The sequence below is a fragment of the Lipophrys pholis genome, assembly GCF_963383615.2.
Source record: "Lipophrys pholis genome assembly, chromosome: 7".
Taxonomy (NCBI): Eukaryota; Metazoa; Chordata; class Actinopteri; order Blenniiformes; family Blenniidae; genus Lipophrys; species Lipophrys pholis.
In genome coordinates, this window is record NC_137638.1 from 21,781,745 (window position 1) to 21,887,635 (window position 105,891).

Genomic DNA, 105,891 nt, shown 5'->3' on the forward strand with positions numbered 1-105,891 from the left:
CTGCTACTTCTGTAAGACTGATGTACTAAAACACAACTATTTTGATTTGATGTTCAAAAATGGATTAAAGACAAAATATTTTCATTTCTGAGTTGTATCATAGAAAAAATGAAAACTTGTGGACTCATATTGCAGAATAGAAATGCTGATTTGAGCAGGTATATGAAACTATGCTTGGCCAAGTTTTTCATTCATAGGAACCAGATTTCAAAGTCAATTGATTCAAATTGTATTGCAACTCACTGAAAATGATCAAAACTACTAAAGCATAGATCTTATACATTTAAAACATTCCAAATGAATTAGTCCCTTTTGTACACAAAAACACAGTTTTGACATTATATATATTTAATTAATAAAGTTTATTGTATTTTCTGTTTTTTCCATGTGATATGCCACAGTGTGTTTATTTATAGTCACAAAACGTTTTTCCTGTTGACGAGGGTTGTTTCTTTTGTAGAATGGAAATGCAAAGAATTCCCTTATGATTATTTAACATTTTTATTGACTGTATTAATTTGGGAACATGCGCCATGTTCGTTTTTTTCAATTTAAAGGAAAAATAACTTTTGGAAATATCTTATATAAATTAATTTCTTTCCTTCACCACGTCCCCTTTCTGTGTTTATTATTTTTTTGTTCATGCCATCATCTGTATTCTAAAAAAAACAAAAAAAAAACATAAAAATATAGAGGAAGTTCTCTATCCTCATTGCTTGTTTCTCTTGTGAGATCTGGCAACACAGGTTACACGTTGCATGCTGCAGGTGCTCGGATCTGCCATATGACGAGGTGAACCTTTATACATTTTATTTAACCTTATGTGTTTTTAGAATTCCTATTCTGCAGACAACCGTAACACGTCTGTCCTCTATCACTGTGAGTGAACTTTCAGTCGCATTGCAGCTAAATCAACATTTGCTGTTGGATTTGCAGTTTTGTGAACTGGAGACCTTTGGAGATAGAGGAACAGCGCTTGAGGCTAACTGAAGAGTTCACTTGGACTTTCATTGGACTGTGTGCTGCTCTGACACCTGCTCTGGTCTTTTCTTTACCCCAGGCTGCAGAAGACAAAGGAGCTGGTGCATCCACGTCATTTTACATGCCTGATTACCATCTTTTACCCAAATCAGGACTACCTATTGGGTGAAAGCAGGGTTTTTTTTGGGCTCCCAGGATTACGATAAGGTACCATAATTTAATTTTCTTTGCTCCTTTTTAGTGAAATGACTTATGTAATCGGCCTTATTAGAGCTGAAACAAATTATGTCAATAAATCAACACTGGAATTGATAATTCTAGGTTTTTTGGAAATTTATAGGAGGAAATTGAAATTTCACATGACATAAGTGAGAGGTGCCCAAACTATTGCCCACTGGCTAATTGTGGCCCTTAAACCATTTGTAATTGTCCCCCAGGACTTCCATTCATCTGTATATTCATTACCATTGTCCCTTTTTTTTACTGGAGCCCATCTAAGATAACAGTAAGGAATATCCTTGACAGGTCACCTGGACATCACAGAACAAACACTCAGAGGCATATACTAGATTATTTAATTATTTTTTAGTTTTGCTTAACTCTGTTATGTTTATTTGTTTTGTGTGTTGTTATTTGTTTTTGTTTAGAATAATTTCATTTGTGCCCACATGTCCAAAATAAAGTTTTCAATACAATTTTCAATTCCAATTAATCTGAAATGCATGCTTTTGCACTGTGGGAAACCAGAATAACTAAGGATAACTTGCAAACTCCACACAGAACGGCTTAGACTCAAACCCAGGACATCAATATGAGGCCAGAGTGCTGATAACCACTACACCACGGGCCACATGGTAATCTAAGGTAGGTGATATCACATTAAGGTTGTGGCTTGGGAACTGGAGCCAGCATTGTCAATACTTAGAACTTTCATAAACAAACCGTGCTGGGCGCAGTGTTGGTGCAAGAGTTCTTCACCCGCTGCAGGTTCATATAAAAAGAACAAACTACTTGTATTTGATCAGTTTGTGAATGTTAAGTGTTAAAACTAAACACGAGATGTTTAGTATATCAAGTTGTTCTCCATTGTGAAGTTCCGTTGTTTCCCATGAAGGTAACATGGTATGGCAGGTTTGTACTTGTGATGTTCGGATTGTAAAGGTGCAGCATTTAATTTTGTGTCCTCGTCATCCCCTAAAGATAGGATAGTTCCTGTTGCCATGTCTGTGGGACAAAACCAGCCAAAACAAATAGGCGAATGCCACAATTCTAAATTATGGCCGTATATAAGCATGTAAACTGCTTGTGAAGTCCAACAGTGTTTTTATCACAGCAGCATGTATTATAATATTTACATAATGACACTATAATTATTCAGGTTGCCAGCATTAAAAGCATTTTTACCTGAAAATAGTTGTATCACCTAGCTCCAAAAAGGCATTATGTAAAAACCCACATTATAATATTTGGGCTGTCTCAGACTCAGACTGTTGGATCACATTTCACTTTTGGGGAAAGGGGAAATATTGTGAAAGGTCGTTCATAATTGTGATGCAAACAAAATAAAATGTTAGACAATAATAGATGCAGATTCACCAGATTGCTGACACTTCATACCGTTGCTGGCAGCAGGCCTGCCACTCTACATAATCTACTGCTTTCGCCCACCCACCTTTTTTTTTGTTTGTGTTTTTTCTCTCTCTTACTCTTTTTTTTAATGTGTCATTCTTTGACCACCTAATTGCCCCTCAGGGATAAATAAAGTTATTTTCTGATTCTGACTCTATCACCTGTCACCAGATAATTATTATTTATGAGTCAGCTGTTGAGAATGATACCTTTTTATTTTGTAAACACCTGATATTTGGCATTCAACCTGAATTTACAATTTGTTGTCATGTCGTTTGCGGCGGGAGTGCTTCTCAATGTTTCGGAGTAACAATGGTAAATGTGTGTTTACGTGATGACTGGAAACTGACACTTTTTTGAAACGGCAAGTTATTCACTCTCTTCGTAAGACAGCTGCTATTGGAAGCTGTCTTACGGCTCGGCTTTTTTCAAATTTTAAAGAGTTTCTTTTGACGATTGTGGTCCGGCCTGCTGGTGAAGTATCTTATACCACCATGCAAGGGAGATACGTTTTATCTTCCCAACCCCCACCCATAAAGGTGCAGAGAAAAGATGGAAGGTACACGGTGGGGCAAGCTGTCTAAGGCCCCCCCAGAGTCACTGTCGGGACGGACGGATCCATAGGTTAATATTGTGAGATAATTGAAATGCGGGAGGCAGATGAGTTAAGGTCTAGCAAATGTTTCCAATTTTCCTGGGTCATCGTCTGATAGCGATGACTGAAGTCTGAGGGCACTGAAGAGAAGCCCTTTAAACGCACAAAAAAATACCAGGCTGACGTTATCATTTTCTTTGCATCTATGCTTGCTCATCCACACGTGGGACCGTATCAGATTGAGACTACGCTGGCAATAAATGTTAGACAAGTTATTGATTGTTTAGTCTTCCAAATATCTTCCTGCAAGATAAAATATTTTATGGATAAGTGTGTTCTGTAACCCTGAGACATGTTAGTTTTGATAAGATGCCACGCCTTTCATATGATACAATACCAAATGCTGAACGTATTGCCCTCAGCGATGTAACACATCAAATATTTGGAATTGACCTGTGCTTCACAAGAACTAACGAATGATTCACAGGTGACGAAGCAGGCATCTGTTATCACCCCGCGTGTGACAGTCAAAATTAAACTCCAAAATTACGGCGAGGGGAAGAAGAGGCAGCTCATATATGACAGCAGAGAGTATATTTCTTGAGAGTGATGAGCTGGTAGGCTGAATTATTGAGAAGTTATACTCTGTCTTTCGCTGTCATCTGCTGCAGCCTGTCAAGGCCCAGTCACATACACACACTTCCCCATCTTGTGTCTTACTCAAAAGTCTGAGTTGTGAGGATGAGTAATGTGGCCTCCAGCAGAACATCAACTGGGAATGAAGTGTGGGATAGAGACAGTCATCTATCTTTCACTTTCACTGCTAACGCATTTATCTACTGACCACACACACACACACACACACACACACACACACACACACACACACACACACACACACACACACACACACACACACACACACACACACACACACACACACACACACACACACACACACACACACACACACACACACACACAGCTTCCAATAGCAGCTAATTGGCTAATCATTTTAGTGCATTGTAAAGAAGACTGAGCATGAAAAGGGTTTCAATGGTGAAGCGCAGAGTACCAGACACTCATTAGTGCCCCAGAGTAAGGAGATGGAATGGAATACCAGGCACGGAGTGAGAGGCACGAGTGGAGAGGAAAAGACACAAACATGGATAGACAGAGCGTGTTTGAGAGAGACATTTATATTCTGTGGAGCTAACTTTGCATTATACATCGATGACAATTGTCCAGTACACAGTCAGTGCATCCTCTGTTCTAAGTGCAAGGAGTCTGCAAGCAGAACGGCTTTATCTTGAAGCATGCGGGTAAACATTTATTACTAATCATTGTCATCGCGGCGTCTACTGCTGGCAGCCAAGTGGCTGCTTCTCTGACTAGAGGCCAGCATTTAGTGAAGGACCCCCTGCAGAAATTAGATTGCATTCAGATGCTATTATGTGCATCCAAATGAGACATTAGGTCAACCAAACAATCGACCTCCCTGGGTTTTAATAGATAAGGAGGTTGTCTGCTCTACTCACTGGCTTTGTATGGCTGGCCAGCTACTGCTTCTGTAGTGCATACATTTGCATAACCTTGGCAGTTGGAGTATAGAGGAAAATGTATTTTTAATGGAGTCTAAATGGGAGCCTTTAGTACTGCGACAAGCATGGGAATTGATGTTCATGAATTTAAGGAGTCTTAAAATTAAATATCGGAGATGTCCCTCTATATTTCTTTATTGGGCTGAACCCACCCGTACAAGATTGATTACCTTACAATATAGATCTGCACCCTCCTGCAATAATTCAAACTCCTGTCTGTTCCCTGTATCCTGTCTAAAAATGGTTTTAAAGACTCGTATGTGTCTTCTGTGAGATACGAGTGATCATCGTCCTGCTCCACAGTCATAAAATATTAAACTCTCAGGCTTTTATTCCACTCTAAAAACAGCAAGTGAAAATGCATTGTAACAAATGGAAGTATTTTTAGACGCTCTGAATTATTGCTTATCCATTACCCAGGAATATATACTTTTCCCATTCCGCATTACTTGTTTTGAAAAGACTGTCATTTATGCACAGTATGACGCCCTGGTTATTATGAAATCTAAACTTGATGGACTGCCATGGAAGCATTGTTGTGATGCTTGATTGTTTGTACAATAACAGCTTTCAGATAGGAGGGCATGCTTGTTGTGAGAATGTAGGAATTAAATTGATAACACATTGTAATGGTGTCAGATCAGGTTGCTTTTAAATCAGGTTTCGCTCCCCTTTTTGCTCGTTGTTTTGACAATTGCCTATCACAGTGCTGAGACATTCCATAAAATTGTGTCTCAAATGATAAATGAGAGGCACTTCTTTGTCTTGCCAGTAAATGATCACTTTTGCTGGCACTTCTTACATAGACATGTGTAGTCATTGCATGTTTTAAAAGTCTGCCTTTGATATAGTATCATTGGAGGATGACATGCATAGGTAGGTGGAAAAGAATGAGGCCTATCCTGGCACCGGGGCCCATTGACCCTGCAAGCTGAAGACTCAGTGATAAGGTTGCCATTCTTGAGTATAACCATCCTCCCATCCTCCTAATCTGGTTGTGTGTGTGTGTGTGTGTGTGTGTGTGTGTGTGTGTGTGTGTGTGTGTGTGTGTGTGTGTGTGTGTGTGTGTGTGTGTGTGTGTGGTGTAATGTGGGAGTAAGAGAAGACACAATGAGCTCACTTCGAGGAGTCTGTATCGCCCCAAAAGCAGCTGGAAATATGCGCTGCAGGCGATACCTGTGCTCAGCTCCAAAATAAAAGCCCTCTGACCTTGTAATGCTGAATCGCACATTGTTGGGAAAGTCTGCTGGGTTCTTTCAGCAGTTTGAGGTATCTTATTTAACAAAAGTCACAGCTGCTATTCTGCCTTTTAAAGAGAGGGGGGGAATCATTACTGAAAAGATAAATGCCTTGCAACGTCCACGTGAGCTGAGATTCAAAGATCTGTGGATGCTGCATCTCTCTGACAGAGCAGTCATTCATGAGAGGATGCTGTATTTGGGTATCTGGGACAGTTATTTTGAGAAGCGTCGTCTTTAGCAGGTCATGACAGCTCTGACTGATTGTCACGCGCTACAGATATGAAACTAAGTATTAATCCACACAGCGAAATGCAAAATCAAAACATAAACAATTGCTTACAAAATGCATATATTTATATATAAATATAAGACAAATCAACAGATGAGATGGATGTATGCACGTCAGATTAGACAAACACGCAACCCAGCCATGAAATGACAAGCGAACTCGCTTTGCCACTTTCATCTTCCACGCTCTGTGATCCTGTCTTTCCCCCGTGGTTTTCTCTGTGCTGCAAGTCAAAGCACAGAGCGAAGCTGAACAGGTCCAAACAGGTGCCCTGTACCTACCCATTCGCTTTGTCACCGGCGCATAGTACAGTAATTCATGATCCCTGCAAGTCCCAACTCATACATTGCTGTGCAGGTGTGACAGTGTGGAAAGGGTTAGGGTTAGTGGTGGTACAAAAGGCATTTCCCCCCCCCCACACACACAGACATGCCTCTTTGTGCTGCAAATAATTACATAGCAACATAAAAGACAATATTGAAGAATCCCGTGGCTGGTTACTTCAGGGAATGACAGGGTGGGGCTCATATAGATGGGCCCACCTCAAGTGCATGGTTAACAACAAGCTCAGTGTTCAATAGCAATCATTTCTCTAAATTACTGCATGTAGTATAAAATTTAATTTGAGCCCCCATGCCAGCCCCTATTATTTCATACTTCTCAAAGCAGTGGTTTGTTCAAAGTATGTTGAAAGTAAACACCATGATTGGCAGCTTTTCGCAAAAAGAAACAAACTTTAAAGCTGGCATCTCGCTCAGAGCTGGCATGTCCTCAGACATGGATGCTTTTACTTTGAAATTCAGTTTGCATATTAAAAGTGGGGAAACAGATTTGGACTCCCTCCATGCTGAGGAACTTTGCTTCAGTCAGAATACTTAATTAGGTGAACAACAGCCATAATTCAGGATGAAACTACTTTACATTTTGCTCCTTACTTAAAACTTAATCCACTTTACAAATCACACACTGATCTCACACTGAGATCCCGTCATGTCAAACAGGCTCACTTCTGTTTGAAGTTTCAAGGCTGCGAGCCCGAACTGAGTTCCCAACATCACTCAAACAGCCTCGATGAGTGACTTCCTTAAAGTCGATTTCGAGGTGACTTACCTCCATTATATTGTCCTGCTGCTCAAAGTCACACACACACACACACACACACACACACACACACACACACACACACACACACACACACACACACACACACACACACACACACACACACACACACACACACACACACACACACACACACACACACACACACACACACACACACACTACTGCTGTCTCCCAAAGCTGTGTGGACAGTCCAGCTGGATACAGGACGGTGAAGCTGACACATGGGAACCAAAAAGAAGACGTCTTTACTTTGTTGCTGATGCTCCCTCTGGGTCCTCGCTCAAAACTCTTCAACACCTGGTATGGTACAATCAGTCCGTCCCATCTCCCATACCCTGAACAGTAACTCTGTCACATTCCTCCATTAGCAGGCTCCCTCCCTCTCTCGCTCTCTCCTCCCCCTCTCCACACTGCATCCTTGGTGCCTCCCTCCTAAACTCCCTCCCACTCTCTCCTTCACTCTGAGCATTCACCACTCTGTCCCATCCTCCCTCCATTTACTTGCATGCCTCATCCACTTCTTATGTACATTTTTCATTCGTTGTGCACCATTAGTTTAGTATTTTCACCTCTCAATCCCTGCACCCATCTCTCCAAACCTCACCTCACCTCACTCTTCACCTTGATTTTCACCCCGTCCGCATCCTTTCCAGGCAATAAGTCTCTTAACTGTCTTCTGTATGCATGCGTGCTGCACATCCTCTCCGGCCACGGTTCCTGCGAGTGGTAAAACACTTTGTTGTGTTTGAAGATGTGCAGCTTTGAAAGTGTGAAATATAAACCAGTTATAGTTTGTAATGTCGGTTCACCCTTGCGACCACGTAATCATGTGAACCTGTGCAGCCTTTATTTGTTTTCCATACACCAGCAAGTAAACCAGTAAGTAGCTGCTTGGTTGATGACTCATTCATGCTGTTACCCACCATGCTCTGCTGCTGTAGATTTAACCTGCTTCAGCGCTCCAGCTGACTCCATTTGGCTCACACACACAAAGGAAGCTGTGTTGTGTTTTTCCCTTATTTATGTAACAAATGAGTTGAATAAATCATCGGCATGGTAGTGTGCAGGATCTAACCTCACAGTGAAGTTTTGCCCAAAGTAACATTTGTCGCCTCAGTTTCTGTTTCGTCTCCCAAGTTCTTATTATGTACTTATGCACTTGTCTTTTTTCAGTTACCTTTTCCTATTTTGCAGTCTGGCTACATTTCTCTTTTTTAAGATTTTGTCCCAAAGTTCTGAACGACTGCTACATCACAAATTCAGAGTATCAAACCTCCACATATCTCCCGAATTAAGACAAAAGAGAAGTTTGAAGTCACTGTGCCGACTGGGAACAAAAATAAAAAAATATTGCTCTTTGCCATGCGGGCATGTTTAGTAGAGATTTAAAAGCTTCTCTCGGTTTTCTTACAATTTGTCGTGGAATGATAGTGCCCCTTTAATGTGGATAATGATATGTAATCAGCCTCCACGGACACAGTCAGAGATATCACCTTTCAGACTCAGTAAATGCTAGAAATATGTATGTCTGTTTTTAACAGCATGTTTGTATGCCTGATACAAACCTGCAATTTTATTTCAGACCAAGCTGCATTTGAATGATCTCATTTTATAACTTCACAGCCACATTTTCCACTTTTTTTACATTCTCGAGCACATCGTCTGGTGCTGCTTCTGTATACGCGATAATGACAAAGCAATTACCTGTTGTCTTCACGACATATGAGGACTTTCTATAGTTCTGTCCATTTATGAGAAATATTTATAGAAAACATTTATTGATCCTTCATCTAACCTGGCACGTGTGAAGTATCTTTGTTTACACTTGCTGTCATATAAATTGCCACTAACTTTCTGAATATTGTGTACAGGAAGACAATTAAGAGATGTTTGTGTTCCCTGCCAAAGTGCATGAACTGGCGTGATTACTCATGTGAGTTTGGTGTTTTCAGTACTTGGAGGCGCATCTCGGGCTGTCAGAGTGAAAATGGGCTGCAGCAAATGATTGGATTTTTATGTCAAATTTGCTCTTCCAGAACGTGCCTCCTTTCCTTTTGGCCTGGCCCCATCCTCCTGCTTATATCTATCACTCCCACAGGTATACGCACACACATATGCACGCACACCATCACGCACTGACGCACACGCACACCCCACATGTGCCGACACATGAATACACATGGAAGAAAATCAATACGTTGTTGAATAAAAAGGACCCTGAATAATGTTGCTGACCCAGCTGGCAGAAGAAACTGACCCCAGTCATTGTTCTGTGGCCTTAGGCAAGACATGACTGAGCTGCAAAGGCACACACACACACACACGCACACACAAATTCAGTGCATGCTCACATATGTCACTCATGCTTGAAAAAAGCAAACATGCACTATTTTTCACCTTGAGTATAATTTTTGTCTGTCAATGAACAAATCATAAATACATACGCACATGACTACATTGATGATGACTTACACCGATGTCCTGTAGAGTTAATCTAAGATTACCCTTAACTACCAATGATTCAAATGTAACCATAACGTCTCTCTCAAAATACGTTTTCGCCTAACAACTAATTGGCTTCCTCCAATTTAGATTTCCATTTGTGTCTGCCACGTGACGTCTTGTGGGTTAGTGTGCATTCAGGCTTCGGTTCCCCGCCAGCATAAAAAGGACAAACAAACTGTATTCGCACAACAGATCGTGAAATCCAATTTCTTCTAAAAGGCCGCTCAAGTGTTTGCTCACAGACCTTTTTGGCAGAATTGGTAATATGTGGTGAATCCATATTGCACTGGAGATAACTGTTAGGTTAACTGTTAGTACGATCACACATGGTAAAGGCACTTACAAATGATGACAACAGAATTGTTTGGAAACTTTCAAACTGGAACGTAATTAAAATCACATTCCAATTAGAAAGACAGACTGAATATCGCACAAATTCTTACATAGCTTTTGTTTCACACTAAAACATTGTGTTGTGTTCGCGTACACGTAGCTTTGCCCTGTATAATTTGAAGGACCCATAAAACAAATGAACCAAATTGAGGAATACATTTTAAGGATTTTAGATCCCACTCCTTCATTTATGTTTTACCACTTCACTGTAACTGTTATAAATAAATTAAAAAAGAATGCTTTAATGGGAAAGTATTTCGAGGAGAGATTAAAACACCATTTTCTAAAATAAAATCCCTGCCCTTCGTGGGAGGATGTCATAATGCTAATCAACAGTAATAAATGAAAGCCAAACCTCTTTGCCACAGGAAACGGCTTCTCTTTTGGGTTGTAAACAGGTAGCAGTAACATTGACGCTCCAGTTTAATTACAGTGAACTACTCCCCAGCGCTCCCTCTATCTCTCTAATAGCATTTCCACCGCTGTCTGAAATGGTTTGTGGGTACTACACAAGGCCCTCCATCATTTAAACTGTCTGTTTGGGGAACATTCGCCCCTCTGGAAGTTGAATCTTTCAAGCCCCTCTGAAAAAATTAAGTATGCATTTGTCTGACATAGGTGCCTCTACACTAACAAGCTGAACGGCCTTCAGTAATCCTCGAGCCATGGTCCTCTGTTTCATTCTGGAGTGCCTTGCTTTTTTTTTTTTTCATCTTCTGTCAAGGCTGACAGCTCCACTGTGTATCAGCATGTTCACCTGGGGCCAAGCAGAAGGGCAGGTCGAGATAATATTGACAGAAGTTATAGTCCAACACAGATAAACGATGTCACCTGCAAAAGACAGAACTGGCTAGAAAATTGGACAAGAGATTTCAGAAAAGGAGAGAGAACGAGATGAAATGTGAGATGGAAAAAGAAGGTAAAGAGGCCAAGGTGATGTCTGAGTGCCCAGAAGTAGAGCTTGAGCTCGGGCTTTATTGATTCTGTTGGCTTTGTCTTTCACTGCCTCGGAGGACACAGTTGGCCTATGATGTATGGCTGCTTCCTTCTTTGCCGCTGCAGCAGGGGACACGAGTCAGAGAGTCAGGCACTACAGGGACCTTGTGTTACGCTGCTGCTACAGCAGGGGCAGGGCAGCCCTCCGAGCCCTGCACATCACAACTCCGCTGAGAGGCGGTCAGAACCAGTGAGCGATGTTCACCTGCTTGTTGACCTGTGAGAACACGGCTTCCCGGTGAACTCGAATAATCTTTGCCTCTCGCAGTGTCGGAACGAACAACATCAATTTGCCGTCAATCTCAAAAGTTTATAAATACAGTTTTTTTTCCACTGGCATAAAAATGAAACCCGATGCAGGAGATTAGGCGAGACTATGCACACACATGCACACACCTGCTTACACTTCAAAGCAGTTAAGGCGGTCTCTCTCTTCCTCTCTGTGTGTGTAAAGGCAATTTGCTCTCCCGCAAGATCTCGCTCACTGGTGGCATATAAATAAGCCTGGCACCAAACGGTCAGAGAGCACAGTAACAGCCTGTCAGGTTAGGTAAGGACAGCGACGATGTCTGTTTGCCTCGTGCGCCACATAAGTGGCACAGGCTGAGTGTGTAGTCCACCCCCTCGATAGTGATGCTGCTTCTAAGACACTCGCGCAAATGCATAGGGGGTTATTAGTATTGATTTTGTGTACCGCGCTCACGTCTGCTAAGCCAAAGTTTGATGAGGCTTTAATTCATCAACACGTTCTCTAAGTTGAAGGTATTTGGCATTGTCTTCATGGACAGAAACAAAAAAGAACTTCACTGACTTTAGATAAGAGTGCAGGTCCAAAAAATGTTTGGATCACCTCCACCAATTGTTGAAAATGTCCAGAGATCAAAGTTGTTTTTTTAAAAAAAATAAAAAAAATTCAAAGCGCTCTGCCACTCATCTTTGTTTGCAGCTTGCAGCAGCTTTTTTCTTCTTTTTTTTTTTTAAACTCTCGTTTTAACTTCCAAAGTAGATTTCCACATAATCCTATTAAGTCATGGGGTTAATAAAAAAAAAAGAAAAAAAATGAAAGAAAAAAACCCTAAACTGTTGTTGATGATTTAAATATTTGATGCAGGGGCAAAGAGTTGCAGGTTGATTGTGCACATATGCAGTGCAGATGGATCACTTCCAAAGTCCCCTGCTCGCTCTGCCCTGCAGGTGTTGTGCGCGTAGTATAAATTTCACAAATAAAGTCATCTATCTTTCCCCGTGGTTAACACTTCAGAGGCTAACAACAGTTAACTGCTTTGAGAAGTCTTAAGCATCTGCTAATAGGGATTATATGGAGTGTAACTGGGCTATAAATTGCAGCGAGGTGCACAGTCAGGTAGCGTGAACAGAATAGCAGAATAAACCAAACACCTCTTTCTCTCCAAAATGTGTTTGCCTCGTAGAGCACAGCCAAGTGATGTTAGGCTGAGAGGACAGTTTTATTAGTTTATTTAGTATCTTCCTAAGATTGATGGCGTAATGTATGTAAATTGCAATAATAGCTATAACCTATAACTGACTTGTTGGCCTCGCGCCAGCTCTCAACAAGTGTCTCAATTGAATCATGAGGAAATTGGCCTGTAAGCCAGTGGTTATTACTTTGCAAAGAGCCCAAGCTGATGAAAAATTGTCCTCACTATCCTATAATCAAGCCTCTGTGAACACTAGCTCAGCCCTAAACAAATGTGTTAATACTTGCCCTGCTAATTAAAACTGAGACCTGGCTCCACTAATGCACTTATAAAAATCCTTCTACAGACAAAATACCCGCCTGTGATTGCACTTTATTCTCACTGTTATTTCATCCCCCTTTTATTCCATGCCGCAAACGGCTCATAAGGTGGTACCTTTTAAATGAACCCGCCTTACATCATCCTCTGCTATTTTGTTCGTCCACCCCCCCCCCCCGCCAATCGCTTTATCTTTCAGCATAACTAAAGACACTCGGGTCTGTTGACAGTATGTGGCTGAGCTGCACAATTCATCTCTTGATGTGTGAAAGAAAATAAAAATTTATAGGCATTTCCAAGTCTTAAGCCGTGAGATGTCTCTTGAATGCTGAGGACTTGCTTGTCACTTTCACAAGGGGGCACTGTTGCCATTCACTTCAGATACCCCCCCTGTTTTCTCATGCATTATTTGTTCTTTTTCTCGTCTTTCTAGATGATATCATATACAAAATGAAATTATGTTATTTCTTATGAGCAGGAGGGAAAGTATTAACAGCAGCTTCTCCCTCATGTGTGTCTCTTCTCGGTTAAAATTAGCAGAGTGCTGATGCAGGGGGCAGTCCCTCCATTGTGCTTGCAGCACACTGGGTCCCTGTTAATTTCCTAGCTCAGTGGCGAGGCAGTCATTATCTGGGTATGGGCATCTACAATGGATAATTATCCTGGGAAAAGGATTTCAAACTGTGGAGAAAATACTGCTTTCAGCAAGGGGGCTTGAATGCACAAAAATACTGGCTAGCAGTTAGTCACTGCCATTACATCTCTTTATCTGCCTCTTTTTTTTTCTTTTTTTTTTCAAATACCCAGTTGTGATTTGGACCCAACCCCTGACAAAATCATTTAAAAATCCCCCCCCCCCCACCGTAAATCTATATTTATTGCTGTTTTAAATCTCATTTCCAAATGAGCTTGCTGGCTGTAGAGACCAGATAATAGAGTGTGTAATTTTAGCGGACCACGAGGCAGAGAAGAAGAGAGGACACAAACACAAATACAGGCAAGCAGGAGCTCACACGTAAACATGCGCACACATAAACACACCGTGCCAGCTGTGGCGCGTCTCACTCACCGTTCAACTCATATCAGTAATTACTTTCTTTTGTTTCAAAGGGAGCTTTTTTGGGCGGCGGGTGAGTCGTTTTTGAATTGTTCTCTCCCCTTGCTCCGACAAGAGTACAGTTAAGCCCAACATCAAACATTGTCTGAGAGAGTCCATTTATCTGCACAGACACTCTCACTTTCATGTGATGACTTATAATTTTGATGAACAGGAGGGCTACGCCGCCGCGATAAGACTCCCCTTCTTCTGTCAGTCATTTTAATGAGTTGAAAGATAAATTACTTGACATTATGTTATGTCAGTGTTATCTCTGCCTTTTATGTGTAGATCAATATGGTGGTCACTTCCTTTGTGTTTGATGGGACTCTATTGTAGTGGTTACAGCTCAGACACGAAGTCAAAAGTTTAAAAAGATACCGGATCAGAAGCAGTTTGACCCCAGACTTCTGAGGGGAGCTGAGCTCTCTCTTAAGCCTCGCGAAGCAGAATAAAAAAAACATTCTATTTTATTACACTCTTGCCTTCATATCTAGTTGGGAAATTCCTCCAGATATTGAATTAAAGCTCATCTGTTTTGTAAACTCAAATAAACTCTATCGCATCACACTGAAAGAACATTATTAATGACTTGGAGCTACATCAGACATAGAAGCAGACTTGCATACTGTACGCTATTCCTTTTCCTCCTCAGTGATGATTGACCCTCGCGGGCAGGCGAGGAGGAGTGAGGAGAAACCAGATCTTGAAAAATACATTACATCCTAATACGGTTAGCCTCTATAAGCAGATAAAGGTTAAATAAAATAACAGGAATTCCCTCTGGATCGGGAATAAACAGATGACAATGCTTGGCTCTGATCTGTTTCTGTAGTACTGGTTTAGCTCAATATAATTGTTCTGCAGAACACAGGTGATTTACAGATAAGTGGGTCTGCATGGGGCCTGGTTCAAGCAAATGCTCCACCACCATCGTCAGCAGTTGGTTTCTTTTTCCTTTCAACTCATTAGACCCGAGTGCTGCAAGGGGGGGTGGAGCTGGAAACCATAAAGATGCGACTCTCGCATGGAAGTTTGCATCTATAATTTCTAAAATAAAATAAAACAGTGAAACTTCCATCTATGGCTTACTTAGTGCGCTGTGGTACCTTCCAGATGTGGGCGTACAGGGAGAGTGAAAAATGGGAAGAGACATTGAGTGAGAATAAATATCATCATAAATTTTAGGCTCCGTCACGCTAAACCTGCCACTGTCACTTGAATACTGTATTTAAAGATGTTTGGATTTTTTCCACTCTTACCTCCTCGCAGTTTCTATCCCTTCCCCCAGAGATGCATCGCTATTCCTGTGTCAGAGGATTACATGTCCCAGTTGGCTGAAGATTAGAGCAAAGATATGCACAGGAGGGAATATTCCAGCCAACATATTTGCAGTCTGATTTTGCCTCATATAGTATCTATAATAACATTTATTGTCTTATCATTTATGTCCAATACAATATACTACTTCTGCCTTTATTTTCCTCTGTGACATATTAGAATGAACCCATCTTTCTAAAGCTTTTTATTCATTTCATCGTTTGGATGAGAAAGCCAACAAAGCGATATGGCAGGTTTCTGAAAGCCCCGAATGAAACTACTTGAGATGTAAGAAGCATTTATGCTGTTGTCTTGCAAGAAACCTGACTTCAAGATTGGAGCAAAAGCTCAAGCACTTCAGTTGACAGGAAGCATTTGGAGGCCCAATCTGTATGAAACAAATCATCAGCCCTGCCTTCGTCCATTATTGTCTTATTGTCTTTCCCATTAACTGCGAGCATCAACAAGCAGCCGTCTTGTCTTTCAGTGTACTTGACCTCCTCAATTAATCACCCCTCCTCTTTCTTTTTCCATGGAATGTTTTCTCTCTCCGTCTCCGTCCTGCCGTTCTTACTCTATCATTCCTTTCCATCTCTGAGTCTCCACTGATGCTTTTGTTAAAGACGGGGCCATCATCATGTCGGTGATTAAGAGCTGGCCATTTATGGTAAAGGCATGTAAGGTTTACCTCATAAATCTGTTTTATTTTTAATGTAGCTTTCCGGTTATGGGAGAATGCATTTTTAATGCATCATTTTTGCTTTTTAGCAAAGAGTTAGATTATAAAGTTGATATCACTTTTAAACACATCAGTGGATTTTGTTTTCAGCTTTGCACAACGGCTCGAACGGAGCAAACAAACCACCCTGGACTTTGTTCAGTGCTTATATAATATACCTACAGGCTCTTTAAAGCTTACTAATTAACATGTCTTAGTATATCACATTGCTTCATGGTACATTTCATATGAAAACTGGAGGAAAAAAAATATTATGTGCCACTTGTGTACCCGATTATCGTTAAGATCATTTAACCTTCAGTTTTTGTGATATCATCATTGACAAACTGGTTCATCAGGCACGTCACCGTATTTGTTAACTCCTGCATTATTTCGGTTTCTTCCAAACTGATAATTATAAATACATAGCAATCATAGAAAACATGATTAAATAGCGATGGTTATAGTTGAGATGGCTGCTATTATCATTTTGCATTTGGTAAAGCACACCTGCCTATCAGTGGATTCAGTTGGTGCAGTAAACTTATTAAAAAGGAATAATACAGTCCAATGTGCATGGATTCATATAACTTTAAATAATTCTTGTAGAGAGTCATAGATCGGGTTATTTCTTAGCAAATAATTAATTGTATTGTCAAACTTGATTTAGTTTATGGGCCATATACGGTCACCTTCGGTCTGAATTCGGCCTGATCAGTGAATGTTTGCATTGTATCCTTTAATTAATGATCACTCTCTACAATCCTACAAAATTTCTTTGGCCAAGAAATTTCCACAGCCTTCAACATGTATGTTGTGACAAACTTAACCTCAGTGTATGAAGTTGATGCAAATCCAACTTAGCTATCAAGAATTCAGCTTGTTAATGGTGTAGCATCCTGCTGCAGCATGAACAAGCTGTTTTGTCTGCTATTCTCACTAATACAATGCAGAAACAAGTTACTTTTATTGAAAAATTCTAAGTTTATCATCTTTTCTTCATGTTTACACTTAGCAATGTCATTCTGCATGACTGCATTAGGCCCTCTATTTGGCTGATTATGGCCCAAATGCCATATACACTAAGTAACTCCACTTAGAACAGCAGTATACCCAGTTTAAAAACTTAAAAATCTGGAAATGGCATATAACATGCTAATCTGTGAGCATTAAATCTACTGGTAGATTTTTTTATTTTCACCGCCAGGCAGATTCAGGCGCTCCCAGTTTTCAGCCTCTGAGCTATAAGTTAATTGGCTTCTCCTAGTTGTGTCTTCAAACAGATATGAGAGTGGTATTGATTTTTCATCAAACCATTTGCCCGGAAACAAATAAGTGCGTTTCCCAAAGTGTTAAACTGCTCGATTAACAAAACCTGGGCAGATGATTTTATTACTCTGGTTTTCATGCATTTTGACATATTACATGTGACATTTTGATGCGCTATTTATCTCCATCTTCAAAACTTCACATGTCTCGGCAAAGTGCAGCTCTTATTATCTTATCAGTGCTGCATCAGTATTCACCAAGAAACTGCTGTTGTGGGAGAAAGGGAGTCCAGAAAACTGACTTGGTGGGGAAAAGGAGAAGAAGAAAAAAATCCACAGCCAGGTTTAGATTCCACCACTTTTTTGCGTCTTTTTTTTTCTCGTTTGGTCTCCGCAGGCCTCTCCATCTTTCTTTTTCCTTCGAGCTGCCTTTCTTCAAAACCCCACTTCACACATACATATAGGCCACACCGCACTGTCTACATTACAGCCACATAGTGTGTATTACCCTCCCCCTTCTCATCACTATCGGACATCGCTCCCCCCTTTCCCCCCTCTGTGCCTTGTATTTTTCCTCCATTTCTCCAGCTCTCTCATTATTTCTCAACGTGCACATCTCTTCCTCCACCCTTCTCCTCCTCCTCCTCCTCCTCCTCCTCTCTCTCTTGTATCCTCTTGTTCCCGCTATCGCAGGCCAGCCTGATGTGTGGTTGTAAGAGGAGGTGTTTCAACCTGACATTGGGTTTGTTCAGCACGTCCGTCCACAGCTGCTGGAGGCCCTGTGGGGTCCTCTGGGGTCAGGGTTTGTTGGTTGTGGAGTGCGGTTCTCCAGCCAATGCACTCACTCAGAATACAAACCTGGAGCTCACCTCAGGAGGAGCGAGACTGGGACAGGGGTAAGAGTGGGGCTTCATCTCCTCTTCTTCCATCCATTCATATCTCTCACCTTCAGGTCTGCTGTTTCTCTTTGTCTCTCTCTCTCTCTCTCTCTCTCTCTCTCTCTCTCTCACTCTCTCTCTCCCTCCTTTTTCCACACACATCCTTTCTCTGTTCTCTCTCTTTCTATGCCTCAGTGCATGCATAAAGTACACAGACTCGGGGTACTACAACGGCCCTGGGCAAAGACCTAAAATACAAGCTTCAACACACACAAACTCTCCCCACGTTCGCACGCACGCGCACATACATACATGCACTTGCGATTTCACACCGAGATTTCCAGAGCTGCGCTCTACCATTGCTACTAAGCTCTGTGTAACGTTCACCTTTACCCAGACTGTGCCTCCGCTAAACAAATCTCTGTCCGCATTTCCACTGCAGTTTTTGATCAGAACTGAACTCTCTTGTGTTTTTATCCAGGCGGCAAATCAAACGTGAACATGTTGTCAGAATCTTTCTTTTATCTACTCTCTTCCCCTATTAATTCATGCGGTGGGAGAAGAAGAAAAATCGCTGAGCGATTCACAGCCTCTAATTTGTGAGCCTCTGATACTGACAAACCTTCATTATTATAATGCGTTTTTATCAATACTCTGATTTGCTGACTTGTCATCTCGGTTGCGGTGAGTGATCTATAACGGTCACTCCATTCCAACAAGTCCACACTGATAAGTTTTGCTCCTGTTTGTGGTTTCTCCACACAATTAAATATTTATAATTCCTTAATGATGTTTGCAGTTGGGTATGATATGACTGTTAACGCCATGGAATAAATAAGACCACTGCCACAGTCGCGGCAGAACTGCTGGGGTAGCAAAATACTGAGTTTTACTGTAATTGATGAAGCACTTGTGTACAGTATTTCATATGCTGAGTAATTTTCTAATTGGTTGAGGGGTTGCAAGTTGTGCAGCCCTGCAGCGACCTCGCTGAGGGTGAACACTTGCTCATCACAGAGAAAGAAAAGAGGGAAGGTACTGTGTTGAATTGTGAACAACCTTATAAAGCTGCAGAATGACGCGAGTCTGTAATTTTTTCTTTCAAAACAATTATTTTGGGGGAGAGAGCTTGTCGACAGAAACAGACTGCTGGAGAGCTTGCTGCACCTTGATTTTTCCTCATTTGGCCTTGAAAATCCTTCCTCATTGATTGAGAGCTTGTACAGCACTGCTGCTCAAATGCATATAGCTCATGTAAAAACGACTACAAGTAGAGAAGAGACTTGTCAGATTGGCTGTCGTGTGTGTGCAAGTCCACAGAGAGAATGCAGAAAATCTCCTATGGTCCTTTTCAACACAGAGGTATGAAGTGAATATATTTGCATAATGTCTTTTCTCACATTACTGTGTTTTTAGCCTGATTTTTTAGTCAAAGTAGTGGGATTTGGGGAGAGAAAATGTAAAAATGCTGCATAATGGAAAACGTTGGCACATAAGGTGAATTTCTCTCACCAAACCAGCAAAAAAAAAGAAGGATTTTTTATTTTTTATTTTTTTTAATGACGGTTGCTGTCTAACAATACCGTCTTCAGATCTAATTAAGAAAATACTGTGATCACTTAATTAAAATCTGAACAAAAAGCCTGCAGAAGATAAGTGAAATGAACAGAAACAGCTTGTGTATCTCTTATGTTTTGTTTCAGTAGACAGTATCTTTATGGGTCATCTCTTTTAAATTCAAATACAGAAAAAAAAAGGAAAAAAAAAAACAAAACTTGGGCTTATTCTTTTCAGAGCTTCTGTAATCCAAAAATCCACCCATACCATTTTAAATCACCACAGGCAGCAGGAATAATGAATCTTTCACTGTGTGTACGTCATAAACATGTAAACGCGCTGGGCCGGAGGTGCAAGAGTAATGAGGAGCAGTCTAAACAGTCTGTCATCATCTATGCCTTTAGAGTGGGTCCTTTACCCGGGCTCCTGCAAAGTATATTGGTAGCATTATAGCATAGCGGCCCTCAATTTATCAATAAAAGAACCAATGTGTCATTCCAGCAAACACACAGCCGGCATTTGCATTCAAGATAACCAGACCTGTCATGTGAATTTTATACTCTGTCTCCTCGCTCTGTTTGTGCTGTCCCTCTTTCTCGCTCTCTCGCCTTTCATTTCTCTTTCCTTTGGAAATTTGGATGAAAGCTCCTCCTGTGGCCACAGAGACTTTCGAAGGACCAGAGTCCACTGTGATATTCCATTATAGTTTATTATTGCTCAACTCTTTGCATTATACCATTTCCTTTATTCTGTTTTAATGTAGTATTTGGCTTCTTTCCTGTTTCCCCATAATAACACTTGCAAAACTCTTCAGTCGCCAGCCATCTGTTGTTGGACGCTACCTGCAGCTACTGTTGTTAGCAAGTCTGCTCCTGGTTTACACTCCTGCTTTTTTGCATATATTGCTTTTGCACTGAGAGTACTCGGCTTCATTTATTGTTTATTTTTTATTGTTTAACAATAGAATAACAATAATGACATTCAAACTGTGGCACCTCAACATACAATCAATACGTATGTCTATGAATGAATAAATCACTTCATTTTAAAAAAGTTTAAAACAAATGGTACAAAATAAAAAAGAACAGAAATGTTTAGAAAGCAAGTGAAGTATACTGTATATGAAGTATATATATATATTCCTATCCATTTTTCAGTCTCCCATTAGATTGAGTCATTTGCACAGATTGATTTTTAATCATATTTACCATTACCGTACAACTATTCCCTTTGTTGCATCTCAGGTTTTCTAATTATATAGTTTTATTATTCCCCTGCAGAATACTAACATAAACAAATTTCTGTGTATCTCTTCCTGCTCTCAGTACCTGTTGAATATTTATTTTGTAGAGTTTTGAACATTCTTCAAACTTATCTGCCAACCACATTCACAAATCAACAACAACCATTGAAATGCACTAACTTGTTCTTTGAACTCACTGTTTCTTGAAGGTAGGTTTTCCATCTGTCACAAAACAGTTTTTTTTTTTTTAGATCATGGAAGTTTCATGTTTGACCAGATCTTGAAATTCAATGTGACCTGAACATGTTTTGCTTTTCCACATTATCCTTTTTTTCTATTTAAAATATAAATATTATAGGCCACAGCGTTTGCAAGTGTTGCTCCAAACTTCCACATATTAAACAAATGTGGCAAAACGGAAGAACAATAAAGAATTTGCAGTGAATGATAATCCAGTAAGTGTTTCTTTCAAGTATTGCAATTCTCTTTTCCAGATTCTTGCATAATCGATATTTGGTGTCAATCAGATTCTGTCATCTCAGATGACAAAGTAAAAAAACGATAATGTAATAATGGCAAAACAATGTAATACCTGCAAAATTTTTTATACTTTGACCTTTCTCAATGGCATAAATCTCATAATGTAATAAGTTATGACATCATTAAAGTAGCATTAAAAAAAATTATAAATCGATTAAATGATGTAATAATTGATACATATGGATGCATTTCTCAGGTTTTGTGCAGTTTGTTTATCAAAAATAGGTATAATGGTCATCATAGTCATCATGTTTACTCACTGGAGATACAAACTGCAGCATTCTCTCAATCATGGTGTTGAAAAATCTTTTTCTATTGCATTACATCATTAGCAAGTTATTACATCTTTGGCTTTATTACATTCAGAATGGCCAAACCTATTATGGTGTTGGCAGTTATTATGTTATTGGTTGTCAGCGACACTCAAAAATGATTTTCTTAAACACTGAAGATATTTACAATATCACTCGTGCACTTTACAGTTGTATGATGTGCATGACGTGTGCTGATGTTTAACAACATCAATTTAGTTTGATACAATAAGAACAGTTTTCTTCATATTTATAGTATTGATGCGACCTGCTTCAGATTTTAACCCAGCAGAGAGCATTGCTTTAATCAGAAGATGAACAACAATAACATAACATTTATGTCCATAATAATCAGTTATGGCTCTAAAGCAGATTCCTGTGGAACAATATTTCATAGATATATTGGTTAGTTTCATCAGTTAAACTTATAGTTCATCCACAAGGCTGCTCAACTGTCATGCAGCTGCGTGCCACTAGTAGGGGCTACAGAGCTACCAGACAGCAGTCTGCTCCTTGCACCAGTGATCAAGTAGACAGCAGTTTTCAGACAGCATGGTGGACAACAGAAGAGAACCAAGACAATTTGACACGACTTGCATCCCAATTTTATTTATTTATTTAATGTTTAAAGAAAAGCCAGAACGTAGATCGTTGATAAAAAAAAAAAAAAAAAAAAAAAGCATCACATTTCTACACTGAGACGTCACACAGCTACACTGAACAAGCATTTAGATATTTGCCTGCATGGAGCGACGGCTGCAGCTCGCAGTGCCAGAAACACTCTGGCCAATTTGACATAACTTAACCAGAGACGCAGTGATCCCAACCAATCATTGAGATATCATCTTGAAATTGACTTCACACGATTTATTTCCACTTAAAGGACAAGGCTTCTTGAAGTGGAATGGAAAACGTTCAGTCTGAATACATGGTGCTGAATATGGACTATCGTTCATGTTTTCCTGTTTTAAACTCGCTGACAAGTCTGGATATAAATTTTTGCTTCGTGGAAATTAGTCACCAGGAAAATCCCCAGTCCCACTTTCTTTTTTTCTTTTCTTTTTTCATTTTGAGAAGTTGCAAATAAAATCCGATTCTTACTTTATTGGCAGCATTCTTCTGAGAACTAAGGACTGTGTCCAGTAAAACACAAACGGACCAATCCAGTGACGGTAAACAACAGCTACTGTAGAGAGACCTGTAATCCCCGTGTGTCCAGCTCCACAAAGCGCCATGCGTTGTTGTGTGTGCATGTACAGTATGAACCCTCCACAGGATGACTGTGGCTATGCAATAAAGGCCAGACTACAGCTGTGTGAGTGAGACAGAGATCCCATCACCAAATCCAATAAGAGGAGTAGAATTTCATAACAGATGTTCAGCCTGGATATGACGGCTCCATCAATAACCGCCCCACATGTGAGAGGCAGAGGGGCGAGCATGACGCAGTCAAAGTCGCACAGCCATGGCAGAATCTATATCTGACTGTTTCACAGTTCCACTAGCTCAAGTTCTCCCCCCATCTCTTTGTCGTTCTATGCAACGCTTTTTTGTTCTTGTCGATGCCTCTTTCATTCCCTCTGTCCGCCTCTCTGTCTTTCCCCTCTTTTTTTTTCCCCCTCTCGTCTTTGACAATAGAAACGTCCAGTCTTTCTTCAATGGAGCAAGGAATTACATCTCAAGTGGTCTGGTTCAATACTGCTGTCCACTCTTCCTGCAAGACAGTGAAGATGTTAGCTTTAAAAAAAAAAAATGTATAAGAAAGTATGTGTCCGTTGTTTTGATTTTCATCAGTGTTTTTCTTTCTGTTTCTGAGCCTCTCCCTTCAGGCTGAATCAGCCGTCTCTTGTCAAAATAAGCAGTGGATTTCTTGAATAGGAACTAAATATATGGTTTAGCAATTAATTAGCATAACAACATTATCGAAACAATTTTTTTTTTCTATGTTGTAATTGTGTGTCATCATACAATGAAATACAGCCCTGGCTCTCTTCCAGTATGTCACTATACAATATACATACTCCCCTTCTGAAACAGGTTTTTTATTTATTTATTTATTTTTATTTATTTTTACAAACTCAAGGACGACTGTAAAAAATTGTTTATTCCTCTCGCACAGCATCTGTTCAAACTTTTGCAAAGTGAACTTTGTTGAAATGACACTGGGATTTAGGGTGAAATGAGCAGCATCGACACAGAATAGACGTCTGTGTCGACTAAGAGTTATATGAAGCAATATTGAAGTCTGAAGGACTCTCACAATTAAAGTTTCTGAATGCCATCGACCACTCCACCAGGATTTCACTTTTTCCTTCAAAAATTTTCTGTCGTTAAAAAACCTTTTTTTTTTCGTGTGTGTGTGTTCGGGAACTCAGAGGCTCTTTGAGGACCTGACGCAGCTGAGACTGTGATTCAATCCCGAAATACACACTTCAAAAGAAAATGAAGAGGTCCTTCACATTGTGTCATGTTATTGTTATTATTTCATGCATGACCTCCAACCAATTACAGTTCATCAGACTTGATTGAAAGGTCTCTTAGAGATGACACGATTAGTCCACAATAGGCTGAGATCGTTCTCATTTGAACAAGTCTGGTTTTCAGACAGGTTGTTATTAAACTGACAAAAAAGGTCACTCCACAAAATATGTATTGATCAAATTTTTCTTGTATGCCGTATATCTACTGGTGAGGCAGTAATATTTGTACAGCTGTGTAGCATGAGTGCCGGGTACTGAAGTTCACATTTTTCAATTATCTCTCGCCACCGCCTGAAACTGCCAACAATCGTGTCTTGCTTTGGGCCAGCGTTTTGTTTTATTCAATGTGCATTTTTAAAAAAATATATATTTAACAGAGGGAAGCTGCCAAAATTCCATCAAACATGTTCTAATAAACAAGTTTTTATAATTCATAAGTGCCCGTGGTACCAGCTACAATCCCAGTGAATCAAATGGAGAGCAACCTGTGGTGAAGACTTGGTCCTTCAATTTTTTTTTTTTACGAATTTCTTTTTGACAGTTGGTGTTATTTAGTATGCATTCATAATGATGTGCGCTGTGTAAGCATGAAAGAGGTGCCTTAACAGGCATCTTTGTTAAGCTTCTCTTTACCTGGGGGGAAAGAGTCCTCAGTATTCATCTTGACAGGAGATGCACGCTTAGGTCTGCCTCGCTGGTACTGCATATGCTTGTCATCATGTTAATTCTTTGCTTCTAGTGTTAATATTGTCTCTCCATTATCACACTTCAGTTAATGCACAGTATTGACACCTTTGGTGGAACAATTTAGGCCACAAAGAAAACAATTAGGCCCAGTGTGTGTTGAAAACATCTGAATATTCTTTTTCTGGCATTAAAGTGCTATTTAATTTCCACGCGGATATGTCGTATAGTACACACATCAATGTAAGCACTCCATTAAACTGAATTTATTTGTCTGCCGCTCTTTCTCTCGTCCCGTTTTCTCCCTGTGATTTATGTTATTATATTCTCAGTACAATGCGGCGCTAAGAATACATGCTGTGGCTGGGATTTTCTGCCCAGGAATCGAAAGAACTATCATTCTCAGCGCGTATCACGTCGGTTTAGAGAGCCATTAGTGCATGCCATACATATTTATCAAGAACCAACACATCCGGGCTGCGTATCAAACTTGATAAACAGGAGTTTATATCTAACATCCGATCCTGCCAAGCGTGAAAGTGATGTATTTTCGGCCACATCTCTATCACCAAATACTGTGCGGGCTGATCTTGCTCAGCTGTCAGCAGGCGGCCCACCATACTCTCCTTCCTTATGGTGACACAAGCCACACTAACAACTCATTACAAGCGTTTACATCAGTTCCTGTGGTAATCTCCAAACAAAGACCACGAAACACACTGTGAACTCGGCAGTAGCAGATGTATCACATAATTCCCAGACAAAACTCACTGGCGTCTTACCTAACTCAGGATATAAAGCTTTTGGTTTCATCAGCTACAAACCGAAAAAAAAAAAAAAGAAAAAAGAAGTACCCCACAAAAACAGGTGGGTGAACACAGAAAAGGATGATGGGATGGCAATGGGCGCCATCTGCGATTGGAGCATCCCTAGCCCCAGTAAACCTTTCTTCCCTCTCCGCCATGTGCAGAGTGTTGATAAGAGACATCATCCCACTGACTCATTAATCAACTGTGAAATGTACAGCTACCTGCCGCTTTCTTATTCCCGTGCCCCCAAAACCTCTCTCCGCTACCTACCTCCTCCGCTTCTCCTCTTGTCCTCATCTGCAAAGAGAAGAAATAAACTGGACTCCATAAGGATTTCCTACGAAACACTGGAAAGAAAAAAAGCGAGAGGGAAAACGCTTTCCTTATAAATTCACTGTTTCAAGATTTGTGACTCGCTCGCCCTTTTCAATTATATCCACGTGCAGACAGCCTTGTTTACACATGCACTCAAACACACTCAGCACTCAAAGACGGAAAAGTAAGGACATGGGATAAAGAAAAGTGCACGTTGTAACTATACTGCTGCTTTTCACTTCAGAGCTGTGCAGCCGAACACAGGTACACGTGTCCTCTGGATTTCTGTCTCAGGAACTTCAGTTGTGTTCACGCAGATAACAAAATCATTTTCGCTTTACATCTAACATTCAAACCCAGTTGCCACATCACTTTATTGTGCTTTTTTTTTTTTTATGCTGTCCAATTGCTGTACTCCTACACCGGTGATATTTCCATCAAAATACATTTCTTAATGGTGCTGTGCAGTGTGTAGATCTCCTGCATATACATTCTCTTAAGCTGTATAAGAAATGCTGATATGCTGTCTTTTTTTACCCCAAACTCAACCCCCCCCCCCCCCCCCCCCCCCCCCCCCCCCCCCCCCGAGGGACAGGGATATGAAGAACAGGGAGGTTTGAATTTTGATGAGTTTATTTGCATTTTCCACATGTCAAAACCTTTAATTTATCTGCTGGTTTTGATCGGCTTTATGGGAAGCTGACTGTATAATCACTCACGGTGCGTCATCAATTTTTCTGGAGAGTAAGCAACAAACTGACCAAGTCAAAATTTTGATTAATAGGCGGGAAGGTGTGAACGTGATTGTTCTGGTGACAGCTGCCCAAATAGAGAGCTCGGAGAGCTTTTAGCTGTAAATTTTCTGATGGAGCGGACCGTAAACTGCACACAAACCGTGCAGGAGTTCACTCGCGTGTTGCATTTGTGCAGCGGGATGCACACCAAAGACATGAATTCTGTTATTTACATCTGTGGCATCCTGCGGAGGCTTGACGGTTCCACACACACACACAGAGGGCAAACAAAGCCTTGTGAAAAGAAGAAAAAAAGAAAATCCATGGTGTCAAATGTGAAGCCTGAAGTGTCAATCAGTGACACTTCCACAGTACATCACTGGAGTCTTGTTATCATTCAGGTACAAATGCTGCAGTCTGTTTGCATTTGAGCTTTTCCCAGTAATAAACTCCACTCAGGTCTAAATAATTCAGGTCCAATGTAAAATACATGGAGCTCTAAGTGACCGCAGTTCAAGGAGGGCCAAAATGTCAAACAGGACAAACTCATCCTGCACAAATACACATTGTAAGTGAATTAATATGAAAATGGAAGCTCATAGAAATAATAGTTTTTTTTTTTCTTTTTTCTTTTTGATGTCTGTTGAAAGGGGAAAAAAAAATGTTGAGCAGCTGGTTGCGTACATCTGTGATTGGGTCTGGACTACATTGTGGCTGTATTGCATTATGGATGACTGAGGCTGTTCTTGCGGGAGAATTGGCAGCTCTGCTTCATCTTTGATGAATTTCTCCCTCTGAAATTATCTAATATTGATGTAAGATAGGAAGCTCTACTCATTTATTTTTTCAGGCTCTCGATCTCACTCACACACTGAGCTTGACATTTACTGTTGATGTTGCATATGTGCTTTGGATAGAATCCCTCGAATTGAACTACTTTGCCCAATCAGACTTGTTTTTGTTATTTTGCTAAGATGAATGTATTGAAAAAAAAACCAACTTGTTTTCTGTGACTGGCGAATAATGTAGAGCAGCTTGTAAACCTGTCTGAGGTATATTATAATTCAAAAGGACTGCAGCACTGCCAGGAGCAATAGCAGATAAAAAAAAAAAAGAAGAAGATTTTAGATGTGTGCTGGAGTTGTAGTCTTGCTTTGGAAAAAAAATTTACTGATGCGTTTTGTCAATTTATGTTTTAAACATTTGATATATTGACTAGGTGTTTCAAAAGAGTGACTATTAGTCCAGTGATCAATTAAAAAAAACAACAACTAAAAAATAAAATGATATTGTTTGTACTTTTTGCCTTTTAGTTTCACTAGATCTCTTTTGGCATCTGAAAGGAAAACCGGACTACCTGGGCAAAAAACATCAAACATTGGGTCACTGTTCAAATGTAGTGAATGTGGACCTGACAAAGAAAAAAAAATAAACAGGCTGTATTCCTTTGACATTTCATGCTCTCAAAAGCCTGGCGCAGTAAACTCACCAGTTTCAAAAATTGCTGTAATTTCTACCAGACCCAGCCATACGGTGGTGCAACCACAGTTAACAATAACACACTGAGCAGAGTTTAATTTCACATCTGTGACCCATGACAGGCTGTAAACCTTTCCTAAATTGGCCACTAACATAAGGCTATTTGCTTCCCTGGCATACACTTATGTGATTCAGCACTATAGCTGATGCAGATTTTTTGTTTTCCAAATGTAAATATTTTCAGCAGAAATATTGTTGGTAAAAATCATCACTCATTCATTGGTTTTGGGGGGGGGGGGGACGCAGTCATAATTATGTAAAAATAAGTCTGTCATCTGCAATCACGCCAGTGTCTGTCAGACAGTTTGTTTGAGGGGAAAAGCAAAATATATTGGGTATAATAATTCTCCAAATGTTGAAATGTGATTTTCTTCACTAAAGGTCCAATAACATTCACAGTGTCTGAGTGTTTTGCAAAGACATGTGGCATGGAGAATTGCAGTCACACAGATAAATCGCTTAATAGTGAGCCCTGAGTGGCTGAAGACATCGACTCCTCCAGTTCAAAACAAAGAAATCTGTCTGGTGGAAACTTTGTAATTCAAATGCAACAAATCTGCCCATGTGGAACAATTTGCAGTCAGTTGGGGAGCCATTCAAAGGACGAGCTGACATTTCGGCAAGCCAATCTTCATAATAATCAGCCTTAATAACACTCACAGGCCCATATGGAATATACTGTCAGTTGCAGATACTGACTTAGTAAATCTGTGCATGGTAAACCAATATAAGAGCTTGTAAGATATTAATAAAATCTTTTTGTTGAAATTGTTACAGAAATCAAGGAAGTGTCTTTTAATAACGTTGATGTGGGTGGCAGTCGGCAAAACAGGTGATGCAGAAAAACTGCCCCAGTTACTTAGATGGTCTAAATGCAGTTATATTATAAACAACATTTAATTGAATTAACAGGATCGGAGTACAGACAAAGCTGTTGCATTGGATGACATTGCATTGAACCCAATACGCTGGCTCGTGAGCCTACATTTATCAATTGTTTATGCTTTTATCGTTTCTCTTGACAAAAACGTCTTCTCAAAGGACAGGTTAAACAATGTGGGAACATTAAAATGATGAACAACAAGGTTTTTTTTTTTTTTTTGTTGGGCCACACAATCAAACAGGCTAAAGATCTGGAGCATAAGTTTACTTTCAAAAACCCTGCATGTTTATTATAATATGCATCATAATGTCTAGCTCTCTGAGGGGAGAAATGGACCCCCCACACAGCAGCAATTTTAAAAATGCTCCTCACCAGCTACTTTTCTCCTGCGTGAGAACACACACGCACACCGTAATAAGCAAGCACACACACTCAGTAAACATAGTATGATAGTCGCACACAGGTTATGGCTTTCCAAGCAGCTTGAGCTCATTTAATCTCATCCCTGTATACATTCTTTGTGATCAAACCTCAATAGACAAATATAAATGCAGATAATGAAGGCCTTCCATTGGCACCGATACAGAGCCATCTTTAGCATACAATAATGTTCTTTTTAAGGTAGTAGATATCTTTAAGTTGGATGAAAGAAAAGTGTTGTTTATATATACATAGACAGAAATATACACATGTGCAGGTGGACATATGGCGAACACCCACAGTCAGCAACAACAACATCTTAAATGACCATAGAACCATTAATTGTTAACGTCACGCCTTTAGTTGTTTTTAACCGCCTCCTGGATAAAGTATACTGTAGCACCCAAATGAAAGATCTGCACTGTAGATTATGGTCACGGATACTATACCGACACTTAGAACACTGAGTAGGCTTTACAGTTTAGAGTTTACACTAGTGTTGAAGAGACAGAATGTAATCATCCCCCATCCCCGCCCAGAAATTTGTGGTCTATTCATCCAGAAGAACATTAAGTCAAGAACCAATTCAGGACAAAAAGAAGTCTCTCTCTTTCTTTTTTCGTTCTCACTATACGATATTTAGCTCATGCTCATTTCTTTTCTCTCTGCAACAATTGCTTTTCTGTCAATCCTGTCTTCTTTTAATTATGTTGTTCATCCTGCTCCCCCTGCTTTGGTGAGAAAAGTGCCGAAGTCTTTGACATGAGCAGCTTCAATCCTCCAGGTTTTTGTGACTCAGTCAGCGGGAGAGTTGTTCCCAGAAAAAGGCCATCATGGCCCTTTTCGACTCAGGGTCCTTTGTAAAGTCATTTGCTCCATCACAGTCGTGGTCTGTCCAAACAATACATCAAATGAACCACAAATTCACAGTTGTATAATTTCAATGATTTCCACCTCTCGTGCCCTTTTGTTGTCCGCTTTCATAAATGCCACTTATGTCATCTGTCCAGAGATCCAGCCTTCTTAATATCAGTCTCAGTAATAACACCTTCTGCATTTGGGATCAGCTTGTGGGTGGATGACCTCTTTTTTCTCCTCCTGGCGCTTCTATAAGGCATGCTGGGCCAGGACCAGAGCCAAAGCCAAGCTGGGAAGCAGAGCCCAGACACTGGCACAGAGACAAGGAGAGTGGTCCTCTTCCAGGCCCAGGCCACCTATTGGTTCAGGATACTGAGCAGATAGAGGGACACACAGGGGGAGAGAGAGATGTGTAAAGGTTAGACATGACTCAGACACTCATGCTGCTCTCATGTTTTGGCATTTGATAAGGGATGGGAGGGGACGGGAGGCCAGTGAGACGGGACGGGGTCAAAGCGGAAGACAAGAGGAGAAAACACGAGTCAGAAAGTCAGAGTGAGAAATTACATGTATCCATGGCAGACCCACTTTGGCACGAACATTAAGGGTTTGATCCACCAAATGTTTTGATATGTGAAGTATATTTCAAGCTCCTGCTGCTCAGTATGCTCCCTGCTTCTTAAACAAGCTGGCAACAAAGAAAAGCTTCTTGTGAGCACTTTTTTTTTTAAACTCTTTTAGGTTGTGCCAGCAAGTCTCTAAACAGTTTTTAAAGCTATCATTACAGACTTTATTTACAAGCAAAACATGCGACGAAGCCAAACACACTCTACAGAAGCCAGCAGCAACTCTGGATGTCTTTGCAGTTTTTTAAAGGGCCTCTCCGACAGCAAGTAAAGGCTGAACAAAACAGCTGTAAGACCCCATTGTTTGACTGTTCACAATTACAACACTACAATGTTTATCCCCATGCACAAGAGAAAATAAACTTATGTACAGTGTGCAGACAGAGAATAAAGAGCGCAGTTCACCACACTGTTCACACTGAGGCAGAGAGGAGTAGGAATCAGTTCACATATTACATTCTATGGCCTCAACAGTTCCTCTGTTATACACACATGACAATGGGCTTTATTATGTGCTCTTTTGCAAAATTGTTAACATTTTGAATACTTTTTCAATTTTCTGGTATCATTGCAGCACAAAGCATAGCCATTTGCCTTCAAGTTAAAGGAGTCCTGCTCAATTTGCAGAGGCACCATTTTCAGTCCAGCATAGCAATATAGAGGTACATCATAAAGGAACATGAAACATTTTCTCCTCCTCCTCCTCCTCCTCCACCTCCACCATCCCTTCACCTCATCTTCACCAATGCAACCTCTGCAGAGATTGCACTTTGGTCCATTTTCCTGTATATGGAGAAAAAAATAAAATCTACACAGATGATATGTAGCCACCCTTCATCTTCTACCAGAACAGGGTAGCACGTAAATGAGAAAATAAAGTTGAATTATATTAACAAATTAAGCATATTTTACTCCTATGAATGGAAAGATGAAAGATGGAAGCGCAAGGATGACAAAGGAGATGCAGTGTCCAAAAAGCTGTAGTTATCTCAGTACCTTGGCTTTTGCATTCACACTTTACAAGGAAATGATTGAAATGACAGTCGCCAAAAAAACAGAGGTGGGCGGAGGGGCAGCGGTGGGTAGCTTGACAATGCACCAAACACATCCGCGACTAAAAGCCAATTAATTAGCAAGGGCAGTGATGTGTGGCAGCAGCCTGTTGACATGAGTCCAGATCTCTGGCTGCAGCCAATATCCACACATACTCTGAGGCTTGAGAGAAGGTACACGTACAAGTAAACAAATGGATAAAGCACAAACACATGCGCACACCGTGACTGAATACCGACAATGTCAAAACATGCACTCGTTTGCCCGTGCTTCGACGTGCACAGAGAGAAGGAGAGGATGGAGAGTACTCCAAACTTTTATTTATGCCATTAAGCACCGATCTCACTTGTCATTGCACCACTAACTACACATGTAGACGCTGCATGGTTTTATTATCAATCAGCTCATCGTGAAATACACACGGGGCTGCATTACCCCAAGGCCAGTTATTGAGTAACCCTGAGTTATGCGGCTTCTGTCCACAGTCAATTCCATTCAACTGAGCTGGAAATCAACAGTGACAATCTTACATTGGCACACAGACAGCGTGAGCCTCCCACTGGTTAGAAGGTTAGTGGCAAGGAGGGGGGTGGATTCATATACACACTCTGCTCTGAATCACAGTGTAAATGAAACTATTAATGAGATAAAAATGAACAGTGCAAATTAAACAAGCTGTTGCTTAAGAATTCGTTAAGTGAAGGCATTGAAATTCAAATCAGGATTATAGTTGTGAGTCACACAAAACCCATCTTATCAGAGAGAGCCACACCGACCCTGGGACTACAGCAAACACTTCAACGCAAGTTCTTTGTCAAACTTCACAGAAACACATTAGTACATTGAAAGTCTGTTTTCGATATGAACAAAGGAAGACTTGTGATCATGCATTCTTAGCTGTTTTGTAATTTTTTTTATTTTTCTATGTTTTTTATTTTTCCAAACGAGATCTCTGCTGAGGGATCACTCTTTGGATCCAATTAGATGATTGCTGGAGATCTGGTTGCACATAAGCATCCAAAGTCAATTAAGCTGAAATTCTGAACTGTGTGAATCATCCTGCATGTTTAAGAAACAGGGGCAGCAGTAATATGAGGCAAATCACCATTGTAAAGTTAGCTGCAAAAACTATTTCGGTTGGTTTTGATGCACATTATATCTGTGCATATAAGTGACGCACAGATGATGATGATGATGATGATGATGATGATGATGATGATGATGATGATGTAATTCCACTTGGGGACAAAACTTAACGTGAATGCTGCCCAAGGGGGGAGTTAAGAGTGGGGCGCAATCATACTCGGGCATGATACAGATCCAGTTAATCTGCAAGGTCCTTATAATACTCATAGGACCGAGCTTCAGCCCACGTGTTTACTCACTGAGCAATGGATAAAGCCCACAACAACTGGCAGTGACATTTTGAATAATTATGCATCCAAATTAGCTGAAAATACTCACTAACGTATGAGTGAGAAGCTGACTGGCATGAGCACAGAGTGCAGATTATCTTTTACTCAATTATCTTGTGACTTGGTGTCATGGTGATACTGTCTATACATCAAGTACGTCATATATTACTACACACGGATCATTTCTAGATATGTATGCGTAAACATGTTCATGTGTGGTTCCATGGGGTCCGCGCTATCCACTTTAAGATTTGTGGCTTTGGACAGTCAGTCCTGTGCCAAGAAGAATCATACCATAACAACGCTCCCCCAATTTATCTGCCATGGAAGTTTGACAAGTTTTAATTGCCAAGCATAGTTGTCTGAGAGCGCAGGGCTGCCCAAAATGTCCCTACCAGCTCTCTCTCTAATTATAAACTTCCTGCTTGAGTAATCACACGTCTTATTGTTTCCTAATTACCATTTTTACAATAAATTAAACACCATGCTGCAGTGAGACAGGCACTGAGCAGTGCATCAATACTGACACACACACACACACATACAAACACACAAACACAAACATGCGCACATGTACAAAACCTTAAGAGGAAGCAGTTCCCACATCCATCCCTCTCTCTTTCTATCTTGTTCACCTTTACCAGGCAGACTCACTGATATTGTTATCACTGCTCCCCGTTCATTAATTTTCCTCTTTGCAACATTTCTAAGCTTTTAGTTTGCTGTCTCTATAGCAATGAGGGCTTGTGTGTACAGCACAATGCTGCATGACTCGGATACAGGGTGGCCATTTAAAGGCTGTGATGTAAAATGTCTTAATGAGAGTCATTCATTCGGCTCACAAATTTGCATTCATAAACTGTGTACGCGACCCATATTTGGATCTCTTAAAAGTCAATGAAAATATAACGTGAACGACGACATCAGCTGCTGTAGTAGAGTTTTATACTACAACATCTCATTCAGCCAAGCTTGCAAACCGGGTCTCCTGTAAAGGTGAAAAACATCATTAGTCTCATACTAGAAGGCTGTTCGGCACATCTAAAACAGATCTGTAAAAAAAATGAATTTTTCATCATGAGCACTAATCAAACTGAAGCGTTAGAGTTAAAAGAAGAAAAAAAAACCTCTTTTGCCCAAAGTGCACAGTGAAATATTTCTGTCCCGTTCAAGTGGGTGACAACATGGCTTTGTCATTTTGACATGTATTTGAAAAGGAGAAAATAAGTGCACTTCTATTAAAAGACAAACACACATGGAATTGTGCAGCGCTGCAAAAAGCGATGTTTCTTCCGCTCCAGACGGTGAACCCAGTTATAGTGGAGTTGACTGCAGTTTTGGGAGTAGACAGCATTCAGGAGAGAACAGGCCCTGGGCCAGTATTTTAGAACCTCTAATCCAGATTAAACCCCCACCTCCCTCTCCTTTTACTATTTCATTGTCTGAAAGCAAAATATAATATTTCAACCACATGTCATCATCTTGGGTGTAGCAGAAACTGTCTTATCATAAAGAGTCTGTTTTGATGTGCCAATTGCTTTAACAGGCATAGAGATAGACTGTGATGTGAATGTGAATGTTATATCATGTTGAGCTTTATGATTTTGCCACTGTACAAAATCCTCCTTTCATCGAGACAGAGTGGAGGAGTGTTTTTGTGGTTCCTCTTGCGTTACGTTCTCGCGAAATAATTTATGCAAAGAAGTTGCTGGAAAGTGATGAAAATATATGGATACATTTGTATTGCAGCTGGAGAAAAAAAAAAAAAATCTGTTTAAATGTTACACAAAGAGGCACCCCAAGTATGACAAGACCAAAACTCAAAGACTAACTCCCTTCTCTCCAACAGCCAACTAAACTTTCATAGGCAGTAAATGAGACCTCTTTGTGCATGTACTGTAGATGTGTTGTTTCTGATGTCATGTCAAGAGGAAGAATCAATTACCTTTGGCATAGTGACAGATGGATGCTCTGAGATGCCCATGGACCAATCAGGCCCCGTCTTTGATGTCGCTGAGGGGCCGGGGATAAACGCTGTTTTGTTCTGTGTGTTGTCTGTCCCATAACCGAAGGCCTGAATGGCATTTCCTGCAGGGACAAAGATATAAAGTCATTTGTTTTTGACTGCCGTCCCAGTGAGAAGCCAGTTAGCAGACAGACAGCTCTAAGTCAACTTCTTGGTCTCCTGCCCAATCTTTGGCAACTAAGGGAATGAAGAACGGCAGAGTGGGATTGAGGAAGGAGGGAGTAAAGAGAAGACAGAGAGCCAGTCTTTATGCTTCATCAGTAAGCTTGAGAGTTGTACGCCAAACTAATCACAAACAGCAATCAGTGATGGGTTCGTAAAATCTGTCACAGGGGAGACCGCTGAGGATTTTACTGTCTAACAAAATACCAATAATGCCTTATGTTTAATATCGGAAGCTGTGCCGTCCCTCGGACCACCTAGCATGTTTATGTTATCAATTTAGCTGGCAATTATCCCCCTATATGGGAATCCAACAGAGTCACAATGGACACATTTATCAAAAATAAACAAGTTTGGTTTGCCTTCTCAGTTCATTACAAAACCCTTTTCATGTTGCAACAGCCATTCTTGATTTGCAACAAGCTGACCAAATAGTGGCATAATATTCTGCACTTGAGATGATGAGCCCTAATTTGTTTGCAGCATGGAAAGCCAATGAAATTTTTTTTTTAAAGTAACAAATCAATCAGTTCAAACAGAGGACATCAGTCTGTGAATACATATGAGCACTTGTGTATCTACGCCGGCAGATGTACTGTACGCATGTGTGTAAATTTGTGTCTAAGTGCATGCGTGAGTCTCTGCAAAAATGTGATAAATCCCTGTTCAGTCAGCTTTCCAGCTAGATATGGTAAAATAGGGCTGAGTACCTTTTCACTGCTCATCCGTTTAAAACACGAGGCTTGTTTCTCTTTGTTCAGCCGGAGAGAAGGCAAGGCATGTAATTGCTTGGCAACAACCTCCATTATAAGGTCAGCATGCAGAGATGACTTTGAATAGATTTATGTGACTGATCAAATTCAAAACATTCCCAAACAAAGGAGAAACGGCATTTCACCACCGCCACACAGGACAAATAGGAGAGGTGTGGAATGCACTTGCATAATCAGATGGCCACACAGTCCCGGGCACTGCTGATGCATGGCCATACAGATTTGTCTGTCACATTCTGTGAACGCCTACACAAGTGTATATACAATACAACAAAACACACACACACTACCACCTGCACACATAACAAACACAGAAGCCCCCCGTTTAGCTTTTTCATTCTTGTCGACACTGGTGATCTGAGCTTCCGCTGGAAATTAGGAGCACAAAGAGGAAACAGCTGAACAAGTTCAACAGCGAAGCCTAACTACTTGAGAGAAGAGCGAGTGGAGTACTGCTGAGACATGCGATGTTACACATCTGTTTGTCAGGGTCGGCTATAGCTAGCTACACCCCTACAGATGCTGTAAGATGGGGGGAATAAAGTCATAACTCAAACTAGTTGGCTGGAGGGCCTCCACCCAGGATGTTTTACTGCACCCAAATGTTCCACTGGGTGATTAAACCCATTGCCAATAGCGATTCAATTTTTTAATGACTCGGGATGAGTTTTTCTTTAACCCCCAAGGCATTGCCTGCATTGTCCTTCTTGCAGGGCCAGATGAAACAAGAGATATTGGAGAAAAGAACAAGATTAAGATACGCGATGAGAGGAGGCTCAACTATTATGAAATCCTTTTCGCTGAAATGTTCTCTGTTGGCCTTTCCACAAATTTTTGTCAAATATATATTCTGGAAATATTCTCCAGCGGAAATATTCTACCACCTGAACCTGTAAGGTAAAATAAGAAACAGTGTGAGGATAGGGAATGAATTGTTTGACACATGGTTTTCGTTTGGTTCGTCACATCGGTGTTAAAGAATTAATTGACACAGACAAACACACTAAAAGCAAAAGTAAAGAGTAGCAAAAGCGAGAATGAAAGAAGTATCATTTCTCCTGGGAGAAATATAGTCTGCAAAACATCCCCTGAAAAAAACCCTCGGCAAGCATTGCTGCCAAATGCTTTGCAGAAGGACCCGATAAAGACGAGAGCAAGACTATCAGTACACATTATAAGAGAAACACTAAACAAGCAAGGACTTCATGCCCAGAAACCTCGGTGCACTCCATTCTAGACCAAAAAGCACATAAAACACTGAAGTGGAAATGTTTGGACCCATGAATAAGAAGGGCAAGCATGCATACCAACAAGGACAACATCGCAGCAGTCAAGTGGAGGCATTTGCTGCGGATGTCAACAAGGTTAAAATAAATCACAACGAGTATTGACTTGGTTGTTGAATAAACAGTGTTTTGAACCTCATTATATTCTCAAAATCAGTCGATTTGCATTTTAATACATTGTCCACTGAGGCTACAGTTGATTTGTTTTCAGGAACTTTTACATGATGTCTTACAGGTTAAGGGACGGGGTGAAAAATATGTACAGTGGGTTTATGTTGTGTACATCCTCCTCCCTGGTGTGTCGAAGTTTATCGCCTGTTCCCCTTGACTGCAGAGAGGATATGCTGCATTTTGTGTTATTTTTCAAGACGCCTCCTCAGCTCTCGGCCTCATCCCTCATCCTGCACACTCAGCTAAAACGGCAACCCAGCAATCTATTGAAATGGTCAGAAAGCATTATCCACACAATAGAACATGTTAAAGGCGGCGGCCGTCTTGTAGCTCTGATGACACCGCTCGCGACGCCATCACAAGGGAGGAACTCGCTATATTTTACTCTCCCGTGAAAAAAAGCAGCAGGGTATTTGAAGTAACCCCTCCGTCATGCTGCACCCAGTGTGTTATGCATTAGATGTACAGATGGTATGTACTTTAGCCTTCCCCATTATACCATTTGTGCTGTTCTGTTCCTTTTCATGACATTTTTCTCCCGTAAGGGATAAGCCCTTTAACTCTCTCAGATTGAATGTGAAAATGACATGCAAATGGTTTCTTTTGCATTAAAGTCTGGGCAGATCTTGCCCAAAGGAGGGATGAGAAGCGATAAGAAATTACTTGCTACTGAGAAACTAAGAGCGTTTAATTCCAACTTAATCAGTGCATAAAGGAGTGTCTGCGGATAAGTCGTATCCAGCTATGTAAGAACTCAAGCCCATCCTACCATACACCCTTTGACAAATCTCTCACCTAATTCCTCCAATTAAAATTTTTTCTCACTGTCACAAAAACACAACAATACATTGTGTTTTTTCTTTTGATTTTGACAAAAAACTTTTTTTGATACCTGCGTATCTTGAGACCACGTACGAGCTTCTGCTGCTCATTATTTTCTCACTCAGATGTTGCACCACCCTCCACCCCTCAGTAAAATCACATATACGGTAATACGGAAACAGAGCTTCACGTCACTGAAAAGCAGATTCTGACATGGAACCATTAAAGTTGCATTAGATCGAAGTTCATGGCTCACCCGGCTCTTACACAGCAGTAAGAGTAAGTACCGCATGATGCGCTTCTGCTCTTATCAATATTACATGACGGTTGGACCCCTATCAGTTACAAAACACATTTCAGATGTATGCAGAGTATGCATGTGTCTGGCTGGCTCACTTAGGCATGGGTTATTGTTAAAATAACCCAGGAAGGTCAGACACTCCGCCTCTTGGTTTCCGCTGCCTTTGCAGGTACACCATGGGGAGATAGTCCAGTTGGAGAAGCTGCTGTCAACATAGTTGGGAGTCATCTCGGTCCCTGTGAGGGTGTTCATGCAAAAAAACAACAGATGCATACATTAGGACAAACAGTTAGGAGTCACCAGTGGACAATAATGGATATTGCACAAAGTACATAAGATATTACTCATAGGAGTCACACATGTTTGAGTATATGGGAAGGTGAGCCTACTGCAGTGCTTTATTTTAGATGTAAAGAGGCCATTATTTTATAAATATCCTGCAAAGTAGCTGCTGTAGAGAGTGTGTGCCCTTTTTAAATATGACACCACTGTACCAAATGTCTGCGTGTCAATGCTTTTAGCTGGAGTCATGAGTGTTTGATACACTTTGTGTAGCATTTTCCAGAGAAATACAGGAAGCGCCGTTGCACATTATCACTTCATACTGCATGATTTATGACATATGGTGGTGAAGCACTGACAGATACTGAAATATAGACACTCCAGCAACGACTAAACAGCAAAAAAACAGATATCCTGTGTGAATTTTGTATTTTGAAGCAGCAGCTCAACGTTCCGGGCTGGGGTTGAAAAATATGAAAGTACTGGTTTGTGTATATTGTTCACACAACATATATTATGAGCAAACAGATGGTCATCAAGTGTTTTAATTAAGTAAACACACTCTCTGTGCCTCTGCTCTATAATTACTTCTCGTAGTGAACTGATGTCCAGTGTGCTGCTGGAGATATGAGGCCAGCAGGGGGGGAAAAAATGAGAGCATCACTACTCTGCCGTGTTCTCATGATGAGACTCACCAAAACAATTTCTCTTGAGGTATTTGAAATTTCAGAAAGCTATTGTCACTCCGACTGCGTATTTCTGTTGCATTCACCCAGTTCGTGCCCATCTTGTTCACTCCCTCCCTCACACAAACACCATCTCAATCCATCACAGTGTCACCCTCAGCCGTGTTACTGACCGATGAGCCTGGCATAGGATGCCAAGCAGGCCTGATGATTGTCTTGGTTGGGGCAGGTGCTCACTGTGTCTGGAGGTGTCCAGCAGTTCACTACGTAGTCAGCCAGCCTGGACCTGCACAGAGAGAAAGATGCACACTAAACACATTGGCAGATGAACAGAAACAGCCACATGCATGAATTAAAAACAACGCTGCATTGAATGCTGGCAACGTTTCCAATACAGAACAGCTTCCAATTACGCTCGGCATCAAACCTAAAATGTATATACAACATCTGTTTCTAGGCCAGTACAACAGGTTGCTCTGAATATCAAATGAGTTTTCACTCATGCTTCACCACAAACGAGCTCTTTCCTGTCATCACAGCAGCCAGTAGGAGTGCACGCGTATACAGATGAGAAAGGATATCAATAACATCTTTTGGCTGTAATTTCCATTCTTATCCTGGACATCTCTACTGTATCCCAACTTCTTTTCCCTAACAAACTGAGGGGGACTGATAAAAATAGTATGTTTTGTTTCGGTGTGTTTGTGATAACAGTTTTAAGTCTGTGGAGGCCCTCAGGGTGGCATTGCTAATCCACTTAAGTAGGTTTATTGGGAGTAGCGTGTGCAAAGTTGCTCTGTCTGTAGTGTTCACATCACAGCTGCCCACTAAGTGAATCACAATCCATTGCACATCTCTCTCTCTCTCTCTCTCTCTCTCTCTCTCTCTCTCTCTCTCTCTCTCTCTCTCTCTCTGTGTTTATCCGTCATGTCATGACTCATTCATTCTGACCTGGCTTGACCACTTTCTTCAACCTTAAGTTCAAAGGTAGTGTAATGGACCTCAGGCTGCCACATCCTTAGCGCACACACGCACGCACACACACAGACACACCAAGTAAACAACAGTGAAAGCTATACTTTACCGCTCTCTCGTTTTACTTTCTTTCTGCCTTTTGTATCATCATTTGACTTGTTCTTTTAATTGCCAATATTGGGGTTAATTTTTTAGAGATATACGTCACTTTCAGCATAATTGAGACAGATTTGAACTATACATTGATGAATTAGCAGACAGATGCCAGCCAGAATGCCAGCAGCTTTCATTTCTAACCACTGATGTTGGGACTCCAGGTTTCCAACCATTATTTTCATATCATGTGACTGAGACCACATTGCTGTCTGTTGGCTGTTGCTTTATAGAGGGCATAAAGATGAGTGTGATGGATATTTTAATACAACTATCAGGGGGAGAGAAAATCCCCTAAGTGTCACTATTTCTTTTTCTTGTTAGTTACTCTAAGTCTGAAGAGTTATTTTCTGCAGTCAAAAGCTTTTTCTTCTTCTTCTCCATTTTGTAGTGAGAGTGAGACGCTTTTCAAAAGAATATTCAGAAAAATAAAAACCAAACAGTGTCAACACCATAGTCACTTCTGTCCACAGCAGCGGTCATTTTATTGCTCATGCTGCTTGTAAGATCCACTTTTTTCTGATCTTGATCAGTGGTGTGCTGTAGATGTCGCACTGAAACGATGTGAAAATGTTTTAAGATGTGTAAATCATTGCGATTTTGTAAAACAAACATGATCTCAATCATTTCATATATGCACTGCATGTAAGTGTTTTAACGACGAATCGCCTGGTTGGGTTAATCATTGATTCAGTCGATGGTTGACTAAACAGAGAATGATTGTTCATTGGATAACTCATTAAACTAATCTATTTATTTTACTAACAATATGTTTATGCGTGCCATGCAAAAGCCCATACCCCAACTAAGAAGCATGAATCAGTACATATGAACAAATACTCCCCTTTAACTCAGATACTCTCTGGAGAAGACTGGAGCCCCTCTCTGATGTTTGATTTGTCAAAATATTACATTCAAGCCAAACACTGGCTTATAGTAATTTGCCATTTCCCATATCTGCTCTACATTTTTTTCCATTCATTCCTCTTTTTTATAGCACTTTATTTCAATCTGAGGTTGCAGGGTGTTGGAGCCAACCCCAGGGGGCTAAAGGCAAAGACGGAGTGCATCATGGGCGGTCCATCACAAGGCAAACACAGACAGTCACACATACTCACAATCACAAGTATCTTGGATTTAAAGTCACATGTCAGCATCAAGTGCATCCACACACACACACACACACACACACACACACACACACACACACACACACACACACACACACACACACACACACACACACACACACACACACACCGACAACGTTGCAAACTCAACACAGAAAGAACTCAAAGCTGGATTTGAACTGCGGAAATTCTCGCTATGAGGCAAGAGGGCTGAACACTTCCTGTTTCTCTCTAAGTTCTTCAGCAGTACGCTGAAGAACTTAGAGAGGACCTAAGAACAGACAAAGCCCAAAGCCACATCCTATGATCTCTGCCTCACCGCCAAGGGGGACCACAAGGGGGAGCCCACTGGCGTGAGCACTAACATAGATAGCAATTACATTGTTATCTATCCGAGTTTACCATAATAGAATAGTTGCTATTGTCACTAAAGTTTTAAAAAGAGTTTTCATAAGAGTTGTCTAAAATATTCAGGTTGATCAAATAGCTCAAAATTAAAGTATAAAATATGTAGTATCTTCAGCACATCAAATCCTAAGAGAACAGGAGTACGTGGAAAAATATGGAAATTGCACATTTGCTTCTGTTATCTTCACATTGATCGACTGCGAAAGTTATAAACGATAAATTGTGTTATCGTCACTATATTTGTTGAATTATACTATGAGGAAAGCTTTTACTGACTCATTTAGGATTAAGAAAGTGATATTAAAAGAAAAAAAACATCAAAGTGCTGATAGTGCACACCGCTGCCCACCACCAGCCTGAAAAGGTAAAATGTTAATGTCACAGAAATTAACATACTGCCTTGTCTTTAAATATGCATGGCATCACCTATTATACAGTGGCACTTGCTCACTTATTCATCATTTTCTAGCTTTTTCATAAGGTTGTAGAGTAATTGGATTAGATGAGATGCATTGTAATGATACAGAGACTCCACCTGCATGTTTATCTGCAAACAAAGAATACATTGCTTCTGGCAGGAGGGACATTGTCATTCAGGTAACTTATCGAGGGGAGTCCATGCTGCATGCACAGTTCAGTTTATCACAGAGAAAGTCCCTTTGCTGCTGCTGTGACTTAAGGACTTATGTGCTGTTAAACTTCATCTTAAGCTGACAAATAAGCAGATATTTGGCTGAGGGATGTTATTTTTTGGCCGGGGGGTACATCAACAACTTTCCTGTCCATTTGGGACTTTCTTTTTGCATCTTTCACCGTAGCAGGGAAGTCGTCAATGTGGCGTGATGGGCTTGGACCTCCAGCAGCAAACCCTACTCAGATACACTTCATTACTCCATCTCCATCCACTCTCCTCGCAAATCAACCGGAGAGACTCTCAACATGGCATGCTGCTTACATCACGTGTGAAACTCTGCCTCAGAACGCTGGAGCTATGCCGACTCAACCATTTCATGCGCACACTTACATGCAAATACACACTGGAACAACAATACACAAGTACATAATGCAAGTACATAATCTTACAAACCTCCACCTATACCTTTCAGCTTCTGTAGCATTTGAAAACAGACATTTGTAACTGCAATCATACTACAGGTGATAAAGAAGATCCAAGAGGCAAAAGAGGAGGGAGAAGAACTCCACTGTGCCCACACAATGCGACTATTTTACCACCTTTCTAATTTTTCTATTTCCTATGAGCAGTAGATATTCTGCTTTTGTATTAATACAGACTGTGAATGTCAGATTCCTGCAGGAATTGCAAAGACCACAGAAGATTAAAGAAACTGAGCGAGCACTATGTTTCTTTTTAGAAGCGGAGCTCTTTCAGACAATGATGGCTTAAAAACAGTAATTTAAAGTTTAGAGAGGTGTCCTGAGTGTTCAGACAATGGTGTTCCAACACCAGGATGCAGCACATTTCATGGCTTCCACGGGCTTTCCATTATACCTCGGCGAAGCGCCTCTCGCTGCTGAAATTACAGGCTGTCTAGCTCAACAGAGTTTTATGGTCATTTCAGCCACTCAGCCCCCAGGGAAGTGGCAGGGGAGCCCCCACAGAGGTAGACTTCTTTCAACCAACCTGACACTTTAAACACAGTGATTCAGCTGAGCGCTGAGTGCCTGTCCATCCAGCTTGGCAGTAATAGAAAACTAATGGCTTTTTATATGGATTCTTATTCCTATCACTTCATGACCGTGACAAACAATGTGACTTAAATCAGATGAGTGTCAGTCTTGGAAGCCATTTCTTTATGAAAGAGAAGAGACAGAAGAAAAAACAGTTATCAGAGTCCAAAGTCTTCTAATAGCTTCATTAATAGAGAAAAAAACAGTTAATTGAGAGTCGTGTCTGCTTTAGAGACTTCCCCTCTGTCTACAAATACGCGTTCTTCCACGGATGATAATTTCTGCTAAATGTGAAATTAAAGCTTCTCACTCTTATCACTTCCCTCAGTCTTCAGCCCAGAGAGGCTTTAGAAGCCATATCTCTCGTTCATCTGCAGAGAGCACAGCAATAACGATGACACAATGGTTGCCAACATAATAGCAGTTACATGAAGCAAATGAGAAAAACAAAAGATGTTTTCTCTCCGTGGCTGTGCCCCTCCCAACCCTTTCATTGCTTTTTCTTCTCATGTTTTTTTTGTGATCTTCCGACCTTATCTCTCGTCTCCTTTCCCCTTCTCCCCCCCTCTCCTCTCCTCTCATTATTGCCCTGTTTTAATGTCACTTTCAAATAAACTGCCTGTCACTGCAGCTTCTAACGCTCATGTGCAAATTCTCGACGAGGGAGTTTGACCCTGGTTCAATCAATAGGACTCAACAGCCTTGTGCGTCCTTTTGTCACTTGACGTTAAAAGCCAAAGCAAACAATGAATCCCGACAAAGCCGAGATTCGACTATTTCACTCTTTTGACACTCTTGTTTTTTCACTGTATCCGATGGGTTGACACGTCATAAAAACTGTGATGAGAATCCTTAGAATGTGGCAGCGACCTTGCAAGGTGAGTGCTATGAATGCATTTTGATTAAAAATGAAAATATACTCATACTAATGGACGAGCTTCAATGTGTTTCGCTCATGTTCATCCGCCGAAATTTCACCTGGTGACCCTGAGACGGTGTCTGTGCTGCTCTAGTCAGAAATGATTGTGCCTTTTACCCACTGCTATTTTCTCTTAAATGTGTCTGGACAGAAATCTACTTTTTTTTTTTTTTTTTTGGCACCACTGTACTCATTGGAATTCTCAGTCAATACTCTAAAAGGGCAATGTAGACAGATGGCATTCAGTCAAAACACGAGGCACTTTAGCTTTCGCTGTCACATGACACAACCTTTCGCTCCCTTACTCAGCAGAGAATTGAAACCAACAAAATCTGACTGGTGACTCAGCCTCTCCTGCATGACTGAATAAAAAATTATAAAAAAAATAAAAATAAACAAGTACCCACCTGAGAGTCACTTCTTTTAATCAAACCTGTTTTTGCTTTATTTTGAATGACTTACTTATGCATGAATATAACTGTGTCTTGTTTGGTGACAGGAAAATTGGCTTGTTACTAATGTCAGGGATCTGGTCTCGCCCTGTCTGCTATTCTGAGAGTCTGATCCGTGAAGAAAGCGGAGGGTGAAATGCTTCTGACAGGGGAGCTGGAGTTTTCCCAGCTTGCTTCTTATTGTTCCTTTTTAAACAATAAACACTTGAAAGCATTTTGCAAATGGCAAGTTAATAAAAAATGTAAACCATATTTTGGTGCTCCGTAGCTACTTCATTTTTTTTTTTATAACAAAATGAAAACAGAACAAAACCACATGGGGAAATCTTGGGGATTCTTATTCTACTTAATCATGAGAATAAATTATCAAAAGAATGTTTTAATCTTATTATAAAAGCAAGTTACCCTCAAACATTGTAACAAAACTTGCTTAATTTCCTGATTTTTTTATTCTTAAATAATCATCAAAAAGAAATTAGTTGAGTCCAAAATGAATATTCCATTGAACTCAGAGCTCAGAACTGAGCTTAATGCACAACTATACGTGTAACAGATATGACAGTTGCAGGTCTGTTTTATCAGGGCACAACCACCTGACGGTTCCAGTTGTGATTTTTATTTTATCTGGATTGCAGCCAATAACAACAAAATATTTAAATATGAAGATCCTTAGGAAAAACAAACATTGAGGTTCATTTATTTCTATTAAATACATGTGACCTTAACATTATTAGTGGGACATTTCCGCCAAGAGCTGGCAGTGCTCAGTGATCAGAGTGGTGTGGCTCTCCCACATCCCTCCTCACTAACAGCAACATGTCTGATCTGTCTCACAGGTAGAGTATCCAGTATGTTTACGTCCAAACTGTTGGCAGTCTCTCTTTTATTGGGCAGATGTAATTATTAAAACATAATATCCTGCAAACTAGTCAAGTCATACCGTGTCATCTTCTGAGGTTCTTTTCATGTTTCACGTTGTGGCTTCTGTGGTGTATCTTCAGTGTTTTTAATACTCCTCTCAGTTCAGATCTCGTCACGCCTCGTCCCCTGTGTGTCTGCTGTCCCCCGATTCCTTTGTTGTGCTCGACTGTGTCCCGTCAGTTCTCTCTCCTCCTGTCGACGCTTTCTGCCTACATGTTTGTTGTCAGTTCAGAGCTCACTTGTTACCACGGTCATCAACCTTGTTCATCTTGTTCTGGCCTTTCCCTTGTTTTGTCACATGAAGTCACTCAGTTTTGGCGATGACCACCGGTTGTATCAAATCTTGCTTGATTAAACATGGATGAACTCTTCAACCCGGACTAGTGAGCCATACATGCGATTGCTGACCTGAACATCATGTCTTCTTCATCGCTTCGTGGACTTTGTCACCTTTCGTCTTGTCTCCACCACTTGCTAAAGATGTCATATAACATCAGGGGATGAATGCTAAATCAAGCATGCCTCACACACATTACCCAGCACTTCTAGTTTTGGTAAAGAGCGAGTAGTCTGTTCAAGGTTATCTGAACTCCCTAAATACTACCCGCACAAGAAAAACATCACCCCCTTCAACAACGTTTACACGTAACACAAAAGATGAACGGTCCCTGAAATAATAATGAAACAATTGGCATAAGGCTGCAGAACTGTTATTAGCACTAATTAAATACCCATTAGTCACATATGAAGCAATTATGTCGGAAAACTTCAGCGAAAAGTATGTGCTTGAAACTTCCAGTGAGGCTTTTTTTCTTTTTACAAAGAGAAGTTCAGAGTAAGAATATTAAAAAGTGAAGGGGGAAGCCATAATTGACGCATTCACAACCACACATCGACCAATCTGTAGATAAGTCTGAGGCCTTATTGATAATGTTTGCATTAATAATACATAAAGTACAGTTGGCGTGAGACATTGTAAAGCAAAGGATGAAGCCTTGACAGTTATGGCTGCAATTTTCCGCTATACCGTATTCCCTTGGAGATTATAGTTAGCAGTACTAATCCATGCATTGGAATTAAATGCACAACTGTTTCTTTCCAGTGGCTCCATTCCTCCCACTGCCTCTCCACTCGGTTTTCTTTACCTTCCCTTCACTCGTCTTACCACCCTCGTGTGTATCCAGCAAGCAAAGCAACTCTCTCCGCTGTAGCTCCCGTCTGATTAAAGTCACACACTGCAGCAAACCGTACAAAGTGTGGGGAAAAGGTCACCAATTAACACATGCGTTGACTGCAAAACCAGCGCCGAATGCCATCAGGAAAGATTGTGTAATGTACGCAGTGAAAAAGATGTATTATAGGGAAGGTACCTAAAGAAAATCCCGCAACTTACTTTTATACTCCTATTACTCGAGGAGCATTTTGAGATTAGTAAAAATGCAAACAGTTCGGTGTGTTGTTATTTTTCAAAAGCTGTTCACCATATAAAATGTATTACGTCCACGAAGGGTTTGACAGTTAATTTCAAATTTGCACCAATCAGACAATGTTTCTATTACTTAGTCAATCACGATGAAAAGTCACCTGAGGTATTGAGCGACTTATACTTTGTACAAAAGTAAACACATAGATTTCCGTGTGGCTTCTCCTGAACAATCCCCTGGATCGCCACTCTCTTTTTTCTGGCTTGACACCAACAACTATTTTGTTAGAATTCACTGTTGTCTCTCCTATCATCCTCATTTTTATGATAGAGCTCGAAATCCCACTGTATGGTAATTGGCCAACACTTAACAGTCGACAGACAAAGTTAGCAACGAGCTGTGAACAGCTCTGCAGTCAGATATTTCCATCAGGAGCCAGTGGAAATGATTGAATTGACAAGATAATGCAAAACAAATGTTAAGGTAGTTCTGTTACACCTGTGCAGACATTTGTCTGCGGTCATTTGTCATGTCACGTTTTGCTGTAGGAAACTAACGAATGAACAGAAAAATAATAAAGTAACTATGATTTAAATTCAGATTATGTGATGGTAAAAATAGTTATCATATTTCAGTTAACCTTTGAATAAAATGTTTAATCTAATTCTTTCCTGCAGTCAGAATTTACATTAGCACATTCACATTGTAAGAGAAGTTGAGCTTAAAAAAAGTAGCTTTGACACCACTGTTAAAACCAACAGTGAAGTAATAAAGTACACTTGATGGGAAACTCGAATTTCTAAGCAGCAACCAAATGTTTCTTCTCTGTGATATCTCTACTTCTCCTTCTCATACGAGCGTTTAGGTATATAATTTATGTTTAATGATGTTTAAAACACGGCAACTATCAGAAAACAAATTGTTTGTCTAAATGCTCTGTTTTATTGAATGGACAACTAGATTATTAGATTATCTCAATGCATGTGATGGTGTGGTCACAAGGTAATTAAGCCATAGCTCACTGGATTAATTAAATTTGGTTTTGGACATTTTATAGGCCCGAGTTTATTGAAATAATGTGGGGAACTTTTACTACCTTATTTAAAATATACAATAATAAATTCCAGAGTCCTCGCTAGTTTCTTGTTTACAAGGCTATAGTTTAGTGCCTCTAGTACATGACATGCACTCACACAGGACCCCCTTCTTCTGAATTACGTTAATCGCAGGGGGATAAAATTACTCCTGCTCTCAATGGTGACCAAAGCTACACCAGCAGAGTCGGACAAAACTCATCAAATAAATGTCATTTAAAATTAGAACTGTCGCCTCTTCGCAGTGAGAGCAAAACACGTGATTAACTCACATTCGCACTTCTTCCTCATGCTGAATAGGTTTTAGTTCAATACCACACTTTCTATATTGTCCCAGTAGAAGGTATGATTTGATGATGATGATGATGTTCCTGAACAATCTGTCAGGTCAGCTCATTAATGCTACAGTACTTCATATAGAGCTGATGATACAAGTGGATTGCTAAAGAATGAGCTCCAGGTATTACTGAGGATTGTCACAATTGTGAAAGCAAAAAGAAGTGCAAGGGTAACAGAGTGTGTGAATGTGTCCGTGGCAAGAGAGAAAACTGATGATAAAAGTACAACAGCTTCCAGAGATCTTTCAGTTTCATCTGAGAAGCTACCGAGTAATGCCATCTGGGCCAGCCACTCTCCCTACACTGTTTCCCCCTCACTGGAGGCTGGAGTTGTCAGATGTAACAGAGGAGACTGTTGATTTAGGGCAGTGTAGATGTATGTGTGTGTGTGTGTGTGTGTGAGAAAGAAAAAGCACCATATACCCTGTGAGTCTTCGGTAAGCAGAAAATGGCCACATGCTGGCCACGGTACATTTCCCAAAGTGGGTCAGGTTACCTGTGCAGTGATCGATTATCTCTCAGCTGCCCACGTTTAAAACCAGTGGCCAAAGAACTCAATCAAAGAGCACCCACTGAGCCAGTAGACCAGGGGAAATAAATCAAAGATAGAAGTGTTGCATTGATCCCACAGTCAATCAATACAGAACACGCACACAACTCGATGCTCTTTGGGTTCGGCTTCATTGGGCCTGTGTTACATGAACTGACATGGAAATGGATAGGGAGATTACACACACACACACACACACACCGACACACCGACACACCGACACACACACACACACACACACACACACACACACACACACACACACACACACACCCTTCTCAAAACAGCATGTCCAAATATAGTCCATTGTCACTCTGTAGACTCAGCATTCCCAAATGAATAGATGTTGGAGCCTTTGGACAGATTGTGACAACACAGGGTGAAGAGCCAGTGAGAAGACGGTGTGAAAGGAAAAGGGAACCGCAACATGCACAGAAATGTCTGTTTTGTCTGTTTGTGCGGGATTACGGGAGGCAATAATGTAGTAGCTGCAGCAGAGGTACAACCAGGTGTAAGAAATAAGAGTCGCTCTATTTAGTGTTTGTTCTCTGTCCATCTACAGTCCCTAGATCTCCAGCATATGTCAACAATTGCCTCCGCAGGGAGCAGAGGGAGAATACAATCTTCTAGTGCAATATGCCACCTCAGCCCAAGCCAGAATTACACATTTGAAATTATTTCAAATATTTATTATTTGTTTGATGGAGCTGTGCTCTCCAACTGGAATCATCTGAATGGTCTCCAAAGGTAAAATCATAGCCAATTTGGCAGATAGCTTACTCTAGGTAAAACTCCAAAAACAGTATTTGAGCACATTTTTATTAGTGCAAGGTATGAAATTTCTGGCCAACACCAGTTTGAAATAAATAATAAAGAAGGTAAGTATACATTTTTAAGGATGTTTGGACTTGAGTGTGTTTTAAGCCGTGACCCTTTCTTCACTGGAGTGTGTTAGAGGGACCTCAGCTTGGCTTTGAGATGGCCTGCAGAGTTTGCTGCGGAGATCCATAGCCGTGTGACCAAACTACTGACCTCCAACCCGCTGCAGTAGCTTTACGGCCCAGATCGATTCTGCGACCCTCCCTCCCCTCCTCCCTGTCTCATTATCTCTCCCTCCCTCGTCTTTCCTCCTCCCATTCCCTCTCGTCCCTCGACCCATCTCTTGTGTTAAAATGAAATAGGTTTGGGCAAGCTGTGTATCCCCTGTTTGGAGTCAGACAGGCTTCCCCAGGGAAAACAGGCTTGTCGTTGAATGATCTTCCTCCTACTTTTATCAACACATCTCAGAGAGGGGGACTGTGGAGCCAGGGAAAGTTTCTTCTGGAATGTGCTGCGAGTTATGCATTTAGAAAGTTGTGAAAGTAAGCCTTCTAAGGATATTCTGGAGCATGCATCGCCAAGGTTGCAAAAACAAACCCCAATCTTTTGACTTTGTCTTCATTAGCATGACAAATTGGTTTTAAAGCCAATCTGTTCGTAAAGCATACTGAACGTGGAGAAAATTGTGTGTTGCCTAATGCAATATCTCAATCAGTGCAATGAGATCAGAGTCTGTAAAGGTCTTTCAGGACACGCAACAGTCCTGTCATGACTTGTGATGTCATATAACAGACAGAGGACACAGACGCAGACAGAGGAGAATTGAAGGATATCTCACAGGACGGCCGTGACTGTGGACAACTCGTGAAAGGATGCAATCACCAATCAGAGAGTAGTGGCAGCTCAGCACTGACCAATGATGTCTCACTGTAATTGAATCGTGGTGGCATTTGCTTGCATTGCAGCACTTGGTCCCTGCAGGGGAATGCACGGTGGATTATTAAAATTATATTCAAGCTCAAAGTGGGCTGTGTGTGTGTTTGCGTGTGGCTTCTGAGTGGTTGTTGGCCTGCTGGTGCACAGGTGAGCTCTTGCCCATACTGTGTGAGTGTATACATGCTCATCGAGCTGTTGACCTCAGTGGGGCATTACGCAGCCACAGATAATGAGCTTTAACGGCCTATTTCATCTTTCCCAATAAGAAGGTGCACAGCAGACACTTGGGGGCCTAAAGGTCAACGAAAGCAACTCAGGCTGAAAACAGATTACACAATGCAGGCAAGCAGGTAATTATCGAGACAATCATAAATTGAAGGAGAGGCAATAGAGTTTCACTCTTTAGCAGCATGGTGGTTAGATTTAGTGTTGGTGGAGACAAATTACATTTTTGCCATTAACGCCCAGGTCTGCACGACTGCTCACCTCTAAAGAGGTGAAGGGAAGTTACACAGCATCACTGGTCTCAGAGCTATCACTTGATAAAATGATCTCAATCTTTTACGATAAGTTATTGTTATTCTTAACCAAACTGTGGTTCTGTCAGCACAGACTCGGCTGATAATTAAAAGCACTTGAAAAAAAAAGAAGGAAAAGTTGCTGTGTCTGTCTGATTTTAAAGCAGTTACAGCGAGTAACGAGCCACAGAGGCTCGATCGTCTTCCATGCCTGCTAAGGTTGGACGGCGACTTGGTGACTGAATGCCACAAACACTGCCAGGACCCGTTGCTGATTGTCACTGAATCGTATCAGCTGCCTAATCATCTGTCACAGGGAAAAAGTGGCAAAAAGTTTTCCTCTCTGTTAATTCTGACACCACGAGTATTATTTTTAGCGGTGAGCTTTCAAGGGGGCAAACACTTGGTTGAACTCCATTAGGCTCATAAATGAGCTATTAAATACTCAGAATTGCTCAAATGTCAAAATTTTAATGCTGTCAGACTAATGAATGCAGTGCACATCTCCCTCAACCAGCTGGATGTGCAGCCGACTGATGGCCGGATGTATTGCATGCTTCTGGAGGTAAAAAGATCCTGACAGCTGCTTTGGCCACAACCACTGTGTTTCACCTGTTCTCAGCAGCACTAACACAAGGAAACATGTCACGGCTGGGTGAGTGTGAATTGAATCTGGCGGCTTGAATCCAATAGAGGCTCCATGTAGGCAAAATGATCCACTAATGTTTTGTTCAGCTTAATTGAGAGTTGTCCCTTCAACTTAGACTCACATCTTCATCCTGCTGTCTCATAGCCACGGCTTCTCTGAAGGTCTAATTATTTCACAGGCCAAGTTACAAAAGAAAAATATAAAACTTTAGGACAATGTGGGAGGAAATAAATTGCCATCAAAGAAGAACATGGATCCAATTTTCTGTTTTCCTCCTTTTTTCTACGAATATAGGATGGTAATGGCCCACATGTTTGATTAAGGTAGCGTGTCTTACAGCATGATATTTTGTCAAACTGATGTACTATTCACACATACAAACAGACGTGCACAGAATTGCATCCACATACTGCATTTTCAATGCCACTTCTCACACTCAACACATACATCACGATACACTCATCTTCTGCCCTTTCAAGCCACGCTCTCTTTCTTTCTTTCTTTTTTTTTTTTACCTGCAGAGAGCATCTTGGCGACAGACCCTCTGTAGCTCCAGACAGTTGGGCTTTTCCTTATCTTTATAGGAGCAATCGGGCACAATTGTTTGCCTGCGTCGCTCAGCGCAGCCCTCAGTCTGGCAGGGGCAGAAAAGCAGCCGGTGGCTGAACTCAGGGGGAACGCGGTCCAGGAATGACCTCAAGGCCTTGTGGCAGCGCTTCCTGCTGCAGGTCTCTCCTTTGTTGGGGTCCTCTTTGCTGCAGACTGAGATGTAGGTGGAGCGTTGCCTCTTGCAGCTGCTGTTGAGGTTGCATGCTTTAGCTGCATCAAGACAGGGGTTGCAGTTTCTCTCAGCATCAGGGCAGTGGAAACTTTTTGGGGCTACCGTGAGCATTCCTGAAAGAAGACACACAAAAAAGAGAGCAAGAGAGTAAAGACATTTTCCAGTATTCATAATTATTTCTGTCTCCTGTCTGGCAGAGGTTTTCTCAGAGTACTCTGGTTCCCTCCCATAGTTAAAAAAAAACCCATATGTTTGAGGATTATTATTGACTCTGAATAGGTTTGCGTGTAAGTCTGGGTTGCTCCTGTGACAGACTGGCAACCTGTGGAGTGTTCGCACTGCTTTTGTCCATAGACAGCTGGGCTCAACCTCAGCTCTCCATGACCCTGACCTGGATAAAGTGGTATAGAATATGGAGGGATGGACTGATGTTTGTTTTAGATTTAATAAACATAAGCTTAAATATTGAATCTATAATTGGCTATTATATGCTAATGTAAACTATTTATCATTGCATATCAAAACAGATAATATTTCCTTACCTTAAAACAGTGTTGACTCAAATATGACCATAACAATATTAAAAAATATCTACTTGAACACCTTTTTATGAAAATCTACTTTAATACAAACATAAATTATGAAGCACTGGTTGGAGGATTTCTGGTAACATTTAAGCGAAACCTGAATTTAATGTCAGCACAAGGATAAGAATCTTTCCACTGAGGCTCTGACTCAACATCATTAATCTGGTATAGTTTAGACTGAACTTGGCCGCAAAGTAGTGCGAACAAATAAAACAATAATCCTTGAATCTCTGACTTCAGCACTGGAGAAGACTTTTCAATATCATCTATTCCTCCGACCGACCGTAAGCCACTGGAGGGATGCCTGCAGCCGCCTCTTCCACTCAAACTGAATTATTGATTCATTCTCTTTCAGACCTTGAGTGAAGTATGAATGAATTAAGGTATGATTCCAAATTGGATGTTAATGAATTATTCATTTACAGGTAATAGTGTGATGTGATTATTACAATTGCAGTACATTTCTAAAGTTGTCTCAGCAAGTAACCTGCACTTCTGACAAATAATGTCTTTTCAAATGGTTTTGTTATTTAACATTTAAGGATAGCACATCCCCTCCCTTCCATTCCCCATTTGTTCAATAGACATACTGTAAAGCAAGCAGAAGTCCTTGGGAAAATATTGACAAGAGAGCATATTGATGCAAGCATCAGCCAGCGGGGGAAACAACACTAAATACTGTAACATATGCTTGAAACATGCAACGTTCAAGGACTTGCCAAAGACTGTATGCTGTGATATACTTAATGGTGAACAATCCACTTATTGGGTGGTTCAAGTGCAAGATCAAGTCCCCTTCATTCTTTTTCCGTGTAATCACAAACTGAAACACAGCAATTACCCCTCAGGCGGTATATCGTAGTTGTGGAAAACAGATTATGTTATTAGATATGTTCGGGTGTCCTGAGATACGGCACATATGGCTGCATTAAGCAATAAAAAAATAAAAAGATAGAGAGAGAAAAAAACAACAAAAAACACAAACACACCTTTTCCTGAGCTATATCAGTAATAAAGCCAACTCGTGTTCACTTGTGGTACCCCTCTCTTGTATTCAGGCTTTATTAGAGAAGTTAACCTCCTTCCCCTGTAGATAATGATATTTCAGAGGTCGTGGCAGCCTGGTGACACTCAAAGAGATTCATCTCTTATTCAACAGAACCAATCTCACTCCGTGTCTATCAGAGAGCCCAGAGCAGGGAGACCATTTATTTCAGAGGCTTGTGCCGTATTGTTTCCAAGTGGTGCATTGCATGTTATCAATCCTAAAAATGGGGATACATAGACCACAGCAGGAGACGGGGAGGAATAAGCAAACCTCCGAAATTAATGATTGTGTGGTTTCAGATCAAATCAGATAAAATGAAACTCACCGCCACTGAAGAATAACAGAAGGGGAATATCAGGAGTTTATCACTGGGAGAAGAAAGCACACTTAATCTAGCTTTCCGTTAACCAGAGCTTTCATTTAGATGTATCAAGGTTAATGTAGCAGGCGCTGTGATAAACGGACCGGGCGTTGAGAGAAATGTTCTGAGTTCAACACATGTAGGTGTTCAGAGTAGTGCTGTCTCACTCAGTGTTTGTCACAGGCGGCCAGGGAAAACCTCTTCTCCTTTGTTCAAATAATAAAAGCATTAACTTGACTCTTATTAAAATAAGACATCATTGAATCATCAAAGAAACTTGTTTATCCTACCACTCTCTGAAAAGAGAGGATAAACACTCCACAACAGATGTCTGGCAGCACCGCATCCTAAGTCTTGTTAGTACAAGTGGCAGAAAAGGCAGACAGAACTGCGCTCAAATCATTTACTTATGCAACTGTAATAAACATTAAACCTAAGAGGCAGAATGTGAGACGGTGAGCCAACCTCGTGGAGCAAGGGAAACTTGTCTGATCCGCGATTAAAATGAAAGCTAAAGCGATCGCTCACTTGAGCCATGAACGAAGAAGGCCAAAGTTTACTAAAGTGGGCCAAGCTTGGCTGAAGCGGGTCCTGAAGAGGGTTAGTACGGCCCAGCTGGAGTAGAAGTTAGCAGGGCTGCTGTCCAGTGGTTCAGGCTACATTACATTGATGGATTGCAGCTCCTAAATCTCCCCTGGCCATCTGCAGGCTCTAATGTGGGCCACTGGGGGGGTCCAGGATGAAAAGAAAATAGCAGAAGGATGAGCTACTACGATTTATCTGACCAAGCAGGGCTGAAGCCACTTTTGAGGCTGCAGCGATGGACGGATTTTTACTACCTTTGATTGGGCAGCTGAGATTGAATTTGGTGCTCAACCCCAAAAGATGTCCTGGGGGCAAACATAAGACACAAAGCCCACTTGATGGCTCTGATGTGCTAACACACAAACAAGATGACGGCAGGAGCAGGAGGAGAGCAGAGCGAGGAAGCACTGGGGTGGAGGAGGGAGGGGGAGATGTTCAGTATTGTGTTACCGAGTTATAATTGATTTTCCAAGTGCATTACAATAAAGGTTTTTAGCAAACTTATTCTGCTATATGGTGAGTAGAAAGGGGTTGATAAGCTAATGATACAGGACATATAAAAATGGAAAAAGCTTTAAGAGGGGAGAGAGGAGATTTGCACAGTTGATTACAGTAGTGGACGATGACAGATACCGAGCTGAAATGAGAGGACACATACTAACAGATTGGACAACCTCTTACAGAGACATTCTGGAGGGCTTTCAATTAATCCAGCCTAATTCAGGAAAGATGTGCAACTCCTGTTGGCGATAATTAACCCACCCCATCGGCAGTGCAATCAACAGCACTGAGCATCACAATAGTCTCCACATATCTATTAACTTACCTTGCTGGCCGCTGTGCTATACATTAATGAGTGAGTGAGGCGCTGGCTGAATGAGCAGATAGAGGAGTGCGTGAGTGCACTGATTGACTGTTAGATACTATAAATGCAATCAATGTCATTAAGTGCATTCTAACTCATAAATAATGTTTTTCCTGTTATACCGTCGTGTCTACTTGCTGCAAAGCAGATGAATGTACTCTCTGCGACCACTTAACCGACCTGAAGTCTTCTTGGAAAAGATTCAACAGAGTACTGGAAACATTCCTCAGAGATTTTGATCCATATTGAGATGAAAAGGCTCACACACCTGTTGCAAATTTGTGGGGCAGCACCTTCATGACATAAATCCTCTGCTGCATCACGTCCCGAAGGAGCTCTATTTCACTGAGACCTACCGACTGTGGAGATTGTTTAAATAATGTGAAATGGTGAGCTCCGTAACACGGTGTTACTCCGTTGAAAACAGCCATTAGGAGATGGGTACACTGTGATCGTAGAGGGTCACACACGGTCAGCAAGAATACGTAGGGAGGCTGCTGGGTATAAATGATGCTCAATTGGTGCCAAGGGGCTCAAAGTGTGCCAGGAAAATATGCCCCGCACTGTCACACCACCAACAGCAGCTTGAAATGTTGACACAAAGCAGGACGATTCATGCTGTTTACGCCAAATTCTGACCCTTCTGACTGAAAGTTGCAGCAGAAATCGAAACTCATCAAACCAGGCAGTGTTGTTCATATCGCCCATTGTCCAATTTGATGAGCCAGTGCTCGCTTTAGCTTCAGTTTCGTCCTCTCAGCTGACAGGAGCGGCACCCTGTGTGGTCTTGTGCTGCTGCAGCCCATCAGCTTCAATTGTCAATGTGTTGTGCCTGCGGAGTTGCTCTGGTGCAGCCCTTGGTTGTAACAAGTTGTTATTTGAGTTATTGTTACCTTTCTTTCAGCTCAAACCAGTCTGGGCATCATTCTGTGATCCTTGTCATCAAAAAGGGATTTCACCCTGTGAATCATTGCTCACTGAATGTATTCTTTTTATACTTTCAGCTATTTTCTAAAACCCCCAAAAGACTGTGTGACAGAGAATAGCAGCATTCCTGTCAGACTTGTTCGATGTTATAAAAACATTTATAATGATGATTCATCTTCGCTTATATCACCTGTCCTGGATGCAGTGCATTAACGCATTTAACTTGCACAAATCACAAAAGTAATGACACAACATAATGTCATATACTCTTACAGATATTTAAAACATTAGACAGTGCCTCATGTGTCTGGCGAGTCATTTCTGGAGTATATTAATGCAAATAGCATCTTGCATGTTAGGGCAGTAGTACTCAGTATGGAGCTGTGGTTTTTCTAACTATGAAGCAAGAAAGAAAGTGGAAGCAGCAGATACAAAAGGTGGGACATGACTTTTCCTGGCACGTTTGTTTTCTTGTGATTTTTGAGACGACTAAAAATCACATCATGAAACAACACATGCTTATTGTAAGTGGAATCAGGACATAATCAAAATGATACGATCATTGTTTGTGCAAAACTGTAAGTGTAAAAGTCATGAAAGTTGTAAACTATACACCTGATATTTTTTAATTAAATCTGTCACAAGAAGATAAATTGTTTTTTAATTCTCCATGGTTCAAACAAAGATTTTGAAACATGAATCCAGTGACACACCTATTCCATTTAGAGACCCTTTTAAGCAAAAACTTACTCAGTTTTAACATTTTTATTAGATGTACATAGTACATAACAGTGCGTTTATCGTAATTTTTCCTTTTTTTTAATCAAATATTTAATGAGTCCCTCATGAAGGGGAGTGCACACTTGAAGTCGTGTAAAGTAGCAGGTAAACTCTCGGCAAGCACAGTGTGACATACTGATATTTTTAGGGAATACAAAACCTTAATTTACCAAGCAATTGTTTTTATTCTTGTTTATTCTTAAATGGATTAACAATTGTGCTCTTGTAATGTTTCGTTGATGTCAACAGTGGAAGAAGCGATGTTGTTGCTTATTGTGGTTTTGCATTTTGACTGTAAATAAGCCTTTAATGAGGCTCTCAACTTTATGGCAATCCTAAATTAGACCCCACTGGTTTTAGTCTAATGGAAATAACTGTCTGTTCTTTGTGTACACACAGTATAAGCAGGGTGAGAACGAAGGAGGGGGAAAGAAAGAGATGTGGGAAAGCACTTAGGTAAAACGTGTGATGGGAAATGCCGAAAGGGAGACAGGTGGAGGTAAGAAAAATTATCTTAGACTCGTGCTCTACTGAGAAAAATGTGAGAGACAATGAGAGGTGGACCTCGCACGCATAAATAGCAGGATGCGGATAAAACGTTCACATACTCCGTATCAGGATTTTGATCCCTTTTTTTCCCAAAGAGTAAGGGATCTTCCTTCCCTGTAATTGCTTCCAGTCAGCCTAATTTGAATTCTGCATTTCATATATCATCCCATTCTCGGGGGACACTGTGCTGCAGAGGGGAGTTCAGCCCAGGTTAGGAAGAGGCTCTCGGCTCCCGCTATGTTCTCAGTAATTAGGAAAGGTGCCAAAGTTTGGATTTAATATGGCCCAGGGTGAGAGTGTGAGAGCTTGTTAGGGAAGTCTTTAGTCCAGACCCCGAGGAGCATGTCAAGCATTTCTGTGTCAAAGGGCTCATCAGTCATTAGCTCTGTACTCCCTGTCGCTGTGGGGTTTCCAGACTGGAAGAAGAGGTTGCGTTGAATCTACAACATCATCTCCCTCAGCCTCGCTCTGCTAAAGTGAAAAAAACGTAAATGTTGTCGGAAGCGGATCAGCAGAGTTCATGAAGTCTTCTGTTCTTGGGGATCTATTGAATTTTACCTCAGAGGATAAAATTATTGCTGCAAAAGAAACCATCATATAGCTGAGAGACGGTAAAGGGAAATGATGACAGAACCCTCTATATTAGAGTGAGAATAAATGTGCATACGTGGAGGTGGAAAAATGGCGTCCAAAGGAATTTGAAATCATCAGAAACACTTCTAAATGCTTGAGCTGTTGCCTTCAAGCGAAGTTGTTTCTTGTGAAATTCAAAGCTTTTGCAGCTTCCTTATGGGCTCCCACCATCCAGCTTTCTTTTTTTTTCTTTTACCATCAGTGGCAATAATGGAGGACATATTGAAATAGTTGAACAAGATGTGCAATGTAGGCCCGCCTGCCCAGTATTGCGTCAATAGCCTGCTTCCTTGTTCATTACCGCCACGTAAGTGAGGAATAACTAAACCAATAACGAACTGAAACTACAAAGATGCTCTATTGTTGTTTAATTCAAACCTGTCGGAGAAATGCTGACGGTTTCAAAGGGCGTTTGATAAGTGAGCTTGGAACAACTCTCATTACTGACCCACAGAGAGAAAAGCACAGGCAGGACGAAGGGTAAACTGATTGGAAAATTCTCCACAAAATAACGAAGCTTATAAACAAAGTAATATGAATACACATGGGGACAGTTGGAAGCATACACAAATCCAATCTTGCACAAAAACAGAAGCAGAGATGCGTGCCAAAACTCCCAACAGTAAAAGAAAAAAAAACAAAAACGATTTAAGTGCTTAAATATTAGTAATTGTTATGAAGACAATGTTAAAAAAAACTCAGTCTAACATCGTGCTCAGCATGGGTTTTGCAATGTTCCTTTTTCCTCTGCTTCCTGGATTTAATTGGATGGTGGGCACGCTGAGCAGAGAGGTGAAAGGCTTAGAGCGCAGAGTTAGAAGGTCTAACTAAGGGATGTTCAACTTAATTCCTGGAGGGGCTCCTGAATGCAGGATTCTACGCTGCTCTCTGCTCCTAATAATTTAATTAGCTCAGCGCTGGGTCAAGAGAACAGAATACAACTCACATTGAGTATATTAACAATTACAGTCAATGATATCTTTTCACACTGAATGTAATATGGCGTACATTTGGGCTTTGATAAGGGTGAATTGCGGAGGAAAGCTCCTTGTACACAATGTCTTCTCGAACTGAGGATGTGACTACAGGGCTGGAAAGAAAAAAGATGATTCTGTATTGTAACACTTGCTCTTTGAACAAAGGGGGTTGAAGAAAAATGAGAATTGTTTTCGGTATCCAACAACAAAATTGCTTGTTTGTTTTCCATGATGGTTTCCTGAATACTTTCAGCCGTTTTCAAACCTTTACTCAGACAAAAACAAGCAATTTGAAGACATCAACGTGCACCCCGAGAAGCCGTGATGAGCAATTTTCACCATTTGCTTTGTTTAATAATAATTGTTTTCTGCAGCCATCCAAAGTTTCTACATCTATCAAAGAAAGGAGTCGAGCCACATCGAACAAGCAAACAGGATTCACTTTGTGAACTTACTAACCTGGGAGGGTTAATGTAACAGAACTGATACGCCATTCTGTGGCACCGCCGATACTTCATCTTTTGGTGTGATTTCTCAGATTCCCACTGGGTCATGGTACAATTTGATTAGGAACTGGAGAAAATGCACATTAATATCACTTACTGCGTTCAACTTTATAGGACGAAGCTGGTTTTAGGTAGAAGGATGATTGTCAACAGATTTCCCCAGGGCTCATCTCACGCTGCACTCCTATCAAGACTTCTGCTGCGACAAAAAATGCAGGTGCAATGTTTTTTTTGTTTTTTTTTTCCCCCCCACTGGCTTCACTCGTGTTCAAACTCTCATTTGAAGATAGTGTAGTTATTACTCTCACCCGCCACTTTATCATGTCTACTTTTCACACTATTGTGATGCAGAAAAACATCTTTGCAATACGTTGCCTTTACGAACGTGCTGTGAGTCAAAGAAATATATATTTGTTATTATGTCAATATTTCTTTGTAATATGTTGCACACTCTAATACCATACAGAGGGAGACTAAATACAACAAAAACCTCTCAACACTATGCAGACGACCTTTACACCACTACCAATTACTACCCCATATTAAACCCCTTTGACACGAGCTGTGGTTACATGGACCAAAAGTAATCCGGTTAACTGCCAACCCGATTAAATTTGCACTTCGATCTGATTATATTTTCTCCATCTGATTGAAAATAAAATCGGATCGTAAGGGGGTGTTGTAGTCCAGTTTTTGATCCGATCGCTGTCCGTGTAAACGACACATTGGGTTACTTCTTACAGTGGGGGCTTTGCATGCATGTCTGTGACGTCACTTCAGCCTAACGTCGAAGATGTGACCACGTGCACACGCCGGTGTTTTGAGAATGATGGTGGGACCAAAGCAAAGTTGGTGAGTATAAACCAACACAACATTCCGAATAGTTTATTCAGTGTTCATATTAACGAAGCAACCGGATCCTAGCATTGGAAAGAATTCAGTCAGACTGACAAAAAAAATTTCCTTATAAATGCAGCTGATGTCAACCAGTAGTGAAGATTATTGTAAATTCAGGATTTATGACAGAGATGGTATAAAATCAGATTGCATCAATCTACCTACAGAAGTGTATAAAAATTTTACTAAGTAAAAACGTCTTTCTTGCTGAGGATCTGAATTGTCAATGATATCTTTCATTTTTAAAATCCAGGAAATCTGCTTTCAACCAGTGTCTACTACCTGCAGTGGTGTGAGAGTTTAGAGTTAATCACTGCGATATGTGAAAGTTCTGTGTTACTTTGATTTTAAAATCCATTAATTTGATCTGTTTTCGTCTGGTCTGGTAAAATCTATACTTTTTTTCATAGCGATCAAAGCTACTCTACCTACAGACAGGAAGAAGAAAAAAACATCAAATAAATGTCTTTTAAATACTAAGAAAAGCAGGCCAGCCAAAACTTTTGCATCGATAGTGGGATTAAAATGAATAACCAAACTCATGCACCATGCATACACTGCGTAAAAATGATAAATACATAAATCCTTTCTGGTGTTAAAGAAAGTCACCATTGCTATCAGCTGTTGGGATCTATGAACCTAGAACTCTGATGAGTCTTCATATGAAGCCATGCACTAGTTACACCTGTTATGGTTCAGTGATGAAAATATATTTTAGTATTGTTATATGTCTTCATGACAAATACATTGGATTCTTATCAGGTTTATGACCTTTTAACAATGATTTGCTTCTCAACAATGCATGGTATACTGCACCCTGAAAGACTAATCTCCATGCTGTCCTGCTCAACATTATCACAAAGTACAAGCCCGAAAACAAATTCATCTTCAATTTAAAGCCTCTTCATCATCTCCAGCTTGAGTGGACCTTCTTTTTTCCCTTTGTAAGGGCAGAATTACAGCAGAGCTGTTGCACTCAATCACACTGGATCACAGCTAATGAAGTATCTGATGGTGATGTAGTGAAGTGTATATTGAACAAATCCAAGAAATCCTAGTGGTATGAGTATTGCTTTTGAACTGAAAGTTCAGGTGACTGATGTGTCTTTGTTTTCCATAATTAAAACCCTATATATAGAGGTCTATCCAAATCCAGTATACTACAAGCTTCATACAACACTCAAGATGCTTTTGATAAACATATCACCCGTAAAACACTGAGACTAAGAGCAGGAGGACAATGAATAAAGGAATCTTGTTAAAAACAACTCTGTTGCTACAAGTTGAGGGTCGTCATGCTGTTGTTCCACTGTGTGGTTGAACAGAGGGCCTGTGACGTGCCCTTTGCATTCATCCTTTCATTTACCCCAGTTGTCTTTGTTAAAGTGTTTTTTCACTTAAGATACTGAAATGACAACAAAAAAAGAGCCATACTTGTCCAGCGTCTTTCTCTCTGGTCGCTACTTTAGTTGCTCACGATGCTAGACGAAACACATATTGTGAAGTATTATTGATTTTTTTAAGAATATGAGATTGCACCTACTGCTTCCCATGAGTTTGTGAGGCAGAGATGTCACTTTTTGGTTTTTCTTGTTGTCATAATAACACAGCTTTTGCTAGAATGTTGATAAGAAAGTGGTTTTATTTATTTCATTATTTCTGTGTTTTCACCTGTTTCCTTCACTTAAGTGTTTGATATACAGAAATCAGACACCATACACTGGTGTAATGGTAAAGACGGTTGCATTAAATGGCTTGGTGGCCTTTCAGTGTGGAGTTTGCATGTTTTCTCTTGTCTCTTGTCCCTCGGATGACCATAAACAAACCGTGAAACTTTCACTGAACTGTTGATCTTAAAGTGATTTTATTTCAGTTTTTTGAACATTTCTATTTCTCTCACTTAGTGTTGAAGCGAGATTATTCTGGGTTTGGGGGCCTTTCTGTGTGGGGTTTGCATGTTCCTTTCATGTGTGGGTTTTTCCAAACAACTCCACTCTGCTCCCTCAGACCACAAAGAGTCTGTGTGGCTTTGTTTGTGCTGTGGCCGACTGACTTGCCCTAGGTGTGCCCTGCCTCTTGTCTGCTATAAGCTGGGAGCAGCTACAGCCTCCGGCGACCATAAGGTGGAGGAAGTAGTATAGGAGATGAATGGATGGAAGTCTGCAGCACTTACTGTGGTAAATTTAAACCCAACAAAGAACTGCAACAGATGGATCCATACGCTGGCGTCCTGACCCTTGGCCGAAGTCACACAAAATGGCAGCGATCCCATCCAAGCACAAAATGATCCGAGGCCTCTTCCTGAATCCGTCACATAGAGGGACCGAACGCTTTGATGCTTTTTCACTTTGCAACAGTTGCCCACTAACTACTGCTGTAGTCCGAATTTATTACAGGTTTCTCAGATAGTTTTGACATGGTGACAAACTGGGCATCCTTGCAGGATGCTGAGTGTTTACTGGAGCTGTCACACACATCCCCAGATGAAAATGTGTGTATATATATATATATATATATATATAAAATATATATACACACACACTGCTTCTATCAATCATCTGCTTTATCTGTCAAAAGGTAGCCTTTGCTCCGACAGTGGCAGCGTGACATGCATCACAGGTCACAAAAGTCAACTGTACCTGGCAACAATATGACTGCTTCAGCAGAATACAGAGAAGGTATGCAGGAGCGCAGCATCACACCCCCTGACAGAAACCAGATTGGGGCAGACTGAGCCAAAAAGTGGCAAAATCTATCTGACACTGAACGTGCTGGATGAGAAAGGGAGCAAAGCAAAGCCAAACTGTGTCAAATCTCTCGAGCTGAGCCAAACGGACTAGCTGTCCTCTCCGAAGTAGTAACAAGGTCAAGAGACACACTAAATACACCCGATGTTCTTGTCTGCCCACTCACTGTAAAATAACTAGAGAAATGTTTTTTTTTTTAAGGGACTGGTCATCTTGTGACTTTCTCCACCCTCGTTTGTTGGTCATAAATAGCCTGAAGTCAGTGTTAGCAGTGCTGTCCTTCACTGTACCGTACATAATTGAATCTACAATATAATAAATAAATAAATGATAATACAAATATTTCCCAAATATTCACAATCCTGTAATTAGGCAGTAGTATTTTGTTAATGGCAATATTACAAGCATTTTTCTCATCTCACCCTGTAACTTTACTCATACTTTTATGACTCTTAGTTACCAAAACCTTTAGATCTACATAACAATGGCTCATCAGTTTAAATATTTTTCAAGAGGAAATAACTTTTTGGATCACTGTTTATCAACCAAACAAACTGCCATTGTGTACCTTTATCTAATGTTATTGTTTCTTAAAGAAATGTGCTCTGATGGTATTTAGTTTACCACTGTTTTGAAATTTTATCGATACAGCAATTAAATGCAGTAAATTCAACTCGTACACTGAGTGGTTTTCAGAAGAGTACTTTGTGTTTTTACTTGAGTACTGTGATCGCATGCAACTTATGCAATGTACCAGCACGTTGGCTCCCTGTAGTTGTCTTAAAGTGTTTTATACCAAAGAATAAAGATGTGTTGGTTTGCTACTTGTACTTGAGTGCATATTTATTTTTTTGGTCTTTTCACCTCTGGTACTAACAGCATTTAATTGTCTCTCTCAGTAAGGGCAGTTGAGTGCACAAAGCTGTTTTATTGTGTTGCCGTGACACATTAGCCGAGCTGTCAGCACAGTGTGGGTCAGTCGAATGACCCATTTACTCATTCAGGTCTGGTGATGATATCTCAGGTAGTTAGAGTAAGATACTCTATCATAATGTTGATTAATGAGACAGTCCTCCAGAAAATGAGAGAGCGAGAGAGAGAGAGTGAGAGAGAGAGAGAGAGAAACTTGCATCACATAAACTTCAGTAAATGTGACAGTGTTGAGTTTCACAAAAGTAATCCCGAACTAGTCCATCACTGCTAAAAGTTACATTGGCATCACAGCAGTTTCTAGTTCAGCTCCTTAGTGGTGTGAGGTGTACAGCAGTGGAGCGACTGAGCTTTACAGAGTGTCACCACTCTGTCATCACAGCAAAGACATCCCTGGAAAAAAAAAGAAAAGAAACTGTCTCACAGCAGCCGATAGCGATGCTCTTGTCAGTTCAGGATGCGACAGTGCAGCGCATTGTTGGTGACGAAACACTGCTGATGCAGGTGCACGATACCAGGGAAGAGCACAATTCATTTCTGCCCATCTGACAAAGCCGGCCGAGGCTCTGTTGTCATCCCTGTTGCTGAAGAAATATGGATGAGGAGAAATATAGCTACTGACCTTATTCCATGGGACAGATCCCACAGGGTTAAGTGTACTCCTTGTCTTTACGTCTCTGAGGGTACAGTGCAAGCAAAATGCAAGCCCATTCAAAGATATGCAAAAATGAGCAGCTATGGCTGCACGGTCCCATTAAAAGGAGAGTGTGTGTGAAAGCGTGTGTGAAATAGTTTCACAGGTATCACTTGGGGCAGTGCAGGGGAAAAAAAAAAAAGAGCCTCCATATGTCCCGTTTCATTTCAAACCCAGTGTCAGTATATATAGCAATATAGGATTCTTTTTCATTTCTATCACAACTTCTGTCCCCTTATCTTCCCTCCAGACAAAAACTTTTAAAATAGCAAAGATTATTTTTCAATTTTCCACCTTTCCTCTTGGAGACTACACATCCACCTGTCCTCATCAACCGATCAGATAACACATATTCCCCGGGTCTCTACACAGTTTAACATTAACAGACGTGATTATAAGTACCTTTCTGATGTGTCGTGATCGAACTGAGACGTATTTCCATGAAAACAAGTGTGTAATTACTTATCTGTTTGCCTGTGGTTTTCTCTCAGCGCTACAATCAATTACTCTGTCGTCAGAAATGATAAATAATGAGGAAAGCTTGCAGCTAAACAGATTTTGGAGAGCAAATCCAATATTTCAGCTCAGAAGGATAGGGGAAACAGTTGAAGCAAAATGGATACAGTAATGAGTCCCCTGTTGTATCTTGATATGTGGAGGTGCGGTGTGGAGCACTCTTTTTTTCATCAGGGCACTTAAACTTGTATGCTTAATCCAAACACTACCAGCTGTACTTTTTGCTTGTATTTTGCTTGATTTTAAGTTTGCAGGCTGTCTCAACGCAGACATCATCACTTTAGACCATCAGTGATACTGTCGTAAAAAATGTAAATTTGCATGCAACACAGAGAAGTCTATTTGCTCTATGTGTTTGTGTTTGCTTAATTGGAATTTTACATTATTCATCTGAATGTATAAGAAAAAAACAAAACATCATTAACATTTAAAATATTCACCATTCACTATTGTATTTATTGGTAATATTCAACAGGAAATGTTTTTGAAATGGCTTTCCTCACAAGAGCTTTCAGCAAGAGAGTTAGGCAGAAATACTGTATCAATTAAAAAGGCAGTGTGTTTGATTAAACTTTCATATTTCTGGTGAAAAACAAACAAACTCGTCACAATAGAGAGGGGATATTTCAGATTTGATTAGCATCTTCAGTAGCCTGCAATGAACTTGTTTTAACCAACAAGAAAATCTAAAAAACTCAGAGTAACTAGAACGGGCACTCGGTAGACCGCATACCTTCACCAACGCCACATTTGTTTGCGGAACCGAGTTAGCATCACTAGTATGACAGCCATTAGCTCATGTTTGTGCTGATTAGGTAGGTCAGGTAGCAACACCACTATGTGAAACAGTGAGCACAGAGTGTCTCCATGGCAACAGACGCTGATCTCCTCTGATCTCCTCCGTGAGGTGCCTCTCTCATCTGCTTTGTATGGGAAATTTGTTCAAATCTTTTGGGGATTTATTCGAAAACTATTAGCCGTGAACATCCCAAAATCTAAAATTGATTGGTCCTTGGATGATGACAAATCTTACTTAAAAATTTCATCCAATTCAGGTTAATAGTTTTTGTGAAAAGTTGGGAAAATACATACATACATACATACATACATACATACATACATACATACATACATACATACATACATACATACATACATACATACATACATACATACAAACCAATAACTAAATATACACAGACGACAACATAACCTTCGTTGACAAAGGTAATCAGATAATAATAATAATCTGCTTAAAAGAAAAAACGTGTTTATCTGTTTTAGTCCTTTATTGGATGATGTACATAGTGAAGTGAGCCAAACTTCCCCTTATTTTAAAGATATCTGACTGTTTGAAAATTGGGATTTTACTGTCTGAGTGTTAGTTATGTTGAGGGTTTTCGTTTGAAATTAAATGAATCTCTCCACTCAAGGACTGACACTTTTATCTATCTTCCACTGCTGTGCGTCATGTTTTTTGTCTTCTGTCTTTCTCTCACTTTATGACTATTTTACTACTGTTTTCCTTTGTACACATCCGCGGATGTAAAGGAAAGTAATATCGCAGATCAAACATTCACAAACTCTTTAGAGTTTTGGGGGGGGAAATCCAAGGGCCCGATTTACCAAGATCCTGCATAAGTGAAACTAAATTGTACGCTCATGTAAATAGATTGCGGGTTCTCTTTGCATGCTTTCTTTTGGTGATCTACTGAGAATAATACCATAAGTGACAACAAGTCCAAAGTATTTAAACAGGGATTTTGCATGCTTTACACATTGTTTATATTAAAATGACCAGCTTGAAGCTACATCATTTCCATGTTCAACCGCTTGAGGTTATTGTGAAGTGATTAAAAGCACTGAGCCCACCAAGCACAAAAATGGGGAGATTTTAATTCCTTTTAGTAAAATCTGCAAACAAAAGCCTTGGGCAGCCAGCAGAGGAAAGCCTCTCACCACAATAATAACATGTCCGCTAAAGGCTGAGCTGATTTGCACCACATTTCCAAATTCTGTAAAAACAGATGCAATGAATAAACATTGTAAGTGCTCTCAGATGTAGTAAATCACATTGTGCAATGGACATTAATCACCAAAAACCCCTCCCTATACAGTGGGACACGCCTAATATCCCATATTTATGAAGGCAAATACACTAAATGGATAGTTTGTGTCATTTGACACAAATGACTTGACTGCCGGTCTGTCCTGTTAGAAGAGCAGCTGGGCCACCCTATTCCAGTGTCACCTGCACTTTGCTTGTTAGGTGATCTCACAGAAATTAAAAGAGAAAAAAATGAGTCCTGCATGCTCCTGGTTTCCCTAAACCTCGCAAAAAAGGCGATCCTCATGAACTGGAAATCCAAAAGTAATCTGAATGTAAAGTTATTTAAACTTTACTTCGAGACCACATCACATTGGAGAGAATGTCTGCTTGTAGGAAAAATCATTCAACACAATTTGAGTCGACATGGTCCCCAATAATTAAATGCACCATGTAGCCCTGTGGGGGGGCGGTGGCTCCACTCCGGGGCTCTAGGGGCCGTCAGTGGCTGGGGCGTCGTGGCTTGGGTGGTTGGCTGCTCTGCGGGCTGGGAGAGGCGCTCGTGTCTATGCTGGGGAGGCTGCAGAACTGGTCTGGGGAGTGCTGGGGGATGTGTGTGGGGGGTTCTGCTCTGGGCTGGTGGTGGATCCGCTGGGGTGGGGTGGGGGTGCTAGGCGTCGGGCCCCGGCTGGGCCGTTGTGCCGGGGTGGGCTTGTGTGGGACTTCGGGGCCCTGGGGGCGGGGTGCCTTCTCCTCCCTAGTGGGGGTGCCCGCTGCGGCGCTCCGGGTCTGTCTCGCTCCCGGATCTGGGCGGGTGAGGGACGGTTGGACTCCTGGTTCTGGATGGACAGCCGACTCAGAGTGACCTCCAGGGTCAGAAACATGGGAGAAGGGTGTGTGTGTGTGTGTGTGTGTGTGTGTGTGTGTGTGTGTGTGTGTGTGTGTGTGTGTGCGTGTGTGTGTGTGTGTGTGTGTGTGTGTGTGTGTGTGTGTTGGCAGTTGGAAAGTATTTGGATCAGTGTGATAACTGTTAATAATATATGTAGCACTAACAAGAGTATTATATGTTGTTGCCCCCCCCCCCCCTCTCTCCCCCCCTCAATCTTCTCTCTTCTCTCTCTCTCTTTGAGCGTTCCCCCCCCGGTCGTGTACGGCAGCCATGCCAACCTCTAATAAAGGCAGCAACAGGAGGAGACTTCAAGTCTCTTCCTGAGGCAAGAGCAAAAACTGTTCTGACACCGGAAGGTTCTCAATCACATCATATTGTTTTGCCCAAGCTGCCAAACAGGACAAGGGTAAGAAAAAAAAAACACGCGTGTATGCGCCCAATATTACATTTGAGTCTGTTTTTACATGCCAAAACCTTTAGTAGATCAGGCAGAGTATGAAATCAATATCTCATGATTAACTGCTGTTACCTGATAAAGCATAAGATATTATACGGATAACCTCAGAATTCATGTCATGAACAGATTTTTTGCACGTTCAAATAGATTTAATGCTGTAGACTCCTGCCGGTTGGAGTTGATATCCGTAGCTGGTTGTTGTGGAGTAAACTCTACAAGGTTGAAAGATGATAGCAGGTTCCAGAAACTCAGCCAAACATTTAGTGACTGAAATGTTGGTCAATGGAGTAGAAAATGATAGATACTCATTGGAAAAAATACAAACTTAATTATATTTTGAAAATGATCTGCCACTGATGAAAAGATAAATGGAGAAGTATCTTATGGGAATAATAAAAAAAAACTTATTTTTCCTTTATTGTTCATTCAAAGTAAGTATTGAAATTTGATCATCTCAACATGTTGTCTTGGTGCAATAGCTGTATATCTTTCATTAATGTTCTTGTGTTTGAGAATACAATAATTTTCTTTGACTATTGAGATTACAGAGCATATGGTGATTTACAAATGTATTAAAAGTCACGCTGTTTTCATGGTGTGAGCTGAGATTGGTTGTTTCTACCTCACACTGTGGTTAACTCAACAGTTAGAAGTGATTTTACGCGGCCGCCCAGCTGAGCAGCTCTGACCTCTTGTGTTATTACAAAGCTCTCCAGCCGAAAGGAGCCAGAAACACAGACAAACAAAGTGTTTTCAGCGTGCAGCAGTCACACTAGCATTTTAATACGCACATATGAAAAGTGTTGACAGCTGATAGATAATATTATTAAAGTTAATTAACATAACTAAAGTGAACATCAATCAGCAGTTTCAGTGAAGTGCAGCCTGAAAAAGTTGATTTGACCAAATTTACGCAGAGTCGCCTGGACCTTGCCCTCATGAGAAAAACAATATAATTCAAATAATACTATAGAATGATAAAAACAGTAAGCACTCATGCCAACTCCATGCAAAGACTGGCGCATTTGTGACGTCTAAAATAAATTTGCTCCACATTGGTTTGGTGCATGCTCCCACTGGCAGCCGATGACTCACAGCGGCACGGTGAAGGGCTGCCTGTGGATCAGTGGAAGTGTGTCAGAGGGACCTGACTTCAATTAATTTACAAAGACTTACGTAAAAAGAGATGTGTCACGCACACTTTTATTTAAATATAGTTCTCAAAAAGACAAAACACGTTGCAGCTTGTAACCATTTCCGTGCGAGTGTGCTTCATTACGAGCAGAAGTGTATTTTCCTAAACACGAGGCGGTAACAGTAAAATGTCCACATCTATAAAAATAAAAATTTTGTAGTCAACTATCACACGAAAGACTATAAAACTTCATGGATGAAGTTTCTAGTCAGCTGTTGATTCCCTATTGCCAATAAACAGTTAGAACTTGGGCCCATCGCCGTTGCATCACCTCCAGCGGGTGTTACAGCCGACGTTAAAGTGAAATGACTGGTCATTTAAACACTCCTCTAGCACACAAGCAAAACAAACCAGTGAGAAATTAGGTTGACTGCGTGTGACTACATAAAATCTGTTGGCTCATGTCTTCAATCCAAATGAGGCTTCAAAACATCTTCCCACATTAAAATAACAAATTCTGAGGATTTTTGCAGCCGTGGCTGAGCTATGCACTTTCTGAATGTTTTCTCAATTAAGACGCATTTAAATTAAGGAAGGTAGTTTGGCATCGTCCCTTAAAACTCCAAACTAATCAAAGCTTTCACTTTTTCATACTTATTCAGGTGGACTCTCCCATTTTTCAAACGTATCAAACGAGCACATTTTCAAAAACAAGTGATACACTGCTGATTTTAAGCTAAAGGGATTATGCAAAAGAGAGTGTCTTTCTTGTACCTCCCAGTTATAAAACAAAGCAAGATACATCAGCCAAGAGAAAAGGGAAATATGCTGTTTGCAGTGTTTGTAGATTGCTTTGGGCAACAAAAATAAGAAAAAAAGAAAAACATAAGACGACGTCCTCCGGAAATTCCTGTCAGAACTGGATGAAAGAAGACAACTGAATTTTTAAGTGATGGTCGCCTGTGGATGTGTCATTGGACAGACATCGTCCTTGCGTCCAAACCCGTCTATTGCACAACTCGCAGTGAATTCCTGCGTCTTATAATAAGATCCGCATTGATTAGTGATACCATGATGATAGTAACCAGTAGATTAAAGAGCGGGACATAGTTCTCCTGCTGAGTGCTGCGCTGTTTAATTAGTAACCCAAAGAGGAAATCAAACTGAAAGCCAAATCAATAGCCGAGAAAAAAGTGGGATGGTGCTTTGAGAGTATTTACCTCCCAAGCCCACAATTGTATACCACAAAATATATGAAACCACAAACACATAATGTATCGAGGACAGTTGAGTGGTGGACCGCCACAGTGGCTTTGAAACTTTTACGATTTCCTCCCTTCATGACAGATGTTTAACATCAACTTCTTAAACAGACTACATCAACCATGTCGTACTCAACAGAGTGCAAGTTACTGAAGATCACAGTGTGATTAGTCATCATCATTTAAAAGTGTTTGAATTGAATAAAAATGTGCTTGAGAAAGTAGTGTATTGACTGATTATTGTAGTATTACTGTGACATGTTCACCAGAGTCAAACTCCTATTAGATCATGAGGGGCTGAAACAAAGATGCCCGTCTCCTGGTAATGTGAATGTTTACAGAGTCGATTTTAATGTTGTTCATATTGTGTGAAGTTGCCACAAATCATTATGTTATAAAAAAAGAAATAAAAGTCAAACTTGTAATAAGTAATTTAAACAGGACATGAAACTTAATATGTCCTTGATTTAACTGTCATATTCCTGTATGATTTTCATTGTAAAAAAATATATTCAGTATTAAAGAACTTAATAACTGACAGTACTTAGTTAGTTTTGCGACAATGATTAGTTTAGCTTATAAATAAATATACTAACTACACAATTAATACACTTACATCCACTTATTTTCACCATGAATATTGAAGAGAGAGGTCCGCGGCGGTCATCAAGTTAAGGAAATGTCCATATTTATTTAATGTATATGTTGAAAACATGGTATGAACAACTTTTTGTGTGAATAAACATTAAGAGCAATCTGAAATCCTGCAATCTGCCACTGCGTTTCTCTCCAGACTAATGCTGGCTGCTCACTTCGTTGGCCAAAGAAATGCTGCAGCCTTCAACGTGCATGTTTTCACAATCTCATCCCTGTCATGTACCTTTCATTAAATTTGCTATTTCGCGAGCAATAAGTTACATACTTTTCTTGGAAAATTTGCTGTAAATGTCTTTGTTTTAATTTCAACTTGTGGATTTACATCTAAATCAGACCTTCTGGTGGGCCGGTTTTTGGCCTCCCAAACCGTATGTCTGTTATTGACGGTCACCGGACTTACTCACTCATTAGGTTGAAGTAATCAACATCAGTCATCAGAACTTAAAATAATGAAAACTGTAATAAATGTGGTTTTGTATGGAAACATAATGTTCATCTTTTAATCTACCACAATCAGTTTGAGTTGAAAAGTGTTGCTTTTTTTTTTTTTTATCACTACTGATAATCAAATGTGAGTAATTGTGATTGATCAAATCGAATGCATTTTTATTTTTGTCATTCACTCATGACAAAATTAGGGTTTATTTATTAGCTGTAATGCTTCATAGGTACTGTGGTTGCAGCCAAATAACATATTTTACAACTGAACATGTCTCATATTCATTTTGGAACAAAGCTGGTGTCCTCCAATGAGAGGAGTTTCATGAAATAGTAACGGAACTTCTCTTTAGTGCACATTTTAGCTTCAGATTATTCTGATGCTAAAAGTGTTAATTGATTTGCAGAGACCTGGATAATGTATGAAGGAGCTCCCAGTTGGGAACAGAAAAGCAAAATGGCGGCTTCCGGCGGCGCCGTCTTATTGCTGCTGTCAGTCGAGGAAAAGAGACAAACAAGCCTGTCATCTCATACATCAGACAAGAGGGGATGAAAAGAAGCTCAAAAGGTACAATTTATTTTCACTCTGCATTCATGCACATTTGATGCACAGTCGTTACATTTTCCTTCAATTAACATCCAGAGCAACCGCTCCAACTGTTTCGAAGCTTAAAATTACCGATGGCGAGTCTACTTCACTGATGAGGTATAATTTATTCAAATGAGAATGAGCAAAACATACGAGGATAACCAAAACCGCTCAATATGTTGAGTGACCTCAGGCCTACCTGAGGAGATGGAAGCCAAGCGGAAGGCGTCGGGGTGCCGGTTTGGTGCTACGGGTTCGTACGGAGAAGAGTCCTCCATGTCTCCCCCTGAAACAACAGTGACAAAAATAAATCACTATCACTCAGGATGAGGAATTGCCCTTCACTTAATCTGATCATCAGAACACAAACACTCTGCGAGGATTCATTGTAACTTGATGAAACCTGAGAAGTAAACAAAACAAGCTTGCTAAACTCTTTCTGTGGTTTATTATTTCACACAAATAAATATAGGAAATTAAACTTTTGTTTAGTCTTTTAATGAGACGAGGCCAGCTGCGTGCCTGCTTTGGGTTTATATGAAACTGTGTTGAGGTCATTTCCCAGTACTGGACTGGCTGATCATCAACTGCCTCCAACTAAAAAGTTTCCTCTTTCATATGGAAAACAGAAGGTTCATCATGATCAAATTATTTCCTTTTGAAGAGAGTATTTGTGCGTACGGTAATAGGGGGAGCAATTGAAGGACCAAACCAACAAGCAAAGCATCTTTTCTTTCTAACAATGTGTTGCCAACGCTGTTTGTTAAAAAAAAAAAAAAGAATTAAAAAATCAAATTAGCACTCAACTGACTGCGGCTTTCCCATGTGCCTGCTTCTCTGTAGGCCTTAATCCCACATTTAAAATTCATAGCCATTCGGTGTGATTGAGACAAACCCTCCAGTGTGTAATAGCTTTGCATTTTGATCCGAACAGAAACACACTGAGGGTGTTGTGGGGAAAGCTTGGAGGCCTGCTGCTACAAATGAGAAAATCTGAAACCTGTTGGTACAAGACTGCACTTCCACAACAAGTAATCAGTAGATCCAATCAATAGATATAGTACGCTTTGCTTATCAACATGCTTCTTGGATGTTTTCGAGAAAGATGATGCAAGCTGATAAAATGTTGTCTTGTAGCTGCTGTGATAATAAGCAAGGCAGCTGTGGAAGACATGTTTGTGTGTGTGTGTGAGTTTATTGCTGTTGTGTGGACTTAAATGTGTTTCCCTATTCACATTATGGAGTATACAGGGACTAGAGTAAAGACTCCATTGTGGGGATCATTACATTTTTAGGTGAAGACATGTTTCAAGGTCAGGCCAGGGTTAAAGTTAGGCAGCTGGCACTTACGGTTGAATTTACAGGAGTGGTTTTTTAAAGTGTGCTGTGGGTCTCCCCTGGGGGCCCATAGAGAGCTTCAGGAAGTATACAACAGCTGGAAAGACTGTATCGGTCAGGGCGATGCCTTTTCCAAGCACAATTTCCTTTCCACTTTGAATTATTAAGAAGAAACCATGGTGATAACGTAAACAATTTAAGCCGAAAGTAAAACTAGTAATTCTATCATTAAAAGACACATATTCAAAAATGAATTTATTGAAGTTAATCTATAGACTAATTGAAATTATGAACTAAGCTTTAGTGTAAAAACTTAGTTTGCATAATTACTGTTGTGTTTTTTACCTATCGATTTCCCCAGGCTTTAGCAATAGTATTTAAGAATTAGGCCTGAAACAACTCATCAATGTAATTAATTGAAATCCAGTATTAAAATAGTTGTCAACAAATTTAGTCATTGATTAGTTGGTTAAGAAATATTTTTTTACTGTAAGTGGCTTTGTTTTTTTGTTTTCATTTAAAAATAAATGTTCTTGCAGCAACCACAGTGTGGCAGTAATGAGCCACCCGTGGTTGTGCCCTACCAGCACAGAGGGAGAAGCAGTGAACAGCCAATAGTCTGCTTTGTTTCGCGTCACGTGTGTCACAGCACAGTCAATGCTCTCTGCAATGTGGTCGAGGCGGCTGACGAAAGGTCAAAGACACAAGAGAAAACAGAGAAAACTTTTAAAAAAAAAGGTGATCAAAGTGTGGGAGCACTTCACGCTAAATCCAGAAAAACGATTAATCAAGAAATCGTAAAAATAATCGACCGATTAATTGATTAGCAAAATAATCATTAACTGCAGCCCGATTTAAAACATTATGAGGCGTAACATTCAAATTACAACACTACAAAGCAGGTATGTCGTAAGAATTGGGGCTCCATTGTAGTTAAACCTCTGTGAAGTTCTCATCTTCCCACATTTTGAAACTTCTTCACTGTCCCTGAACATTCTGCATCATGTGCATGAGAGTGCATGTGCCGACGTTGACGTCTCCTGTGCACATTCCCAGCGATCAATTAAAAATCTGAATTTCAAGACAAGATTATATTCGCTATGAAATGCTACTTCAAAGACTTTTAAGCAAAAACATATTCAGATTATATGGTTTGAATTTATATTTGGGAACCAATCTAAAGCAAATAAAGGATATTGCGCTTGCCCATAGCACGACACGGCCGATAACAAACAGTGAACTGAAGGGAGGTTTGTATCGCGCCTTTTGTCCAAAGAGTAAAGAAATTCAACCTTAACCTTGTGTACATCTGCAGAGTGACTGCTCTTTGTGTGGTTCTACGTCACTCCATTTCATCAATATTAACAATCATAACAAGATGGAACAGCTCTGCTGGGCACCTACAGCTATTGACATCTAGCTCAGTTCGTGATTGTATCTGTGTTTGAGAAGGACAAAAAGAGCTGGCTGGAGAAAATAACAGATCGTCAAATGACAGAGGAACCTACAAAAAGAGAAAAAGAGGCAGCGCTAAAAAGACTCAGTTATATAAAGCCTTTAAGATCGTACCAAAATATATCACATTTTGTTTTGCTTTTATTGGCCTCTTTAGAAAAAAAAAAAGAAATAAGGATGTGCATCCGTGCATGTGTGCACATTTACTTCTTCCAAACTGTACGTCTCTCCTCCCCCCCCCCCGCCCCCAGCAGCCTTCCACATCTCAGTTCATGGTGGTCTTTATATTTCTATCAAGAGAGAGAGCGAGAAAAGGACTTTAGAGGCTGCAGGACTCGAGATTTCTCAGTATGTCTAATTACAACAATTACCTTCAAAAGCTATAATGCTTTGAAGCCTTTCAAGAGTTCAAGACTACCACTTACTCAGCAAACAGCCACCTCAACCTTCCTTCCATGTCTTTTTTTTTCTTTTCTTTTTTTCCAAGCAACACCCTCCGCCTGCGTTTCAAAACGAGAGGCAAATATTACCCAGAAAAGTGCAACGTTCCTACCAAGACCGAGGACTGGTCGTGCTGTTCGGAGAAACACAAAATGAAGGATGTTCTCTCTTTTGCCAAAAGCAAAACATCTTGTTGGGAGGTTGCTTACCATTTTGCTCGGGCTGCATCGAGCAGTGCAGGAGAGCCTTGCCGCGCAATCAGTCAAGAATCAAACGGCACATCAAATTTCATAAGCAGAACAGTACTGTGCCTTCTGTGGAGATCCTATAAAACAATAATATCAAACCACAACAGTAACTGTAGTTAATGAATTTTAAAAGCTTATTTAAATTGATGTTACAAGCCGCGCTGTATCATAAAATTGCGCAACACACTATAATCACACATGCCCTTAGGATGTGAAAAATAGCACAGCAGGAGGCCTTGTTGTACTTCATACAAAAAAAAAATTTTGCTCTTTGACAGTCACCCTGGACCCAATTATGCATTCATCAAGTAATAGGAAATTCTTCCCAGCTGTTTAGTGATAAGATGTTTTTAGCCACAGGGCAACAACTTATCGCTGTAATTAAGCCTCCGTTTGACTTCATTTGCTCTGACAGTGTGGAGCATGACCGGCACAGCTCAGACAATCGGGCCTTCCCTTAGTTACAGCACGCGAGGAATACTGCTTTTAAGTGGATTCACAGTCTTCTCCTTTGCCATAAGGGGTTTTTATGAAGCAGTTAGGCACCATCACTCATCCTTTTCAAATGCATTATCAATGAAGTTAAACTCCTGAGGTGATGGAAACGGTCCTATGGATTTTTTTCTGCGACATTCTTGGCAAACTGTTTATGGCTGGAAGCAAAGTCAATTTTAATAACTGTCATTCACCTTGTGTGTTTAAAGGTGCCCTATACGGCCACCCCTCCATTTAATATTTATTTCATATTGTCCACAATCTTTACTGCAGGCACTTTATAAAAAGGCCCACTCACTCCTGATAGATACTGCATATTACCTTATAGACATATTATGCTCCTATATTGAAACACAACTTCTGCTCTTACATTAATTACAAAGGAAGCTTATGACACAGCCTGAGCAGCCTGGAGCACAGTCGGAGGTCTGGAGCCCTGCTGGCTATTGCACAACTTCTGCTGGCAACAAAAGGTGACCGAGCCTTTGCTGTGAAGAGTTCCCAAAGTTTGCAAATGAGCTGTCAGTGAAGTTCAGCCTCATCAGACCAATATATTGTCTCGAAATAAACTCCAACCATATAACTTGTCCAACAGGAAACACTAGGATATGGAAAATCACATTTTAAAACATCAAGATTAAAAAAAAAACATTAATCTTTCCTCTCAACCTCCTCACAGTATGGGCTCAAGCTGAGATAAAACGGAGTGATACCACAAATACTTTGTTTTTTTTTTTCAAGAATTTGCTCTTAACAGAATACAAGTTGAGACATAAATTCAGTTAACGGCTCAGCTTTTGAAGTGATATTGACATTTTAAACTCAATTTCAAACCATACAAATAGAATATTGGATTAGCTCGGAATAATATTTCATGTCACAATTCCAATCCGGCGTGGCGTGGTGGGCAAACACAGCTGAGAAAATGACTGCTGAAATTTCCATTCTTCCCTTTGGCTATGCGAATGTGATGGTAATATAAAACGTTACACACTCGCTTACCTAAATCAGCGCTATGCTTGGTGTCAGATGTTAAACATGGACTACTGATTGGTATAAGCACTGTTTTTTGATTCTCGTCCTCCGCGCACGCGTTGAAGGAAACGCAATTAAATCAGAGGAGCGCTGACGGGAAATCTTTGATTGTTCGACATTTACAGCTTCATAACCTGCATCTCGGATCTTGACTGTGGATCTGACGTGACTTTGCACAAACAAACTTGGAAATAAGGGTTGGCTGAATGAAATGCATTTGAATCCTTTGAATTCTTCTCTGTGGAAGGCAGAAAAGGAGCGAGCAACTATTTTCACGATGCAGAGATTTAAAGGGAGTGACTGAGAGAGAAAAACAGGCCGCCGGGCCCGGTAGTTGAGCTCTATGATGTGCATTCATTCAACGCCGTTGTGAACCTTTTCTGGCAGGAGTGAGTCTTAATGCCCACATCATGACAGTATTCAGTGAGCAGAATGGCCCGTCACTCACTCTCACCTCTGATAGAGGGACTGAGAACTCAGTTTACTTTAAAAGGCTAATCTAAACTCCACCTGGCCCTGGTTTCAGCTCCACTGTCACACTCCTTGCAGGCACCACGCTGAAAGGGACTCATCTTGTGCAGTTCACCTTACAGTACAGAAAATCATTAGACACATTTACAAGGACAAACAGCAGCTATTTTGTCGCCATAGTTCACCGATACTTTTCACATTTTTGGGGAATGAAATGGAAGAAGGAGGCATGCAAAGGACGAGGAGGGGAAAGCTCTGAAAGACCTTATTGATCAGGCCCAGAAGCTATCGACAGGTTCCTTCCTCTGATGATGAAGTAGCCACCTACTGAGCACCGGATGGGTCTCCGGCGCAGGGAGGGAGAAGCAGGGAGGACATATTCAGCATGCAGGAGCCTGCTCCCCCTATCCCCTGACATGCCGGGCAGGCTGGAAAAATGTTCTGCTTATGACAGTGGATGGCTAAGGTAATGGCCGGTGACTGCTACCATTGCTCATAGTAATGATGGTTTCACCCAGGAATACTGTGTACTTTTGCAACACCCCCACCCTCCTCTGTAGTTTCACCCCCATGACTCTCTTGCTTCCTCTCACCCTTTCATTTTTCGGTTTTCTCTGTTTTTTAAACACCCCCCACCCCCGCCCCCCGCCCATCATTTATCTACCATTCTGCACTCGCCTTTTGCCCTCACCTCCTGTCTTCCCTCTCGTTCTCTCCATTACTCCTCCTCCCTGCTCGGGTCTGCACGATGTGCAAAGCATTATTTCGCTGTCCATTTCATGTAACCTCCCGCAGCATTAGAGGCCAACTCGTGGTATTAGAATGATGTGCTATGTATTCACTGAGTGACCTTTGAAGCACTGACATTCATAAAAAAAACACAGGAAATAAATCATTCCCCCAAACTGTGCGGTGCTCTCGTCATCTCGTATGAAGATACGGTCTCTGCTCTCACAATGAGCGGGTTCGGGCTGGATTGGAGTGTGGACGAAGCCATCCTCGCTCCCCACCAGCAGTGGCAGTTAGCCCCACTAATTAAACTGCTCTGAAAAATCTGCACAGAAGTTCTTCTATTCCTACATTGAGACCCAGGTCGGCATTTCAAAGCCTATAAAATAATATATGTTGAAGGTGCGGAACTTATCATTTGAATTACCAACTGCACTGCGAACCCCGCAAAGGTAAATTCACATGAGGCTGTGGATACAACTGAGAGAACCACAATATGCCGCCTGTGTATAGCAGCCAATATTTCTTTCTTAGTAATTACTTCTTTTATAGATTCAAACTGTTATATAGACCCCGTTGCCTCTCCCCGACACAGACATTCAGAACAGAAACCACTCATTATCCATCAATGACGACTGCATTGATACACTGAATATAGCTTCCATTTTCAAATGGAAAACACAATTAACAGGTCACAATTAGTGCAATTAATGGTTCATAGGATGGGGATTATAACACCCTTTAGCTGGGTTTTAAAGCTAAACAGGGTAGTACAGTAGCCTGAAGGCAGGAAATATTGATCAAGTAGGAAATCTGACCTCACGTCATGGCTAGAGGGGCTTGTTATTCAAACACAATCTCTGGGCGAGGAATGCGTGTTGAAAGTTAAAACGCTGCAGAGCTGAAGCTGCTGCCACCTGCTGAAATGTGTGAACCTCAAGAAGGTGCACCAAGCAACACTTGATGACAGTAATGAATCACAGTGCCGTGGTTGTCGAGGAGCTCTGAACTGAACTGTAACTCAGCGGCGATGTACTCTTTCAATGCACACATTGTCCACTGTGAAGCACCTCTCACTCTGTTCGTTATCGCCGCTGTGATTTACAGTTACATGTCGTACTCATGGGATATTCAGCTCAAGAGCTTTCCTCCGGGGCTGGACTTTTCTGGTGACTGTGGCTTGTTCAGGCTTTATGAAGGCTCTGCAGTTTTCTTTCATATGTAGGACCTTTCCACTGGACAATCGCAAGAAAGAGAGGTGACAGAAACATGTGTCACACAGTTTGCCACGGAGACTAAAGTGTGAACATGACTTTCACACCGAACTTCTCAGCTTTGCGGATGAGCTACAACAACTGCAGATATGAGACTGTCTCTTTACATCATTATCTGTAACCTCATTGCCCTGTTTCATCACTACAAAGGTGAAAAGTCATAATGAGAATTTCTTTTTTTAGTGCTTAATACTGTTATAACTTATCGCGGTAGTGCAAGCAAAGTGATGAAGTGAGTTCATAAGTCTACAACTGTATCCTGTCCATATCTGTAACTATATCTATTTCTACTTTCATATCCTCAACTATATCGAGTCATACATTTGAATTCTATATCTATCTGTGGGTATTGTTTTGAGGGGGGGTTTCACGACCCTCCAAAGTTTAAGACCCCCCCCCCCCCGAAATGAAACACCTTATCCTTGAGATCCAGTGTGAAAACAAAATAACAAAATGCTGTTTCACTGATGACAACTTCTGTGTTAAGCCCACTCTCCTCTTTCCCCGTCTCCAGTAATTGTGAAGCACAGCTGGCATCATTTCACGGAAACCAGCGACTGGCAGAGGGCGATTAAATAACAGGTTGACCGTCAGAATAGTGGCGTCATCACACTGCACCTTTGTATGTCTCCACTAGGTTACATCAGCGGGATTTAGTCAGTTACCGGTGATCAAGTGATTTGGCACATTATTTATGGACCAATGGATGATATTCGTATTTACAGGAACTGCCATTGAGATCCCGGTGGATTCAATAAAAGAAGTGTGTATGCCCGGCACCAGCCTCACGGATGATCTGCAGGTGCATTCAACAAATGTTTTGGCGTGAGCCAAGTACCTGAATACAGGATTTAATAAACTTTTAATTAACAGATGCATTTGTCGACAGCATCTGGAAGTCATAAGCAGGAAAAGAACTTTTGATGACGTGCAATGGCGAGAAGATTTTAGTGGGAAACCAACTGTGAGACTGTACAGACACACCGATGAGCCATAACATTATGAACATCTGCGTCGTCTCATGCCAGCCCCATACACAACAAATGCTCACTTGCTGCCTCATATGTACTAACTGACAGGTGTCATGATTTAAAAGAAATGTGTATTATTCAGTTCAATAGTCACATCTGTTACACTTAGAATTTTGCATATCCTCTATTTATCCTCTATCTTTTTTTAATCAAGATTTCCTCTCAAAAATTAAAACTTACAATGAGAAAGAAGATAAGCTGGGATAACACAGTGCTTATGTCTATATCTATGGATTTCTATATCGCCTGCTTCATCAGGCACATTTGTACAATCTATTGTGTTTCAGTAGAACAGCTCAGTCATAGATACTATCTTAACAGGTCATGATTATTACATTTTTCTTTAGATGATTCCAAAGAGTTTCTATCTAAATTCTAAGTAAATTTTTGCTATTCAGTTGGGCTGCATCATATCAAGATATGTTTCTAATATTCAGCTTCTTTTATGTACTTTTATGCACTGTAATATTCATACAAAGAAGCATTTTAAATATCTTGGCCACTACGAAAAGTAGCCACGGTCTTTGAAATTCTTCTTTGCGTGAATATAATGTCGAAGCTGTTGTGCGATGAATGAGTTCACGCAAACGTGCTCCTCTATTTCATACTGTTTGACAGGGAAATTAGGAATAAATTATTATAGTATTCTTTGATATTCATGTTCAAGTGCGCTTTAAGAAAAACTTGTGTTGCAGCGAATTAGTGGATGTCCAGTAAAAGTTCTAATCGGCTGACTTCTTCTCATATCTATGAACGCCTACATGATCGTCTATGTTCAAACATTCTCTATTGAAAAGTTCACACACTAACGTCTGTAGTGTGTTAACGCTGGCTGAGGCAGGCAGTTGACTGGGTGCTGTTTGTGTAGCGCAGCTCTGAGAAGAAGGTGTTGTTTTAATGCCAGTTCATCCGCCATCAGCAGCCTTCTCCTCACAGACACAATGGTTTTGCCTTGAACTCGCAGGATATGTTCATGACCCCAGTCAACATGGGCCATGTAAGACACATACCATGTCCAAGCCAGATAGAGATTTCTTTATGGCCTCCTACATTTCATACACCATTCTGACCTCAGGTTGTATAAGATAGCCGTATGTGCACTGTTTCGAAAGATGTTCATCCGCAAGCCATCAAGCAGACAAAACTCTTCTCACACAAAGCTTGAAAATTACCTCTCGTCTTCTATCTGGCTGTTAGTCATTCATGTCCTTTCACCTTTTATAGCTCCTCTTCTTTGAATGCCGAGTACCTATCTCTTCATTTTCCCCTCACAAACTAGTGTACCCTTCATCTCGCCACATTAACACAAGTAAAGTAAAACTTCCAGTCATATTACACCATATCTAACACAAACACTTGCATCAAAACCTCTCAGTTTTATTCTCAAACGATTTTTTAAAGTGGTTTAGCACCAGTTTGAGAGAGATCTGCAGGGATTCAGCCTTTTGTGTTTGTTTCCAGAGATGGATGTTGTACATAGATTGTTTCCAGTTAACAAAAGCCTGCTTGACTGCACAATGGATCGTGATTAGATTAAAGCTCCACTGTAAGAGCTTTTCGTTTGTGCTAAAGCGAGTTTTATCTCTGAGGGCGACAGGGCCAAAACGGGACAGTGCTGAGGAGCATTCTTCGGAAAGAAACATGCTCCGTGAAGGGCATCCTGTAGGCACGAGAGGTCTCTATCCTTGACAGGCAGACAACTTACAACATGCTTTCAAACACAAACACTTTGACTGATGCAGCTCTGTGTTAGTTAAAGGAAGGGGGAGAAGAGGAAGACAATTACAAAGAAAAAATTGTTGGAAAAAGAGAGAAAGACGGGAAGAGAGACAGAAGGCCTGGGGGGCATCCATGTCATTGCGTTTCCCTTGAACTCATGTCAGGGACCCTCTGCTGCCATCAGTCTGATGAAGTGTAGCTGGTGCTATGAGCAGTCAGCCCCGTGAATCTCTTCATGGATCACCACACAATAGCCCAGAATGCTCAAAGCTCAGGGAGTTTGCAACATTTCTGCCATTACCCCACGTGTCACCACAGCTGAGCACATTATGTCCTCCATGTATACATGGACATTTGACACCATCAAAGAGACAACATCTGTAAGGGTAAAAAAAAAAAAATCTCACACTTGGGTTTTGCCCCCGTTTAAGGCTGGCTCTCAGGGTATGTCATCCAATTTAGTCAGAATCTTTGTGCCTTTTACCCATGACGATGGACTGAGATTGATGTGAACCCATGAGGCTCCTTGACGCTCCATAACTGCCCCTTAACTCAAAAAACACAGGGTTTCATTGTTACATCAAGAGTGGGATTTTATGTCCCGCCTAAGTGGGCACATAAGGACCAGAGTACTATACAATTGTAACGTAATTATATGGTAAAATGGAACACTTTAGGTGAAAACCAATAAGTCTACCATAACAGGTCCATCTAATGTAATCCCATTATAGTTCCATTATATTTGAGAGGGTGAGGAAAGTAGGAAAGCATATATTTTTCATCAGGGGCTTCTGGGTATAACAATAAGAGTACAACAGGGAATAGGGCATCAACAATGGGTGTGGTGTACATCCTTCTTGGATCGCTCGGAAAATACACTGGTCATCGAGTTCGGAAGACACATTTAAAATAGATGTTATGATGCAGAAGTATACGGTAAGCTATATACATTAAGATCAGTGGAAGTATGTTGTGTTGTTCATCTCCTTGCTGCTGAATCTTTGCTGCGGCAGTGAACATGCATCTTGTTGTATGCGAATTATACTGCTCTTGACCACGAGGCTCATGCAGAGCCCAGCAATACGTACTCAATTATACCGTCGCTGAACATGATGTAAGCTGATTTCACAGCCACAGGGAGAATACAGAAGGAAACAAATGACACAGAGGACCCCAATTGTTCATAATGAGCTGACTGGCAAAGCAAGAAGTCCTAATTTCACATGAAACAATGTGTGGTTTTATAAAGGAAACTGGATGAGTTACAAAAATGTGTTTTCACATTGCTGATTTCAAGAGATGCAAAGGGATTTTTCTGCGACGCATCTGCCTCGTACCTTCAGTCAGTCCCATGTGGATGGTCCAGTAGTTCTGCAGACACTGCAGCTCCTTCTTCATGCCCCTCTTGCAGCGGCAGTCATACAGAGGACTAACCAGCAGCACTTCCAAAGCAGCCTGGCACTCCTTGTTGTTATCCAGCATGGCTTCCTTCTCCTTGCCCACAAGGCACTGGCGCATCACCCGGTACCGAGAGCTGCAGTGAGGGTTCTGGTTGCACATGTCACTCGCCTGGATGCAGTCCACCCATTCTGTCTGAGCGCCAGGCTCGGACCCGGCACCGGGGGATCCCGGAGCACCGCTGGCCAAGGACACGGACAAAGCTGAGGAGCCGTCCCAGGAACCTGCAGCCTCATCTAGGGAGGACGAGGAGATAGATGGTGGGGTGACAAGAAGGGGAATGTCAGAAATTGTACATGTGTATCTACAAATACACCGCAAACCTGCTTTAAAAATTATTTTGGTCATGCAACACATTGGACCAGGGATCCACAAACAGATCGGACGGCCTAACACATGCCCGTGCATGTCAAAGCATATATTTGCAATACAGCAACAACATTCCTCCTGGTCTAATCAGTTTTACACACCTCTATGTAGTTGTGTAAAAAAAAAAAAAAACAAACAAAAAAAAAAACACGATAGCTTTGCTGTTTTTAGTTTATATCTGGTGATTTAACTGCTCACCTGCACTGATTGCACTACACCTAAAACACAAAATGAGTCCAGATTGCACCTTATTATAAAAGTAACCAGTGAAAGGACTCAGTAATTGAAGCTTATCTCATGTCAATTGAGGTTTAATCAAGAACTACACTTAATTTGAATCCGGGTGGGTAGAGAATTAGTGTTCAATCAGTAAACAGTGATCCACAGAGCAGAGATTCAGGTGTTCCTGTTTGACAGAGAGTCGGTATTGACGCACAAAACCCAAGTGCAGACAGCTCTGGTGAAATGACAAGAGAGACCCCTTGTGGTGGGTTTTTATTTTTGGTTTTCATTATTCCGGGCAGCGGTGAGGGGACGTCAGTCAGAGCAGCGGGTGAAAGAAGAGTTCCGATAAAGTTGAGAGGAAAATGCTTGTATGAAGGGATTTCAAGTTTGACTTCTGCTCTTTTTGTGGAGAATCGTGCTGCTGAAACGTGCAGCTGATGTAAAGGATATGGACAATAATGATGCTGTGGTGGATTTGGTCTTATTCGTCCAATCAAACGCATATGTGAAAATGTAAAAATCAAGAAATGTCAGAGGTTTCTTGTAAGAAAAAGCTATGCTTTGTTACTGCAGTAATTGGCTCTTTCTTCACAGAATGGAAGCTTCTAGTGTTAATTCACCCATAATCCACGACTGATTTACGCACACGCTCAAGTTTTGGTTGTGTGAAAATTATACATGGTGTAATCAAACCACCCAGCTATAACATGAACACCTATCAGCATTTTTATGGCACATCATTAAAGAAAAAAAACCCTCATAAATGCTGTGCACCCTCAGACAGCTCCTGCATGAGAAGACGCTCACATACTAGAATTTTCATCCTGACACTGATCTCATAATTTATTTCTTTGACAGATAAATCCTACAATTTGCATTTTTTTGGGGAGGGTTTTCTTTTTTCTTCCGATATGCCACTTCTTACCTAAGAGGAGGAAAGCGAAGCAAACGTAAATCCACGACTTCATGTTGGCAGGAGAGATGAGTTGGGGTCCAATACGACTGATATTTCCACCTTTTGAAAGGTTAATTCCCTCTCTTCCAGATCCCGGACCCAGGTAGAAGGCTAACTGTACAAAATCAATATCCTCATTCAACTCCCAAATAAAGACACACCTCCCGGAGAGGGGTGGAAATCCTCGACTTCCAGTGAAATAATAATCCACAATATTTCGGGAAGGTAAAACAGATTGACCGCGAAGCACAAAAATCCTTTGATACTGTGAGAAAAAAAGAAAGAAGAGAAAGGCAAATGCCAATCAAACAGTCAATCAATCCATGAAAGCAGTTTCTCAGGGTCCGTCTGTGTTGCCTTCATAGCGACAAAAAAACTACTGAGACTTGATCTCTCCGCATTATAAGAGCTCAGACTGCGTGCTCCAACTGCCCCTTGGAGACAATTTGTCCCCCAAAACAGTCCTTAAACTGGCGCCAAATGATCTCTTCGTTATACCAGTATTTCTAACGAGGTAGAAGAACTCATCTAAAAGTGCTACAGTACGCTGACTGGCTTTTTTTTCTCTCTCTCTCTCTCTCTCTCTCTCTCTCTCTCTCTCTCTCTCCCCTCACCACCACTGGCTCCCCTCAAAAAGCTGCGCTCCTCTGGAGGGAGTGAACGCTCCTTTTTCACTGACTGCGTGCGCGTCGAGGCATCGCTGCACTTTATAGAGAACAGCTGCCGTTGCGCGCCGGCAGAGGGCACTGCGGCGGCCCTGTCGCTTGAAAAGCCTTCCACACGGAGACTATATAGATGGCACGACTGGGAGGGAAAGAAGGAGAAAAAAATAAAAAAGAAATCACACCGATGTTCTTGTAATTTTCCTGCAGGGACAAAATGCACCTGTGGCCTTCGGCATGCGGAATTATATTGACCTGACTTGGCCTGTGAGACATTTTATTGGTTTCCTCCACTGACAACTATAGGATTTTGTGAGAAAGCCTATGTGTTTTGAGAAACAATTTCTGTGATTCATAACAATGCTCTCACCAAATTACTATCTCTCTCATGAGGGAGTCTTACAGTACTGTTCAGTATTCATCTGCAGGAGAAGGGGGAGGCTACAAACGGCTGCAGATAAGAAAATGAATTAGGGAGAAGGAGCGTAATCATGGTGGGTTTGGACTATACCTTTCTGTGGAGAGTTTGGATGTTCTCTCTGCATGGGTTGTCTCAAAATTCCCACATACAGTCCCAAAAAATTCATTAGAGCCCATTTAATGGCTTAAGTGTAAGTGACAGTGTGTTATTGACCGCCACTCTGCAATGGACTGGCAACATGACCAAGATGCAGTGGTGTCTTATATGGATGAAGAGCTTCAGCATTATGCTTGGGGGGCTTTCTGTGGAGAGTTTGCATGTTCTCCCTGTGCATGAAGGGTTTCCTCTCCCATTTGGCTGGAATCCATAACTTGTGCTCATCATAGCCATCCAGTCAACCAACGCATAATGAATCTTTTCTTCAAGGGTTTTGCAAGGTCAAAAGGTCTCTTCACTCCAGGAATTCCTTCTAATCCACAGAAATTTGCAAACTGATTTTTAGCGATATGGTTCAAAGGTGGACGCCGTGATGGTGATAGAAATGTCACCATTCATTGCAGCAATATCCCAACACTTCACACAACATCTGTGTTTCCTCTGATGGAAAGAAAGATTAAAGAAAGAAAAAAATGAGCACAATGTGGCCTATTATATTTATGCTCGGAGGAAATGGCTCTGCCCGCAACCCGCAGATTCTGCCATTTTTCAAAGTGGCTCCACATTAAACAGAATGACTTTGTTGTGCATCATCGCTTAAATAGTGCCCAGAATGTCATAAATCTTTTTACAAATCTTGAAAACAAAGTCTCTATTTAGAGGTTTTGACAGTGACAAACTGCAAAGCCACTGGTTTATAATGATGTTTGACTGTCAGCACAGGCTGCCATCCAAGGGGGAAAAGAGCTCGCAGTTATAATGGCAACATCAGCCTCATTCTATATTGGCCGGGGCTTATTCTCGCCTCTCGAGTTTGAAACTGCTGTCATTATGAGGACACTGTAAGCATCACCCGCTATCCTGAATATCCTGCAACTGTCCTGAATTTGTGCCGCAGTGACTGATGAGTCTCTTCTTCGATTGTTTTGGTTTTTTAAGTACGAGTGCATATTTCAATGCTGAACCACAATCTTTTGCCTTTCAAGCGTCATTTCAAACACCCAACCAATTTCATTATTTTATTTTAGCAAAGAACAAAGGGTTGCTCGAGCAATTTCCCACTGAGGATTAGTTGCACAAACTGTATGAAGTTTACAGTTGCTTAAGCAGAAGGCTCAGAAGGAGAAAAAAAAAAGACATTTCTAATAAGACAAGAAGGAAAGAAATCAAGAGAGAGACATTAGCTGCAACTCAGTGAATAAAACAGCTACATTTGTATAGTGAATTCTTATTGAGGATTCACATTATGTCTATTCATGATGGTGCAATATGGATAAATCCTCTCCTCATCCTCTTTTTTTTTCTTTTCTTTTCTTTTTTTTTTTTGGGCTTGTCAGGTCCGGGGTTGGATTTTATTCTTGTTGACATTGCACGATTCACCCCCCTCCGTGGATATTTAATTGCTCCATTCTGACTTCATAAAGCATCTGCAGTTTTTGCACGTGTACAATTAGAGAGAGCCCGCAGAGAAACAGACACACTCGCATGGCTCCATGCTCGTACACGCTTCCATAAATAAGCATACACTTATGGGTTACTGGAGGAAGCGCACGCAGACAGACGAGCACACATACACACACACAGACACACACACACACACACACATATAATCTATATGTCAGATAACCGCTCTCCCACAAGATGGCTCAAAACCGTGAAGATAGGGAGTGACAAATCTGGATATTGAAGACATTGTTCTCGCCATAGAGGGAAATCACTCGCTGCCTCTGAGAAGTGTGTCTAATATGGTGAATATAGATGATATCATTATGAATTCATGGGATATGAAATAATGATACAGATAACAGTCAAAGTTAACACTCTGCGCAATAACTTGTGCTTAGCGAGACAGCAGGGGGGTTTGGGAGTGAGCTCATGCTTACTCTCATGGGTCAAATAAGAGCTTAGACAGTCTGAAACTGTCACCTTGAAAGCAGGACAGACGAACTTGCATACAAATGTGTAGGTATGTTTATTTGTGTTACAGTGTGCTTGACCGCAGCTCGATCCAGGCAAACCCAACACATCTAGCCATTCGAGTGTTAACTATCTAGAGAAACACCTTGAACGAGACATTGATTCTCGAGCTTTGTGTCTCAGCCTGTAATATTCCAAATTAAAAGAGCATTTTGAAAAGCTGATAAGGTTTTGCTTTGGCACCGTTTGCTCAACACAAAATTTAGATTTGAGATTTATTGGAGGGCAAAGGTCGCCGTATCTTTCTCTTCTGGTTATGCCCTTGGAGGTTGTGCTAATGAACACAACTACAACCACACACACGCACACAATACACACACACACACACACACACACACACACACACACACACACACACACACACACACACATGGGCATGCAAGTACTTACAGAGGTTAAGCATGACTGATTAGATTACAAATTATGGGCTAATTAATGTGTATCTTGGGAGACCTGTACGGCATGCTTATTAGGAGACACAGCCAGACTTGATCAGAGGACATGACAAAAACATAAGTGCCATTAATTTCCAGGATTGAATTAATTTCAACAGTTCACTCTATCTCTGTTCCCTCCAGTTTTATTCAGTTCAGCGTACTACGAGTAGCTGAATAAGAAAAACGTAGCCTGTGTATATCATGAAGTCATGCATTATTTAATCCCGAGGCTTACTGTTGCAAAAATATGTTTCAAACTTTCAAACTCAAACATTCAAATAAAAGTCACATTTGAAATATTAAAAAGTCCCCCCCAAAAAAGAATGAGTCATATATTTGAAATGTCTTTGAGTGTCTGTTTCAAGTCATATCAGATCAATGTGAGAGAAAAGCCAAATGAAATAAGTGTCAGTAAAGTCAATTGTGGAAACAGTGGAGGGATGAATGAGGCTTCTTCATATCAAAGATATGGCCTGTTTGTTATACGCCACTGTTTGAAACGATGAAGCCACGAACTCTTCTTGTTCCTGTGGACGTTCCTACGTTGGTGTTTATGTGTGTGACGGCCACCTTGTTTTGGGTTGAGTTCGAACGGACGGCACAAAATTCCTGACGTGACCCCCGCTAGACTCTCAGGAGGCCATCGACCAGTTAGATCCATTTGTTTTGCACGCATTTCAGACGTTGTCCATTTCTATCACATTACTTTGACAGAAATTGAATTTCCTCTGATGCATTTTTATGTGTCTTAAGTGCTGTTCGGTTCTCCCAGGGAGTATAGCGTTTCCAGTGGTATGATGATGCAAAAACACTTTGCGTTGGAGCAGAAAAAAAGGAAAACGTGTTTTATTTTAATGTGTGTATTGATTTTAAAGTATTATTTTCTCAATCTGCACACTATTGTGGTCATCGTCTGAGCGGATGAATAACATATAAAAAACAAAACATTGGGGACAAACTTCATCAGGCTTTCGGATGTCATGCTGGGTTTTCAACGTACTTAGTCTTCCAAAAAATTGCCATTGTTATCAATGTTACGACGGCACACAGTGAGATCTTTCACCTATTTCCGTCAAAGAGGAAGAAACAAACAGCATGAGTCAGCAGTTTTTTCAAGCTTTTTTCTTTTTTTTTTTTTTTAAATCTTTGACAGTTTAGCAGATTTCTTTTTTGCAGGCAATGGCATGAACAGAGATGCTCTATTCTGTGAGTGAAATAACTTGTTCCTGGTTGTACTTCAGCAATTTGCCACAGAGTTACAAGCAGTGGCACATCTAGCCCATCTCATTAAACACACCGTGGGTTCCATATGGGATATTGACAGGCACCTCTGCTCTGCCCAGCTCAGTGAAGGTCTTGGCATCCAGAACAAGGAGGAAGGTGCTTTTATCCTGCAAAGAGATAGAGAGGAGATTAAATATGTTATGTTTGAGGAAAAAAAAGGTCACAGAACAGCCTTTTCAAAAATAATGATGGTGTAGGTGCCAGAGCATTTGTCTTCCCTATGAACATCAGAAAAAATACGTCCGCTCAAGTCGTGGAGCCGGGAGGAAATCTGTCTGTAGTTACCTATCTTTTATCTTTATAAATCCCTCGGCACACAGATACCGTACAAGTATTTTTTGTCGCTGTTGTAAAATGTAATAATGACTGAATTCCCACCGTATGTGGATGTTTTGGTAATTCACCTCTCTGGTTGTGATGATGACTGACAACACCACTCCATCATCTTCTTCTGTAGCTTTGGGCGAAGCAACAAAGACAGGCTCAGACGGGTACAAGCCAGGATAACGCCACACCTAGACAGGGAAGATTACATGAACATACCCTTTACTCCGAGCTGTTTTGTGTTAGGAAACCTGCTCACACCTCAGCGCTGCCCTCTCAATGATTAAGGAACTGGAGCAGAAATAACTTTGATGTGGTAATAGTCGGGTAACGACGAGGTCTAGTTAAGCGTTCTTTGATTGATAGAGAACCTTAAGCTCCTTGGTGTGGACGTCCATCTTGAGCAGGGAGTCGCTGAAGACGTGTCCGAAGCCACAGGAGTAGAAGTAGCGGTACGGTCGGCCATTGTACTGGTCGTAATTGATCTGAGGGAACTCCAGACCACCGTACTGCAGCAGCTCGTCGTTGTGAAGCTCCTCGTGGGTCATGTAAATCTGAAAGGGCAGAGGATTACCTTTAACTTCTCTTCCACTTGGTAAGCCGGGACTGGTCACTAGTCCATCGCCAGGCAAACACATTTACATGCACGGGCACTGAGGAAACCTAATCTTTTTAGACTATGCAGGAAACCAAAGTACCCAGAGAAAACCCATGCATGCACATGGAGAACATGCAGATTCCACGCAGAAAAGTCCTTTGAGCAGCTGATTCGCCAAATAACAGGCTGCTGCAGGCTAAACAAGGTCGGAATGTGATGGCAAACTATTTGACACTGTTGCAATATGACTGTCATTTATTCTAACCCAATGGTACATATCTAAACGTTGAATACATTTTTGCCCAAAGACCCCAAAACAACGGCGCTAAAGTGCAGCATCGTGCAGTGTGAGCCCAGTCAGCAGAAAATATTCCTCCCAAGCTCTGCTAGGTACATCTCCAAAAACTGAAAATGAACAGGTGAGAGCATTTAACAGCTGCCATCAAAGTGCACATGCACCTGCAGTCCTCAAATCTGTAATCAAACTGGCAAAATTATCACTGTGGGGTGAGAGTGTTAACGACTGTCCCACTGTGTGGCACAATTTTAACATTTAAGCTAAAATGGTATCCGTACCGACAGACTTCATTTATTCTCCTCCTGTCATATCTTCAGTTCTGCAGATCAATATTGCATTATATTCTTTATCAAATACATTCATACCTGCCCACCATGCAGGACATTCTTCTGTTATGAGTAAATCAATTCTTTTGAATTTAACTTGAGGAAAACATTTGCCTTGGATTACAGTAGCAAACCCATTTTTTCCACCCCCCAGCCTTGTTTTCAGTGACTGTGTGATAACCAGCAGCACTTTCCCAGCAGCGTTTCAACTGTTAGAGGTACATAATACCACTCTAACTGAGAACCAAGACTGAGGACAGTGTCACTCAGGTAGTCATGACAACTAATACATCACCTTTTCTTTGAGTGTTTCAGCTTTGTTCTGCCATGAGAAAATGCAAGACTTGAGTGTGTGTAGGGGGGACACACATAAAGCTATGGAGCAGCGATTGTTCTGCAGCACGGTGGACATCATTTCTATCTGATCTAAGTCATGAAATTACTGTCTTGCAGAAAGTAACTTAAGCACCTCGGCCTGCTGTGTAATTGCACCAAGTGTGTGGGAGTGAATTGACTGTATTCATAATGATTATAGGCCTCATTCTTTAGTTGATCCTAGGGATGTGGCGTCAAACCTGTTATTTATAAATGTAATGGTCAAACTGCTCCCTGTACACTGTTTAATCATACCTCTCCTGGTTTTGTCTGCTTTGCCGTGGCTCTGTAGTTTGGCAGAGTGATGAGATTTTGGTCCAGAGGTGTGCGTTCATCCACAGTCAGAGGAAGAACGTATCTCCTTGGGAGGTTTCGACACAACGAGTTGTAAAACTGTCAAAAGAAGTGAGACATGCATGACAAGCTGTACGTGTTGCTCCTTTGAATAAAAAGTGCAACGTCAAGGACAATCAGAAACAAACCTATATAAAAAAAAATGTTTTGATTATTGTGTGTTTTGATTTAAATAATTCACTCAATCACATAGTGATTTTAAAAGCTTATTGTATCAGACACTGCCATGTAGAAAAAAACCCAAAGGATTAGCAGATGCAATTGAAGCATCCAAGCTTGAGAGACAGACATAAACTCTACAAATCCTTTATGATCACACAGATGAATAGTAATGTTGTGAATACAAGCCAAACAATGAAACATGAAGAGTCGTCAAAAAGTGTCAAAAGAGTTTTCTTCCTGACCCATGAGTTCTCGAAAGATATCACTCAATTGAACTCAGCAGTCATTTCTGACAGGTTGCCACTTTCCTCAGATTTGAATGCATCCAGGAGGTCCTATCAAACCTCAGCCTGCCTCCATCTGCTAACTGCTGATCTGAGCTTAAATCTGACACTGTGATATCTAAAGTCTCTTAGGATCATTTGCACAGGACCATTCAGCACCTTCAATGCATCAGAGACATCCTGAACTATAGAGGCACGAGTCAGACAGAACTGCTGCTGTAAGCTGGTTTTAATGAAGGGGTTAATGACCAAAGTTAATGGTGATGATTTAAAAAATCACTTTGTTTGTTACAACAAAGTCATTTTTTGTTCGACAAGTTACTGTATTTGTCAGACTATAAGTTGCATCTGTAAAAAATGCATCATGAAGAAAAAACAAAAAACAAATATAAATCAAACTGGGGGAAAAGTTGTATTTATTTTACTATGTCCAGATGTAACTGAACCTTTGTTAACCCTCTGGCTGCTGTGCTATTACCCCAGAGTTTAGCCTTCTTTGTTTTCTTCATCATGGTAACAGTTTCTCTGCTTGTCTGCAGTCCCCCACAGGTTTTTTAGCCACTCCAAACTTTTGTTCTGTTCCTTCAATTCAATTTTCTACCATTTATACTGTATTTTACAATTTTGTCTTCAATTATAACCATGTAGCTTTTTCATTGGTCAATATTTAACTTGCACAGTAAGATAGGGTAGTAATGGTAGTTTTTCCTGTGGCACTGTAGCAGCATTCTGTTGTCATACACTGTCACCCAATGGACCAAAATGATTAATACAGGTATATTTTGAAAGGTCGCTTTTCTAATATAATTTGCATGACGAGCCAATCAACTAAAAACTGTTTGACTTACAGTCTGGGATCGTACAGTACCTTAATGTAGTAGTAATTGATTGTAGTTACATTTTTAAAAAGTAGTGCAGTTACTTCTTTAATTACTATAAGCAACAAGCAATTTTTTTCTATGAGGAAGAACGCTAGAGAGAAACAGCAGCTCTACTTCAGTTGTTTTGCACCGCTCACAAAAACTTTAGTAATGGTACCTTTATAATGGAGATCGGTCAGTAGTATGCTTTTGCAAAAGTAGTAGTGTTACAGAAATGTAAAACATTTGCACGTACATCATCGTGGGTATCCCGACAACCAAATAGTAGCAACCAAAAAAACAAGTTCAATAAATTCACCTTGTCCATTTTTTCTCCCGTTCCATTTCGGAGATTCTCCAGAGTGAAATCTCCAATAACCTCGCCGTTGTCCCCGCAGCACATGTCCATGACCAAGAAACCATTGTCCTCAAAAGCGTTGATCTGATGCAGCGTGAACATGGGTCCAGTATGGTACCGCACTGTACTCTCCTGTTTGTCATAAAAAACACTTTAGAAACACACAATGATTACAACAACAATAGGATTCCAATCACTATTACTATTATCATCATTAGTATTATTAAGAAGAAATAAGAAAAATAGAGGTATACAAAGGTTTTGGAACAATCAAGAGCGAGGGAGCCGGTTGTTTTGAACATTTGCAGTCCGCCTCCCTCCGTGGCGGAACTGTTATTGAGTTGCACTGTAACATTTTGAAAGTTTGTTATTGTATGCTTAATGGCCATGCTGTGTAATGAGATGAAGAAATTGAGAGCAACAATGTATGAGGAAAGGCTACTCTACCAGAGTGTGACTTCATCAAAATAAATAAGGAAATAAATCCATCATGCATGAAGAGATCAGCTTACAGCTTTCGCTCTTTTTTTTTTTTTTTTTTTGGCTATTACACAGCTGTGTATACATTTTCTGCTTTCCGCTCCCTCGGATTGTATAAATGTATGCGCAGCCGACTCATTTCACCTCACCTTACCAGTGTGTCTGTTGACCAGGTGGAAGATTGTGTCATTTTTAGGCTCCCAAGTCATCATTTTGTGAAAGCTCTTTCCCTGTATTCTGTACAGCATGAACTTCATCAGGTCCAGCTTGATCGGCTGCTCCACGAACACAATGTAATTCTCCGACATCACTGTAGAGGGAGGGGAACGCACATAAACACACACACACACACACACACACACACACACACACACACACACACACACACACACACACACACACACACACACACACACCGAGGAAAGATGCATGCATTAAAACTAACAAAATACAGGCACATCTTATTCATCATTTTCTTATTGCGGTGCATTTTACACAAAAATGAGATGTTCAAGCTCGTATTCCAGACTTGCTGTGTCATGGTGGGGTAATGAATGTCAGCGTGGTCACAGATAGTTTAATCCCTTTTCCCATTTCCACAGATAAGCCTCATAAATATATTCATAAACATATTCATAAACATACATAAAATAGGTCCAGGAAAATGATTGTGGGGTCATACGACTTGTCAAAAATGATTTCAGCACTGAGTTGTGCTTATTTCTATGTACACATATGAATTAGTGGCTGCATGTCGCCTAATTGAACCACTAATGGAGGCGCCATCCTTTGTGTGAAAGGCTGCATCCAGTTCTTGCTTTTCAGTCAGCGAAAGCCTGAGATTTAACTTTAATTTACACTTCTGATAGAACACTAAAAACAATAGCTTGCATTTCTTCTACATGGACATGTGACATTGGCACTAAATAAAACTACTGTATCTACTGTAAAAAAATACTGAGAGATGTCGTATAGGCTTTCTTTGTGCTGGTGCCTGGAAGCCTGGCAGAACGAAGGTGGTCTGCCAAAAAATATAGACTGAGATACGGTCAGGGAACTGGTGAAGCCAAACACATAAAAAATAAGAAAAGAAAAAAAGAAATGGCGTTTGACCAGCCAAAACCCGATGAAGATATATTTGTATCATCCGACTAGCATCAAGTGAATGTTTGAATTTTTGCGGTTTCTTCGATAAATACTTGGCTGATAAGGAAAATGTTCCAATTGTATTCAACTATTCTAATCTTCAGCATTTTGCTCTGTGGATATAGTCATGCATATGCTGCCACAGCTTCCTCCACCAACCCGACCTCCACATTATGTGCTAAGCTTTTGATACTGTATACAGAGATTTAATGTTCATGTGTTTGTTTATTAGGAGGATTAGTCCTCACAGCAGAAATCTTGTTGCTGCCGGCATTCTTTGAGAGAGGAGCCTATTCCGCCAAATATAACGGTCTATAAATGATCATCAACACCCTGAATGAATCCTTGATATTCACAGGGGGAAAAATAAGAATTATGGCCACACAGTAGCACAAACAAAATTATGCAAAACTGTGATGCAATGCCCTCAAGAGTTAAGCCATGGGAGAAAAAAAACCTACAGTAAGTTAATTGTGTGTCTTTTAAAAAGAGTCCTTTTTTTTTTTTTTTTTTTTACAAGAGTACAAGAAAAAGTGCTTAATTTAGTGTGAGAGTTAGAGACAGCGTCAGAGACATAGAGAGATAGTGCGAGCCGAACAGGAAGAAAAAAAAACAAAGGAACTGTGATTGACAAAAAGAACGGCCGGATGAGACTTGAATTCAAATTAGTAATTAATAAGTGCAGGAAAAGTTTCTCTGAAGTAGTTTCATCCTGTCAGAGCAGACATAAAGCAAAACCTCTTACAGAATGCATTCATTTGACCTCAGTTTACATCCAGCATGCACACAATTTAAAGAAAGCATAGCCTGTTTGCTATGCTGCGGCAGTGTGGATCTCACCAAAGCTGTGGTAATAGGAAGGTTTCCTGGGTTCAGTTGCAGGGATGGAGCAGATCACCTGAGCTCCCTTTAGATCTGCTGAGTCCTTTGCGTCCTTCTCTCCAGGAGGAGGGACACGGATTATGTTGTAGTAATAACCTAGAGGAAGACCAAAGAAATCTTTTGTATTGATGACCGGTAATAAATCCACAACGTGACATAATGCAGTGGACACCACCATTGTTGTACAAGTTACCGCAAGTAAAAACAAATCAGGGTTACTAGTTGCTTCCTTTTTTATAAAAAAACGGGCCTCTAGCTCAGATGTCACTGTAAAACATTAGCTGAGTTAAGATTTAATCCACTCATTGCATATACATGAATTACTTAGAAGAAGATGCTCTGTTATGTGGATTTTAGAGTTTTCTGACCATATTTTGAATTTTTAGAGCAGACGCTGAAATAATAAAGTTTATTCAATCATAATACAGTTTTAATATCTTTTAAAACGTCCTCCATATGGATACAAACTTGAATTATGTAATAAAATAATAGTTTTCTATTACAAAACGTAAAAATTGAGACAATCTTCTCAGATGTTACTCAACATGCTTTGTTATGGCTGAAATAATCTCTCTTTGGCCATCAATGGTACAGAGATAACAAAAAATCTGTGGTATTGAGTCATGGTAATACTTACGCGCAACACAAAATCTCTTGGAGATTATGTCACACACACAAAAAATGATCACTATATTCTCTCAGTTTAAAGACTTGCTTCTGGAAAAATGTTAACAATTTGACTATTTTTTCTGGATGCAAGATGTGGACATGTTCATGGAGAGGACGTTTGGTGACACTGTGTTCGCAGCACCTGAAACAAACAGATTTCTGAACTGATCACAGTTCCTTTAGTTTCTTTTTGTTGTTATTCATCAATTGATGTTTCGTTCAAGAACAGGTGTTGTAGCATTTTTGCATGACTGTAGAAAATTGCATCCCCCCCTTCTGTGATCCGTGCAGTGAAGCATTTGCATTTTAAAATGTCCATAGTTGATCACTGTTGATAACATGTGTGTAACACTATTTTACTTCCAGCAAACTGATGAAACATCCGTTGGACGTAATGAGTGGGCCGAAAGCCAAAAGCTCAGCTGAATGAATCACTGCAACGCAACCATGACGCCATTTTGACTAATAGAAGCAGAATATTAAAAGTTACACTTCCAAATACAGTAAGCAGTTCTTTTATAATCTAGTCAGCAATAAAGTACCTTAGCAAGAGTTCAGCGACTTGCCCAACACTGCACACGAGTAGCGGTCATTTAATGAAAGGTAAATAAACAACCCGGAAAGCAAAGATTAAAGGAATGTTACCGCTGAGGCTGTAGGAGTTGCCCATATTGTACGTGGCGCCTTCACGGTCATAGTGTGGGTGAGCGGTGGCTGAGTTGACAGCGATGTACTGACTCCAGTCCACCTTACAATGGAGTTAAAGAACACATCATTCTCTTCATTGTTCTCATATTCATATCCTCAATCTTTGACTCTTTATCAGCCATCGGCGTTCAGAAGGGATTTATGTGTTGAGGCATTACTGACTCACCTTCTCTTTCGTCTCCAGGCTTTGTGGATCGACCCTCCTCATGTAGTTGGTCTCTGTGCTGACATAATAGTCCCCCTTGTACTTGACAAAGTTCACACCGGCGTTATCTGTGGCTTCTGTTCAGACATATGGATGACAGAAATGCTTTAAATATAGCACTTCAGCTGAACGCATCTTTCCTCAACTGAAAAATGCTTTTCCAATCAATTCCTTGCTTTTTAATTTTTCAGAAGCTTTTTGCTTCAGATTGATCTTTCCCTCACAGATTCACAGGTACAAGTATTGACTTGTGTTCCCTTTATGTGGATAAAAAAAAAAAAAGCTCACAGACAATATAATGTTGCATTCATTAGTCTGAAAACAAGTATTTTGCAAAGCACCACATGCTGTCAAATATGAGCACTTAAGAAAGACAACACTTGCAAGCTTGTTTTCTCGATCTGTTTGATTTTAAGTTGAGCTGCCCTGATACAGATACGTATGTATAAATGTTGTCATAATGTATTTAGCACTGCAGATGCTACAAGAGACGCCCCTAAGGTGTCTAGCACATGGTAATAGGAAATATGCAGAAAATGCACATACTGGGAATCTGAAAGCGTGAAAAGAAGCGTGCAAAGATGTTCTTGCAGGGATCAGGCGAAGCTAATGTCCCGAACTCTGAAACCACAATGCGGTTTTTCTCAGAGTTTTGAACGTATGAGTCACTTCTCAGGAAGCGACTGCTGTAAGTGACATCGCCCTCACAGATGTGGAACCGGTGCATCATGGCCATGCCGTCAAACCAGTGGGTGTATCTGAGGGAGAAAAAAACCCAATGTAATTCACAATGGGGTAGACAAAGCAGAGGGAGCGATGTGAGCAGTGTGGGAACAACAGCGATTTAACCATGACTGTGAGGGAAAGTGCAGATATTTTGTTGGTTTTCTATCCTCTCCGCGAAGCGCAGAGGATGTTTTCACTGGATAGGGTGTGTTTTTTTTTCAAATACCCGTCTTCCCCAAATTCAAATTTTCCTGGGCCATTTCTCAGGAAGCTCCCATTGATCCAGGTTGGAATGGTTCCCTTGATGGTGGTGGGAATGGGATCAGGGGTTTCTTCTACAGTATGCACCAGAGGTGCCAAGCTCTCCAGCCCCTTGGCTTGCGGACATCGCTCCCTGCTGGGTACTGAGAGGAGGAAGACAGAGGAGAGAAAAGCTTTATCACTTTCGGAAAAAAAAAAAGACAGACATTACTCACATACGCACTTACATGCAAGGCTTGAATGACGCTACTCAGAAGAATAATAAAATCAACTGTTTTTGTAAGAAGAACACTCATCCACGACATGACATAACACATCACTAATTTATATTTATCATCATTTTATAGAAATATGGGTAAGAATTTGAAAAATATGTATTTGTTTAGGAAAATCTGTGTGTATTTAATTTGTCTGTGCACTTTTTTAGGTGGGTATAAGTGGGCGTTTTATAATAAATTAAACTTGAGTAGTGGGGGTTAGTCAGATGGATAGTTTGTTGGGTTTGTTAGTTGGGTATCATTTGTTCAGTAGCAGGTTGAGTTGAAAACCATTACATTGAGCGAAACACACACACACACACACACACACACACACACACACACACACACACACACACACACACACACACACACAATGTTTTCATGGCAAGACATTTTCATTCACACCTGATGAATTGTGATCTAAATAGAAGCATCTTTTTATTCATTGTGTAAGTCAATCACACCCTATACAACAATTTTAACACAACCAACCAATCATCTCAATGCCTTTGCATCACAATGCCATAGCATTGAATGTAAACACCAATAAAGTGCAACTCTTACTTTTCTCCGATCTTTAGTTTCTTGTGCATGCAGCACAGAGCTGCAGCTCCTCTATAAGTGTATTTGTCTCCGTTTTTTTTGGTCCGCCTGATATTCCTTTTTGGTATGTGCATTTCTTTCCATTTCCAAAATACAAGCTACTTTTTCCTTAGACTCTGACAGCCTCATTTAGTCAAGTCCTTCCACAATGAAATTAACTTTTTTTCTCAATTTTTAAGCATTTTTTGCAGCACAATGTCTATCAAATCTCTATCTAGTGTGTCTACTGGAAGTACCTATAAACTGGATGATCCAGTTCCCTCCAATAGGTTTGTTTTTCCAGAGGCAAATGTTTATCTTTGCCTGAGCCAAAAGGAAGTTGACTGAGCACACAGACCTACTCATCATTGCAGAGGACTAAGGAACAAGATTTCAAAAACAAACCAAAACAACACTATTCCTGAGAAGAGAGGTGAGGTGAAGAGATGAAAGGTCACTGAAAGGCTCAATCTTGACTGACGCACAGTAAAATCCAGCAAGATGAAGCAGTGAGGATAAAGAAAATGACACGTCGGGATAAGTGACACATGAGCAGCAGCTGAACTCTTGACCTCTCAGTTCTACATGCTCCTCATCAGCTTGCTCGGGATCTTTCTTCGGCTTTCACACAAGCGTAAACGCATGACGTAACAATGCAGCGCACTGAACACTTTATTCCTTCAGGACTTTCAACGCGGAGAGATGAGATCGAGGTTTAACATAACTAAATTGTGCACAAGCCCATGCATGGCTTTCGCGGTTTCTACTGCGAAGCTCCATTTGGTGAGAACTCTCTGCTCCAGGGGTCATGCACTAAGAATGACACCTCAACTATCCTCCTTCTTATCTGCTGTTCAATAACCAATTCTTGCTCATTACCCAATATCTCTCCATGTAATGGGCACAGTAAAATATGTATGAGAAGTACGTGATTAGCTGAAGCAGATTGCCATGGTTCGGTTTGAAGCCCCATGCTGAGTTAGGTGGTAATGTCACTGTTTTCTCCTGACCGTTTGAATTGTTATTGCAACCAATCGGCAGAGCCATAATTTTGTTCGTTCCCCTGACATGAGTACAACAGACAATAAAAAAACCAGAATGTGCAACAGAGAGATAACCACAGTAGGCTTTTACAATCTCTTACAATGTTGACTTTGTGTGTTTTGACTGTGATTACTGTAGCATTGCAAATGATGCCTGAATGTGTGCTGTCATTTTTAGGAAGGTATTTTTCTGTAGTTTCCTTTCGCTGCATTCAGAATTGACTCGCCTGATAATAAAACAGCAACCCCGATGATCCCAGAACTGTTGTGGCTGCTATTGATAGGTATTGCTTTTCTTCCTTAATTTCATATTTGCATAACAACTGCTATCGCGGTGCATTTTCAGGTGTTAAGGTAGTTCTTTTTATTTTCATCAGAATAGCAATGTACATGATTTTTGTGGAATAGACTGTCATAAACCTGTTTTTTATTTTTTCATTCCTGCACTTTAATTCATGCATATTCTCTGTGCAGAGACCTGCCAGCTTTTCTTTTAGTTAACAGCTGAGAATGACTAAAAGCTGTTAATGAGACATTGTGCATATTCTTTTACTAGCTCTGATTCAGCAGGACTCCTTGGAGCAAGAACAATAGAAAATTGGAACATGCCTTCTCATAACTGCAAGCTTTGATTTTGAAGTGCAGCAATATATAAAACTCTGACTTCCAACTGCTCTATCTGAACACACACCTGTACCCGGTTTAGTTCTGTACATATTGATTTTTTTTCATTTGATGCTTTTAAGTAATCTTCCTTTTAAGAGAGGAAACACAGACTTAAAATTGATGTCCAAATCCCAGCACTTTCTTTTTGCTTTTTTGGTGTTTTTTTTTTATTTTTATTGCACTTCAGATTTTGATTTAGTTAGTCACAGCCTTTTCTTCAAGTCAAAGGTAACAATAAGCAGCCTCTTGAATAAGCTTAGTGATTATGTAGAAACAGGATGAGTGTGAAGTCAACGTTTACTTAACTCAAAGCAATTATGTGTTTTTGTATTTGTGTGACAATATTTTGAAAAAGCATGTCGAATAAAAGGTAATCCTCTTCTAAAGATTAAAACCAGCTTGTGTCTTATTCATCTTTTGAAAATATTGAAATCAATGTATAAGTACAACAGAATAAGTAGGGCAGCACATGGACGCTGTCTGGCTTCGTATCTGTAATGAGGCGTATACTCACTGGTGTTTTTCTGGAGCGCTGTGATCTTGGACATGGCCGGTTGCTCTGTGGAGTAATGTGGGAGACGCATGGGATTTATAAAAGTCACAGAGGAAACACCTTTGAACCTTTGGACCAATCCCAGCCATTAAGCAACACTGTGTAATACACCAGGTTTACTTTCCAAGGAGTGAACAGCAGTAAAAGAAATGAGGTTAAACTGAACTGTTGCACTGTGAGACTTGCATACTGTGATGCCTTTTGATGTGGATTTCTTAAATTAGATTTCAAATATCTATGTTATAGGAAATGTGACACTTCAGGATTGATAATGCTTGTTACTATTAGATACTCTGTCTGTAATGTTCCCTATCTGCGAATGACCTTTAGAGTATTGTATACGTGCAACTTTGTCCAGGTTGTATATGGGCTCCGACTTGTTTTAATCTAA

General features: G+C 40.7%; 3 protein-coding genes across 6 annotated transcripts in view; all 3 read right to left on the minus strand.

Moving 5' to 3' along the window:
* Positions 1-7,847, minus strand: part of lzts1 (leucine zipper, putative tumor suppressor 1) — a 22,299-nt gene extending 14,452 nt beyond the window's left edge. Inside the window, exon 1 of one of the 2 annotated variants that reach the window (XM_080468109.1) lies at positions 7,711-7,847. The gene's annotated coding sequence lies outside the window, so the exon portion shown is untranslated. The remainder of the gene's footprint in view (positions 1-7,710) is intronic. The other variant, XM_080468110.1, reaches the window with a different exon arrangement.
* A 21,540-nt stretch (positions 7,848-29,387) lies between these two features.
* On the minus strand, positions 29,388-89,125 carry LOC308112593 (GDNF family receptor alpha-2-like). 2 transcript variants are annotated; one of them, XM_080468253.1, is made up of 8 exons: positions 88,414-89,125; positions 86,774-87,130; positions 75,400-75,486; positions 53,859-54,237; positions 40,542-40,654; positions 39,496-39,636; positions 35,805-35,947; positions 29,388-31,137 (listed from the first exon to the last, which is right to left on the minus strand). In XM_080468253.1, exons 1-8 carry the CDS (start codon positions 88,454-88,456, stop codon positions 31,015-31,017), a joined length of 1,386 nt encoding a protein of 461 aa, XP_080324379.1. In that variant the 5' UTR covers positions 88,457-89,125; the 3' UTR covers positions 29,388-31,014. The 2 variants fall into 2 exon arrangements, with proteins under 2 accessions (XP_080324379.1, XP_080324380.1); XM_080468254.1 differs by lacking the exon at positions 75,400-75,486 and having other exon boundaries at positions 29,490-31,137.
* Positions 89,126-92,916: 3,791 nt separating this feature from the next.
* On the minus strand, positions 92,917-105,505 carry bco2l (beta-carotene 15, 15-dioxygenase 2, like). Of its 2 annotated transcripts, XM_080466686.1 has the most exons (12): positions 105,462-105,505; positions 102,362-102,539; positions 101,956-102,167; positions 101,371-101,486; positions 101,142-101,244; positions 99,786-99,923; positions 97,949-98,109; positions 97,281-97,451; positions 95,557-95,694; positions 94,076-94,258; positions 93,785-93,895; positions 92,917-93,487 (listed from the first exon to the last, which is right to left on the minus strand). In XM_080466686.1, exons 1-12 carry the CDS (start codon positions 105,493-105,495, stop codon positions 93,371-93,373), a joined length of 1,662 nt encoding a protein of 553 aa, XP_080322812.1. In that variant the 5' UTR covers positions 105,496-105,505; the 3' UTR covers positions 92,917-93,370. The 2 variants fall into 2 exon arrangements, with proteins under 2 accessions (XP_080322812.1, XP_080322813.1); XM_080466687.1 differs by lacking the exon at positions 102,362-102,539 and having other exon boundaries at positions 92,927-93,487; positions 105,462-105,504.
* Positions 105,506-105,891: the final 386 nt, after the last annotated feature.

Coding starts and splice junctions, on each gene's coding strand:
- LOC308112593 (XM_080468253.1), bottom strand. CDS start 88,456: ATGAAGTCGTGGATTTACGTTTGCTTCGCTTTCCTCCTCTTAG. Junction 40,655..53,858: donor CGCCAAGATGCTCTCTGCAG/GTAAAAAAAAAA, acceptor CTCTCTGTGCAG/GTCCAGGCTGGCTGACTACG. Junction 39,637..40,541: donor ATCCTATGCCAGGCTCATCG/GTCAGTAACACG, acceptor ACACCCTCACAG/GGACCGAGATGACTCCCAAC.
- bco2l (XM_080466686.1), bottom strand. CDS start 105,495: ATGTCCAAGATCACAGCGCTCCAGAAAAACACCA. Junction 102,540..105,461: donor AGCGCTCCAGAAAAACACCA/GTGAGTATACGC, acceptor TCCTCCTCTCAG/TACCCAGCAGGGAGCGATGT. Junction 101,487..101,955: donor TTCACGCTTTCAGATTCCCA/GTATGTGCATTT, acceptor ATGTCTGAACAG/AAGCCACAGATAACGCCGGT.